This window comes from Oncorhynchus tshawytscha, linkage group LG18 (assembly GCF_018296145.1).
Source record: "Oncorhynchus tshawytscha isolate Ot180627B linkage group LG18, Otsh_v2.0, whole genome shotgun sequence".
Taxonomy (NCBI): Eukaryota; Metazoa; Chordata; class Actinopteri; order Salmoniformes; family Salmonidae; genus Oncorhynchus; species Oncorhynchus tshawytscha.
This window is the reverse complement of record NC_056446.1, coordinates 970,340-1,114,518: the sequence shown is the minus strand read 5'-3', so window position 1 is coordinate 1,114,518 and position 144,179 is coordinate 970,340. Positions and strand designations below refer to the sequence as shown.

General features: G+C 42.8%; 3 protein-coding genes and 1 long non-coding RNA gene across 7 annotated transcripts; 1 reads left to right on the top strand and 3 right to left on the bottom strand.

Moving 5' to 3' along the window:
- Window positions 1-36,585: 36,585 nt before the first annotated feature.
- On the bottom strand, window positions 36,586-58,508 carry LOC112217387 (serine/threonine-protein phosphatase 4 regulatory subunit 3). Of its 3 annotated transcripts, none has more exons than XM_024377617.2 (15): window positions 57,497-58,508; window positions 56,663-56,718; window positions 56,364-56,462; window positions 55,450-56,070; window positions 52,922-52,999; window positions 49,536-49,652; window positions 49,161-49,277; window positions 44,320-44,451; window positions 43,821-43,923; window positions 43,304-43,462; window positions 42,834-43,003; window positions 42,480-42,622; window positions 41,276-41,490; window positions 40,809-41,005; window positions 36,586-37,100 (listed from the first exon to the last, which is right to left on the bottom strand). In XM_024377617.2, the coding sequence occupies exons 1-15, from the start codon at window positions 57,645-57,647 to the stop codon at window positions 36,990-36,992; spliced, it is 2,469 nt and encodes an 822-aa protein (XP_024233385.1). In that variant the 5' UTR covers window positions 57,648-58,508; the 3' UTR covers window positions 36,586-36,989. The 3 variants fall into 3 exon arrangements, with proteins under 3 accessions (XP_024233385.1, XP_024233386.1, XP_024233387.1); XM_024377618.2 differs by having other exon boundaries at window positions 42,480-42,619; XM_024377619.2 differs by having other exon boundaries at window positions 57,506-58,508.
- Window positions 58,509-61,028: 2,520 nt separating this feature from the next.
- Window positions 61,029-67,032, bottom strand: LOC112217386 (enhancer of rudimentary homolog). Its single transcript, XM_024377616.2, has 4 exons — window positions 66,901-67,032; window positions 63,227-63,314; window positions 62,589-62,709; window positions 61,029-62,158 (listed from the first exon to the last, which is right to left on the bottom strand). The coding sequence occupies exons 1-4, from the start codon at window positions 66,901-66,903 to the stop codon at window positions 62,056-62,058; spliced, it is 315 nt and encodes a 104-aa protein (XP_024233384.1). The 5' UTR covers window positions 66,904-67,032; the 3' UTR covers window positions 61,029-62,055.
- An 876-nt stretch (window positions 67,033-67,908) lies between these two features.
- LOC112217305 (papilin-like) lies at window positions 67,909-105,168 on the bottom strand. Of its 2 annotated transcripts, none has more exons than XM_042300579.1 (13): window positions 105,062-105,168; window positions 102,288-102,356; window positions 101,786-101,895; window positions 101,631-101,691; window positions 101,371-101,473; window positions 98,489-98,619; window positions 89,120-89,422; window positions 82,656-82,832; window positions 74,971-75,121; window positions 73,270-73,341; window positions 71,604-71,751; window positions 71,270-71,348; window positions 67,909-68,363 (listed from the first exon to the last, which is right to left on the bottom strand). In XM_042300579.1, exons 2-13 carry the CDS (start codon window positions 102,342-102,344, stop codon window positions 68,085-68,087), a joined length of 1,671 nt encoding a protein of 556 aa, XP_042156513.1. In that variant the 5' UTR covers window positions 102,345-102,356; window positions 105,062-105,168; the 3' UTR covers window positions 67,909-68,084. The 2 variants fall into 2 exon arrangements, with proteins under 2 accessions (XP_042156513.1, XP_042156514.1); XM_042300580.1 differs by having other exon boundaries at window positions 102,288-102,374; window positions 105,062-105,159.
- Window positions 105,169-113,538: 8,370 nt separating this feature from the next.
- LOC112218041 lies at window positions 113,539-115,169 on the top strand. Its single transcript, XR_002948546.1, has 2 exons — window positions 113,539-113,580; window positions 114,145-115,169. It is a non-coding gene; the product is annotated as an uncharacterized LOC112218041 (long non-coding RNA).
- The last annotated feature ends 29,010 nt before the right edge of the window (window positions 115,170-144,179 follow it).

Below are 144,179 nucleotides of genomic sequence, written 5' to 3'. Positions count from 1 at the left end.
TGACTTTTACCACACTTTTCCCACTATTATTGCACACAGAGTGAGTCCATGCAACTAATTATGTGACTTGTTAAGGAAATGTTTACTCCTGAACTTATTTAGGCTTGCTCTATCAAAGGGGTTGAATACTTATTGATATTTCAGCATTCATTTTTAATACATTTGTAAAAATGTATAAAATCATAATTCCACTTTGACATTAGTATTAGTAGTAAACATTTCCTTAACAAGTCACATAATAATTGCATGGAATCACTCTGTGTGCAATAATAGTGTTTAACATGATTTTTGAATGACTGCCTTATCTCTGTACCCCACACATACAGATAATTGTAAGGGCCCTCAGTCGAGCAGTGAATTTCAAACACATATTCAACCACAAAGACCAGGTAGGTTATCCAGTGTCTCGTAAAGAAGGGCACCTATTGGTAGATGGGTAAAAAACAGCTGACATTGAATAACCCTTTGAGCCTGGTGAAGTTATTAATTACACGTTGGATGGTGTATCAATACACCCAGTCAGTACAAAGAGTATCCTGCCTTGGCAAATCGCGCTGTTAAGACACTGATGCCCTTTGCAAAAGCACAGCCCCCACACCACTAGAGGGATATCTTCAACCACCAACTTACCATCCTGAGACAAGGCCGAGTATAGCCCACAAAGATCTCCGCCACGGCACAACCCAAGGGGGGGCGCCAACCCAGACAGGAAGATCACGTCAGTGACTCAACCCACTCAAGTGACGCACCCCTCCTAGGGGCGGCATGGAAGAGCACCAGTAAGCCAGCCCCTGACTCAGCCCCTGTAAAAGGGTTAGAGGCAGAGAATCTCAGTGGAGAGAGGGGAACCGCCCAGGCAGAGACAGCAAGGGCGGTTCGTTGCTCCAGAGCCAATCCGTTCACCTTCACACTCCTGGGCCAGACTACACTCAATCATGGGACCTACTGAAGAGATGAGTCCTCAGTAAAGACTTAAAGGTTGAGACCGAGTCTGCATATCTCACATGGGTAGGCAAATCATTCCATAAAAATGGAGCTCTATTGCCTTCAGCTGTTTGCTTAGACATTCTAGGGACAGTTAGGAGGCCTGCGTCTTGTGACCGTAGCGTACGTGTAGGTACGGTATGTACGGCAGGACCAAATCGGAGAGATAGGTAGGAGCAAGCCCGTGTAATGCTTTGTAGGTTAGCAGTAAAACCTTGAAATCAGCGCTTGCCTTAACTGGAAGCCAGTGTAGGGAGGCTAGCACTGGAGTAATATGATAAAAAAAAATTGTTCTAGTCAGGATTCTAGTAGCCGTATTTAGCACTTACTGAAGTTCATTTAGTGCTTTACCCGGGAAGCCGGAAAGTAGAGCATTGCAGTAGTCTAACCTAGAAGTAACAAAAGCATGAATTAATTTTTGGACAGAAAGTTTCTGATTTTTGCAATGTTACGTAGATGGAAAAAAGCTATCGTTGAAACAGTCTTGATATGTTCGTCAAAAGATGGATCAGGGTCCAGAGTAACGCCGAGGTCCTTCACAGTTTTATTTGAGATGACTGTACAACCATCAAGATTAAATGTCAGATTCAACAGAAGAACTCTTTGTTTTGTAGGACCTAGAACAAGCATCTCTGTTTTGTCCGAGTTTAGAAGTAGAACGTTTGCAGCCATCCACTTCCTTGTCTGAAACACAAGCTTCTAGCGAGGGCAATTTTGGGGCTTCACCATGTTTCATTGAAATGTACAGCTGTGTGTCATCCGCAAAGCAGTGAAAGTTAACCTGTTTCGAATGACATCCCCAAGAGGTAAAATATATAGTGAAAACAATAGTGGTCCTAAAACGGAACCTTGAGGAACACCTACATTTACAGTTGATTTGTCAGAGGACAAACCATCCACAGAGACAAACTGATATCTTTCCGACAGATAAGATCTAATCCAGGCCTGAACTTGTCCGTGTAGACCAATTTGGGTTTCCAATCTCTCCAAAAGAATGTGGTGAACGATGGTATCAAAAGCAGCACTAAGGTCTAGGAGCACGAGGACAGATGCAGAGCCTCGGTCTGACGCCATTAAAAGGTAATTTACCACCTTCACAAGTGCTGACTCAGTGCTATGATGGGGTCTTAAACCAGACTGAAGCATTTCAAATACATTGTTTGTCTTCAGGAAGGCAGTGAGTTGCTGCGCAACAGATTTTTCTAAATGTTTTGAGAGGAATGGAAGATTTGATATAGGCCGATAGTTTTTTATATTTTCTGGGTCAAGGTTTGGCTTTTTCAACAGTGGCTTTATTACTGCCACTTTTAGTTAGTTTGGTACACATCCAGTGGATAGAGAGCCATTTATTATGTTCAACATAGGAGGGCCAAGCACAGGAAGCAGGTCTTTCAGTAGTTTAGTTGGAATAGGGTCCAGTATGCAGCTTGAAGGTGTAGAGGCCATGATTATTTTCATCATTGTGTCAAGAGATATAGTACTAAAACACTTGAGTGTCTCCATTGATCCTAGGTCCTGGCAGTTCTGTGCAGACTCAGGACAACTGAGCTTTGGAGAAATAAGCAGATACAAAGAGTCCGTAATTTGCTTTCTAATGATTGTGATCTTTTCCTCAAAGAAGTTCATGAATTTATTACTGCTGAAATGAAAGCCATTCTCACTTGGGGAATGCTGCTTTTTAGTTAGCTTTGCGACAGTATCAAAAATTATTTTGGGGTTGTTCTTATTTTCCTCAATTAAGTTGGAAAAATAGGATGATCGAGCAGCAGTGAGGGCTCTTCGATACTGCACGGTACTGTCTTTCCAAGATAGTCGGAAGACTTCCAGTTTGGTGTGGCACCATTTCAGTTCCAATTTTCTGGAAGCTTGCTTCAGAACTCGGGTATTTTCTGTATACGAGGGAGCTAGTTTCTTATTGCAAATGTTTTTAGTTTTTAAATTAACCTGAAAAATGACTCAATGTCACTCTTGTGGTGAAGAAATATAATTCACCTAGAACGTGTTTTCCTATCAAAACCAGGCTAATACGCTGCTAGCTGGTGCTCATAAATGTATAAAACATACATTTTACACATTTGTTTACCTGCAATCATGGGACACAGTATGGATGATGTGTAGTACACAGGATATAAAACAGCACTTCTAAGGAAGATGCATTCTCGAGTTAGCTACTAACTTCAAAGAGGGAATTTTAGCTAGCATAAAACCCACATGGCAAAATGAACTTTGGCAAATAACATAAGGAGTGGCTTATTTGACGCCCAACCAACATGGGTATGTTTGTAATAGTTAAGGACTGAGGAGTTTTTCAGGATAAAAAATAAACTGAATGTAGCTAAGCACAGGCAAAATCCTAGAGGAAAACCTGGTTCAGTCTGCTTTCAACCAGACACTGGGAGATTAATGCACCTTTCAGCAGGATAAAACGCAAGGCCAAATCTAGACTGGAGTTGTTTACCAAGAAGACAGTGAACGAGTGGCTGAGTTACAGTTTTGACTTAAATCTACTTTAAAATTTATGGCAAGACTAGAAAATGTTTGTCTAGCAATAATCAACATCCAATTTGACAGAGCATGAAGAAGTTATGAAAATAATAATGGGCAAATGTTGCACAATCGTGTGTGTGTGTGTGTCTGAGAGAGAGAGCCAGTGGAGGCAATCGTTAGCTGCTATTCTTAGCCCTCTTTTCCACACACACACACACACACACACACACGCACACACACACACACACACCTTGGCACTGAGTCTGAACTGTAACCTAACTGGCCCGCCAAAGAAACCAAGGCAATCAGGAAATCAAAGCGCCCCCAGTGTGTGTGTGGGCAGGGAAAGGAGGCTGGTGGAAATCACTCGCCCAGAAAGAGGGGTGTGTGCCTCTGCCCTCTAATGTATAGCGGACGTCCCGAGTGAGTGAGAGAGGAAGAAGACTTATTTTCATTCAGCGTGAGGAGATGTGTCTCGTTCTCTCATCCCTTTGTCTTCCCCCCCTCTCTCTCCCGGAGAGCATTTGAAGTCCATTCTCTTCATCACACACAAGTACAGTATATAAAATCTCTCTCCGACAGACAGACCAAGAAAATGCTGCTCTTTGTTCTTGCAATTGTGCCCAAACAAATGAGACAGGGAGGAGAGAAGAGGGGTTAGGTCAGGAAGGTGGGGAAAGGAAGGTAGAGAGAGAGAAGGTAGGAAGAGAGGAAATGGTGGGGAAATGAAAGGGAGAGAGGAGAGGGTTGGGAGTGGGGTGGAGAAGTGAGAGAGGAGTCCAAACAGGAGAGCTGAAAGGAAGAAATTAAAGATGGGTTTGTTCACAACCACCGGCTGACACACTTCTCTTATCTCTTGCCCAAGTAAATCACATGCCCCTAGGCCCCAGAGAGGGTGGGAGGGAGCGGTGTGTGTGTGGCATGTGTGTGTGCATGTGTATGAGAGCGGGCACATGCCAGATGGACAGGGAAAAGAGAGTAGGAGCGGTCGAATAGGATGAATGGAGAAAGTGAGAGAATGAGAGAGAAAATATAGCAATGGCGAGGAATGGAGAGAGATTGATAGTGCGAGAGAAAAAAAAGAGAGCGAGCAACAGACAGACAGATGGGGAAAGGATGAGTTAAGCTAGCAGGGGCTTGGCTTTGACCTGGTTCCATTCTCTCCCCCATGGCCACCCAGTTCCCCGATGACCACAGACACATCAGGCCAGGCGCAGTGCAACTGGCAGGGTACAGACGCCATCGCCCCATGACAAAGAGCCGCCGCCACAATCCTCCAGACACCTCAGCGGGCCACCATGTTGGCTTGATGGCCCTGATTCGACATCTTTGGAGCTGATAGTCCGCCGTATCAAAACAAATGACCATTCTGTCTGTCTATGAACATAGCGGCTGCCGTTTTTTGATTTGTTGAGTTACATGTTGAGTTAAATGTGAGTCGAACATACACAGACTATCACAGTGTAAATCCTGTTACCAGTGACTCGCTCCCCATGTTCAAACTCCAGTTGAACGTTGAGGTCCTTGACGTCTAATTCCCCTGTTTATTGAGTCGGCTCGAAACACAAAGTGAATGAAGTGAATTCAATAGCTGCATCACGGTTGGTTGTTGGCCATTCACTTCTATGCCCCGAGGGATTTTACATGGCTGTGAATGAGGTTAGCTTGGCCCCTGGTCGCATTCATTAGGTACCAAACGGGAGAAAACGGAACTACATTGAACTTCCCAATGCGAAACGCTCATGTTCATATCCCGTTGCAAAACATTTTTCTACGGCATGCCCTAATGAATACAACCCCTGTCAGGATGTCTGTCTCTCCCTGCCTTTGGCCTGCATTCAGAAGAGCCGTTGTGTTCCTGAGCGTTCCCCAGTGCGGTCTCATTCCTCAATAACACCTCCTGAATAGTCTGCTATACTATGAAAGCCTTGGGGGCTGTTTTAACTCTGCGTTCCATTCAGTGTGTTTTATATGTCTTAATGGGGGTAGGAATTGGAGGTGGAGGTTTTATCTGTAGTCAATGTGTGACTTCAAATAGTAACAGCAGTGAAAAACAGAATCCTTAGAGATTGTTGTATTACTGCGAATGAGACCTGCGGTCACAGTAAAATAGAGAGAGAGATTGTGTGTGTGTAAGCCATAGAGGTTTATTTTGGACTGGTCGTCTGCTCATGATGAGCCCCCCGAGTGTACACTTCCTACTCACACATGATCCCTCCCTCTCTTTCTCTCTCTCACACACACACACACACACACACACACACACACACACACACACACACACACACACACAACACACATTCCCGGTGCAGAGGTGCGCTCTTTATCACTGTGACAGTTTGATTTATAAGCAAATCAGTCAATTGAAAGTAATTCAGTAGGCCATAATCTATGGATTACACATGACTGAGAATGCAGATATGCATCTGTTGGTCAAAGATACCTGTGGAACAGAACACCAGTCAGTATTTGGTGAGACCACCATTTGCCTCATACAGTGCAGCATCTCCTTTGCATAGAGTTAATCAGGCTGTTGATTGTGGCCGGGGGAATGTTGTCCCACTCCTCTTCAATGTTTGTGCGAAGTTGATGGATATTTGCAGGAACTGGAACAGGCTGTCGTACACATCGATCCAGAGCATCCCAAACATGCGCAACGGGTGACATGTCTGGTGAGTATGCAGGCCATGGAAGAACTGGGACATTCTCAGCTTTCAGGACTTGTGTATGACATGTGGCATGTGCATTATCATGCTGAAACATGAGGTGATGGCGGCAGATAAATGGCACGAAAATGAGCCCCAGGATCTAGTCACGGTATCTCTGTGCATTGAAATTGCCATCGATAAAATGCGTTCAATGTCCGTAGCTTATGCCTGCCCATACCATAACCCCACCGCCACCATGGGGCACTCTGTTCCCAACGCTCACCTACATGATGTCATACATGCTGTCTGCCATCTGCCTGGTACAGTTGAAACCAGAATTAATCTGTGAAGAGCACACTTTTCCAGCGAGCCATGTAACGCCAAACTGTAGTCAGATCAAGACCCTGGTGAGGACGACGAGATTCCCTGAGACTGTTTCTGACAGTTTGTGCAGAAATTCTTCAGTTGTGCAAACCCACAGTTTCATCTGCTGTCCGGGTGGCTGGTCTCAGACAATCCCACAGGTGAAGAAGTTGGATGTGGAGGTCCTGGGCTGGCGTGGTTACACGTGGTCTGTAGTTGTGAGGCCGGTTGAACTTATTGCCAAATTATCTAGAACAACATTGGATGCGGCTTATGGCTGAGAAATTAACATTCAATTCTCTTGCAACAGCTCTGGTGGACAATCCTGCAGTCAGCATCTGTGGCATTGTGTTCTGTGACAAAACTGCACATTTTAGAGTGGCCTTTTATTGTCCCCAGGACAAGGTGCACCTGTGTAATGATCAGGGCATTTAATCAACTTCTTGATATGCCACACCTATCAGGTGGATGGATTATTTTTTGGCAAAGGAGAAATGCTCACTAAGACTGATTTTTTATATTTGGGCAAAACCTTTTGTAAGTATGGAACATTTCTGGGATCTTTTATTTAAGCTCATGAAACATAGGACCAACACTTTACATGTTGCGTTTTTATTTTTTGTTCAGTGTACTAGTGTCTGGTCATCTGGGATCATAAAGTTTTAGACTGATCCAATGAACCATTGCATAGCTGTTCAAAATGTTGTATCAAGTCTGCCCAAATGTACCTAATTGGTTTATTAATACATTTTAAGTTCATAATTGTGCACTCTCCTCAAACAATAGCATGGTATTCTTTCACTGTAATAGCTACTGAAAATTGGACAGTGCGGATAGATTAATAAGAATTTAAGCTTTCTGCCCATATCAGATATGTCTATGTTCTGGGAAATGTTTTTGTTACTTACAACTTCATGCTAATCACATGAGCCTACTTTAGCTCAACCGTCTCGGGACACACACACACACACACACCGATCCCGTAGAAGTTAAGTAGTGTTGCACATGAAATCACAGATGCAAAACACATGGACAATTGTTTTACAGTGGATGAGATAAGGGTTAAAAGTGATATGAGCATGCATGCAGGCAGGCAAGTGAGCAACACACGCATGTGCACACGCACACATATGCACAATGTAGGCCTACATAATGGATAATGCTTGGCAAAATTCAAAATACAGAGTAGGCTACTGCAAAGGGTAAAACTACACATTTTATATGCAATAACAAGGGGAATTCATCCAGTAGGTCTATATCTGACCTTTACAGTGTGTGTGAACCAAGTTATCACGAGGGAGTCTGTCTGTAACGTGTCTCTCATCAACACACCTACTGACAACTAAAAATGAATGCGGACTGAGTTGCTGTGTCCTCGCACATGGTTCTAACAGCGTCTCAAAGCGACCGGCGGTCCCTGACTGTTCGGAGCCCCGCGCCGCTCTCACACCCCTGTAGGACACACAGCACACCAGACCTGGCTGTTTTTGATTAATCATACCCGCCTGGACATGCTGTGCCGAATGGCCAAATCACATCTATTAGAGCCGGGGAGCCACCACAGACACAGAGGGAGAGAGGACACTTTGTGCACGAGTACACAGGTCATTGTCCGTCTGTAGCGACGCCTGGGTCTATTTTGCGGACATTAAAGTGCACATTGTGAGGGGCTTGTTTCGACAACCTCTCCTTTGCAAGGCCATGGATTTCCTCCCCGTAGAGGCTACGTTTCCTATTTTGCAGCTAGATATGGGGAGCAAGAAGGGTGGCCCTTAGTAGCCAAAACAGATCATCAAAAAGGCAGTCGTTTCAAAAGTCTTTCAAAAGCACATTTTCAATTGACTGAGTACAACACACAAAATCAGTCACTTTCTCACCAAACTTAGTGTTTCATCTAGAAATGCGTTTCACATTGCAATACATGTTCATGTAAAGTAATTGCCTTTCACAATGCAGTGCTTTTGATATGATTCTCTTCTCTTTTGTTATGAGACATTTTATTATTACTTAATCCGACTGCTCTTAATTCATGATGATAACTTAAACATTTGGTAAACCTATGGATTTGACATGTAAACTGTTGTGTCTAGTACACACTTTGAGAAGTACATAATGAAAATGTATGTCTGTAAAGTCGAAACATATAAAGTATGATATATACTCCATTATAAATGGGTGGTTCGAGCCCTGAATGCTGATTGGCTGACAACCGTGGTATATCAGACCTTATACGGGTAAGGCAAAATACTTATTTTTACTGCTCTAATTAAGTTGGTAATCAGTTCATAATAGCAATAAAGCACCTCGGGGGTTTGTGGTATACGGCCAATATACCATGGCTAAGGGCTATATCCAGGCACTCCGCATGGCGTTGTGCATAAGAACAACCCTTAGCCGTGGTATATTAGCCATATACAACACCTCCTCCGGCCGTATTGCTTAAATATACTACTATGATGATGACTTATGATATTAGTAAGTTTACACAAAATCTGATATTCACAAGATCAGAGATGTACTGTATGTAACAAATCAAATCAAAGTGTATTGTACACAGACTAGCAGATGTTACAGCAGTGGCAATACAGTACTATAATACCAGAACATATGCTATTTACGTAGCAGACACTTATCCAAAGTGACAACAATGCTGCCACCACCACCATGCTTCACTGTGGGGATGTTGTTCTCGGGGTGATAAGAGGTGTTGGGTTTGCGCCAGACATAGAGTTTTCCTTGATGGCCAAAAAGCTACATTTTTAGTCTCATCTGACCAGAGTACCTTCTTCCATGTGTTTGGGGAGTCTCCCACATGCCTTTTGTCGAACACCAAATGTGTTTGCTTATTTTTTTCTTTAAGCAATGGCTTTTTCTGGACACTCTTCCATAAAGTCCAGCTCTGAAAATGTATGTGTGTACATTTGTACGGCTTAAAGTGGTCCTACGGACAGATACTCCAATCTCCTCTGTGGAGCTTTGCAGCTCCTTCAGGGTTATCTCTTTGTTGCTTCTCTGATTAATGCCCTCCTTGCCTGTTTTTTTTGTAGTGCCATATTCTTTACATTTTTTAATAGTGTATTTAATGGTGCTCCGTGGTATGGTCAAAGTTTCAGATATTTTTATAACCAAACCACAACTTTGTCCCTGACCTGTTTGGAGAAATCCTTGTTATTCATGGTGCTGCTTGCTTAATGGTGTTGCAGACTCTGGGGCCTTTCAGAATAGGTGTATATATACTGAGATCATGTGACACTTAAATAATGTCCACCTGTGTGCAATCTAACCAATTACGTGACTTCTGAAGGTAATTGGTTGCACCAGATCTTATTTAGGGGCTTCATAGCAAAGGGGTGAATACATATACACACCACTTTTTTTCACATTTTACTTTTCATATTTTAAGTTACTTTCTTCTTGTCACTTCACCAATTTGGACTCTTTTGTGCATGTTCATTACATGAAATCCAAATAAAAACCAATTTAAATTAGAAGTTGTATTGCAACAAAACAGGAAAAACGCCAAGGGGGATGAAACATTTCAACGTCTTGAAATGACCTAGTCAAAGCCCAGATCTCAATTCAATTGAGAATCTGTGGTATGACTTAAAATTGCTGTACATCAGCAGAACCCATCCAACTTGAAGGAGCTGGAGCAGTTTTGCCTTGAAGAATTGGCAAAAATCCCACTGGCAAGATGTGCCAAGCTTATAGAGACTATAACCTTGGCACATTTTTGCAGCTGTAATTGCTGCAAAAGGTGACTCTACAAAGTATTGACTTTGGGGGGGGGGGTGAATAGTTATGCACGCTGAAGTTTTCCATTTTCTAAAAAATATTTAGCATTTTCAAGGTGGTAGGCATGTTGTGTAAATCAAATGATACAACCCACCCAAAAAATCCATTTTAATTCCAGGTTGTAAGGAAACAAAATAGAATTGAATACTTTCGCAAGCCACTGTACGTGTCCATTTAGATCCTCTCCAAAATGGCATATCAACTTGAAACTTTTTGGGGACATAAAAAACATCACCATGTGGAACCATGTTAAGTTTGGAATTGATGTCTTAAATAAGGAAATGATTAACAATTCACTTTAAGTAATGACTTTAAGAATGGTTAACTGCTGCATTCAAAGACAACCAACTTACAGCACTAGCCTGAACTTCACTTGCATCATCCTTCCGGAATTGAGATATAAACATGGCAAGGGTTTCATTAGCAGTTAATTTTGTCCTATAAAAAAAATAGAAAAGCAGATGAATAAAATTGGCACCGGCCAATTGTCTTCGAGAAGAAAAGCAAATCCCATTCTGAAATAATGCTTTTAGCTAAGCTTTCCCTAAGTAAATTTAATTTAATTGCTGAAAATTATATAGCCTAATTACGCTTCTCCTGTCTATACATAAATAGGTAAAGTAATTCAAAATCGGCTACTAAAGCATGATTTGGCAACAAAGAATCATTTGCCTCCCCTAGCCTTATTAAAAGTAGAATAATTGTTGATTATTTTAAATCGCATTGCCTTCAGTTGGAAGGAAAAGGAGCAAGCAGAATTTGGGCAGCACGCACGTGGACATTTCCCAAATAGATGATTGTTAAGTTCCAACTGTCAGTGAAAAGATGCTCAGCTCGGCATATCGCAATATTAAAACATTTGATCACAGGAAAACATTGTTTGGAAAGCAAATGGCTATTGCTGTAAAGAGAAGACAATGAAAATACTAATATCTTTTGGTTATAAAAACTCTGTTTAATTGAGGCAACAACAGTAGGCCTATAGCCTATTTAATTTGCACCAGCAGAGACCATTGGCCATATCCCCGGTGAGTGCGCACTGCGCATATTCACTTTGTCATTCTTGGGTCAGTGCCACTTAAAAGTTTGTTTTTGGACAATAATGTACTCGTTTAGATGGGCATCATATTATCTTTGTCGCTCTCCTTCTCGTAGGCTTACTATATGGACAACATTGTTTTTATTGATCTATTTGTCAGTGTCGGCAGAGCATGCTACCATGTCATTTGTTGTACAGAAAAAATTTGTCTGCTAATGTCTGCATGTAGTAGAATTGAATATAATATGTTCATTAAAAGGCATCATCTTTCCCTTGCAAAGAAAGAAGTGTATCTGATATAGCCTATAGCCCAGGCCTCGACGCTATAAGCACTCAGCCATGCATTGAGCAGTCAATTTTGCGATCAGTGATTGAGTTATATTATTAGCCTAAATTACGACTATACAATCTTCTCAAAGCATTACAAATAGTAGGCTAAGTCTGCAAATGTGATGATGATGCATGGAATGCTTTATTAGAACGGTGTATTTTATGGTAAAATAGGCTCGTGATTTTGCACTTGTTACTCAAAATCAAATGTATTTATATTGCCCTTCTTACATCAGCTGATATATCAAAGTGCTGTACAGAAACACAGGCTAAAACCCTAAACAGCGAGCAATGCAGGTGTAGAAGCAAAGGCCAAAACCTAGGAAGAAACCTAGAGAAGAACCAGGCTGTGAGGGGTGGCCAGCCCTCTTCTGGCTGTGCCGGGTGGAGATTAACAGAACATGGCCAAGATGTTCAAATGTTCACAAATTACCGGAATGGTCAAATAATAGTAATCACAGTGAACAGGTCAGGGTTCCATAGCAGCAGGCAGAACAGTTGAAACTGGAGCAGCAGCATGGCCAGGTGGACTGGGAACAACAAGGAGTCATCATGCCAGGTAGTCCTGAGGCATGGTCCTGGGGCTCAGGTCCTCCGAGAGAGAGAAAAAAAGAGATAAAATTAGAGAGCGAATTAGAGCGCATACTTAAATTCACACAGGACACAGGATAAGACAGGAGAAATACTCCAGATATAGCACCCCGACACAGCATAAATACTCAAGGCTGAGACAGGAGGGGTCAGGAGACACTGTGGCCCCGTCCGATGATACCCCCAGACAGGGCCAAACAGGCAGGATATAAGCCCACCCACTTTGCCAAAGCACAGCCCCCACACCACTAGAGGGATATCTTCAACCACCAACTAACCATCCTGACACAAGACCGAGTATAGCCCACAAAGATCTCTCCGCCAGGGCACAACCCAAGGGGGGCGCCAACCCAGACAGGAAGACCACGTCAGCGACTCAACCCACTCAAGTGACGCACCCCTTCTAGGGACAGCATGGAAGAGCACCAGTAAGTCAGTGACTCAGCCCCTGTAAAAGGGTTAGAGGCAGAGAATCTCAGTGGAGAGAGGGGAACCGGCCAGGCAGACACAGCAAGGGCGGTTCGTCGCTCCAGTGCCTTTCCGTTCACCTTCACACTCCCGGGCCAGACTACACTCAATTATAGGACCTACTGAAGAGATGAGTCTTCAATAAAGACTTAAATGTTGAGACCGAGTTTGCGTCTCTCACATGGGTAGGCAGACCATTCCATAAAAAAATTGAGCTCTATAGGAGAAAGCCCTGCCTCCAGCTGTTTGCTTAGAAATTCTAGGGACAATTAGGAGGCCTGCGTCTTCTGACCGCAGTGTACTTGTAGGTATGTACGCAGGACCAAATCGGAAAGATAGGTAGGAGCAAGCCCATGTAATGCTTTGTAGGTTAGCAGTAAAACCTTGAAATCAGCCCTTGCCTTAACAGGAAGCCAGTGTTGAGAGGCTAGCACTGGAGTAATATGATCAAATTTTGGGGATCTAGTTAGGATTCTAGCATCCGTATTTAGCACTAACTGAAGTTTATTTAGTGCTTTAGCCTGAAAGTCGAGCATTGCAGTAGTCTAACCTAGAAGTAACAAAAGCATGGATTCATTTTTCTACATCATTTTTGGACAGAAAGTTTATGATTTTTGCAATGTTACGTAGATGGAAAAAAGCTGTCCTTGAAAGAGTCTTGAAATGTTCATCAAGAGAGAGATCAGGCTCCAGAGTAAAACAGAGGTCCTTCACAGTTTTATTTGAGACGACTGTGCAACCATCAAGATAAAATTGTCAGATTCAACAGAAGATCTCTTTGTGTCTTGGGACCTAGAACAAGCATCTCTGTTTTGTCCGAGTTTAAAAGTAGAACGTTTGTAGCCATCCACTTCCTTGTCTGAAACACAGGCTTCCAGTGAGGGCAATTTTGGGGCTTCATTGAAATGTTCAACTGTGTGTCATCCGCATAGCATTGAAAGTTAACATTATGTTTTCGAATGACATCCCCAAGAGGTAAAATATATAGTGAAAACAATAGTGGTACTAAAATGGAACCTTGAGGAACACCTAAATTTACAGTTGATTTGTCAGAGGACAAACCATCCAGAGACAAACTGATATCTTTCCGACAGATAAGATCTAAACCAGGCTAGAACTTGTCCGTGTAGACCAATTTGGGTTTCTAATCTCTCCAAAAGAATGTGGTGATCGATGGTATCAAAAGCAGCACTAAGGTCTAGGAGCACGAGAACAGATGCAGAGGCTCGGTCTGATGCCATTAAAAGGTAATTTACCACCTTCACAAGTGCAGTCTCAGTGCTATGATGGGGTCTAAAACCAGACTGAAGCATTTCTTATACATAGTTTGTCTTCAGGAAGGCAGTGAGTTGCCGCAAAACAGCTTGTTCTAAAATTGAGAGGAATTGGAGATTCGATATATGCAGATAGTTTTTTATATTTTCTGCGTCGAGGTTTGGCTTTTTCTAGAGAGGCTTTATTACTGCCACTTTTAGTGAGTTTGGTACACATCCGGTGGATAGAGAGCCGTTTATTTTGTTCAACATAGGAGGGCCAAGCACAGGAAGCAGCTCTTTCAGTAGTTTAGTTGGAATAGGATCCAGTATGCAGCTTGAAGGTGTAGAGGCCATGATTATTGTGTCAAGAGATATAGTACTAAAACACTTGAGTGTCTCCCTTGATCCTTGGTCCTGGCAGAGTTGTGCAGACTCAGGACAACTGAGCTTTGGAGGAATACGCAGATACATAGAGTCCGTAATTTGCTTTTTAATAATCATGACCTTTTCCTCAAAGTTGTTCATGAATTTATTACTGCTGAAGTGAAAGCCATCCTCTCTTGGGGAATGCTGCTTTTTAGTTAGCTTTGCGACAGTATCAAAAATAACATTTCAGATTGTTCTTATTTTCCTCAATTAATTTGGAAAAATAGGATCACCGAGCAGCAGTGAGGGCTCTTCGATACTGCAAGACTTCCACAGTTTGGTGTGGCGCCATTTCCGTTCCTTTTTTCTGGAACTTTGCTTCAGAGCTCGGGTATTTTCTGTAAACCAGGGAGCTAGTTTCTTATGACAAATGTTTTCAGTTTTTAGGAGTGCAACTGCATCTAGGGTATTGCGCAAGGTTAAATGGAGTTCTTCAGTTAGGTGGTTAACTGATTTTTGTCCTCTGACATCCTTTGGTAGGCTGAGGGATTCTGGAAGGGCATCAAGGAATCTTTGTGTTGTCTACAAGGTCCGATAGGAATTCAGGGAACTCAGTGAGGAACGCTGTATGTGGCCCAGGAGGCCTGTAAACAGTAGCTATAAAAAGTGATTGAGTAGGCTGCATAGATTTCATGACTAGAAGCTCAAAAGATGAATTCTTTTTTTTTGTAAATTGAAATTTTCTATCGTAAATGTTAGCAACACCTCCGCTTTTGCGGGATGCATCTAACATCTCCAAGTGCTCTTTAACTTCTTGACGCTACCCATCCCTTAAGCGGGATAATTTTCATCAGCAACCGCTGAATAGCATAGCGCCACAGTCAAATAATATTACTAATATATATATATATATTCATGAAATCACAAGTGCAATATTGCAAAACACAGTTTAGCCTTTTGTTAATCCACCTGTCGTCTCAGATTTTGAAATTATGCTTTACAGCGAAATAGGCATGCATAGGAAGAGAGAGATTTCAAAATAAGAGGCACTTCCTGATTGGATTTTCCTCAGGTTTTCACTTGCAATATCAGTTCTGTTATACTCACAGACAATATTTTGACAGTTTTGGTAACTTGTGTTTTCTATCCTAAGCTGACAATTATATGCATATTCTAGTTTCTGGGGCTGAGAAATAGGCCGTTTCAAATGGGTACGTTTTTTAGCCAAAAACGAAAATACTGCCCTCTACACGCAAAAGGTTAAGAAAGGACACACACGTCATTAAATCCTCGACTTGCATGTTCTGTTACTCCTTACGATCACATATTTGTGATCATTGTGGAGTGCTCCCTGCAGCATACCATCGCAAGTATGTGATTGGAACAGTAGCAACAGAACGTACGATGCAACAAACGTGTCTTAACAGCATTGTTGTCTGAAAAGCATCTAAACAATGTTTTGTACTGATGGGAAATGAAGGTCTTCACAACTTTATTCCTCAAGTTCACCTTTTATTGTAAAAGACAAATGTGACCTTTATCATCCAAACATGCCACGGAACACAACCAGTCAAACACTTCTCCATAAACCAGTCTAAATAACAGAATGCACTGACAGAAAAACTAAACATAAGTTAGTGACCTAACAGCTAGACTTGTTTACAATGTTTGTTTACGTTTGAAAAGTGAAAACTCCCTAATCCCAGAATGCCTTTTACTATGAAACGTAAATAAACAAAGTCAAAATGAAAGTTGGCTGTGCCCATCGAAAAATAATAACTTATTCTGAAAAGTGGCCAAACTATTACAAATCTTTGATGTACTTGTTACAGTGTATACAACATTTACATCTTAGTCATTTAGCAGATAATCTTATCCAGAGGGATTTACAGTAGTGAGTGCATACATTTTCCTTATTTATTTTCTCCCCCCGTGGGAATCGAACCTACAACCCTGCCGTTGCAAGCGCCATGCTCTACCAACTGAGCAACACAGGACTCGACCAGAGCGTGCACATGACTTGTCAAAAACGACAAAATAAAATGCTTTCACCTCAAAGATCATCACCATAGCGAAAGCTAAACAGGGATGGCACCATTTTAGGAGGGTTTGTGGAGCATTTCATTTCATTTCTGGAAAGGGGGGTCTGAGCTTGCAACCCTGGAGGTATCATAGTTACAATCTGACGCCACATTAAAACAACTGGAACGCGGAAAGAAATGAGCTCTGAATTGAGAAAAATAGTTTTGAACCGCCATCCAACTCGGGAACTCGGGTCACTTTCTAGAGCGCCGACGTTCCCACCAGAAAGATCACTAACGTCATGATTTGACATCATATTTATCAGAAAAAGGCACATGACAGCCTGCTTGGAGTTTGCCAAAAGGCAACTAAAGACTGAAACCATGAGAAACAAGATTCTCTGGTCTGATATAACCAAGATTGGTCCCACAATTGACAGTGCATGTCAGAGCAACAAACCAAGCCATGAGGTAGAAGGAATTGGCCTTAGAGCTCTGAAAGAGCATTATGTTGAGGCACAGATCTAGGGAAGGGTAATACCGTTGGGATGTTTTTCAACAGCAGGGATTGGGAGACTAGTCAAGATCGAGGGAAAGATGAATGGAGCAAAGTACAGAGAGATCCTAATTGAAAACCGGCTCCAGAGAGCTCAGGACCTCAAACTGGGCCAAAGGTTCACCATCCAACAGAACAATGACCCTAAGCACACAGCCAAGACAATCCAGGAGTGGCTTTGGGACAAGTCTCTGAATGTCATTGAGTGGCCCAGCCAGAGCCCGGACTTGAACCCAATCGAACATCCCTAGATGGACCTGAAAATAGTTGTGTAGCAATGCTCCCCATCCAACCCGACAGAGCTTGAGACGATCTGCAGAGAAGAATGAGAGAACTCCCCAAATAAGTGGGTCAAGCTTGTAGCATCGTACCCAATAAGTCTCGAGGCTGTAATCACTACCAAAGGTATTCCAACAAATTACTGAATAAATGGTCTGAATACTTACAGTATGTAAATGTGATAGATTTTTTTTATGCATTTACAAACATTTCTAAAAACCAGTTTTTGCTGTGTCATTATGGGGTATTATGCCTAGATTGATGAGGGGGAAAAAAACATTTTAATCAACTTTAGAATAAGGCTGTAATGTAACAAAGTCTGAAAAAGTCAAGGGGTCTGAATACCTTCTGAATGCACTGCAAGTCAGTCGAGTGAACTATATCTTGTTACAACGTCTGACAGAAACTTACGTGACAACCAGAATGCTTTGTATGATGTCAACAAACATCATACAAATTTACAGCTGGCAAATAGCTTAGAATTAGCTCATCATAATCAGTACAATCTTCAAAAGAGTATTTGACACACATGTACATTACAGTCTATGAAAGAATCAGAATGCATGATTTGTCACCAGAACTTGAAACGTGAATGAAACAGTAAATACATTATGCTCCATTCATACGGTGTGCTAATGTAGAACGCACACATGTTTTACACACACTCTCTAATCAGGTTACAGATTCAATTCATAAGCCTATGGGTCCGGTAAATGTCTCAAATATCGGGTAAATTAAAATACTGCCGGTCAAATGTCCGGTGCCACATTTTCATAACGGAAACCCTGAAACATCATAATGCTTTGACTATTTACACATAAAGGAAGATTGTCATGTAGGAACTGAGTGCTTGCTTTGTTAGCCAACTGCTCGTGTCCTTTCAGTCATCCCGTGAACCCAGTTTATTGCTGCTTGCTAAACATGCTCACATTATACATGTAAACTTGTGATCACAATGCATGCATAGATAGTTATATTAGCTGGAGACGCACAACCAAAAGTTTCTCGCCAAACCAATTACCGGCATTCGACCAAACTTTAATATGTTTCCCTCTCTCTCACAGGTGAACAACAAAACGTACAATCACTTGAGAACAAACTGGACAAGCTCCATTCAAGACTATCCTATCAACGGGACATGAAGGACTGTAATATCTTATGTTTCTTGGAGTTGTGGCTGAACAAGGACAATATTCAACAAGCTGGTTTTTCTATGCATCAGCAGGACAGAATGGCCTATTCGGGTAAGCTCAAGGGGGGAGTGTATTTTTGTCAACTGGTGCACAATCTCTAATATTAAAGAAGTCTCAAGGTTGTGCTCGACTGAGTTAAAATACTTCATGATAAGTTGTAGACCATACTAGTTATCAAGAGATTATATTTTTCATAGCTGTCCATTTACCACCACAAACCAATGCTGGCACTAAGACCACACTCAACCAGCTGAATAAGGCCATAAATGAGAAAATGCTCATCCAGAAGGTGCACTCCTAGTGGCCAGTGATTTTAATGCAGGAAAACTTAAATCTGTCTTACTAGCATGTCACCTGTGTAACTAGAGGCGGGGAAGAAAAAAAGCACAAAAAAAAAACTCGAGATCACATTTACTCCACACACAGAAACGCATACAAAGCTCTCCCTCACACTCCATTTGGCAAATCTGACCATAACTTTATCCTCCTGATTACTGCCTACAAGCAAAAAGTCAAGTTTTGCTAGCATGGACTGGAATATGTTCTGGGATTCATCCGGTGGCATTGAGGACTATAACACATCAGCCACCGGCTTCATCAATAAGTGCTTTGACGACATCGTGACCATACCAGAACCACATCAGACAATGTGTTAAAAATATGCACATTTTATTTATTGTGTTTGTGTGGCTATCAATGTTATCCTGTTGTATCCCAACCAAAAGCCATGGATTATAGGCAACATCCGCACTGATCTAAAGGCTAGAGCTGCCGTTTTCAAGGTGAGGGACACTAATCCTGGTGCTTATAAGTAATTCCACTACGCCCTCCAACAAACAGGCAAAGCTTCAACACAGGACTAAGATCCAATCCTACTACACCGGCTCTGATGCTTGTCGGATGTGGCAGGACTTGCAAACGAAGACAGATTGTAAAGTGAAACCCAGTCGCAAGCTGTCCAGTGAAGCGAACCTACCAGACTAGCTAAATGCCTTCTATAATCGCTTTGAGTGAAACACTGAACCATACATGAGAGCACTAACTGTTCCGGACTACTATGTGATCACTCTCCCCGAAGCCGATATGAGTAAGACCTTTAAAATAGGTCAAGATTCAGAAGGCCGCGAGGCCAGGCGGATTACCAGGCCATGTACTCCAACTCCAACGACCAACTGGCAATTGTCTTCAATACATGTAATACCTACATGTTTCAAGCAGACCACCATAGTCCCTGTGCCCAAGAAAGCAAAGGTAACCAGCCTAAATGACTCGATAGCCATGAAGTGCTTTGAAAGGCTGATCATGGGTCACAACACTATCATCCCGGAAACCCTAGACCCACTCCAATTCACATACCGCTCCAACAGATCCACAGATGACGCAATCTCAACCGCACTCCACACTGTCCTTTCCCACCTGGGCAAAAGGAACATCTACGTGAGAATGCTGTTCATTGACTACAGCATTCAACACCATAGTGCCTACAAAGCTCATCACTAAACTAAGGACCCTGGGATTAAACACTTCCCTCTGCAACTGGATCCTGGACTTCCTGACGGGCTACCTCCAGGTGGTAAGGGTAGCCAATAACACATCTGCTATGCTGATCCTCAAGACGGGGGCCCCTCACGTGTGCATTCTTAGTCCCCTCCTGTACTCAATCTGCCCATGACTGCGTGTCCAAGCACAACTCCAACACCATCAATAACTTTGAAGACAACAAAAGTAGTGTGCCTGATCACTGAGAACGAGGAGACCACCTCTCTATAGGTCGTTCTCAACCTATAGAGAGGTCGTTCTCAGAGTCCTGGCAGTGTGGTGCCAGGATAACAACCTCTTCCTCAAAGTGAGCAAGACAAAGGAGCTGATCGTGGACTACAGGAAAAAGGCGGCCAAACACGCCCCCATTCACATCGACAGGGCTGTAGTAGAGCGGGTCGACAATGTCCACATCACTAACAAACTACAATGGTCCAAACACACCAAGACAGCCATGAAGAGGACAGGACAACACCTTTTCCCCCTCAGCAGACTGAATAGATTTGGCATGGGTCTCCAGATCCTCAAAAAGTTCTACTGCTGCACCATCGAGTACATCCTGACCGGTTGCATCACTGCCTTGTATGGCAACTGCCCATCCATAACATCTGGGGCTCTCATGCATGCATTAGTGTTGCTTACTTCGAAGCAAGCATAAGAAGCATTTAGCCTGTCTGGTAGGCTCGAGTCACTGGACAACTTCTGGCTCTGACAAGCGTCAGAGCCAGTGTAGTAAAATTCAGTCTTAATCCTGTATTGACGCTTTGCCTTTTTGCTGGTTCATCTGAAGGGATAGCGGGATTTCATATAAACTTCGGGATTAGTGTTCTACTTCTTGAAAGCGGCAGCTCTAGCCTTTAGCTCAGTGCGGATGTTTCCTGTAATCCATGGCTTCTGGTTGGGATATGTACGTACAGTCACTGTGGGGATAACATTGTCAATGAACTTATTGATGAAGCCGGGGACTGAGGTGGTATACTCCTCAACGACATTGGATGAATCCCAGAACATATCTGTATTGAGCAAGTCACTGGTACTTCCTGCTGGACTTTTTAACTTGTAGGCAGGAATCAAGAGGATAAAATTATGGTCAGATTTGCCAAAAGGAGGGCGAGGGAGAGCTTTGTAAAGATGGTCCAGAGGTTTTTTTCCCCATGTGACATGCTGGAAGAAATGAGGTAATATGGATTTAAGTTTGCCTGCATCAAAGTCCCCGGCCACTAGGAGTGCCGCTTCTGGATGAGCATTTTCTTTTTTGTTTAAGGCCTTATACAGCTCCTTGAGTGCAGTCACTGCCAGCATCGGTTTGTGGTGGTAAATAGCCGGCTACGAAAAGTATAGATAAACTCTCCTGGTAGTGTGGTCTACAGCTTGTCATGAGGTACTCTACCTCAGGCGAGCAATACCTAGAGACTTCCTTAATATTAGGCATCGCGCACCAACTGTTATTGACGAAGACACACACACCCCACCCCTCGTCTTACCTTGTTATGACCAAGTACTAGGGAGTTTTTTATGATAAAAAATAAACAGAATAGAGCTAAGCACAGGCTAAATCCTAGAGGAAAACCTGGTTCAGTCTGCTTTCCAACAGACACTGGGAGATTAATTCAGGACAATAACCTAAAACACAAGACCAAATATACACTGGAGTTGCTTACCAAGACAATTTTGAATGTTCCTGAGTGGACTAACAGCTTTTACTTAAATCTGCTTGAAAATGGCTGTCTAGCAATGATCAACAACCACATTGACAGACCTTGAAGAAATGTACCCAGAAAGACTCAGTAATCGCTGCCAAAGGTATTATGTATTGACTCGGGTTGAATACTTATCTAGACAAGAAAGCGTTTTATGTTCCATAATTGTTTTACAAATGTTAGAACGTCTCTTCCACTTTTACATTAGCGTGTTTTATGTAGATCGTTGACAAAAAAAGCCAATTAAATTCATTTAAATCCCACTTTGCAACAACAAAATGTGTATAGTCAATACTTTCTAAAGGCACTGTATGTAAACATTTACAAAGACACCAGGCACCCAAGTCATAGACTGTTCTCTTTCCTACCGATGCACCAAGTCTGGAACCAACAGGACCCTGAACAGCTTTCACCCCGAAGCCATGACAGCTAAATATTTAGTTAAATAGTGAACCAAATAGCTACCAGGACTACCTGCATTGACCCTTTATGCAAACTATTTTTTACTCATCACATATGCTGCTGCTACTGTGTATTATGTCACTTCATTCCTAGTTATACAGTATGTGCATACTGTATCCACCTCAATTGCCTCTGCACATTGACTCAGTACTGGTACCCTGTGTATATAGTCAATTACTCTGTGTACATATTATCACTTTCCTATTATCTCGATTTTCTTTCTCTCTGCATTGTTGGGAATAAGTAAGATTTCACTGTTAGTCTACACCGGTTGTTTACAAAGCATGTGACTAATATGTTACATTTATATTTGAATGTCTGTTTATTCAGTCTTTAGATTAAGTGAAGGGGGGCGTAGGGCACACGCCCTCTGCAGGCATACATGATTATAAAGAAGACTAGGCCTATAGGTTTATGCTAAAACAGATTAAGATGAACAACTCAATTACCTGAGCAGCAGAAATGGCATTTGGTGTGGCCTCCGCAGCAATAATTGGTGCGTAATAGTTGTTTTGCACATTGATACTGTAAACCTAACTTCTTGACTTAATTATCCATCACCTTCTCTGAACGGCTCATGGGTTTGATGATAAAAGTTGGGTTACAATGAAGGTAATTTCTTTAGGCCTAGTTTAATCCAAGTGGCAGCAGCAAACTTTAGTGGCACAACATGTTTACAACTCTAAATCACTCTGTCACACACATCTCTCACGAAATTATCCTCATGCACAGGTGAACACGTATTGCCAAAATAAAAGTTCCTAACAAAAAGTCTCAATGGCAATGCCATAATAAAAGTATCACATGAAATATTTCTGACTCGAAAAAATGTCTCCTTCCAAAATCATGGCTACTTTCTTCTTGTGTCTCTGCTTCTGTAACAGTTGTTAAAGTACTATGTGAATTTCACCAGGTTCATATATCAATATGTTGATTTGTTATGCATGCCTGCATCCTGGAAGAAGGGGAGTGTGTACATACGTTTTGCCCGGCGTGTTCAAATCATTTTGATGCACTATGAGAGGTAGGCACGCTTTTTCTGTCGTCTTCAGAAAAGTTTGATTCTTTTAAGCACAAAGTCATACACACAGTGTTTTGTTCGTGAATAATGTTGTATATTTAGAGGTTACTCATAAGTGGATGGTATTGTTAAGATGCACTTGTAATTGTACTTTTTAGGATGATATCAACATTCTGAATTCAACATGTGGGTAATAGCTAGCTAAGGTATTAGCATGTGTATGTGTGAACGATGGCTAGCTCCTCGAATGATCCCAGTCCCTCCTATTGTGCATCTGTTGAAGAAAGAGGCGACGATTCTCAGAACAGATGTGCTCTACAAATGTTTTATTTCCTTTTGGATGCAGGTATGTGGTTTTATCAATGTAAAATATGTTATGTATAATAAGGAGAGAGTGTATTAATTTTTGTATTCCAAAAAATCATTTTGATGCACTGAGAGAGAAAGAGGTGACGATTCTCAGAACAGATGTGCTCTACAAATGTTTTATATTTCCTTTTGGATGCAGATGCAAGATGCAGAGAGTCAGTTCTGCTTGATTAAAACTACCTGATCTCCAAAGTCCACGTTTATAGTCTCTATCAACCACACACAACGCAGTTACAGCGGTGCAGTATAGCATCGGCTACATTGGTGCCTTCTAGACCCGGATTCATCGTTGATCGACGTCAGCTCAATCACCGCGGCGCTGCTGCTCTAGCGACTAATTATATCATTGATGTACTCTTGCCGCCTTGTGGCAAAAATCGGATCTACAGTCTTTTTTTTCTTCTTCTGTTGATTTTTTTCTAACAACGATGTATTGAGAGCGCTGTTTATCGTTAACCAACATAGACGTGTGTTCATCAACAGACATTTTAACGTAACTTTAGTGGCATGGCATCTTATAATGGTGATGAACCTAAATTCACTGCTGGGAGGGGGAGGTGTTTCTCATACTCTGATCAAACCCCTGTAAAGCGTGTAGCTGCAGGAGGTTCCCCCATGTTTTGCTCCACAAAAAAATGTGGATGAAATCCCTTCATCTAGTGTTAATCCAAACGCCCCTGTAGATGGTCTAGCTGAGCCGGTCACTCAGCTAGAATAATTTTGCACGCCCAATTTTTCAGATTTTGATTTGTTAAAAAAGTTTGAAATATCCAATAGATGTCGTTTCACTTCATGATTGTGTCCCACTTGTTGTTGATTCTTCACAAAAAAATACAGTTTTATATGTTTATGTTTGAAGCCTGAAATGTGGCAAAAGGTCGCAAAGTTCAAGGGGGCCGAATACTTTCGCAAGGCACTGTACATTGAGTGAACATGCGGAGGAGAGACTTTTGGAAGCAGGTGCCCTTCCTCAGCATTAACAGACTCCTACAGAGTTAGTGTTAGTGGGGTGTGGGGGGGAAGAAGACCTGTGTTTCTATGATTTGGAGATGCAAATCTATGGGATTGATGTTAAAGTGCCCACTCTAGTTGTTCCTGGACAGCGTGATGATCTCATCCTGGGATCAAATGTCATTAAGCATCTATTGCATGAGATGAAAGGCACTGATGAATACTGGAAGCTCGTCAACAACATGTATGGCTAGACCCACTCACCAGAGGGTGAGCAGTTTCTGCAGATGATGACAAGTGTCACAAGATGGAAGGGACAGCAAGTCGATGGCAAGATTGGGACAGTGAAGCTCACTCAAGCTGTGACTCTTTCGCCCAAGACTGAACACTTAGTTTGGGGTAAACTTCCTAAAAATGTGGCATTGTCTCCAGGCAGCACTGTAATAGTCGAACCTACCAGGTCAAAGGTCATGCCCAGAAACATACTCGGGTAGAGTTATTACACCCATGTGGGGAGATGGCTTGGTCCCTTTAAAGGTAGTAAACTGTTCTGACAAACATCTCACCCTAAGACGTAACATGAAGTTGGCAGATGTGTCTACATGCTTGGCTGTTGAGGATGCAACAATATTTCAGGGCCTTCATGAGGTGAGGAAAGCCCCAATGGAACAGAAGCAGGATGACAATGGCTGCCACAATCTGAAACAAAGACTGTCTGATCTAGGATTAGTAGACATTGACATTGATGGATGCCAGGTAACTGACCAGTGGAAGGAGAAGCTTGTGAATACCATCACAAAATATGAAGACATCTTCTCAAGACATAATCTGGACTGTGGAGAAGCCAGGGGTTATGTTCACCGTATCCACCTGGTTGATGACAGATCCTTCCGGCTACCATACAGAAGAGTTCCACCTGCTCATTACCTGAAGCTGAGGAAGGTATTGACAGATATGGAAGAGGTAGGTCTTATACGCAAGTCAGTTAGTGAGTATGCCTCCCCTTTAGTCATGGTATGGAAGAAAGACGAGAGTCTGAGGTTATGCACTGACTTCAGGTGGATGAATGCACGAACGGTGAAGGACGCTCATCCCCTTCCTCATCAAGCAGATTGCCTCGCAGCCCTTGGTGGTAGTGCATTATTCAGCACCATGGACTTGACCTCGGGATTTTATAACATTCCAGTTCACGAAGAGGACAAGAAGTACACAGCCTTTACCACATCGATGGGACTTTATGAGTACAATCGCATGCCACAAGGTCTGTGTAACAGCCCGGCCTCTTTCATGAGAATGATGTTGAGTATTTTTGGGGACCTAAACTTCTCAAATCTCCTTTGTTACTTAGATGACTTGTTGGTCTTTGCACCCACCGAGGAACAGGCTCTACAGCGACTTGAAGTTGTGTTTAGCCGTCTAAGAGCCAACAATCTCAAGCTAGCACACAAAAAATGCCACTTTCTACGAAGAACAGTGAAATTCCTCGGACATATCATTAAAGAGGACGGTGTGTCAGTGGATCCTGAGAAGGTGGCCATTGCCAAGATGAGCCAAGCTCAGCTGATGGAGGCAGATGGATGCACTCCCTCTGCTCGGAGGCTGAAATCCTTCTTGGGTATGGTATTATATTACCAGCACTTCATTCCTGACTGTTCTGCTATATCCAGACCTTTGTTTGCACTCACTGGGAGTCAAAAGAGAAGAGGAAGAGATGGGAAGAAGGGCAACAGTGGGATTTTCCGGAAGCTGACGCTATCGGATTGGACTGAGGAGTGTGTCGTTGCATTCCAGAAGCTGAAGGATGCTCTTTTGAATTGTGTCATGCTAGCTCACCCTGATTTCGAGAGGCCGTTCATTCTCTTCACTGACGCTTCCTTGGATGGTCTTGGGGCTGTGCTTTGCCAAGTACCTGAAGGTGAAGGCAAGGCCCATAGCATTTGCGAGCAAGACACTGAGTAAGTCGCAGAGAAGGTACCCGGCACACAGACTTGAATTTCTAGCACTGAAATGGAGTGTGTGTGAGAAATTCAGTCACTGGCTTAAGGGGCACGAGTTCACTGTCTGGACAGATAGTAACCCGTTAACGTACATCATGACAAAACCCAAGCTGGACGCTTGCGAGCACAGATGGGTTGCCAAGCTGGCACCGTACAACTTTGATTTGAAGCGTATCCCAGGCAGCAAGAATACAGTAGCAGATGCACTGAGCCGCGATCCCTTTGCAGTGACTGTCGCGCAGAGACTGATGAGGGAGTCCTACCTAGCACTTCTGTCTGAGGCTGTTGGGACACTGAATGATGACGTCCAAGATGCCTTCCGTTGGGCTTCTTATCCCCAGGAGATAACCTCTTTGACCACTGCTGAAGTGAAGGCCATATGTCAGCTCCATATTGACTGGGAATGTTCAATGGAGATGCAAGCAATCCAGCTTGGTTCCAACACCCAACGGCTGCTTTCTCCTGGTATTGACACTTTGCCTGAACTCTCGCATGAGGAACTTCGAGATCTTCAGCTGCAAGACTCTGTGACTTCCAAGGTCATCCCTTTCGTCTTCAATAAGAAACGGCTCACCAGACGAGATCGATACAATGTTTCTTCTAATGTGTTGTTGCTGATGAAACAGTGGGATCGCTTGATCCTAAGAGAGGAAGTTCTGTATCGTGTCATTAAGGAGAGTCACACAAACCGGAGAAGGTTCCAGTATGTCTTGCCAGAGGTGTTGAGACTCAAAGCGATGACTGGCATTCACGACCTTGCAGGACATCAAGGCCAAGCTAGAACTCTAGCTCTGGCCAGGCAGAGATTTTTCTGGCTGGCAATGGAGAGCGACATCAAGGAGTATGTGTGCTGCTGCCAGAGATGCGTTCTAGCAAAGACTCCAGAGCCAGCGGCTAGAGCCCCATTAGAGAGCATCAAAACTTGCTCTCCCATGGAGTTGGTGTGTTTGGATTTTTGGACAGCGGAAGACAGTAAGAAGAACTCAGTTGATGTTCTGGTGGTGACTGACCACTTCACTAAACTTGCCCATGCATGGCCATGCAGAAACCAGACAGCCAAGCAAGTAGCTCGTAAACTGTGGGATCATGTCTTCTGTGTCTACGGATTTGCTTCAAGGATACATACTGATCAGGGTGAAAATTGAGAGCGAGCTAATAGCAGAACTGCTTAAGCTCTCCGGTGTCCAAAAGTCAAGAACCACAGCATATCACCCAATGGCGAATGGAGAAACTGAACACTTCAACAGGACTTTAGGTAGCATGCTCAGGAGTCTGCCCTTGAAAACCAAAGAACATTGGCCTGAACAAATCCAGTCATTAACATTTGCCTACAATGCCACTGTTCACGAGACTACAGGCTATGCTCCATTCTTTCTCATGTTTGGTAGAGTCCCTCAGCTACCAGTGGATGTCATGTTCCGCAATGTTTTGGACAACTCCAGTGTTGTGGATTGCAACAAGTATGTCGAGACTCTGATCACTGGGCTGAAGGAAGCTATGAGTGTTGCCCAAAGGCACACTGACAAGCAACAGAGACGACAAGGTCGGGAGTATGACAAGCGGGTTAAAGGCATCGGTTTGTCCATGGGGGATCGTGTCCTCATCGCCAACAAGGGTGAAAGGGGCCGCCGCAAGTTGGCTGACAAGTGGAACCCCGAGATTTTCACAGTGACTTCAGTCAATCCACAAACTCAAACGTATAGATGCAGAGAGTCAGTTCTGCTTGATTAAAACTACCTGATCTCCAAAGTCCATGTTTATAGTCTATCAACCACACACAACGCAGAGTTACAGCGGTGCAGTATAGCACCGGCTACACTTCCAACACCACGTTAGAGGACTAGGTAGGCCTACCTCAGCGTTTCCCAAACTCAGTCCTTGTAACCCCAAGGGGTGCACATTTTTGGTTTTGCCCTAACACTACAGTTTGATGATTAGTTGACTATTTGAATATGCTGTGTAGTGCTGAAGTGTCCAATTCAGGACCGTATGTAGGCATCCAGGTTGTCATCCAGAAAGGAAAAGTCCTTGGGATATCCAACTATGATGTCAACCCATTGAAGTTGAAAATAGTTAAGGTAGGGGTTATGGTTAAGTTTAGGGTTAGCGTTTAGGGTAGGGTCATCTTAAGGAGCATCTACCCATACAAAAGGGCCAGCTCATCCTCCACCTCCTGAGAAGGAGCCACAGGGTTTGAGTTCATAACCTACCAGAGGTCATCTCAGTGTTCATAATAAATAAATACACACACACACACAGTTGAAGTCAGAAGTTACTCTTAGGTTGGAGTCTAAAGAGTTTAAAATACATTTTCAACCACAAATTTCTTGTTAACAAACTATAGCTTTGGCAAGTCGGTTAGGACATCCAACAATTGTTTACAGACAGATTATTTCACTTCACAATTTACTGTATCACAATTCCAGTTGACCGAGCCTTTAAACAGCTTGGAAAATTCAAGAAAATTATGTCATGGCTTTAGAAGCTTCTGATAGGCTAAATGACATAATTTGAGTCAATTGGGGTGTACCTGTGGATGTATTTCAAGGCCTACCTTCAAACTCTGCTTGACATCATTGGAAAATCAAAATTGTAGACCTCCACAAGTCTGGTTCATTCTTGGGAGAAATTTCCAAACACAAGAAGGTACCACGTTCATTTGTACAAACAATAATACGCAAGTACTAACACCATGGGACCACGCAGCCGTCATACCGCTCAGGAGGAGACGCGTTCTGTCTCCAAGAGATGAACGTACTTTGGTGTGAGAAGTGAAAATCAACCCCAGAACAACAGCAAAGGACCTTGTGAAGATGCTGGAGGAAACAGGTACAAAAGTATCTATATCCACAGTAGAACGAGTCCTATATCGACATGACCTGAAAGGCCACTCAGCAAGGAAGAATCCACTGCTCCAAAACCGCCATAAAGAAATCCAGACTACGGTTTGCAACTGCACATGGGGACAAAGATTGTACTTTTTGGAGAAATGTCCTCTGGTCTGAGGAAACAAAAATAGAACTGTTTGGCCATAATGACCATCGTTATGTTTGGAGGAAAAAGGGGGAGGCTTGCAAGCCAAAGACCACCATCCCAACCGTGAAGCACGGGGTGGCAGCATCATGTTGTGGGGGTGCTTTGCTGCAGGAGGGACTGGTGCGCTTCACAAAATAGATGGCATCACGAGAAAGGAAAATTATATGGATATATTGAAGCAACATCAAGACATCAGTCAGGAAGTTAAAGATTATTCGCAAATGGGTCTTCCAAATGGACAATGACCCCAAGCATACTTACAAAGTTGTGGCAAAATGGCTTAAGGACAACAAAGTCAAGGTAATGGTGTGGCCATCACAAAGCCCCTACCTCAATCCCATAGAAAATTTGTGGGCAGAACTGAAAAAGCATGTGCGAGCAAGGAAGCCTACAAACCTACACCAGCTCTGTCAGGAGGAATGCTCCAAAATTCACCCAACTTATTGTGGAAAGCTTGTGGAAGGCTACCCGAAACATTTGACCCAAGTTAAACAATTTAAAAGGCAATGCTACCAAATACTAATTGAATGTATGAAAACTGCTGACCCACTGGGAATGTGATGAAAGAAATAAAAGCTGAAAGAAATCACTCTACTATTATTCTGACATTTCACATTCTTAAAATAAAGTAGAGATCCTAACTGACCTAATACAGGGAATTTTTACTAGGATTAAATGTCAGGAATTGTGAAAAACTGAGTTTAAATGTATTTGGCTAAGGTGTATGTAAACGTCAACTGTATGCATGTTATTTATTTCACCTTTATTTAACCAGGTAGGCCAGTTGAGAACAAGTTCTCATTTACAACTGCGACCTGGCCAAGATAAAGCAAAGCAGTGCGACAAAAACAGAGTTACAAACAAACTTACTGTCAATAACACAATAGAACAATCTATGTACAGTGTGTGCAAATGTAGAAGAGTAGGGAGGTAAGGCAATAAATAGGCCATAGAGGTGAAATAATTACAATTTAGCATTAACACTGGCGTGTGCAGATGTGCAGATGATGGTGTGCAAGTAGAGATACTGGTGTGCAAAGGAGTAAGATAACTAGATAAATACTGTATGGGGATGAGGTAGGTAGATAGATGGGCTGTTATTGATGGGCTATGTACAGGTGCAGTGATCTGTGAGCTGCTCTGACAGCTGGTGCTTAAAGCTAGTGAGGGAGATTCTTGCAGTTCGTTCCAGTCATTGGCAGCAGAGAACTGGAAGGAAAGGCGACAACCAAAGGAGGAATTGGCTTTGGGGGTGACCAGTGAGATATACCTGCTGGAGCGTGTGCTACGAGTGGGTGCTGCTATGGTGACCAGTGAGCTGAGATAAGGCGGGGCTTTACCTAGCAGAGACTTGTAGATAACCTGTAGCCAGTGGGTTTGGCGACGAATATGTAGCGAGGGCCAGCCAACGAGAGCATACAGGTCGCAGTGGTGGGTAGAATATGGGGTTTTGGTGACGAAACGGATGGCACTGTGATAGACTACATCCAGTCTGCTGAGTAGAGTGTTGGAGGCTATTTTGTAAACAACATCGCCGAAGTCAAGGATCGGTAGGATAGTCAATTTTATTAAGGTATGTTTGGTAGCATGAGTGAAGGAGGCTTTGTTGCGAAATAGGAAGCCAAATTTAGACTTAACTTTGGATTGGAGAAGCTTAATGTGAGTCTGGATGGGAAGTTCACAGTCTAACCAGACACCTAGGTATTTGTAGTTGTCCACATATTCTAGGTCAGAACCGTCCAGAGTAGTGATGATAGTCCGGCGGGAGGGTGTGGGCAGCAAGAGTTGAAGAGCATTTAGTTTTACTAACATTTAAAAGTAGTTGGAGGCCACGGAAGGAGAGTTGTATGGCATTGAAGCTCATTTGGAGGTTTGTTAACAGTCCAAAGGGCCAGATGTATACAAGATGGTGTCAACTGAATGGAGGTGGATCAGAGAATCACCAGCAGCAAGAGTGACATCATTGATATATAGAGAGAAGAGAGTCGGCCTGAGAATTGAACCCTGTGGCACCCCCTTAGAGACTGCCAGAGGTCCGGACAACAGGCCCTCCGATTTGACACACTGAACTCTATCCGAGAAGTGAACCATGCGAGGCAGTAATTTGAGAAACCAAGGCTATTGAGTCTGCCGATAAGAATTCAGTGAATTCAGTCAAAAGCCTTGGCCAGGTCGATGAAGACGGCGCACATTACTGTCTTTTATCGATGGCGGTTATGGTATCGTTTAGGACCTTGAGCGTGGCTGAGGTGCACCCATAACCAGCTCGGAAACCAGATTGCATAGTGGAGAAGGTACGGTGGGATTCAAAATGGTCGGTGATCTGTTAACTTGGCTTTTGATGACTTTAGAAAAGCAGGGCAGGATGGATATAGGTCTATAACGGTTTGGGTCTAGTGTCGCCCCCTTTGAAGAGGGGCGGATGACCGTGGCAGCATTCCAATCTTTGGGGATCTCAGACTATATGAAAGAGGTTGAACAGTCTAGTAATAGGGGTTGCAACAATTTTGGCAGATCATTTTTAGAAAGAGAGGGTCCAGATTGTCAAGCCCAGCTGATTTGTAGGGATCCAGATTTTGCAGCTCTTTCAGAACATCAGCTATCTGGATTTGGGTGAAGGAGAAGCAGGGGGGGCTTGGGCATGTTGCTTCAGGGGGTGCTGAGATGTTGACCGGGGTGGGGGTAGCCAGGTGGAAAGCATGGCCAGTCGTAGAAAAATGCTTATTGAAATTATCGATTATCGTAGATTTATCAGTGGTGACAGTTTTGTAGCCTCAGTGCAGTGGGCAGCTGAGAGGTGCTGCTCTTATTCTCCATGGACTTTACAGTGTCACAAAACATTTTGGAATTAGTGCTCCAGGATGCAAATTTCCATTTGAAAAAGCTAGCCTTAGCTTTCCTAACTGACTGTGTATATTGGTTCCTGAATTCCCTGAAAAGTTGCATATTGCGGGGGCTATTCGATGCTAACGCACAACGACACAGGACGTTTTTGTGCTGGTCAAGGGCAGTCAGGTCTGAAGAGAACCAAGGGCTATATCTGTTCTTAGTTCTACTTTTTTTGAATGGGGCATGCTTATTTAAGATGGTGAGGAAAGCACTTTTAAAGAGCAACCATGCATCCTCTACTGACAGAATGAGGTCAATATCCTTCCAGGATACCCGGGCCAGGTCGATTAGAAAGGCCTGCTCGCTGAAGTGTTTTAGGGAGCGTTTGACTGTGGTGAGGGGTGGTCGTTTAACCGTGGACCCATTACGCACAAATGCAACGATCGCTGAGATCCTGGTTGAAGACAGCAGAGGTGTATTTAGAGGGCAAGGGGGTCAGGATGATATCTAAGAGGGTAGTTACAGATTTAGGGTTGTACCTGGTAGGTTCCTTGATAATTTGTGTGAGATTGAGGGCATCTATCTTAGATTGAAGCAAGGCCAGGGTGTTAAGCATATCCCAGTTTAGGTCACCTAACAGTAAGAATTCTGAAGATAGATGGGGAGGTTAATCAATTCACATATGGTGTCCAGGGCACAGCTGGGGGCTGGGGGGGTCTATAACAAGTGGCAACGGTGAGACTTGTTTCTGGAAAGGTGGATTTAAAAAAAGAAGCTCAAATTATTTGGGCACAGACCCCGATTGCATGACAGAACTCTGCAGGCTCTCGCTGTAGTAGAATGCCAGTCCGCCCCCTTTGGCAGTTCCATCTTGTCAGAAAATGTTGTAGTTCGGTAAGCCAGGATTCAGACATGGCTAGGACATCAGGGTTGGCGGAGTGTGCTAAAGTAGTGAAAAAACTAACTTAGGGAGGAGGCTTCTGATGTTAACATCAGCCAACAAATGATAGTTCCTGGGGAAAGGGAGTGGTGCTGGGGGCTGCAGGGCCTGGGTTAACCCTACATCACCAAAGGAACAGAGGAGGAGTAGGATAAGGGTAGGGCTCAAGGCTGTAAGAAACTGGTCGTCTAGTGCGTTCAGAACAGAGTGTAAAAGGAGCAGATTTCTGGGTGTGGAAGATTCAAGGCATAATGTACAGACAAGGGTATTGTAGGATGTGAGTACAGTGGAGATAAACCTAGGCATTGAGTGATGAGGTTTTGTCTTTAGAGGCACCATTTAAGACAGCTGAGGTCACCGCATGTGTGGAGGGTGGGACAAAAGGGCCATCTAAGGCATATTGGGCAGGGCTGGGGGCTCTACAGTGAAATAAGACAATAATAACTAATCAAATCAGCGATATACAAGGCATATTGACATTAGCAAGAGGCATGTGTAGCCGAGTGATCATAGGGTCCAATGAGTAGCAATAGGTTAGTCAGGGAGCCGTTCAGTAGTCGCTACTACGCTAGGCGAGCTGGAGACACGGCGAATCAGACAGCTAGTGGGCCGGGTCTAGCAGATGTGCCTTCGGCGACGTCACAACGGAAGAGCCTGTTGAAACACCCTTGGACGATTACGTCAACAAACCAGTCATGATGGATCGGCAGTGAAGGGTCCAGGCCAATAGGCAAAAGAGGTATTGTAGCCCAAGAATTAGCTGGTGGACCTCTTCGGCTAGCTGGGAGATAGGCCTAGCTCGAGGCTAGCTGGTTCTTGCTTTGGGACAGAGACGTCAGTCAGGAGTAGCCACTCGGATTGCAGCTAGCTAGCTGCAATGATCCAGTGTAAAGGTTCATAATAACATTTTGTATGTTCATCTAGTTTCACCTCAACCAAATGACAGTAACATTTGCTTACATTTCCCTCAGCAGGAACCCTTGAGACCACGTTTTCAAACCTATTGGCAAGGGAATTATGAGGATACACTACATTACCAAAAGTTTATGGACCCCTGCTCGGGTAGTTTGGATACAGGATGATGATCTGACAATAAGTGTACACCGGTTTTCCCCTGCCTGAAAGACGTTGGCTACAATTGATAATTGTGATGCCAGACGAGGGCCTGGATGTTGCTTTGGGGGCCCACCTGGAAATGAGAGGAAAAGCACTGGTCTAAAGGGCCTAGGAGACAGTGTACAAGTGAACCAGGTATGTTGTGTTGTGGGTTACATGCATTCCTGTTCTTGTTCATCCTTGAGACTTCAAACCTTCGAACAGCTCCTGATCAGTCAGATTATCCCAGTCTGCGAAACTGGAGGCAGCGAGGCAGGAGAAGATGGGTGTCGTGCCAATCAAAAGAGCTGTCAAAGAGGGTATTCAGTGCCACGCCAGGAAGTCCACGGCACGCTAGCAGTTGCGCCAGTGGGGATGCCTTCAGGCTGGCAGACACACAGGCGGGCAACGCAAGGTTTTTGCCAAGACTCTTGCCCCCTTGCGTTGCCCGCCTGTGTGTCTGCCAGCCTGAAGGCATCCCCACTGGGATGGCATGCCTTTCGGACGAGTAGACCTGGCATCTCCTGGCTACTACCAGACTGCCCCTCTCGCTCCAGTCCGGTAGGGAGTTGAGGGAGAACACACAGTCACTCACAAACACTGACACCATCATGCTGGGGAATAGACATAGCATTGGTGGTGGGGGTGGGGTAATTTTGAAAAGTCCATTCACTCCAAAGTCTGTAAAAGGCTTTGTAGTGAATGGACTTTTAAATAGGCAGCGTGAATAAGTGAATAGGGGCCCGCTGAGCCTCTGGGGACCAGATGGGTTTAAATCAGATGGTTTTAATTCATAGCAGAGGTTTGATAGCCGACTGCTAAAGAAGTGATGAGGTGGGATAATACGACCTGCGCTAAGGTGACCCCATGTCGCTGTTTGCTTTTGGGAATTCTTCCAGCACCTGCCGAGGCACAGACAGAAATGGGGAAGGAGACATGACTAATCGATGTTTAGCATAAATATAAATGGTCAGTCACACATCTATCCTTGGTTTTACCATTTAAATAAAAACATTTTTAAAAAGTGTAGATACCATCAATTATTTCCCCTTGGGGATGAATAGAATTTATAGCATTAAACTCACCCATAGACTCCCTGCAAAATTGAAAATATAAAAAATGTTGAGCTTTGGTATAACTTTAGCGATGACAAACTTTGGTAGAATTCTGAACCTTAAGATAAATTATAAAGAAAGAAAACCGGTGCAGAAAGAAAACGGAACGGACAAACGGTGCACCTCAAGACCTTACAGGACTATATAGCCACATTTTCTTCTCTTTTCCATGTATTGTGATACGAGAGCACCACCTGGTGGAGACAGTGCAGACATACAACAACTGAGGTTCACCCTTGTAAAAAGATAACTGACCTCATTATCAAGTCAAACCATTACAAAATTGCTAAAAATGGGTTTATGAATTATAAAAACTTCACATTCACAATAAAATATTCTACGACACCTTTCAACATTCCAAAAAATTAAAAGTGAAAAGTCTTGCCGATTCTGATGGTCATGGTCACGCCACCATAGGAGTTGACAAGACAGCACAAACAGATCTGGGACTAGGCTACTGCAACATAGCAGTGCAGAGAACACAATCTCAGTCTCACAAAAGGTAGTAGGACATCATACAGCAAAGATCATTTTTAATGGTCCCAAATATTTCTGAACAATGGAAAACAAAACTAAAAAAAAGTGAAGATATGATGAAATTGATCACATCTAATTCCACTCAATCTTTAATCAAGACAGGATTACAAATGATTTTGTCCAAAAAATCTGCAGTTTCAAAGGGCAAAAAAAGGGTCAAACTAGCTCAACCTACTGCGGTCTTTAAAAACCTGTTCAAGTGAGACAGAAGTTCCTGAACATGTAAAAGGCAGGTCTCTTTGTTGTCATTTACAAAAACAGAAGAGAGAGTGATTAAAAAGGAGAAAAAAAATTAACAGCTGGCTTTTCTCTATTGAGAGGAAGAACTTCCGCTGATCAACGACGACAGCACTGATGACATCATCAAAATGAAAAACAACGACAGCGATTTCGCCATTGGTCTGCAGTCTCCCGTCTGGTCCTAGAAACTAACATCTTTTTTAAAAAACAACTTAAAAACAAAACAAAAAATGAGAAGGGGGGAAGTAGTGGAGGGAGAAGAGAGAAATTAACAGAAGTGGGTGGAGAAGTCAGCGTAAGGGGTGAGTGGTTCTGCATCTTGATTGGTCGGCCCCATTGGGGGGGGGGTCGCTGTGATGTCCTTCCCTGAGTGGGGGGTTTGGGGGTCATGGTCCGAGCACGCAAGCTCTTTGGGGTTTAAGTCTGTGTGTGGATGAATGTGTGTGTTTATGTGGTCATTTCCCGCTGTATTTTAGCTTTGTTGGATTACGTCAGTCTGCCCCTTTTATCTGACGCCGTTATCGGTAATAGTCTTCCATCTCCGCCTTTCTCTTTTCCGTTCATTCGTTCCTAGCTCTGCGGCCTCCCGATTGGCACTTGTATATTGGGATTAGTTGGAGGAGACGCGTTTCCATCCATAGTCCGCTCCTTAACAGAAGCACCCATTGAAAACCAAGGGGGGGTTTGTGTATTCGTTTTAACAGTTTGAGCAGAGTTTATTCCATCCTGTGTTGGGTCTATCGTGGGATCAGTGGAAAGCAGTCATTAACAATGTATTTTTATTAGGAGCTAAGCTTGGACTTCTTGGACAAGGGCGGAGTCTCTTCTTTACTCTCGCCACCCACCTCCTCTTCGTCTTCTTCGTCGTCATCGGGGTAGTCCACCAGCCCCACCTGAGAAAGAGCAAGAGAAATTGGGGGCGGGGTCATTCATGTATTCAGATCTGATCTTGATTAATATTTCTTACAGAAAATAACTACTTAACTCTTTACCATAACAGAGGTCTAAAACTTAAGGCCTGAAAGCTACTATCTTGGAGCCCCCAAACTGATGTCTGATTCCCATCAGAATCAGCCCCTTAAGAGGACTTCAAGGACTTTTCAGCTATTGAAATCCTTGAGAGTGAAAACCTATACACACACACGTTCAGAAGTTTGGGTTCACTTAGAAATGTCCTTGTACGCTAAAGTAAAGCTATTTTTTTGTCCATTAAAATAATGTCAAATTGATCAGAATAGTAATTTATAACATTAACAATGTCTACACTGTATTTATGATCAATGTTGTTTTTAATGGACTTTTTTTTTTGCTTTTCTTTCAAAGAACAAAGGCATTTCTAAGTGACCCAAAACTTTGTACGGTAGTGTATGTGTAAACACACACACACCCACCTACATACATATAAGTCAGCAAAAAAAGAAACGTCCTCTCACTGTCAACTGCATTTATTTTCAGCAAACTTAACATGTGTAAATATTTGTATGAACATAACATGATTCAACAACAGACAAACTGAATACGTTCCACAGACATGTGACTAACAGAAATGGAATAATGTGTCCCTGAACAAAGGGGGGGTCTAAATCAAAGGTAACAGTCAGTATCTGGTGTGGCCACCAGCTGCATTAAGTACTGCAGTGCATCTCCTCCTCATGGACTGTACCAGATTTGCCAGTTCTTGCTGTGAGATGTTACCCCACTCTTCCACCGAGACACCTGCAAGTTCACGGACATTTCTGGGGGGGAATGGCCTTAGCCCTCGCCCTCCGATCCAACAGGTCCCAGACGTGCTCAATGGGATTGAGATCAGGGCTCTTCGCTGGCCATGGCAGAACACTGACATTCCATTGCAGAAAATGACGCACAGAACGAGCAGTATGGCATTGTCGTGCTGAGGGAGGAGATTTCTTCCCTGTAACGCACAGCGTTGAGATTGCCTGAAATGACAACAAGCTTAGTCCAACGATGCTGTGACACACCGCCCCAGACCATGACGGACCCTCCACCTCCAAATCGATCCCGCTCCAGAGTACAGGCCTCGGTGTAACGCTCATTCCTTCGACGATAAACGCAAATCCAACCATCACCCCTGGTGAGACAAAACCGTGACTCGTCAGTGAAGACCACCTTTTGCCAGTCCTGTCTGGTCCAGCGATGGTGGGTTTGTGCCCATAGGCAACATTGTTGCCGGTGATGTCTGGTGAGGACCTGCCTTACAACAAGTCTACAAGCCCTCAGTCCAGCCTCTCTCAGCCTATTGAGGACAGTCTGAGCACTGATGGAGGGATTGTGTGTTCCAGGTGTAACTCGGGCAGTTGTTGCCATCCTGTACCTGTCCCGCAGGTGTGATGTTCGGATGTACCGATCCTTTGCAGGTGTTGTTACATGTGGTCTGCCACTGCGAGGGCGATCAGCTGTCCATCCTGTAGCACTGTCTTAGGCGTCTCAGTACAGACATTACAATTTATTGCCCTGGCCACATCTGCAGTCCTCATGCCTCCTTGCAGCATGCCTAAGGCACATTCACGCAGATGAGCAGGGACCCTGGGCATCTTCTTTTGGTGTTTTTCAGTCAGTAGAAAGGCCTCTTTAGTGTCCTAAGTTTTAATAAATGTGACCTTAATTGCCTACCGTCTGTAAGCTGTTAGTGTCTTAACAACCATTCCACAGGTGCATGTTTATTAATTGTTTATGGTTCATTGAACAAGCATGGGAAACAGTGTTTAAACCCTTTACAATGAAGATCTTTAAAGTTATTTGAAATTTTTTACAAATTATCTTTGATTGACAGGGTCCTGAAAAAGGGACGTTTCTATTTTTGCTGAGTTAAAATATAAAACACACACACACAGTATATACACACAGGGCAAGAAAGTATTCATACCCATTTACTTATTCCACATTTTTTTGTGTTACTGCCTGAATTGAAAATGTTGAAGTCTTAAATCGGCTTGAAAATCTATGCTAAGTCAAAACTGTAACTAGGCCACTAGGAACATTTGATGTCATCTTGGTAAGCAACTTGTGTATATTTGGCCTTGTGTTTTAGGTTATTGTCCTGCTGAAAGGTGAATTTGTCTTCCAGTGTCTGTTGGAAAGCAGACAACCAGGTCTTCTTGGGTATGACGCTACAATATTGGCACACCTGTATTTGGGGAGTTTCTTCCATTCTTCTCTGCAGATCCTCTCAAGCTCTGTCGGGTTGGATGGGGAGCGTCGCTGCACAGCTATTTTCAGGTCTCTCCAGAGATGTTCGATCAGGTTCAAGCCCGGGCCATTCAAGAGCGTTCAGAGACTTGTCCCGAAGCCGGTCCTGAGTTGTCTTGGCTGTGTGCTTAGGGTTGTTGTCCTGTTGGAAGGTGAACCTTCGCCCCAGTCGGAGGTCCTGAGTGCTCTGGAGCAGGTTTCCATCAAGGATCTCTATTCTTCACTCTATTTTTCTCCGTTCATCTATCCCTCGATCCTAACTACTCTCCCAGTCCCTGCCGCTGAAAAACATCCCCACAGCATGATCCTGCCACCATCATGCTTCACCGTAGAGATGGTGCCAGGTTTCCTCCAGTCGTGACGCTTGGCATTCAGACCAAAGAGTTCAATCTTGGTTTCATCAGACCAGAGAATCTAATTTCTCATTGTCTGAGAGTCTTTAGTTGCCTTTTGGCAAACTCCAAGCGGGCTGTCATGTGCCTTTTACTGACTGGCTTCCGTCTGGCCACTCTACCATAAAGGCCTGATTGGTGGAGTGCTGCAGTGCTTTGACATGGACTGTCAACAGGGGGACCTTATATAGACAGGTGTGTGCCTTTCCAAATCATGTCCAATCAATTGATCATCTCAAGGATGATCAATGGAAACAGGATTCACCTAAGCTCAATTTTAAGTCTGAATTTTAAGGGTCTGAATAATTATGTAAATACATTTTTTTTTAAGCAAAACTGTTTTTGCTTTGTCATTATGGGGTAGTAGGTAAATTGATGATACGTTTGTTTTAATCCATTTTAGAATAAGGCTGTAACGTAACAAAATGTTTAAAAGTCAAGGGGTCTGAATACTTTCCGAATGCACTGTCCACATACATGTGGACATCCCTTCAAATTAGCGGATTTGGCTATTTCAGCCACAACTGTTGCTGGCAGATGTATAAAATCGAGCACACAGCCATGCAATCTCCATAGACAAACATTGGCAGTAGAATTGTTACATAACACAATGTCACAGATGTCTCAAGTTCAGAGGGAGCGTGCGATTGGGGTAAATTGACTTCTAATGGTTTTTCATTTGCAGATGTTAAAAGTGAATGGTTGTTAGCAGTGGTTCGGCAAACAAACCCGAAGTGTGGATTGCAGTCTGTCCTTCTCCGGACTGATTTCAAGGTAAGGAAACAAAATGTGTCAATTTTATACTTTGGGTAAACGATCCCTGTGTTTTTGTAAGAACTAAACTCCGACCCCCAAACAATCATTCCATTCTTAGGCACAGAATGAAGGAAACAGACAAACTTGAACTGTCCAATAACTATTTTACATTTGAAATGTTTTCTGTTGTGCCCTAATGAACACAACCCAGGTCCCCGTGGAGACTAGTCTGGTGATTCTACCCACCTTTGTGGTGACTGTGGCTGCTGTCGGGGGCGAGCCCTTGGCCCCTGACCCAGGTGAGCCGGGGCGCAGCGATGCGGGCGGGCTGGACAGGCTGGTCTTGGTGGTGGAGCCGGAGAAGGAGAGTTTGAAGCTGGGGCTCTGGCGGCCTGACAGACTACTGGACTTGCCCAGGACTTCCTTGTCATCGAAGTCTTTCACTGTTCCACAGAAAGACAAAAATCCAGACAGTTGTGGACTGTCAGTTTAACTTTTTTCTAAAGACGCAAGACAACTTATTTTCTTCTCAGTACAGAGTATATCAGCAACCTTCAAATGCACTTCATTTCATTTCCCTCAGAGCACCGAAAAAAAAGTACAAATTCCAAACCAAAACAAGTGCATCTAAACTCCCCTTAAAAAACAGCACTTCATATATGCATTTGACCCAGTTCTGTCAGTAATTCATGCATTCTTTCCCTGCGACCTACGTTTCTTCCTTTCCATGAACTTGCTGATGGGGTCCATGAGGTCCTCATTCTCGCCGGCGCCACCGCACGCTTTGGTGATCTTGTTGTCCGAGGGGGGCACCACCGCCTCGCAGTCCTCAAGCTCTTCCTCGTCCGCGTTGAACCACATCTCCTCATCATCGTCCAGCGTTCGCGCATCACGCCGGAACCGGTGGTTCCTCAGGATCGACCGCATGCTGTGTAAGGAGAGGTGGCAAACAGTTCAACTTGAGCATGACTGCAGAGTTGAGTTACAGACAAATGAGGGATAGCAAATTGATAGAAACCTGTGGATTCCAAAGGTAACAAAATGGACAATCATTCATAAAGCCAATCAGCTTGAGCCGAGCCAAAAGACCGTATCACTAGCCAATTGGAATCGTTTAAAGCCAAAGACAACAACCCACTCATTCTGTAGCTAATGGCAGCCATTTCAAAACTACAGCTAGAACGCCCACTACCAAGCCCAAACATAACTAGCAGAATATGTATTTCATCTATCCATCCAGCCATCTCCTGACCCCTCCTGTCTCAGCCTCCAGTATTTATGCTGCAGTAGTTTATGTGTCGGGGGGCTAGGGTCAGTCTGTTATATCTGGAGTACTTCTCCTGTCCTATCCGGTGTCCTGTGTGAATTTAAGTATGCTCTCTCTAATTCTCTCTTTCTTTCTTTCTCTCTCTCGGAGGACCTGAGCCCTAGGACCATGCCCCAGGACTACCTGACATGATGACTCCTTGCTGTCCCCAGTCCACCTGGCCGTGCTGCTGCTCCAGTTTCAACTGTTCTGCCTGTGATTATTATTATTCGACCATGCTGGTCATTTATGAACATTTGAACATCTTGGCCATGTTCTGTTATAATCTCCACCCGGCACAGCCAGAACAGGACTGGCCACCCCACATAGCCTGGTTCCTCTCTAGGTTTAGGCCTTCCTAGGGAGTTTTTCCTAGCCACCGTGCTTCTACACCTGCATTGCTTGCTGTTTTAGGCTGGGATTCTGTACAGCACTTTGAGATATCAGCTGATGTATGAAGGGCTACATAAATAAATGTGATTTGATCCCATCACCCTTCCCCCTCAGTCTTAGAGTGGTCTTTCTTATCCCAGAGGTGCAATTCATTTTGCAGCACATAGTAAAAACAATGGACACATGACAATAAATAAACACAAAAACAATATATGAACCTGTCCAGTTTGGGGTTGTCCTGCCTCTCCCTCTGCTGTTCGTAGCGCAGCTTCAGTCCTTTAAAGGTCTGCACGTAGTCCACATCCTCCAGGGACTTCCAGTAGTTCTCCACTATGTGGGCCGTCAGGGACTTCACATCCTCCTGGGGGGAACGGTAGCGTATAGAGGAGGAAAGAGAAGAGAGAGAGAAAGACCATACCATTCTTGCTCAGCTTAGGTTTTGTTCTGTCTAAGCAGAGGTGATATTGTCAAAAGTAAGTTACCATTTATACTTTCTTTCGTGCTATAATTTTTTTTTACAATAAAAGTTAAAACACAAACACAGGAGACATTGGAAGCGAAGAAATGCTCACCACGCGGACATATTCAAACATCTCGATGATGGCTGAATTCATGAGATTGTAGCGGGCGCCGTTGTTGAGGAAGGCCTTGACCACCGGCTCAAACAGGAAGTTCTTCATGATGTAGCGGTTGTAGAACTCGTCCTTCAGCCCGATGATCCGCCTCATGAAGCGCAGCGCGCCTGGAGGAGTTTGACACACAGTCACCTTTTCAATGTGATCAAGTTGATACAGAAACAATGTTCCAACCAACTCGTACAGTGTGCAGACGTTACAGTTCTCTCCTGAGTGTCAGCACAGAGAGAGACTCAGCAAGTGTGTGTGAGATATTGGAATAGAAAGAGAAAAGGACAGGTGTTGTAAAGGTCTAGAGTGTGGTGGTGATGCAGAAAGACACAACACAGGCTTGGTGAGGATATAGCGACGGGTTATTGGCGAGCTGAACGTTATGGTGTGTGTGTGTGTGTGTATAGAGGACTCACAGAGGGCCAGGAAGGCGTGCTGTGAGGCAGTGAGCACCAGGACCCTACGGAGGATGTCCTTGTTGATGATGTAGTTCTTGATGTGGTAGGTGTGGTGCTCCACGCAGAACGTCAGCAGCTCCAGGATCAGCGCCAGCAGCTGAGACGTCTGGAAGTCATCTGGAGGGGATACAGGGAGGTGGTTAACGGTGTGGGTGTTCATAACAAACATGAAGCACTCACACAGACATACAGTGGCTCATATGGTGTGTGTGTGTGTATACTTGTGTAAGAGGTCATTCATTCACTCAGAGCACTGACATATGGTGGCTCATCTCGGGTGTGCATGCATGCGCGTACGTGTGACAGAATGCTAAATTGTACCTGGTCGCATCAGATACTGTATATACAACTTTAAGTGAGTGTGCCAGTCATCCGGACAATAACAGGGCACTCACACGCACATCTCATAGTGTATTTCTGGTTCATTTGGATGCAGGTAAAACATTGTTTCTCTGCACACACACAGGGGACACACCTCTACTGGGCTTGTCATCCGTGGTGTTGGCCAGTAGAGGAGCAGAGAGGACATGCATGCAGTGCTTGTAGAAGAAGCTCAGGAACTCTGTCTTCTCCGTTTTCTGCAGGAGGAGGAGAGTCAAACCATGAGATGCAAACACTCCTAGTGAAAAGGGTTTCACCAAAACACACATGACCTGAAGGAAGAGCCTAGAGAGTAAGTTGGGTTTGGTTTACACCCTACCAAGTGATCTCCTTAGTTTCAAATTATGGAATGCAGCGACATCTGTGCGAAGCCCTTAGGTGTGGTGCCAAGTGAAGTCACAAAACGGTAGCGGAGCCTCTAGGAAGTATGCCTGGTGGGATTTAGATCCTGCCCAAGGACTAGGAGCTAAGGGTCGATTCGAATTCCAGCCACTCTCTCGGGGGGCATTGTAAGACTTACATTGGCCATGACCAGCATGTTATCAGGGTGAAAGGGGTAAGGAAAAAGGTCAGAAGCGAGCAGCTCTACTCACATTGGCGGTAGCCATCATGTTTTCAGGATCCACCAGGGTGCGTAGCAGACCCATCAGCTGTACGGCGCCGCCCAGCTCCGGGTCCGAGTCACAGATCATGTGCTCGATGATCAGGTTGATCAGCAGGATGTCCTGGGAGATTACCAAGGGACCATTGGTGGGGGAAATGTAATCAGAGTCTAGAAGCAAATTCGCCACTAGCATTCAAAACACATAGGCGACTCGTAGGAAGACGCGCCGGATGCCATGAAATATTGTGGACAACACTGTTGCTTGGTAGTTTACCTGGCCGGCTGGTTTGAAGAGCATGCTAGCTTATGTCCAGAATTTCAAACTGAATGAATATGGTACTTCAAAACCTCTTAGCTAGACTCTAGGTGAAGACTGTTCATGAGGCCTAACATCTGTGTGAGACGTCAAAAGGTAAAAATACAAAATTGCCATCAGTCTCATAAAAAACAATGACATCCAACATGAAATCCGATATAATTAAATGGAATAATCCCCATAAAACATACATGCAGAACAAACCCCTAGAATGGCATGGCTCCCAAAGTGAATACTTATTTTCAGTAGTACCAATTACCTACCGAAAACATTCTTTTAAAAATATACTCTGCCATAAGAGTCCATAAAACTCAGAATAAATAGGAATGTTTTACATGTCCCTAAATTTAAAGGTGGTTTAAACCTTGGAATTGTATCTTTTCACCAAGCAAGGCTTTTTTTTCATTACTTGTGTTATATTGTTAAATGCACTAAAGAGGAACAATGGGTACATATTGAAGATACGCATGCTCATCCCCAGAATCTTTTCACGTGTCTGGTTTCAAAGGATGGAGCTAAGATCATGAACAACTTTACAGTTTAGAAAATTAAATGGATTCTACAAGAACCAATATCACTCCCTAAAAACACCCCCTTTGGAAATATATTTGGATAGCTTTTCAGAATTCACAGACAAATTGGCCCACATGGAAAACTAAAGGCATAGAAACCGTAAACGAACCAGTAATAGGCAATACAATTATTTCCATGACAGAATTAAAAAGCCATTTTGGACTGACCAATGTAGACTTTTTCAAATATATGCAACTTAAGTTTTAAACTGTTTCACAAAATGTTGACCTGAAAGCTTTTGGACATCAGAGCACTGTTGAGGGAATCCTATTTGAGCCAGTCCAAAAGTGAAGGGCAGAGTTAGAAAGCTGGCTGTCAGAAGTTTTACAATGAAAGTGTGCTTTTCATCCATCTGTCTGCATACTTCCAAGGCAAGGCATATGGGGGTGTGGTGAGATACCCAATGGGTTGGACAATATTATTTTTGTCACTTGTATTGAATAAGTCATTACATAAATACTGGAAGTCAATTGATCCAACTTTAAGAGAAAGAAATAATCAAATGTTTTATCATTTAAATATTTTGTAAAAAATAATAATTGTCTAGACAAACACAACAATTAGATTAACGTATGTAAACATTAAGTCGTTTGTGTTTGTCTATGTATTCTTTTTGTTAGCAAAAAGCAAAATATTTCAAAAACGAAAACAATGACATCTGGTTTCGTTGTGGCATGATGAGCTGCCTGCATCATACACAATGGTGGCTTTCATCAGTTCCATCATAATGCTTGATGGTTTCATCATAGCCAGTTCCATCATAGTGCTTGATGGTTTCATCATAGCCAGTTCCATCATAGTGCTTGATGGTTTCATCATAGCCAGTTCCATCATAGTGCTTGATGGTTTCATCATAGCCAGTTCCATCATAGTGCTTGATGGTTTCATCATTGCCAGTTCCATCATAGTGCTTGATGGTTTCATCATTGCCAGTTCCATCATAGTGCTTGATGGTTTCATCATTGCCAGTTCCATCATAGTGCTTGATGGTTTCATCATAGCCAGTTCCATCATAGTGCTTGATGGTTTCATCATTGCCAGTTCCATCATAGTGCTTGATGGTTTCATCATAGCCAGTTCCATCATAGTGCTTGATGGTTTCATCATAGCCAGTTCCATCATAGTGCTTGATGGTTTCATCATAGCCAGTTCCATCATAGTGCTTGATGGTTTCATCATAGCCAGTTCCATCATAGTGCTTGATGGTTTCATCATAGCCAGTTCCATCATAGTGCTTGATGGTTTCATCATTGCCAGTTCCATCATAGTGCTTGATGGTTTCATCATTGCCAGTTCCATCATAATGCTTGATGGTTTCATCATAGCCAGTTCCATCATAGTGCTTGATGGTTTCATCATAGCCAGTTCCATCATAGTGCTTGATGGTTTCATCATAGCCAGTTCCATCATAGTGCTTGATGGTTTCATCATAGCCAGTTCCATCATAGTGCTTGATGGTTTCATCATAGCCAGTTCCATCATAGTGCTTGATGGTTTCATCATGCCAGTTCCATCATAGTGCTTGATGGTTTCATCATTGCCAGTTCCATCATAGTGCTTGATGGTTTCATCATTGCCAGTTCCATCATAGTGCTTGATGGTTTCATCATTGCCAGTTCCATCATAGTGCTTGATGGTTTCATCATAGCCAGTTCCATCATAGTGCTTGATGGTTTCATCATGCCAGTTCCATCATAGTGCTTGATGGTTTCATCATAGCCAGTTCCATCATAGTGCTTGATGGTTTCATCATAGCCAGTTCCATCATAGTGCTTGATGGTTTCATCATAGCCAGTTCCATCATAGTGCTTGATGGTTTCATCATAGCCAGTTCCATCATAGTGCTTGATGGTTTCATCATAGCCAGTTCCATCATAGTGCTTGATGGTTTCATCATTGCCAGTTCCATCATAGTGCTTGATGGTTTCATCATTGCCAGTTCCATCATAATGCTTGATGGTTTCATCATAGCCAGTTCCATCATAGTGCTTGATGGTTTCATCATAGCCAGTTCCATCATAGTGCTTGATGGTTTCATCATAGCCAGTTCCATCATAGTGCTTGATGGTTTCATCATAGCCAGTTCCATCATAGTGCTTGATGGTTTCATCATAGCCAGTTCCATCATAGTGCTTGATGGTTTCATCATAGCCAGTTCCATCATAGTGCTTGATGGTTTCATCATAGCCAGTTCCATCATAGTGCTTGATGGTTTTTGCGAGTATGCTTGAAATTTTCAGGATTCATGTCTTTTTTTTTTTTTTACCCCTTTTTCTCCCCAATTTTCGTGGTATCCAATTGTTAGTAGCTACTATCTTGTCTCATCGCTACAACTCCCGTACGGGCTCGGGAGAGACGAAAGTCATGCATCCTCTGATACACAACCCAACCAAGCCGCACTGCTTCTTAACACAGCGCGCATCCAACCCGGAAGCCAGCCGCACCAATGTATCGGAAGAAACACCGTGCACCTGGCAACCTTGGTTAGCGCGCACTGCACCCGGCCCGCCACGGGAGTCGCTGGTGCGCGATGAGACAAGGATATCCCGGACGAAGCCACAAAACAAGACCACTAACTATCCAAGGTTGGGGTTAAGTTAAGGACTGAGCCCAGGTCCTTTCGTGTTTATAAAATATTAAAAAATAAGTTATTTTCTCAGATGGTCATGCGATTGTTCTGTCAATCACTTAGAGCCCCACTGTTCTAGGACCTGGTACCAGTTTTGCGATACTCAAAAAGGTTTCTTGGCAAGGAAACAAAACATGAAGCAGACAATATTTCAGAGGAAAACAATCCTAATGTTGGAAATAAGAAGCCTTAGGTTGTCACCCAGAATCACATTTGTTTATTTTCCAAGCTATAGGTACATTACATTTGACTTCAAGCAGTTATATATCTATATTTTTTTAGTCTGCTTTGTGTTTTCCTATGGAAAAATAAAGTATTGTGGCACCTACATTAAGCCCTGTCACTCTCGGCTCCTCATGACACAGGCTTGGCGACATACAGTCAGACTGCAACGCCTCAAAGGGCAGAAGCAAGATGTTCGTTAGAAACTGCTTAAATTACCATACGGTAGGACCTCGGAGGTATGAACACGTCGGGAATGGAGGTAGATCGCTGATCAGAACACTGAAATATTAACTTAAATTCACTTAACTTTATAATAAATACTGATTGCATGTTTACATTCATTTTAATGTAGGCCTAGATGAATACTGTAAATGTCTGATGTGCTTTAGCACACACAAGCAGCATTTACATTCAGGGCCAAAAATGTACTTTTTGTTTCATTAGCCACTGTGGCAGGTAGATATAAAAATCTACCAGACACTCAGATTTTTTTTACCAGCTAAAATGTTAAAATATCTCACAGTAATTAAACCAACAAAACTGATGAGCATTCTCTGTAATGTATCGAAAACAATAACATGCATTTCAAGTAATAAGTAAATGTGGTATAGTATTTAGTTACATTTTTTGTTCCTTTGAACCAAAATATCAAAGACGAGACAAAAATGTTCACCTCGCCCTTTAAGTGCGCGAGGTTACCATGGTAAAAGACTCGTTTGTGCCTGTGAGATTGCAGTGTGAGATGGGACAGGCTATATAGGATTCGTAGTTCTTTGACGGAGATGAATTTACCAGCTATGAAACAAAAAACTGCACTCACCATCAAAATACTTTGAAAACAGCTCCTGTAGCATTCATTTTACAACATGTGATCATACTTGACTGTGAAATGCTCACACTGTGGAGCCAGGATCACCAACCAACGTTGCTGGTGAAAAAGACATCTCAAATGCCAAAATGTGTCTGTCTGTAGCCTACAGAAGTCAGTTTGTTTTGTTGCATTTAATATATGTCCCATGTCCATAGATTCCTATCTCTGTTGTCCTACTGCATGAGGGAGGTGTGCAGGTAAAAGAGCTGTACTCACATCGTCGTTCTGCTGGGACTCCTGCATGATAAACTCTCGTACCATAGAGGGGTTGTACTCCACCAGATAGGAGAAGATATCGGTGGCTGCGCCGCGCACCTGCACATCATCCATCCCCTGACGGCACACACAATATTCACAACGGAATCCAATATGAACAATCAGAACAGAGGAGAATAACATTGGAAAAGACAGCTAAGGAATACAAAGCAGTGAGTTTGAGTACAATATTCCATCCATGTAGACCTTAAATAAACTGTGTAGGTAATTGGTATAAGCAATAAGGCCCTCAAATAGGCTAGGTGGAATTTACACAGGTTGGGGCTAGGGCTTGTACTTGTGGGCTAGGGCTTGTGTGTGTGTGTGGGCACTCACCAGTATAACCTCTAGTGCAGGGAGAATTCCCATGTTTGACAGTGTCTTGAAGAAGGTGTCTCTGTTTTGAGGTTGTAACGTTTGTGAGAAGGCGCAGAACTCCTTTAGAAAGTTTACCTGCGGGGAAAACAATGCTTTGTGTTAGTCATTGGCTAACTAACTGGGCTCCCAAGTGGTGCAGCGGTCTATGGCACTGCATCTCAGTTCTAGAGGCGTCACTACAGACACCCTGGTTCCAATCCAGGCTGTATCACAACCGGCCATGATTGGGAGTCCCAAAGGGCGGTGCACAATTGGCCCAGTGTCGTCCGGGTTTGGCCATTGTAAATAAGAATTCCTTAACCGACTTGCCTAGTTAAATAAAAAGGTTAAGTAAAATAGGACTATCCTAAGTAAGACTTTTTGGCATCATCCTCAATTATTTCATTTGCATGTCTCATTTGCTATGTGCGTTTCTTTTAATTGTCTAATGCAGTGTCTCCAAGCCCAGTTTTTTGTTTTCGCCCTAGCACGAACACAGCTGATTGAACTTAAGCAGGGGTGTCAAACACATTCCATGGACGTCCGAGTGTCTGCTGGTTTTTGTTATTTCCTTTCAATTCGTGCCCAATTAAGACCTAGACAGCCAGGTGACGGGAAGTTCCTAACAAATCAATCTCCTTAAATGACTGATCAAGTACAAGGGAAAACCTGCAAACATTCCATGGAATGCGTTTGACACCCCTTCACTAAAGGATTAATGATGAGTTGATCATTTGAACGAAGTGTGTGCGTGGAAGGGGAAAAAACAAAAACACCTGCTGCATCCCCTTTGGATTCCCAGGACCAGGAAGCATAAGGATGTGCAACTCTCATGAACGATTCGATACGCATCTAGATGCAGACAGGGGTGTCTCACACACACACGACAAGATTCTTCACTTAGTCGTGAGGATTCTCCATACCACCACACTGTCTCACGAACACAATGACATGTGATTAGATTTGTAGCTACGTTAACGAGTGGTGGCTCAAAGCAGCCTCAAAAGTTTGTAGCCAACATTTTGAATTGAATAACACTGCAATTGTCATACTTGGGTAAAAGTATAGATACCTTCATAGAAAATGACTCAAATAAAAGTCGCATAGAAGTCGCAAAAAAGTCGCATAAAATTCTACTTGATTAAAAGTATTTGGTTTAAAATATACTTAAGTATCAAAAGTAAGTGTAATTGCGAAAATATACTTAAGTATTAAGTATAAATAATTAAAATTCCTTATATTAAGAAAACTAGAAGACACAAGTGTCTTGTTTTTAAAAATAGCCAGGGGCACTCTCCAGTATTCAGACATAACTTACAAACAATGCATGTGTGTTTAGTGAGTCCACCAGATCAGAGGCAGTAGTGATGACCGGGGATGTTCAGTTGATAAGTGTGAATTTGACCATTTTCCTGTCCTGCTAAGCATTCAAAATGTAACAAGTACTTTTGGGTGTCAAGGAAAATGTTTGGAGTAAAAGAATGTAAGTTTTTAAAGAATGTAAGTGAAGTAAAAGTAGTCCAAAATATAAATAGTAATGTACAGATACCCCAAAAATCTACTTTAGTACTTTAAAGTATTTTTTACTTAAGTACTTCACATTACTGACAAGGCATACTTGGTGTCGTGCTTGAGTAAACACATTCTGGGTGAAGCGAAACATCTCCCCACTGGCTTCTTCTCTGGTGAGCTCTAAGTGGCTATTGCTGATCACCACTGCCAAAAATTTGAAGTGCGAGATGCGCAACCCAAGAGTATTGCAGATTGTGCCGATAAAATCAAATCAAATTTATTCATAAAGCCCTTCTTCCATCAGCTGATATCACAAAGTGCTGTACAGAAACCCAGCCTAAAACCCCAAACAGCAAGCAATGCAGGTGTAGAAGCACGGTGGCTAGGAAAAACTCCCTAGAAAGGCCAGAACCTAGGAAGAAACCTAGACAGATGATGAGTGATGGCTGTGTTTATTTATATAGCCCTTCTTACATCAGCTGATATCTCAAAGTGCTGTACAGAAACCCAGCCTAAAACCCCAAACAGCAAGCAATGCAGGTGTAGAAGCAAGGTTTGAAAACAAACAGGTTTGAAAACAAACAGGTTTGAAAACAAACAGGTTTGAAAACAAACAGGTTTGAAAACAAACAGGTTTGAAAACATCGGGACGTCTGGGACTGCTCAAAGAAAGGATTGGTAGCCCTCAGATTGCGTCTCTGACCCGATCACATTAAATAAGTGTCAGTGACGACCGAGAGTCTCAAGTTGGCAACAACATGGGTAATTTGTCTCCGATCTCAAAAACTTGCCTGGGACAGCTAAATCGGGGACAAAAGTCTGTAGTGTACTTTCAGCTTAAGCTGCGTGGCCCTCAGTGTCTGTGTGTGTAGGCACCTGAGCTGAGCCATAGGGCAGGCTGAGCATCTACCACCACTGGGGTGGGGGCAATTTAGGCTTTGGTCCCCCATAGTTTTTTTCTTAAATCATCATCACCCACTTGATTAGCTTGACATTCCTACAGATGAAACATTTTGAGAGCTAGTACTATGTCCATATTTATCTTCAGAAATGTAACTAATTAATAAAATACAACTTTGGATTTTCCCCTGTCTTTTATCCCACTCTGACCAATGAATGTGACCATGCACAGCTAACAAAAATCATTGATGTCCTTTATGAAATTACCCTGTTCGGGTAAAAAGGACCAAATACACTGTTTAAAACAAATCAACATCTTATGGCGAACCTGAACAATCTAAATACAATCTTAATTATTGAAAACCCCAATCAGCAGTTGGATGTGAGTTGTAACGACTCCGGTAGGCTACACAACCCTGGTAAAAAAAACTATTTTCTACAGCTCATTTGGCAAAGATAACAATGACTCGGCAAATTACGTTGGTTGTCACTCAAAATAATAAAACCCATGATTTGACAATGCAAAAGCCATTTTACAAGCAGCAATTCTGAAGGTGCCCCGCAGATGTACAAATAGCCTAGAACAGGGATAGGCCTCTCGTTGGTGTGAGCAGCTGTCTCGCGCACTCTGCGGTGTGCGCATTCTTAATGTTTGAATGGGTTTTCTGACCGATGCATGCTTCACATTTGGATGGGATTGGGCTCCCACAGACCGATGCATTGGATCTTAAACATTGGAACTGAGGACCGAGGGAATCGTTACATCCCTAGAACCATAGGTCTAATAAACACTTCTAGGCCTTACAAAATTGTGCAAAGTTTCCTATTATTTCTTACCATTGTTAGCCCAGAAAAATCAGCCGGGGAGAAAGACTACAGTGTGTAAGGAAGGTGGGGATATTTGTCAAGTGTAAAAAAAACATTTGTGCCTGCGCTGCTGTCAGTTGTCGTACCAGTTCGTGTCTCTTGTCATCGTCGGTAGCCTCATCTGTGAGCTGTGCAAAGAGGTCTGTCAGGAACTTCTCGTCGTCCTGAGCGAGGGAGGGAAAAGGAAAAAAAGAAGAGAACATGAAAAATGGACACTGATATACTGCCAATTCTTTGTTTTGACTCCCAAATGGTTATGGTTGGAAACGGGTAAGCTGATCCTAGAGCTGTGCCTATGAAGGCAACTTCTAGCTGTCGCTTGCATCACTGCACTATAGTGTTTAATTTCAGACATTTTGGCAGTTGGTCTGCTGTTTAGCTGTCCCACCAGGCCCGACTCCCTGGGGTTGTTTCAGTAGGCACAAAACAGGAGAAAACATTTTGAAAAACAGGATGTACTATCTGTCCCTGTCCAATACGAACACATTGTAGTTTTTTGTGCCTTCTGAACACAACCCTGACTTGCAGGTGACAGACTGGCCAGGTTAGAGCCATGAGAGGACATTCAAAAAACAGAAGCCTCTAGATAAAGGACCTTTGAGAAGTCTTTATGACAGTTTGACCATTTTTCGTTTCAGTCAGACCTTCACATAGAGTGTGTAGCTGTATCGTGTTAACCAGAGTCTTGTTGTTTAGGGCACACAGACATTTTTTTTGTTTGTTTAATGTTTTGTGACAGAAAATGAAAAATGTGTTTTTTTTTTTAATTGGACATGCCCAGCTGCGGCCTTCCTGCTTCAGTCCGTTTTCTTCCATTTGGTGCCTGATGAGCATGAGCTACAGACGGATTGGCTGACAACGTCACAAAAATTATGTGAGCACATCCATGGTGTCGGAAGTCGTGCTTTGTTATGATTTTTTATGATAGCCAAAAAGACAAGCTGCTGCCATGTGGGGAATCGTAGGTGTCTCATTTCAGCTAGTTTTCTTGTTCTTGCTTTGAGGTGTTGACTGATTTTCTGTCAACATTAATATGCCAACAAAAGAAATGCTACCTAGCTGACAAACAACTGAGACAAGTACACATTGTGGAAAATAATACTGAACAAAAATATAAACAATATGAACAATTTCAACATTTTTACTTAGTTACAGTTCATATGGAAAATCCGTCAATTTAGATGAATTCATTTGGCTCTAATCTATGGATTTCACATGACTGGGAATACAGATATGCATCTGTTGGTGACAGATACCCAGCAGTAGATAAAGTACCCACTTGACCTATGTCAGTATTTTTACACCACTGCAGATACCTTCAAAAAACAAAACAAGTCAGAATTTGGTGTGACCACCATTTGCCTCATGCAGCACGATCTCCTTCACATGGAGTTGATCAGGCTGTTGGTTGTGGCCTGTGAAATGTGGCCTGTGAAATGTTGTCCCACTCCTCTTCAATTACTGTGCAAAGTTGCTGACATTGGCAGGAACTGGAATACATGTTGATCCAGAGCATCCCAAACCTGCTCAATACCTGTCTGACTATGCATTCCATGGAAGAACTGGGACATTTTCAGCTTCCAGGAATTGTGTACAGATCCTTGCGACATGGGGCCGTGCATTATCATGCTGAAACATGAGGTTACGGTGGCGGATGAATGGCACAACAATGGGCCTCAGGATCTCGTCACGGTATCTCTGTGCATTCAAATTGCCATTGATAAAATGCAATGGTCCGTAACTTATGCCTGCCCATACAATAACCCCACCGCCACCATGGGGCACTCTGTTCACAACGTTGACATCAGCAAACCGCTCACTCACACAACGCCATACATATGGTCTGTGGCTGTGAGGCCGGTTGGACATACTGCCAAATTCTCTGAAACGACGTTGGAGTGGCTTATGGTAGAGAAATTAACATTCAATTCTCTTGCAACAGCTCTGGCTGTTTTTTTTAAAATAAGTAACCCAAGACAGACCACGTCTGTTGTTTCCAATGGGAGCAAATTAATCAGTGGGAAGAACAAGCAAGGTGGTGGGCAGAGCCAAGATCCTATTGGTGCATTCTTGCATGCATTTGTATATTTCCGTTAGTGAACGCGTACTCTGAAGTGTGCAAGTGCAATAACTCAATTGGCCCCTGTACTCCTAAACAATGCAAAAAAAATGTAACTTTAAAAGTCTACAAAAAAAAACTTAGTCCACTCTGTTAATAACTAACAAATTCTAGTTTTGGGAACACAAAACTGTATTGAGAAAATGAGCAGAATGTCAAACAAAATAAATCTTCTCCCACTTCCGGCCACTTGGCTTCCTCTCATCACCATATTTGGTGGCGAGTGGAAATGCCAACCCGATGCTTCAGATTTATACATCCGGTGAAACATCTGGCTCATTGTGCCATCTGTGTCTTAACTCACTTACCAAACACTCTTGCGTTTCCATAGAGATGGCTATGCACAAACACTTTTGGAAAGAAATAGCGCCCCTTGTGTACACTGACGGTAATCCCGTATATCCCAGTATGGTAACGGAACTGTATGAAAATCTGGATACCTCCCAACCTTACTTGCATGTGTATTCTACTATGCTCCCTACGCCCCGACCTCACCTGCAGCATACCCACAATCTCCACCTTGTTGAAGAAGATGAAAGAGTGCAATGTAGAGAGCATGTTCTCCTCGAACACCGACGGCGTGGGCAGCACCATGTCCTGGATGTACTGCACGCGGTACGTCTGGTGGATCTTGGCCCGCAGCTCGGGGTCACCGATAGGGATGACCTCCTTGAAGCGCGCCGTCTTGGTGAGGAAGTCACGGTGGCGCCGCGGCAACCCATCCAGCGCAGGGTCATGCTCCAGGCAGCCAATCACATCCATGATGCACTCCTCAGAGAACATGACCTCGAAGAGGGCCGTGCGGTTTAGCAGGAAGATGCCCTTGACGATCTCGTATATGTGGTGGAGGCCGTCTGCGTTTTCCAAGTCCTCGCACTGGCGGAAGAGCTCCAGGAGTTTGCGGATGTAGCCCTCGTTCTCCACAGCCAGGGCTAGTTTCTCGCGGCGTAAGGGGGAGGGGAGGGATGAGGCCACTAGCTCGGCGAGCTCCTCAAGGTGGCCCAGCTCGCAGGGAGGGAGTTCGAGGCCTGGGGAGGACATGTCATCAAAGCGCTCCTCCTCCGATTCGTCCACCAGCTCTTGTGTGATGTCCACTGACGGGTCCTTGCCCTGGACCTGTTGGAGATCGGAGTTATAACAACACAACATGAGGGACAGAACAGAGAGACAAGTCAAAACACAATGAATGAAGAAATTTGTTAAACAAGAACAAGCATGATCCTACTTTTAAACCATACTTTGATTTTTGAAATCAAAGTATCTGCTGTCACTTTGTCAAGTGAGTGCTAACCCATTTTCCTTCATTATTAGGGGATTTTGGGATTCTGGGCACAAAACAGAGTTGAGCATGATTCACCTTCAACTTATACATACACTGAACATACACACAGGAATATAAGGTTACCAACCTGACAGATTTTTTCCCAGATCTCATCGCAGCCGGCCTTCTCCTGGAAGCTGAGGGCCAGGTCATAGTTCTCTGCCTCCGACCACACTATCAATGTGTCCTGAAAGGACAAGAGAAGGAAAAAAGAGCTAGCAACGTGTTCATTAGGGCATGCAGTGTCTGAAAACACAGATGTTTCTTATGTGACCAGCTCCAGGAATTTCCTCCCAGTTTCTTCCATTTGGTGCCTAATGAACATGGACCAGGTCATAGACCACATATTGCTCATATTCAAGTGTCTTCATCAAGCAGGTGACTGACCTGTTGTTTCTGGTAGGCTGTGTTTGGGTTGATTTTCGACTCGAGCAGTAGGGAACCTGAGGGATGAGAAAAAACACAGTATGTTATTACACTAACAACGAACGTGCAGTTTGCACAAAGACTTCGAAAGGGGAGGCAGGTTACTGCTATAAACAGGACAGTAGAGGTGCTAAATTGGGAGTTGTGTATCTCAAAACCCTCTTTGGGAGGCTGTGAGGACAGTGTGGTTATGTAATGCCACATTCAAAACAACTGGGACCTCGGAAATCTCAGAGTTCTGCGCGTTCAAAACAATTGGGAACTCTGAAAAAATGTAGTTCCCTCTGTGAAAACTTGATTTGAATGGTCATCCAACTTGGAATCCCAACTCGGGAACTCTGGCCTTTTTCTAGAGCTCAACTTTCCGCCCCGAAGATCACTATTTTTTAGACTTCAGTTGTTTCGAACAAGGCAAGGCGATGACAGACTTCTTGGACTGAGAAAGTTTACAACAGCGTGATGGCTCAATACAACTGGAGGAAAGAGATGGGGGACATTCCATGATCCAGTCGAGCTATGTTTTTTCGTCTTTCAGTGCACAATATGGGGATTTAGGGTTAGTGCCTTGTTTATGATGTCAAGGGCTTAATGGACCACCCACTCACTAGATGTCAAGGCTCATTTTTTGACAGTCTAAATAAGAGTACACAAAAACTACCATAATAGTTCACACAAACGATATAGTTTGTTTACTGCTAACAAGTTAGGTGTTATCAACAAAATGATTCATGAAATGATCAGAACAAAGAGTTAAACCAATGGTTGAGGGTATTAGAGTAGTAACCATACTTATACCTGACTCACCATCGCTCTCCGCTCGCACCAGCAGAGACATGCCTTTCAGCCTCTCCACATAACCGGAGGAGACGTGTCCCGTACCGCGGTCATCCCATTGTCTGTCCTCGTTGAGAGTATAAACTTTGACTCGGCGGCGGGTATCCGTCATCTTGGCAGGTGGTCGTGGTTCCCCCGTGCTTCCCCCGCTGATGTATTTACCTTGGATAACTAGATCCACTTTCGCTTTCAAAAACAGTAGCTAGATTACTTGGGTTTGGCTGTTTGCTAATTGTAACTTCCTACAGATAACTAACCTTAGCTGGCTTCCGCAAAACATGTCTTTCGCAGACTAGAAATGCACGACGCATGATCAAGTCGCGCTGTTTAACATAACCGACTTGCTTGTTAGGTTGGCATTCTCCTCCAGAAAACAGCACAGACTAACTAATAAGTATGACGAGTATGTTTCAAAGGTAAACGTTCAGGTAAGATCACCTGGCTATATCCTCAGACTTCAGCTACAGTGAGATGATTGTTGTATGCCAGCTACTGTAACTACCGTAGTGGGCTAGATCGCTGGCTAGCAAGTTAGCTAGTCAACCAACTGCCTAGCTACATTAAACATCGTATGAAAACAGTAAATTGTTAAATAGCGATAAATACTATGCACCGGTTATATTATTGCCCGTTTACAACCAGTGTTGTCCAATGTAGCCCCCGACGTTTCGGATCAGCTAGCTAGGTGTCTCTTGATAATACCGTTAGCTGCTAGCTATTTCTTTCCCAAGTGTTCCGCCATGTTCTGGCTCTGGGCCGCAGAGACCAGTCTCTCTCCTTACGAGGTATTCTTGCACTCAAAAATTAGGCAGATCAACCAGCTGTAATCGTATAACTCCATCAATGTTACGTTTCACATACTAACGTTATTTAACATTAATGTCCATCATATTGCACAGATAATTGCCAACTACCCCCCCTGTGTGCATTCAGCCATCTTGGGTCCCTTCAGAAAGTACGGGGTTTCCAGCACAGCAACAACAGGGCAGCCTGACACATTTTAAAGCAACAGTACAGTTTTCAAAAGATGAGACGAGCCTGAGCATTGTTTTATTTAACTAGACAAGTCAGTTAAAGAGCAAATTATTATTTTAACTTGCGGCCCTGCACTTGGTGCAAAAGACAGAATATGAAGAAATATCCAGCTAATGGTAAGGACTCATAACTACTACATATACCTTGCAATAGGAAAATATTAAACATTATTATTATTAAACATTATTTGTAAGAAACTATTTTCAGATTCAAGCTTCCCTGGAGAATGCCATTTTTCATCCTCTGGTAGTTTACCAATTCAAATATGTTCCTCCATCTCTTAATTCATTTGTGAGTCTTAAATGCACTTCAAATCAAATCTAATTGTGTTTGTCACATGCACCGAACACATCAGGTGTAGACACTTCAGTGAAATCCTTACTTACAAGCCCTTAACCAACCATACAGTTATGAAAATATGTGAGTTGATTGCCCCCATCCATCTTCAGAGTTCGTACTGTTAGGTGACCTAAACTGGGACATGCTTAACACCCAGCACTTATGCCCTCAATCTCACACAAATTATCAAGGAACCTACTAGGTACAACCCTAAATCCACAACCATGAGAGCCCTTTTAGATATCATCCTGACCAACTTGCCCTCTAAATATTCCTCTGCTGTCTACACCCAGGATCATTGCATGCGTGCGTAATGGTTCCGCGGTCAAACGACCACCCCTCATCACTGTCAAACACTCCCTAAAACACTTCAGCGAGCAGGCCTTCCTAATTGACCTGGTCCGGGTATCCTGGAAGGATATTGACCGCAACCCATCAGTAGAGGATGCCTGGTTGCTCTTTAAAAAGTGCTTTCCTCAGTCTTAAATAAGCATGCCCCATTAAAACAAATGTAGAACTAAGAACAGATATAGCTCTTGGTTCAACACAGACTTGACTGCCCTTGACAGCACAAAAACATCCTGTGGCATTGTGCATTAGCATCGAATAAACCCTGTGAAATGCAACTTTTCAGGGAAGTCAGGAACCAATATACTCAGTCAGTTAGGAAATCTAAGGCTAGCTTTTTTAAACAGAAATTTGCATCCTGTAGCCCAAAGTCCAAAACGTTTGGGATACTAAAGCCCATGGAGAATAAGAGCACCCCAGCTGACCACTGCACTGAGGATAGGAAACACTGTCACCACCGATAAATCTACTATAATCGATAATTTCATTTAGCATTTTTCTACAGCTGGCCATGCTTTCCACCTGGCTAACCCCACCCCGGTCAACATCTTAGCACCTCCTGCAGCAACTTGGCCAAGCCCCCTCGCTTCTCCACCAAAATTCAGACATCAGATGTTCTGAAAGAGCTGCAAAATCTGGATCCCTACAAATCAGCTGGGCTAGGCAATCTGGACCCTCTTTCTAAAATTATCTTCCGAAATTGTTGCAACCCCTATTACTAGCCTATTCCACCTCTCGTATCATCTGAGATCCCCAAAGATTGGAAGGTTGTCGCGGTCATCCCCCTCTTCAAAGGGGGAGTCACTCTAAACCAAAACGGTTATAGACCTATATACATCCTGCCCTGCCTTTCTAAAATTGTCAATAGCCAAGTTAACAAACAGATCACCGACCATTTCGAATCCCACCATACCTTCTCCACTATGCAATCTGGTTTCCGAGCTGATCATGGGTGCACCTCAGCCACACTCAAGGTCCTAAACGATATAACCGCCATCGATAAGACATTACTGTGCAGCCGTCTTCATTGACCTGGCCAAGGCTTGACTCTGTGAATCACTGCATTCTTATCGGCTTCTCAAATGACTGCCTCGCCTGGTTCACCAACTACTTCTCAGAGTTCAGTGTGTCAAATTGGAGAGCTTGTTGTCCGGACGTCTGGCAGTCTCTATGGGGGTGCCACAGGGTTCAAATCTCAGGCCGACTCTTTTCTATGTATATGTCAATGATGTCACTCTGGCTGCTGGTGATTCTCTGATCCACCTCCATGCAGTTGACACCATTCTGTATACATCTGGAACTTCTTTCGACACTAACTAACCTCCAAACGAGCTTCAATGCCATACAACACTCCTTCCGAGGCCTCCAACTTCTTTTAAATGGAAGTAAAACTAAGTGCATGCTCTTCAATCGATTGCTGCCCGCACCCTCCCGCCCGACTAGCATCACCACTCTGGACGGTTCGGACTTAGAATATGTGGACAACTATAAATACCTAGGTGTCTGGTTAGACACGTGATCACACAGTCGTCAGAACAGCTGATGCTCTCACGCATGGTTCAGTGTTACTTGCCTTGAAGCGAGAATAAAAGTTATTTAGCTCGTGTCACTGGACAGCTCTCGGCTGTGCTTCCCTTTGTAGTCTAATAGTTTGCAAGCCCTGCCACAGCCGACGAGCGTCAGAGCCGGTGTAGTAGAACTTGTTCACATTTTCTCAGTAAATAAACAGATGCAGTAGTGTGTTGATATGCTTCCAGTAAAACACACCAAATAAAATCTGAAAAATGTATTTCCTGTATTCAGAGAAAAAACAATTACCAGAGATGTCAGAAATTCCAAATATCAAGTTTACAAAAACAGGATTTCACAGGTCTAAAATAAAAAATGGTAGTAAGAGGTGCAAATATGGAAAATAAAGCTGACATAATTCACCCTAAATTAATAATCAGCATTTAAGGTAAATCACATTCGTCAATGTTACCAAATTACACCTTTAACGGACACCATCAGTGGCATGTTTCAATTCAACTCTCCCATAATTTTCATAAAAAACAAAGCAAAGTCACTCCTCATAACCCTCTTCCTTGAACAGAAATGGACATTTAATGAAAGAAACAAAAATAGTTGTCCTGTTTTTAGTTCATGTAACCTTGTCTAGTTTCTTTTGTTCAAAAGACCCATCTTTACCAATACATTTGTCCTTCAAATCAACTAGCCACTTCCACAAAGAATAGACCCAAACAAATTATAGGCTTGTCTCCCGCCCATAGATCACCGTCGCGGTTCGAATACTTTCCTCCCTTCCTTGGCGTAATCAATGATCAGATTCAGTTGAATTGGTGAAAACAATAGGTTGATAACCTTGTTCTCATCTATCCAATCACTTCTCGATCTGTGATTATCTCAAGGGAGGGTGAATGCACATTGTGTATTCGAAAAGGGCCACTGTCCCCCTCCCTCTTTACAACCTCTACCAAAAAGCCAAGGATGAAGTTGCCCCTATGTTTATTTTTTTTATTTTACTAGGCAAGTCAGTTAAGAACAAATTCTTATTTTCAATGACAGCCTAGGAACAGTGGGTTAACTGCCTGTTCAGGGGCAGAACGACAGATTTTGTACCTTGTCAGCTCGGGGATTTGAACTTGCAACCTTTCGGTTACTAGTCCAATGCTCTAACCACTAGGCTACCCTGCCGGACCCCGTACTGGTCCCGAATCAGTTTGGGCTTTTCATTTCAGGGTGGAGCAAACTGATCCTAGCTGTGCAAAGGGGGCAACCTCTCAGCTTCTTCCCTGTCTTTACTTCCCAGCTTGTTGGGCTTGACGCCGCAGCAGCACGTAGATCTTCTCCTTGATCCAGTCTTTGTTGTATGGCTGGTATGTCTGAGTGTCCGCCCGGTATCTGGATGGAGAGGTGGTGGTTCGTATTCATTAGACAACAAATGCAAGAAAAAAAAAACATTTGAGAGGAAATACCTGGGGTGTATTCACTATTTTAGTTTTTATTTTACTAGGCAAGTCAGTTAAGAACAAATTCTTATTTTCAATGACGGTCTAGGAACAGTGGGTTAACTGCCTGTTCAGGGGCAGAACGACAGATTTGTACCTTGTCAGCTCGGGGATTTGAACTTACAACCTTCCGGTTACTAGTCCAACGCTCTAACCACTAGGCTACCCTGCCACCACTAGGAACCAAACATAACACGTAAATTTGTCCAATAAACTAATGCTAATTAGCAATGGCCCCAGAAACGACCTTCCTTCAAACTGCAGGCAGACATAAATTGTACTGCACTATCCCTTTAACAGTGAGGTTGTACAGTAGTACTTACACTAAACAGCTGAGGTCCGCCAGATCGTCAATGAAGTCAAACAGCTGGCTGATGTCATAGGTGATTGAGGGACTGTTGGGGTTCATCCTCTTCAGGTGCTCCTCGTACATTTTACACACACCTGGATCAAGAGGGACACAGGGTGAGACATAGAACTACACGGGAAAATACTTAAGTTACAGACAAAACACCTCGCCAACAAACCATTAAAAGCTTTATTTTTTTTTACACTAGGGTCGTGTTCAAAAGGTCACACTGTAGCATAATGGCAACGTTAGCTAGCTAAGCTCATGTGCAGAAACATCATCTGATCTAACGGTTGTGTCGCGCACGTGCAGGTCGTCAAATCAAAGGCATTCCTTTGCTATAATGTCGTTTTTGACGAAAGTGTCAGTTTGTCATTTTCACGAGGTTGTAGTAATGACATGCTCAGCTACATTAGAAATTGGCTCAAATCTAGGTTGTGCCTTTTAGATTGAAAAAAAATTAACAAATAAGGACAAATGTAACTTCTACCATCCACTTCCCAAACCACGGTCTGGTCTGTGGGGTCTGCTTCTCAAGGCATTCCCGGAAGTATTAGCCAGTTGGAACTCTTGATTTAAAAACTGTTGCACTGTCTGTAGATTGACTCTCACCCTCCATGCATTCGTTGACTGACTCGTAGTCGGCATATGTCCTCCCCTCTGGTCTCTTTGTTGGCTGGACAAGCAGAATTGTGTGTGACTGCAAAGCAGAGAAACAAGAAGAGTTATCACAGACTACAGCTGACCCCAACTGGTCGATAGTTTGGTCGACTGAGATTGTTGACTCGAGCAGTAACACATTTGTGCCCATCTCAGTGAACTAATCCATTGGAGGCCTTGACTAAAAGCCCATTTTAGCTGGATTCAAAAATGTGGTTGGAGGCTTCATATGGAGGATGTGACGCAAATACAGAGCCTACAGAGACATGCAGAGGCCAGATCAAGCTCTGTACAACAATACATTTGTTACAGAATTCACAACACGCTTCGTGTATGCCCTTACGACCACACATCTACAATGCAAAATCCATGTGTACGTGTGTGTATAGTGCGTATGTTATCGTGTGTGTGTATGCATGTGTCTGTGCCTATGTTTGTTGCTTCACAGTCCCGCTGTTCCATAAGGTGTATTTTTACCTGCTTTTAAAATCTGATTCTACTGCTTGCATCAGTTACTTAATATAGTAGAGAGTTCCATGTAGTCATAGCTCTATGTAGTACTGTGTGCCTCCCGTAGTCTGTTCAGGATTTGGACTGTGAAGAGACCTCTGGTGGCATGTCTTGTGGGGTATGAATGGGTGTCCAAGCTGTGTGCAAGTATTTTAAACAGACAGCTCGGTACTTTCAGCTTGTGAACACCTCTTACAAAAACAAGTAATGAAGAAGTCAATCTCTCTTCTACTTTGAGCCATGCATATCATTAATGTTAGCTCTCCGTGTACTTTTAAGGCCCAGCCGTGCGCACACTGTTCTGAGCCAACTGCAATTTTCCCAAGTCCCTCTTCGTGGCACCTGACCACACGACTGAACAGTAGTCCAGGTGCGACAAAACCAGGGCCTGTTGGACCTGCCTTGTTGAGTGTTAAGGCAGCGCAGCTCTAAGTGTTTGTAGTTTCAGTCACTGTAGTAGCTGACGTGTATAGTGTTGAGTCATCCGCATACATAGACCAACTGCCTTTACTCAGTCAGTGGCATGTCGTTAGTAAACATTGACAGTAGCTCTGTCTGACCGCAGCGACCGTGCAAATAACAGGCCCGGAATGAAGCATGACTAGTAGTGATTTAATGACGCTTTGGACATATTGTGGCCTCTGGGTCAGAGACAAGCCGTTTTCGAGGGGCCTAAACAGCTATCCTGGAAAATTCCTTCTACCTGGATTATGTTTGAGAGGATTCCATTAAAGAACACCCTTTGTGTTCTGTTAGACAGGTAACTCTTTATCCACATAATAGCAGGGGGTGTAAAGCCATAACACATACGATTTTCCAGCAGCAGACTGATCGATTATGTCAAAAGCTGTACTGAAGACATGATTGGTTGACGGTAGGTGGGGGCGGTACATCCTGTATAAACAAACTCACTTCCTTGACAACAGTGCTGCACTGCTCTGCGAAATGCAATAATTGTGAATGCCCTGACTTTAGATGAGGCCACATCACCGTAAATGCTGCATGGCCAATGCAGATGTCGGATTGACCATGTGCCCAGATGCACTTTCTCTCCAGAATGCACTCTCCTGCAAAATTGTGCACATTCATTGTTTCATAAATTCCTTGTGTGAATTTGTTTGCGTTTGATTGTTAGTGTATATAAATTCCCCATTGCATATCACCAGTAGGACAGTTACTGTTAATTCCTATCATTTATAATCTACAATGTTTTACTTTGGTTACGGTCATTTATTTTAATGCATTTATTATTATTATTATTCCAGGCTTGCTGTTGTCATTGTCTGAGTGGATATATTGTTTGCAGAGTGTACAACCTATATGGGCGGCAGGGTAGCCTAGTGGTTAGAGCATTGGGCCAGTAACTGACAGGTTGCTAGATCGAATCCCCGAGCTGACAAGTTAAAGATCTGTCGTTCTGCCCCTGAACAAGGCACCCACTGTTCCTAGACAGTCATTGTAACTGACTTGCTTGATAGTGTCGTGGCTTTACTTTAATTTCAGCCATACAAAAATATCTAGACAAGCGAACTCTTCACACCATCCCATTACTCTTCAAATCACAGTATTCTCCTACCATCATCACGGCTGGCTACCTTTCAGAGTGAACAACAGTAGAACCCTTCGGACAATCAGAGCCTTACAAGCGTGCCGCTGAAAGGCCAACCCACATCCTTCCTAAGGCGGCCTGGTTCAGACTGAGACGGCAAACAAAGGTACTCGCACGTAAATTCATTCATGACTTCTTATTCCAAACGGGTGGCTGTTTGTGTGCAAGGTATATGATTACTGTGGGAAAAGTTCTGAAATGTCTCCACGATAAGTGTCCCTCTTTCTCTCCCCCCACTATTCATTTTCTGCGTAACGAGCCGTCATATGAAAAGAATCCGCTAGGGACCCGTTTCTCATGTATTCAGGGTGTATGTTTATTCTGTGTTATTTAATTAGATAGAAAATAAATAAGCCAATTTGTCTAGAACCGAATCATGAGCAAGGCTGGGGTGTTTGCAGATCCAAGAAGGTTATGCCTGTTCAGAATGATACAAGGTAATGATTAATAAGATGACTGTTCATCAATGTAGTAGATATACCTTCTAGAGTTTAATTTGGGAGATGGTAACTCTTTAAATAACCTCTCGTGGTGCCCCAAATCCTAATGAGTTAATTGTTACATGATTAAATGAAACATCGGGTAACAATTAAACATTTGTTATTTAGAGATAGCAGTCAGATTAATTAAAGTATAGTCACAACAATAGTTATCTAAGTAAGTTATTGAATTAATAAGGTGATGGGGCATCATATTTGGTAAGCTTTCTGACATGTTTGAGAAGTCAAAGCCCTTGGGATGAGTTATCTTTTGATCTCCTTGTGTTTATTCTCCATTCTCGGCCACCTGCTCCACCCCCATCTTCTCCTCTATTAGCCTGATTAATCAGGCTGTAATACACAATTAATTGGTATATACAGCCGGAAACTAATGACTACAAAACCATGTCAATGTTCCTTCGTTTGTTTGTAGTGTTGGTCCTTAAGATGGTTGAAATTGAGATAATATCAACAGGAATGTATTTATGACTTTTTAGAGTGCTGGTCCTGAAGTAGACATTTCTATCACTAGGCACACGCGCAATACAATATATATACCTGCTGACTTCAGTTAGTATGCATGCACACATGTTTGGTCATGACTGAAGGCACGTACACAAGACTTAAGTACATGCACGCATGGATTTTTTTTGTATCAAATTTTGACCATCGGAAGGACCAACACCACAGCAGGTAAAGTACGTTCAAATGTCATTTTTATTAAACATTCTTCCTCGAAAGGAACATTTAAGATTTTGCAGTCATCATCATCATTTCCTGTTGTATATGCCAAGTCAGACTAGGACTGTATCAACCGTGAAAAACAAAAGATCGTTTGAGTGGCTTTTCCCTTTTAACATGACCTACCTAATAATGCACAGGCTAACATTAGTAGCTACATTTAGCTCATAACATTTAGACAAATTATCAACTATAGTAGTTGCTAGTAAAGTCGCGAGCTCGGGCTAGTGCTAGCCACAGTAAGCTATCTTAGCAAAAGCCAAATGATTGAAAACAATCACTCTTACCATGTTTGTTCTGGTGTCCAAGCTAGACTTGCAGATTCAGTGTTTAATTTGCTGTTATACTGCTTTGCTAACCCCGTGCAATGCAGCTGTTAAGGAAAGAAAGGAAGTAGAGGTAGATTCTCTTCCGGTAGAAAAAGGTCAATGTCTACTTCAAAGTAAAAGCACCAATTTGTAAAATGTGTTTTGTACGTTTTTATTTAACATAAATAGACTGGGGTCAGTCTCAATGTAAAAAGGCAGTGGTGTAAAAATACTTTAAAGTACTACTTAAGTCGTTTTGGGGGGTATCTGTACTTGACTATATCTTTTTGACAACTTTTACTTCACTAGATTCCTAAAGACAATAATGTACATTTTACTCTATACATTTTCCCTGACAACCAAAAGTACTCCTTACATTTTGAATGCTTAGCAGGACAGGACAATGGTCCAATTCACACACTACCTGGTCATCCCTACTGCCCCTGATCTGGCAGACTCACTAAACACATCCTTTTTTGTACATTTTTTTGTCTTTTACTAGGCAAGTCAGTTAAGAACAAATTCTTATTTTCAATGACAGCAGGCTAACGGTTAACAGTAGGTTAACTGCCTGTTCAGGGGCAGAATGACAGATTTGGACCTTGTCAGCTCGGGGATTCGAACTTGCAACCTTTCGGTTACTAGTCCAACGCTCTAACCACTAGGCTACCCTGCCACCCGGTGATAAGTGGCTATCTGTAAATTATTAAAAAACAAGAATAGCGTCATCTGGTTTTCTTAAAGAAAATTTAAATTATACTTTTCATTTTGATACTTAATTATGTTTTAGTAGTTACATTTACTTTTGATACTTAAGTATATTTAAAACCAAATACGTTGTCTTTTACTCAAGTAGTATTTACTGGGTGACTTACTTTAGTCATTTTCTATTAAGGTATCTTTACTCTTACTCAAGTATGAAATTGGGTACTTTTTCCACCCCTGTAAAAAGGAAATAAAAAGTATGATACAAGAAGGACACCATGATTCAACAGATTTGTTCAGTTTATTGATATCAACAATGACAGAAAGAATAGAAATGGTGCAGGTCAAATTTTGGAAAGACATTCATAGATTAAAACAGGTAAATCATATTGCTTCATATTTTTCCTTTTCCCTGTAAGGATAATGTGTGTCACTGAAACACATTCTTCTTGTGTCTCTTAAGACCGGACACGGTATGCCCTCGCCCTTGTGCTCACCCTCACGGACCGTGCGTGTGGGGATGCCACTCTTGGTGTCACGACAGCACCGCCACACTTCCTTTGGCAATGGTCCCTGGAGACAAAGTTGTTGGCATTGCCCTGGCATCCGCCGAACCAGAACTGGGTGCAACTGCCAGTGGCTGAGTTGTAGTAGAAGCGGGAAGTCCAAATGGCACAGGGTCCAGCGTCATGTGACAGGGAACACATAGGGCCAGACTGAGCAGGAGCGGAGTGGTCCTAGAAAGTGAAAGAGAGTGAGAGAGCTGTGAAAGATCTGAGAGACAAGGCAAGAAGGTCATTCTATGCCATCAAAATGAACATAAAATTTGACATACCAATTAGGATATGGCTAAAATACTAGAATCAGTTGTAGAACCCATTGCACAACCAACCAAGAATTCACAAAATGGGACAAACACCAAATTGAGGCTGCATACAGAATTCTGCAAAAATATATTTTGTGTACAACGTAAAACCAAATCATGCATGCAGAGCAGAATAAGGCCGATACCCGCTAATTATCAAAATCTAGAAAAGAGACGTTAAATTCTACAACCACCTAAAAGGATGCAATTCATGCATCACCTACAGAGAAGTACACCTGGAGAGGAACCCCCTAAGCAAGCTGGTCCTGAAGCTCTGTTTATGAACACAAACAGACCTCAGAGCCACAGGACAGCAACACAATTAGACATAACCAAATCATGAGATAACGAAAAGATAATTACTTGACACATTGGAAAGAATTTACCAAAAACAGAGCAAACTGGAATGCTCTTTGGCCCTAAACAGAGAGTACACACTGGAAGAATAACTGAAATCTTTGACTATGTACAGGCTCAGTGACCATTGCCTTGCTATTGAGAAAGGCCGCCGAAGGCAGACCTGGCTCTCAAGAGAAGACAGGCTATGTGCACACTGCCCACAAAATGAGGTGGAAATTGAGCTACACTTCCTAACTTCCTGCCAATTGTATGACCATATTAGAGACATACACTGCTCAAAAAAATAAAGGGAACACTAAAATAACACATCCTAGATCTGAATGAATGAAATATTCTTATTAAATACTTTTTTCTTTACATAGTTGAATGTGCTGACAACAAAATCACACAAATTATCAATGGAAATCAAATGTATCAACCCATGGAGGTCTAGATTTGGAGTCTCACTCAAAATTAAAGTGGAAAACCACACTACAGGCTGATCCAACTTTGATGTAATGTTCTTAAAAGAAGTCAAAATGATGCTCAGTAGTGTTTGTGGCCTCCACGTGCCTGTATGACCTCCCTACAACGTCTGGGCATGCTCCTGATGAGGTGGCGGATGGTCTCCTGAGGGATCTCCTCCCAGACCTGGAATAAAGCATCCTGGACAGTCTGTGGTGCAACGTGGCGTCTGTGGATGGAGCGAGACATGATGTCCCAGATGTGCTCAATTGGATTCAGGTCTGGGGAACGGGCGGGCCAGTCCATAGCATCAATGCCTTCCTCTTGCAGGAACTGCTGACACATTCCAGCCACATGAGGTCTAGCATTGTCTTGCATTAGGAAGAACCCAGGGCCAACCGCACCAGCATATGGTCTCACAAGGGGTCTGAGGATATCATCTCGGTACCTAATGGCAGTCAGGCTACCTCTGGCGAGCACATGGAGGGCTGTGCGGCCCCCCAAAGAAATGCCACCCCACACCATGACTGACCCACCGCCAAACCGGTCATGCTGGAGGATGTTGCAGGCAGCAGAACATTCTCCGCGGCGTCTCCAGACTCTGTCACGTCTGTCACATGTGCTCAGTGTGAACCTGCTTTCATCTGTGAAGAGCACAGGGCGCCAGTGGCAAATTTGCCAATCTTGGTGTTCTCTGGCAAATGCCAAACGTCCTGCACGGTGTTGGGCTGTAAGCACAATCCCCACCTTTGGACGTCGGGCCCTCATACCACCCTCATGGAGTGTTTCTGACCGTTTGAACAGACATGCACGTTTGTGGCCTGCTGGAGGTAATTTTGAGCTCCTCCTGCTCCTCCTTGCACAAAGGCGGAGGTTGCGGTCCTGCTGCTGGGTTGTTGCCCTCCTACGGCCTCCTCCACGTCTCCTAATGTACTGGCCTGTCTCCTGGTAGCGCCTCCATGCTCTGGCCCCTCTGCTGACAGACACAGCAAACCTTCTTGCCACAGCCCGCATTGATGTGCCATCCTGGATGAGCTGCACTACCTGAGCCACTTGTGTGGGTTGTAGACTCCGTCTCATGCTACCACTAGAGTGGAAGCACCGCCAGCATTCAAAAGTGACCAAAACATCAGCCAGGAAGCATAGGAACTGAGAAGTGGTCTGTGGTCACCACCTGCAGAACCACTGCTTTATTGGGGGTGTCTTGCTAATTATCTATAATTTCCACCTGTTGTCTATTCCATTTGCACAACAGCATGTGAAATTTATTGTCAATCAGTGTTACTTCCTAAGTGGACAGTTTGATTTCACAGAAGTGTGATTGACTTGGAGTTACATTGTGTTGTTTAAGTGTTCCCTTTATTTTTTTGAGCAGTGTATTTCCCCTCAGGTTACACAGACCCACAAAGAATTTGAAAACATATCCAATTTTGATAAACTCCCATATCTATTGGGTGAAATACCACAGTGTACAGTCACAGCAGCAAGATATGTGGCCTGTTGCCACAAGAAAAAGGCAACCAGTGAAGAACAAACATTGTTAATACTACCTATATTTATGTTTATTTATTTTCCCTTTCGTACTTTAACTATTTGCATCATTACAACACTGTATATATAAATAATAGTTTGACATTTGAAATATCTTTATTCTTTTGTAAGTGTAATGTTTACTGTAAAAAAAAATGTTTTTCTTTATCATCCATTTCACTTGCTTTGGCAATGTAAACATACGTTTCCCATGGCAACATACGTTTCCCATGGCAACATACGTTTCCCATGGCAACATACGTTTCCCATGGCAACATACGTTTCCCATGCCAACATACGTTTCCCATGCCAACATACGTTTCCCATGCCAACATACGTTTCCCATGCCAACATACGTTTCCCATGCCAACATATGTTTCCCATGCTTTCGATTGTGAAAGAAAAAGAGTGGTCTTGACACAATGGGTAGTGGGCAGCTCTTACCGCAAGTGGGTGGGAATCAGGACATCCTGCCCTTCTATGACCCTGTGCAGGAGTCACCCCATCCAGACAGCAGCCGTACCTGACAACCGGAGACAAACACAGGTAAGGTATAGGGTAGACAAAAAAACGATAGCTGTTATGGAAAGGCACAAAGGTAGGTGAGACAGAAACATGGACTCAGACAGCATCCATGAATGTGAATGTCACTAGTTGGACTGTCAAAGTAACAAAGTTAATCTGCCTCTGCATGCCATGTCTGTTTTACACAATGTTATCTCTATCTTAAAGTTATGTAAAGTTGCACCCAACTGAACAGATGCCACCTAGGTCTTACCGGGTGCGTACGCAGTCATCTGCAGGACATTCCTCTCCTCTATGCCCACCGGAGGAAGTGTGGCCATCGGGGCAGCAGCCGTAGTATGACTGGGAGCAGTGAGGACCAACCACAGTGGTGGAATAGGGGTCGTACACTGTGTTAGTGGCTAGAGAGAACAAACACAGACATATGGCTAAATCTTTAGATAATCTATATACAGTGCCTTGCGAAAGTATTCGGCCCCCTTGAACTTTGCGACCTTTTGTCACATTTCAGGCTTCAAACATAAAGATATAAAACTGTATTTTTTTGTGAAGAATCAACAACAAGTGGGACACGATCATGAAGTGGAACGACATTTATTGGATATTTCAAACTTTTTTAACAAATCAAAAACTGAAAAATTGGGCGTGCAAAATTATTCAGCCCCTTTACTTTCAGTGCAGCAAACTCTCTCCAGAAGTTCAGTGAGGATCTCTGAATGATCCAATGTTGACCTAAATGACTAATGATGATAAATACAATCCACCTGTGTGTAATCAAGTCTCCGTATAAATGCACCTGCACTGTGATAGTCTCAGAGGTCCATTAAAAGCGCAGAGAGCATCATGAAGAACAAGGAACACACCAGGCAGGTCCGAGATACTGTTGTGAAGAAGTTTAAAGCCGGATTTGGATACAAAAAGATTTCCCAAGCTTTAAACATCCCAAGGAGCACTGTGCAAGCGATAATATTGAAATGGAAGGAGTATCAGACCACTGCAAATCTACCATGACCTGGCCGTCCCTCTAAACTTTCAGCTCATACAAGGAGAAGACTGATCAGAGATGCAGCCAAGAGGCCCATGATCACTCTGGATGAACTGCAGAGATCTACAGCTGAGGTGGGAGACTCTGTCCATAGGACAACAATCAGTCGTATATTGCACAAATCTGGCCTTTATGGAAGAGTGGCAAGAAGAAAGCCATTTCTTAAAGATATCCATAAAAAATGTTGTTTAAAGTTTGCCACAAGCCACCTGGGAGACACACCAAACATGTGGAAGAAGGTGCTCTGGTCAGATGAAACCAAAATTGAACTTTTTGGCAACAATGCAAAACGTTATGTTTGGTGTAAAAGCAACACAGCTCATCACCCTGAACACACCATCCCCACTGTCAAACATGGTGGTGGCAGCATCATGGTTTGGGCCTGCTTTTCTTCAGCAGGGACAGGGAAGATGGTTAAAATTGATGGGAAGATGGATGGAGCCAAATACAGGACCATTCTGGAAGAAAACCTGATGGAGTCTGCAAAAGATCTGAGACTGGGACGGAGATTTGTCTTCCAACAAGACAATGATCCAAAACATAAAGCAAAATCTACAATGGAATGGTTCAAAAATAAACATATCCAGGTGTTAGAATGGCCAAGTCAAAGTCCAGACCTGAATCCAATCGAGAATCTGTGGAAAGAACTGAAAACTGCTGTTCACAAATCCTCTCCATCCAACCTCACTGAGCTCGAGCTGTTTTGCAAGGAGGAATGGGAAAAAATTTCAGTCTCTCGATGTGCAAAACTGATAGAGACATACCCCAAGCGACTTACAGCTGTAATCGCAGCAAAAGGTGGCGCTACAAAGTATTAACTCATGCATGCCCATGCATGCATAGACACAAAAACATCCCTAACGCACACTCGTACCTGAAGAGTCATACGGCACATATCCTCTCAGAGTGCTGTCATGTCCAGTTGGGTCATGGATACTTGGTACACCTAAACAGAGAGAGACAATGATACATGAATAGAATCCCCCCCACCCCCACATACATACACATATACTGAACAAAAAATATCTAAGCAACGTGCAACAATTTCAAAGGTTTTACTGAGTTACAGTTCAAAGTAGGAAATCAGTCAATTGAAATGTATTAATTTGGCCTTATTCTATGGATTTCACATGACAGGACAGGGGCGCAGCCATGGGTGGGCCTGGGAGGGCACAGGCCCACCCACTGGGGAGCCAGACGCAGCCAATCAGAATTAATTTTTCCTCACAAAAGGGCTTTATTACATACAGAAATACTCCTCATGGATGATCTTGGCAAAGGAGAAATTCTCACTAACAGGGATGTAAACAAATTTGTGCACAAAATTTGAGAGAAATAAGATTTTGGTGTATATAAAACATTTCAGTGATCTTTTATTTCAGCTCATTAAAAACACTTTACAAGTTGTTTATTTGTTTCCAGTATGTATGTATGTATGTATGTATATACAGTACCAGGCAAAAGTTTGGACACCCACTCATTCAAAGATTTGACTATTTTCTACATTGTAGAATAATAGTGAAGACATCAAAGCTATGAAATAGCACATATGAAATCATGTAGTCACCAAAAAAGTGTTAAACATATCAAAATATATTTTAGATTATTCAAAGTAGCCATCTTTTGCCTTGATGACATCTTTGCACACTCTCATTCGACTCTGGGATGCTGGCCTTGTAGGCAGAGTTGCAAAGAAAAGCCATATCTCTGTCCAGTGTCTGTTCTTTTGCCCATCTTAATCTTTTCTTTTTATTGGCCATTCTGAGATATGGCCTTTTCTTTGCAACTCTTTCTAGAAGGCCAGCATTCCGGAGTCGCCTTTTCAATGTTGATATTGAGACTGGTGTTTTGCGGGTAATATTTAATGAAGCTGCCAGTTGAGGACTTGTGAGGCATCTGTTTCTCAAACTAGACACTCTAATGTACTTGTCCTCTTGCTCAGTTGTGCACCGGGGCCTCTCACTCTTCTTTCTATTCTGGTTAGAGACAGTTTGCGCTGTTCTGTGAAGGGAGTAGTACACCGCGTTGTATGAGATCTTCAGTTTCTTGGCAATTTCTCGCATGGCATAGCCTTCATTTTTCAGAACATGAATAGACTGACGAGTTTCAGAAGAAAGGTCTTTGTTTCTGGCCATTTTGAGCCTGTAATTGAACCCACAAATGCTGATGCTGCAGATACTCAACTAGTCTAAAGAAGGCCAGTTTTATTGCTTCTTTAAACAGAACAGCAGTTTTCAGCTGTACTAACATAATTGCAAAAGGGTTTTCTAATGATCAATTAGCTTTTTAAAATGATCAACTTTGATTAGCTAACACAACGTGCCACTGGAACATAGGAGTGGCCTGTGTTCCAGGTCCCTACACCCATGTAGATATTCTATTAAAAAAATCAAGTGTTTCCAGCTACAATAGTAATTTATAACATTAATAATGTCTACACAGTATTTCTGGTCAATTTGATGTTATTTTAATTGACTTTTTTTGCTTTACTTTAAAAAACAAAGACATTTGTAAGTGACACAACTTTTGAATGGTAGTGTATATAGACACACACACACACTGGAATTTGACTCACTTTGGGCTTCATGGCAGGCCTGGGTGTTACAGTGCTCCACAGTAGCAGGTTTAGGGTGGGGGGTGCACCTGTCTTCCTCATATGGGTTCTGGTCTGTGTCCATACACATTACCCTCCTCTCCCGCACCCCTCCACCACAATTCCTAGAGCACTATAGGGAGGAAGAGAGAGAGCAGAGAAAGAGAGGACAGAGAGAGCATGATATATATATTTACACAGAAGTAGAAAGGATAAGAGAAAATTGTAGGACATCGCCGGTCTACTAACCACCTGTCCTGGCAAACCATCATTACGAACATCTGGCAACAATCATTACGCACACCTGTGCCCCATCATGAAGCACACCTGGAATTCATCACTACCCTGATTACTTCCCCTTCATCTAGCACTCCGTTGTGTCACCCATTTGGTAGTATTGTTTCTTGTTTTCATGTTTAGATGCTATTCCTGTTTTTGTATTCACTCCATGGTCTTTCCTATTAAAACCTCTTTGGCATAGGGGGCAGCATTTTCAACCTTTGGATAAATAGCGTGCCCAATTTCAACTTCCTGTTACTCATGCCAATAATATAAGATATTTGGTTTGGATAGAAAACACTCTGAAGTTTCTAAAACTGTTTGAATCATGTCTGTGAGTATAACAGAACTTGTGTAGCAGGCAAAACCCCGAGGACTAACGTTCAGATTTTTTTTTTTTTTTTAGGTCTCTATCTGTTCAGTGGGTTCTCATGGGGAAACAATATTTCTTAGGGACTTGTTTGCAGTTCCTACCGCTTTCAATGGATATCACCAGTCTTTGGAATTTGGTTGAGGTTATTCCTTTGTGCAATGAAGAAGTACGGCCATCTTGGAACTGGGTAACGCTGTTGAGAGTTGACCAAGACTTGAAAAGTAGCGACAGTTTCCTCTCGTCCTCTATTGAAAACAGATAGACCCGTCTTCAATTTGATATATTATTAACGTTTAAAAATACCTAAAGTTGTATTACAAAAGTAGTTTGAAATGTTTTGGCAAAGTTTACAGGTAACTTTTGGGATATTTTGTAGTAACTTTGCGCAAATTGGAAGCATTTTTTTGGGATCAAACACGCCAAATAAATGGACATTTTGGATATATATGGACGGAATTAATCGAACAAAAGGACCAATTGTGATGTTTATGGGACATATTGGAGTGCCAACAAAAGAAGCTCGTCAAAGGTAAGGGATGTTTTATATTTTATTTCTGCGTTTTGTGTAGCCTGCAGGGTTGAAATATGCTACTCTTTGTTTACTGCTGCGCTATCATCAGATAATAGCTTTTTATGCTTTCGCCGAAAAGTATTTTTGAAATCGGACATGTTGGCTGGATTCACAATGAGTGTAGCTTTAATTTGCTATCCTGCATGTGCGATTTAATGAAAGTTTGAATATTATAGTATTTTATTTGAATCTGGCGCTCTGCATTTTCCCTGGCAATTGGCCAAGTGGGACATTTGCATCCCCCTATCCCAGAGAGGTTTTACGCTGAAAAGGCAGTGCGCTAAAATCCAAAACATTTTTTTAGAAATATGTAACTTTCATACATTTAGAAGTGATATACACCAAATTAAAGCTTAACATCTAGTTAATCTACCCATCGTGTACAATTTCAAAAAGACTTTACAGCGAAAGCACACCATATGATTATGTTAGGTCAGAGCCTAGTCACAAAAACACACAGCCATTTTCCAGCCAAAGAGAGGAGCCACAAAAAAATGTATAAAAAATCCTACAATGTGATTTTCTGGATTTTTTTTTTCTAATTTTGTCTGTCATAGTTGAAGTGTACCTATGATGAAAATTACAGGCCTCATCTTTTTAAGTGGGAGAACTTGCACAATTGGTGGCTGACTAAATACTTTTTTGCCTCACTGTATGAGATGAATAATGTAGGGTATGTAAACATTATATTAAGTAGCATCGTTTAAAGTGGATAGTGATATATTTTTACATCAATTTCCATTATTAAAGTGGCTGTGTGCACGCATGATCAGCTCATGGCTGATTCAGCTCTCATTCTCCCCCACGTCACAGTAGAAGCCTCAAACAAGGTTCTAAAGTCTGTTGTCATCTCGTGGAAGCCTTAGGAAGTGCAATATGACCCCATAGACACTGTATATTCAATAGGCAATGAGTTGAAAAACTACAAACCTCAGATTTCCCACTTCCTGGTTGGATTTTTCTCAGGTTTTCACCTGCTATATGAGTTCTGTTATACTCACAGACATCATTCAAACAATTTTAGAAATGTCAAATGTTTTCTATCCAATACTACTAATAATATGCATATATTAGCTTCTGGGAGAGAGTAGCACGAAGTTTACTCTGGGCACGCTTTTTATCCGAATGTGAAAATGCTGCCCCCTATGCCAAACAGGATAACTGACCACTGGGATCTTGGACACATATCACAGGACCACTCACCATCACCCTTTGGACCCCATGTACCAAGAAAACCTTCCCTTCCTCATCATCCAGGCACCCATACACAAAGTCATCCTCAGAATCTTGTGGCTCCAACGCCACGACCCCACCATCTCCTGGTTGAGAATGGCGATCACGGCCTGGGCCGTGACCCTGGTGGTTGCTCTTCAGGCCGACATCCCGGAGGTTTACCAGGATCTCTGGGAGGTCTTTCCCAAGCCCCATGCCACCTGTCTCCCTCCTCATTGCCCCTGGGACTGTGCCATCGACCTGCTAACAGACTATGCGCCTTTGCGCAGCCGCATCTACCCCCCATCAGTGGTTGAAATCAAGGCTATGGAGGAAAACAACATCCAGGAGGCTCTCCAACAGTGTTTCATCTGCCCATCCATTTCCCCTGCGTCAGCAGGTGTCTTCTTCGTGGCCAATAAGGAGGGGGGTCTTCGTCCATGTATTGACTACAGAGGTCTCAATGCCATCACCACCAAGAACCGCTACCCCCTCCCGTTGGTGTCGGCCGCCATTAAACAGCTCTGTGGGGCCTGTTTTTTATTATTTTTTCACCAAGCTGGACCTGCAGAATGCCTACAATTTGATCCGCATCCGGGAGGGGGATGAATGGAAGACGGCCTTCAGCATGATATCTGGGCACTATGAGTACTTAGAGATGCCTTATGGATAAGCAAATGCTCCGTCAGTGTTCCAGGCATTAGAGAATGACGTGTTTTGAGAAATGCTTGGGCGTTAGGTGGTTGTGTATATCAGTGATATCCTGATCTACTTGGCCACCTTGGAGGAGCATACAGTGCCTTGCGAAAGTATTCGGCCCCCTTGAACTTTGCGACCTTTTGCCACATTTCAGGCTTCAAACATAAAGATATAAAACTGTATTTTTTTGTGAAGAATCAACAACAAGTGGGACACAATCATGAAGTGGAATGACATTTATTGGATTTTCAAACTTTTTTAACAAATCAAAAACTGAAAAATTGGGCGTGCTAAATTATTCAGCCCCTTTACTTTCAGTGCAGCAAACTCTCTCCAGAAGTTCAGTGAGGATCTCTGAATGATCCAATGTTGACCTAAATGACTAATGATGATAAATACAATCCACCTGTGTGTAATCAAGTCTCCGTATAAATGCACCTGCACCGTGATAGTCTCAGAGGTCCGTTAAAAGCGCAGAGAGCATCATGAAGAACAAGGAACACACCAGGTCCGAGATACTGTTGTGAAGAAGTTTAAAGCCGGATTTGGATACAAAAAGATTTCCCAAGCTTTAAACATCCCAAGGAGCACTGTGCAAGCGATAATATTGAAATGGAAGGAGCATCAGACCACTGCAAATCTACCAAGACCTAGCCGTCCCTCTAAACTTTCAGCTCATACAAGGAGAAGACTGATCAGAGATGCAGCCAAGAGGCCCATGATCACTCTGGATGAACTGCAGAGATCTACAGCTGAGGTGGGAGACTCTGTCCATAGGACAACAATCAGTCGTATATTGCACAAATCTGGCCTTTATGGAAGAGTGGCAAGAAGAAAGCCATTTCTTAAAACCTGTTAAGCCTCCCCCCTACTTTTTCGGAAATTCTGTTAAAAATCGCGCAACATTTTGGCGTCCTGCTACTCAGGCCAGGAATATAGTATATGCATATGATTAGTATGTGTGGATAGAAAACACTCAGACGTTTCCAAAACTGTTTAAATCACGGCTGTGACTATAACAGAACGTCTGTTTCATCGAAAAGCGCAGGAAAATCTGATCACTGGAGATGGAAAAAAGTATCCATGCGCCACTTCCATGGATTGTTAAAGGTGAACCGTATTAAATGAGGCCGAGCTTGCAGTACCTACAGCTTCCACAGGATGTATAGAGTCTTCTCATTTGATTCTGATTTGATTCTTGGTAGATCCGACCAAAGGGAACCGATTCCCTCCGACCACCAACCTGAGGCATTGTCTCTGTGTTTTTCCGGACATTTTTTCCACACGACCAGCTATCGAATTTACATCGCCTCCTGATGATTTTTATAGCTTATTAACGTGTAGTAATACCTAAAGTTGCATTAGAAAGGTATTTCGAAGTGTTTTGTGAAAGTTTATCATCGACTTTTTAACTTTTAAAAAATGACGTTACGTTATGAAACGCTACTTTTTTTCCGTTTATCACACAGTCTTCATAGATCGATATCTAGGCTATATATGGACCGATTTAATCCAAAAAAAGACCCAGTATTGATTATGGGACATCAAGGTGTGCCAAGAAAGAAGATGGTCAAAGGTAATGAATGTTTTATATTTTATTGTGCGGTTTGTGTAGCGCCGACTATGCTAATTCTTTTGTTTACATCCCCTACGGGTCTTTTGGGGTGTTGCATGCTATCAGATAATAGCTTCTCATGCTTTCGCCGAAAAGCATTTTAAAAATCTGACTCGGTGGCTAGATTCACAACGACTGTAGCTTTATTTCAATACCAAGCATGTGTATTTTAATGAACGTTTGCGTTTTAACTAATACTATTAGCGTGTAGCGTAGCGCATTTGCATTTCCAGAGCTCTAGGTGGGACGTCTGCGTCTCAAGTAGGATCAAGAGGTTAAAGATATCCATAAAACGTGTCGTTTAAAGTTTGCCACAAGCCACCTGGGAGACACACCAAACATGTGGAAGAAGGTGCTCTGGTCAGATGAAACCAAAATTGAACTTTTTGGCAACAATGCAAAATGTTATGTTTGGCGTAAAAGCAACACAGCTCATCACCCTGAACACACCATCCCCACTGTCAAACATGGTGGTGGCAGCATCATGGTTTGGGCCTGCTTTTCTTCAGCAGGGACAGGGAAGATGGTTAAAATTGATGGGAAGATGGATGGAGCCAAATACAGGACCATTCTGGAAGAAAACCTGATGGAGTATGCAAAAGACCTGAGACTGGGATGGAGATTTGTCTTCCAACAAGACAATGATCCAAAACATAAAGCAAAATCTACAATGGAATGGTTCAAAAATAAAAATATCCAGGTGTTAGAATGGCCAAGTCAAAGTCCAGACCTGAATCCAATTGAGAATCTGTGGAAAGAACTGAAAACTGCTGTTCACAAATCCTCTCCATCCAACCTCAGAGCTCGAGCTGTTTTGCAAGGAGGAATGGGAAAAGATTTCAGTCTCTCGATGTGCAAAACTGATAGAGACATACCCCAAGCGACTTACAGCTGTAATCGCAGCAAAAGATGGCGCTACAAAGTATTAACTTAAGGGGGCTGAATAATTTTGCGCGCCCAATTTTTCAGTTTTTGATTTGTTAAAAAAGTTTGAAATATCCAATAAATGACGTTCCACTTCATGATTGTGTCCCACTTGTTGTTGATTCTTCACAAAAAAATACAGTTTTATATCTTTATGTTTGAAGCCTGAAATGTGGCAAAAGGTCGCAAAGTTCAAGGGGGCCGAATACTTTCGCAAGGCACTGTATCGTCCGGGTAGTCCTGAAACGCCTCCTGGAGAACCAACTGTATGTCAAAGCGGAGAAATGTTAGCTTCCTCAAGCTGCCGTCTCCATCTTGGGATATAGGATCAGCCTGCAGAGAGTGGTTTTGGAGGAGAGGAAGGTAGCTGCAGTCAGGTCATGGCCAGTCCCAACCACCATAAAGGGACTACAACGGTTTTTGGAGTCCCCTCAAAGGTTGTACCCGTAAATTGGTGTGGGATTCTGCAGCCGATGAGGCCTTCCGTCTAGTGAAGGGGCGTTTCACCTCTGCACTGTTTCACCACCCAGATCCTACGCTTCCATTCATGGTGGAGGTAGACGCCCCAGAAGTGTGTGTGGGGGCCATCTTGTCACAACTTCAATGTAATCCACAAAAATTGTATCCATGTGCATACTACTCTAAAAAAGTGTTTCTTGCAGAAAGGAACCATGGTCTGTGATCGGGACCTCCTTGCGGTGAAGTTGGCATTAGAGGAGAGGAAATACTGGTTGAAGGGCGCCACGGACACATTTCTCATCCTCCCCGACCATCGGAACCTGGAGTTCATATGGAAAGCGAGGCGGCTGAACCCGTGCCAAGCAAGAAGGACCCCTTTCTTTACCAGATTCAACTTCACCCCGCTGCTCACATGAGGCTCCAATGCGCCGTCCTCCGCTGGAAGGAGCAGGTGGATCGTCACCGCAGTGAGGCGCCTGTGTTCCATCCTGGTGATCACATCTTGCTCCACCAGGAACCTCCTGCTCTTCCTGCCCTGCCGGAAGCTGAGCCCTCGGTTTGTGGGGCCATTCAAAGTTCTCCGGAGGGTCAATGAGGTAACATACAGATTACAGCTTCCCACTAACTATTGGATCTCACCCACTTTTCACGTTTCCCTCAGGCCGGTGGTTCCTGGCTCCCTGGCTGATTCCATCCCCCACGACTCACCTTCCCTGGAAGCCCCGCTTATGCTGTCAGATCCCTCCTGGACTCCTGACATGGTGAGGGTAGGCTCCAGTACCTGGTAGACTGGGAGGGGTACAATCCAGAGGAGTGGTGTTGGGTTCCGGGGGACGACATTCTAGATCCCAACATCCTCTCAGATTTCCACCTTCACTGACCAGACCAGCCCACTCCTTGCCCTCGGGGCAGTCCCCATGGCCGCCATCATCCTGCGACTGGAGCCGTATGTGGGGGGTACTACTGTCACGTCTACTCCCGCTTTGGTATTTGACGTCGCCTGTCTACTTACCACCTGTCCTGGCAACCCCATCATTAAGCACGCCTGTCAACCACAATTACGCACACCTGCACCCAATCATGAGGCACACCTGGACCTTATCACTCCCTGATTACTTCCACTTTATCTAGCACTCTGTTTTATCACCCATTAGGTGGTATGGTTTCATGTTTAGACTACTCCTGTTTTGTATTCCTGTGTCTCTGTTACAGAGATGCTACATAAGGGTTTAGTACAGAGGAGGCTGGTGGGAGGAGCTATAGGAGGACAGGCTCATTGTAATGGCCGGAATGGAGTAAGTGGAATGGTATCAAACATATGGAAACCACATTTGACGCTGTTCCATTGATTCCAGCCATTACAATGAGTCCATCCTCCTATAGCTCCTCTCACCAGCCTCCTCTGGTATAGTATGAGGTCGAACATCCCTCTCCAATTCAAAATGCTTTGTTGACATGACAAAATTAATTGTATATATTGCCAAAGCAACAATGTGGAACAATTTAACAAACAACTAAATGTATCTCTCTGTTACCAGTCCGAAGTCATGGACGTGCCAGCTGATGTGGATGTGGCAGGCTGGCTTGCGGCAGGCCTGGACTGCAGGTGGGCGTACCAGACCACTGCAGGCTTGGTCCCCAAAGCGCTCCCCTCCTGCCCCCACGCAAACCACCTCCCTGGTCTGCTGGCCGTCCCCACAGGTCACCGAACACTGGGAATGGGAAATATATAATAGGGAAACTTGGCATCAAAACAAGATCAATGGCTCAATCTTACATTTGACATTTTAATAATTTAGCAGACGCGCTTATCTAGAGCAACTTACATTGGAGAAATTAGAGTTAAGAGCCTTGCTTAAGGGCACATTGACAGATTTTGCACCTTGTCGGCTCAGGGATTCAAACGAGCAGTGGCGTGTATTCATGGTTTCCATGGAAAGCCAGGCTTCCCCAAATATTTCACCAATGAAAATGTATCTTTTATCTCTGTGTTTTCAAAGTCTCTCAATCTCACCGGAGAAATCATCTGAACAAGGGAAACAGCGCCCCTCTGTTTCAGTATGTGTAGCCCTTGTATCTGATGCTGTCTGGATCAAAAGAGTATGACGTTGTCGCCGTACCTTTTGATTGATACCAGCAAGCATTTAGCCAATCAGCGTTGAGCTGAGCTCAACTGTGGGTTGTCCTGATGCAGCAAAACACCCCAAGAGAGGCCCGTTTGGATTTGGTTTCACACCAATCAAATCACATCCAAAGCAAAACGTCATTGTCAGAAACGTGTTTCTGATCAGCTTGTGTTGTCCTGCAGAAGCTAGCTTACTAAATCAGCCTTTTCTTAAATCATGGATGGAGATGGGGATTTGGACTTGTGGTTTTGACTTAACACTCTGTACAGGCCAATGATTTTGACGGCGAATCTAATCATGAATTCATATATTGTGCCACTGAGACGATTGAAATGTAATATGTAGGCTCATGTTATCTAGCTAACTTAGCTGATTCATTGTTGCCCATGCGAGGAACTTAGGCTAGCAAGCCTAAGTATGACAACAAGTATGACAAAAAAGCGTACTGTATGACAGACCCATGAACAGACCCATGAACATCGGCTTTCATCTAGTCTATGCACTCTCTCTCACACACAGAGAGAGAGACAGAAATCAGTACCGCTGACAGCCACATTGATTGGACCAATTTTTGTAAGGGGTATATCAGCTTTAATATCAATGTATTTGTCTGCATCATTTCCAATCCCCCATAGAGACAATACCAGTAAAAAGTTTGGACATCTACTCATTAAAAGGTTTTTCTTTCTTTCTTTTACTATTTTCTGCATTGTAGAATAATAGTGAAGACACCAAAACTATGAAATAACACACATGAGATCACGTAGTAACCAAAAAAGTGTATTTTAGATTCCTTAAGTTAGGCACCTTTTGCCTTTGACAGCTTTGCACACTCTTGACACTCTCTCAACCAGCTTCATGTATTCAATTAACAGGTATGCCTTGTGGAATTTCTTTCCTTCTTAACCATTTGTCTTTGTGAGACGCGTGTGGTTCCCACCGTGAAGCATGGAGGAGGAGGTGTGATGGTGTGAGGTTGCTTTGCTGGTAACACTGTCAGTGATTTATTTAGAATTCAAGGCACACTTAACCAGCATGGCTACCCAATCATTCTGCAGCGATATGCCATCCCATCTGGTTTGCGCTTAGTGTGACTATCATTTGTTTTTCAACAGGGCAATGACCCAACACACCTCCAGGCTGTGTAAGGGCTAATTAAACAAAAAGGAGAGTGATGGAGTGCTGCATCAGATGACCTGGCCTAAACAATCACCCGACTTCAATCCAATTGAGATGGTTTGGGATGAGTTGGACTTCAGAATGAAGGAAAAGTACACTTCAACTATGACAGACAAAATGAGAAGAAAAAAATCCAGAAAATCACATTGTAGGATTTTTAATGAATTTATTTGCAAATTATGGTGGAAAATAAGTATTTGGTCACCTACAAACAAGCAAGATTTCTGGCTCTCACAGAGCTGCAACTTCGTCTTTAAGAGGCTCCTCTGTCCCCCACTCATTACCTGTATTAATGGCACCTGTTTGAACTTGTTATCAGTATAAAAGACACCTGTCCACAAACTCAAACAGTCACACTCCAAACTCCACTATGGCCAAGACCAAAGAGCTGTCAAAGGACACCAGAAACAAAATTGTAGACCTGCACCAGGCTGGGAAGACTGAATCTGCAATAGGTAAGCAGCTTGGTTTGAAGAAATCAACTGTGGGAGCAATTATTAGGAAATGGAAGACATACAAGACCACTGATAATCTCCCTCGATCTGGGGCTCCACGCAAGATCTCACCCCGTGGGGTCAAAATGATCACAAGAACGGTGAGCAAAAATCCCAGAACCACACGGGGGACCTAGTGAATGACCTGCAGAGAGCTGGGACCAAATTAACAAAGCCTACCATCAGTAACACACTACGCCGCCAGGGACTCAAATCCTGCAGTGCCAGACGTGTCCCCTTGCTTAAGCCAGTACATGACCAGGCCCGTCTGAAGTTTGCTAGAGAGCCTTTGGATGATCCAGAAGAAGATTGGGAGAATGTCATATGGTCAGATGAAACCAAAATATAACTTTTTGGTAAGATGCATAATTTGCAAATAAATTCATTAAAAATCCTACAATGTGATTTTCTGGATATTTTTTCTCATTTTGTCTGTCATAGTTGAAGTGTACCTATGATGAAAATTGCAGGCCTCTCTTATCTTTTTAAGTGGGAGAACTTGCAGAATTGGTGGCTGACTAAATACTTTTTTGCCCCACTGTAGCTACTTTGAAGGACCCGAAATATATTTGTATTTGTTTAAAAAGAAATTGGTTACTACAAGCCAGAGGTGTGGACTCGAGTCACATGACAAATATGATGACTTGCAACTCGACTTTCACTTTAACACCAGTGACTCGTGACTCGAACTGACTTGATACCCTCCACAAGCCCAAATATAAAAAAATATGCTATTAAAAAAGTGGGCAGCGCATCAACTCTTCATTTAACAGATTACAGTTTGAATCGGACAACAGCCAATCAAATTGTGCCAGCTGGGAAAAAGTTGCATGTGGCAGTGCAGAGGAACGTCGGTGGGTGAATTCAGATGGAGCCCTTGGAAAGATGTTACCCAAAATTATTATTTTTGGAAATAAAGACTACGCTGTATCAACAAAAAAAATGGTTGCAACTTGCAAAAGATGCGGGAAGAAGATTACAGACGGAGGTGCAACAACTTCCAACTTTGTTTGACATTTGAAGCTGCACAAAGAATGGTAATTCATGGCTAATATAGCCGACAGCTAACGTTATATAATTTATAACTTTGCTAGTGTAACATGTAGGTTAACGTAACGTTAAATCAATGAGAATCCACACAGTCAGCCAGGCCGGGAACGTGATCATTGCACCCAAGCTTGAGCTACAACTGGCTAGGCAGTTGGTAGCCTAAATCCTGCCTGATGTTACTGCTGTTCCAAAAACCATTAACATACGTTTGCCTACTGTAACCACACACAAAGAGGGGGTACAAGCCTACATCACCCGATTGCGCCCCAAAGCGATAGTCGCTTTGAGGGGGGTCTTTCTCATGGCTACCCATGTATTTCCATGGAAATACATTTTATTTGGAAAGTAATAAATATCTATATTCTTAAAAGCATTCATAATTGCAAAAGGGTTTTCTAATGATCAATTAGCCTTTTAAAATGCTAAACTTGGATTAGCTAACACAATGTGCCATTGGATCACAGGAGTGATGGTTGCTGATAATGGGCCTCTGTACACTATGCAGATATTCCATAAAAAATCAGTCGTTTCCAGCTACAACAGTCATTTACAACATTAACAATGTCTACACTGTATTTCTGATCAATTTTATGTTATTTTAATGGAAAAAACCTTTTCTGTCAAAACAAGGACATTTCTAAGTAACTTTTGTACAGTAGTGTATATTTGAACTATAGTATTTGTAGTATTATTTGTTCTGTCTTTTCTGGTGGATTAAACTGAAATTGCAACCAACTTTTTATTGCTGTAATCTGAATATGGGGTGAGATTGAAGCCTTTAGTGAGAGGACTAATGCTTTAATGTTGAATCATTTCTGCCCTCTGAATTAATATTCATTATATAAATACATTCAATTTTGTCTGGCTTGACATTCCAAATTAAAATGTCATATTTTTCGCTAGGTGTAGGCAAGGCCATAAATAAATAGGTAAACTGGGATATGGCTAGAGTTAATCAGGGTGATTTTTGTTTCCTATAAAAATGTATTGTGGTGTGATCATATTCAGGATATGAATACCGAGTGTGTCCGCATCACCTTCAGACCATTTTATTGGTAAACTACATGGTAAGGTAAAAGTTACTTTTTTGTGATCCAAAACATAATATAGTACACGTGTCATGATTTAGTTGTATTCCAGAGAGGTTCGGAAAAAAGGCTGTGAAAGGATCCATATTGTGGATATAAAAAAAGAAAACAACATGAATCCTCAGTATACAATGACACCTTTTAAACCCTGGATTTCTAGCCGCTTGATATTATTGTTGATATTATAGCTAACATTTCGATGGCCATTATAAATAAATATACTGATAGGGGACAGCCTTGTTTTACTCCTCTTGACAGTTTAATAGTTTCTGAGAAGTATCCATTATTTACTATTTTACACCTAAGATTACTATACATAACTTTAACACATTGTATAAGAGATTCTCTAAAATGTAAATATTCCAGGCATTTATATACAAATTCCAGTCATACTTTTTTATCAAAAGTCTTTTCAAAATCAGCTTTGAATACCAGGCCAGGTTTCCCTGATTTTTCATAGTGTTTTATTGTTTCCAGTATAGTTTGTTGATTGGACTAAATAGTTTTTGGGATATTTAAGTTTGTTTTCACTGTATTAAACTAAGCATACATTGCATACAACCTTGTTGATTTGATGATGTTTCAATGTTTAAGAGGAAATGGTGCTGGAATAGCAGAGGCAATGCTCCTGTTTCCTTTGTGCTGACTTGCTTAACTCCATGGTTCTAAAAAAGGAAGTTGTTTAGTAAAATGGCAGAAACATTAACTTGCTTGACCATGCTGTAGGCCATGTAACTGTTTGTTACATGCAATATTTATTTGCTTTGTTGACTTCACAGGACAGATTTTGCCCTTCCGGTTTTGTTATGAAACAAATGTATGTCTAGTTGAATTCATTCCGCCACTGTGTGACTGATGTCTTTTTCTTGTCTTTGCCTTATTGTATATCAAGGTGGCGTATGAACGAATGGGTTATAGTGCAAACAAGACAATTATCACAACAGGGTGTAATATGCCTTTTTTTACTGGCTTGGTGGAACAATACCATTATTGCGATACTTGGTAGTATCGTGGTAAGGAAACAAAACACGAAGCGGATTGATATTCTTTAGGAAAACAGCCCTAATGTTGGAAGCAAACATCATTATGTTGTCATCCAGAGTCACATTTGATTTATTTTCCAATCTGTAGCATACAATATTTTCCGTGGTTCTGGTACCGGTTCCGACTGACATTCTGGCGTATAAATTGATGTGTGGACACTGTAGATGGAAATGGCCTGCATTGAGCAATAGCCCTGATTGCAACAACCACAGTAATATATTTTGTTCGTCTGTGTGATGTAGGATGTGAAATCTGAAACTACTTGAGGCTGGGAAACTACTTGAGACTGTCCATCAACTCCTGATTGAACCCCATGTCACAGCCACAGACAAATCCTTACATCTTAACACAGCAGGAGAGAGTGGCTTGATCATTATAGCATATTCAGAGATCGATTTATAGCCATAAATAAAATAAATGTTATTAGATTTTAAACAACAAAAAAATCTTTCTGTTTGTCATTGATGGATAAGTATAATATGAAATGAAAGATGTGTTCCTAGCGAGTTCAGGAAGCCAAACTAGACCTCAGTGTAGCGTTCACAGCGGTGGGATCAGATGTTTTGATCAAGAGGGACCTTAAGAAAATATGTACATTTTCTCTAACACTAAACATGCAAATATGTATTTTTCAGTTATAAGGAAGGTGAAATCTTATAGTTAGTGGATTTATAATTTGATTATACTATATTTAGAAAGCATATACGTCATTTCAGGCCCCTCTATTGACCAGACTGGGACCAGACCTGTGTCAAATACATGAAAGTATTTGAGACTAGATATCCTTGAATTAGTTTGGAGTATGTACTTTTGGGACTATTCCATTGGTACCGGCTAAACTAAATCCATTGCAACTGAAAGTATTTGAAAGTATTTGACATACATTATGTATTCGACCCAGGTCTGACTGGTAACCCACCACACTTCCACAGCCACCCTTTCGTCTTATAATCATACTAGTAATAATACTGGTAACAGTCTCACTATACCGACCATACTGGTCCCCCCAGGTACCCACCACACTGAAGCTGGACACGCTGTACTCGGCACATCCCTGCTGGTTGCAGGCCTGCTGGCTTTCCGGCCTGGGCAGTTGCTGGGAGACGCAGTAAGAGTCATCCACTACATGGGGTGCCATCGAGTCCTGCACCATGCACTGCACGCTGCGGTGCTGGGTGCCACTGTTGCAGGGGGCCGAGCACTCGGACCAGGCGCTGTATGTGTAGGCATATGTGAGGGGCTCGCGGTAGCGGAGGTTGGCAGCGGGAGTGGCAGGCGCCACATTGCGGTCCATGCCAATGATTTCTCCATTTCTCACAGCCTAGAGAAGGAAAATATAGGAGGATTACATGGTCAAACAACATCCCTGAACAGATGACACAGTTATATGCCCCCCCACAACCTCGCTCCCATGCTAGTTTTGGTTATCCTCCCTACTCCCATCCCCAGGACAGGCCCGGGACACTCCTGCCCCCGATGGCAGCCCCAACCCTGCACCAGGAGCCACACCAAGTCCTCCTGTACACACCCAGAATGGAGCTTTGGCAGCTACTCCACACACTAACTTTAGCTATTATTATTTTTGCTTAATCACACTAGACCTGAATCAAACGATGAAACCAGCTGCCAAACGTTTTCTCAACGCAATGTTTGTTTTTAGTCAGTATAGTAATGTTATTGATCTGACAGTTTCCCTAGCTAATTCCCTACTTTCACACTGACATAGTATAAACAGCTCTACACTGTCATGGTGAAAAGTCAGTAAACAACACTATGCTCATAATGTCTTAGTAGGATCAGGTTAATGTGTAGGCTACAATCTAGGATCTGGGAATAATGGTAATTTCAATTGTTGAACCATTGATTCTATTCTTGGATAATATTACGTATAAATGTACACAAGTATTTCTTTGTCATGCCTCATCTGAACAGGATCAGATGGTGACAGGGATCACAGCAGGGTCGGAGAACCAGGGAAGACCAGTCTCTGATGGCGCAGAAGTGAACTTTTGCAAATACAACACTTTATTCTCTCTGTGCAGTAAACACTGGACAAGCAAGAAGCTTCAAAGACTGAAACTAATTTAAGGCAGTGTGACAAACTTCTAAAGTTGATTTCCAAACTGTATCAAGGGTTGATAGAGGCTTCTCTCAGTGACACAAAACACGTAAAACAAAAATGTGAGGAGGACCTGAGAGACGCTAATGATGATGAATGGATACAGATATGTTAGAATGCCCAGTCATGTTCATATCATCTCAGACATAAATTACTGCAGGTTAAGACCATCCATAGAACGTACTATATGCCAGTGAAACTGAATATCATGCACTCAGAAATGTACTTCCTCTGCTGGAGGTGTTAAACACAGAAGGGAACATGTTTCAAAATGCTATTTTATTTATCTGTTATTTTACCAGGTAAGTTGACTGGGAACACGTTCTCATTTGCAGCAACGACCTGGGGAATAGTTACAGGGGAGAGGAGTGGGATGAATGAGCCAATTGTAAACTGGGGATTATTAGGCTATGGTCTTGGGAAGGCTGGCTGAATTCTGGCAAAGAGTCTGTTCTTTTATCTCAATATGTCTACAGATTCTCCCTTTAACCCATTTTTGTTTGGTTGGAAATGTTGATACTGGCGACTTATCAGAAGAAATTGTGTAACCTAGCATTTATTACAAGATTTAGAGTGTATTTAGGCAAGCCCTAGCTGCTGGGCTGCTCAGTCCTGGCCCTGGAGGTCTGCTGTACTGTTGTCACTCTGGCCTTGGCCTAACACACCCGAAACCAATAAAGAATGTTTCACTAAGATCCTAAAGCTGAGTGGGGTGTGTTGGGGCGCTGCAGGGCCGTGGACCCTTAGGGACAAGACAGGGTAACCCAGCTATATTGTGTGCAAGTCAAAAGAGCTCTACTGTACTATTAGGCCATTGACATGAATTGCAGTGCATTCAGAAAGTATTCAGACCACTTGTCTTTTTCCACATTTTGTTACATTACAGCCTTATTCTAAAATGTATTACATTGTTTTCCCCCCTCATCAATCTACACACAATACCTCATAATGACAAAGCAAAAACAGGTTTTTAGATTTTTCTTTGCAAATTCATGAAAAATAAAAAACTTAAATGTCACATTTACATCAGTATTCAGACCCTTTACTCAGTACTTTGTTGAAGCACCTTTGGCAGCAATTACAGCCTCAAGTCTTCTTGGGTTTGACACTATGAGCTTGGCACACCTGTATTTAGGGAGTTTCTCCCATTATTCTCTGCAGATCCTCTCAAGCTCTGTCAGGTTGGATGGGGAGCGTCGATGCACAGCTATTTTCAGGTCTCTCTAGAGATGTTTGATTGGGTTCAAGTCCGGGCTCTGGCAGGGCCACTCAAGGACATTCGGAGACTTGTCCCATAGCCACTCCAGCGTTGTCTTGGCTGTGTGTTTAGGGTCCTTGTTCTGTTGGAAGGTGAAACTTCGCCCCAGTCTGAGGTCCTGGGTGCTCTGGAGCAGGTTGTCATCAGGAATCTCTCTGTACTTTGCTTTAGATGGCCTTTGAGAGGGTCTGCAGAGAAAAATGGGAGAAGCTCCCCAAATACAGGTGTGCCAAGCTTGTCGCGTCATACCCAAGAAGACTTGAGGCTGTAATTGCTGCCAAAGGTGCTTCAACAAAGTACTGAGTAAAGGGTCGGCATACTTATGTAAATGTGATATTTCCATTATGGGGTATTGTGTGTAGATTGATGAGGGGGAAAAAAACAATGTAATACATTTTAGAATAAGATTTTTACGTAACAAAATGTGGAAAAAGTCAAGGGGTCTGAATACTTTCTGTATGCACTGTATACATGTACTTCCATTCATTTTTTCAACTGGTACCGGGTGAACTTCAGACGAGTGAGGCCTGTGGGCTCCTAGAGCAAAACAACCAACATGTTTGTGAGAGTCTCACCTTTCTACAGAGAGGTCATATTAGTGTGTAGCCCAAACTGTTCGGACACTTACAGACAGCAGTTGGCAGATCGGCTGAACCGACTTCAGACAAGTCCCAAAATGCATAGTCCCAAGATGCATAGTGCAAAACAGAGAACACCATCATGTTCGTGAGAGTCTCATCTTTCCATAGAGGGATGTAATAGTTTGCCAACCGTTTGGATATGATTTTGTGAGAAGCCCTATTTTCGGGATGCCTCATGGTTTGACACCTTTCACCAAAGATACATCAGTCCGATGGATTGAGATGCATCCAATGCAAAAATGATATCTCTAGCTTAAAATGACAGGTTTTTAATGGGGATTTTTTATTATTATGCTAATTCGATTTCTACAGGGAACGGACATCAACTCTAGGGTGTACAATTGTATGTTTTGGTGCATCTAGGGTAATTAGGAAAGCTGATTGTATAAGGGCACAAGGCAAGACCCAAATGCAGACACAGGAGGCAGGTGGTTGTGCTCCGATATTTATTAAAAACAAAAGGGGTAGGCAAATGGCAGGTTGGGGACAGGTGAGCGTTCATAAACCAGGTCAGAGTCCAAACAGTACCAGGCGATAGGCAGGCTTGAGGTCAGGACACGCAGGGGTTCAGTGGTCAGGTCTGAGTCCAAACAGTACAAGGGGATAGGCAGGCTCGAAATCTGAACAGGCATAGTGATCAGACAGGCGGGTTCATAGTCAGGACAGGCAAGGGTCAAACCCAGGAGGGCTAGGAAAAAACAGAGACTGGGAAAAATAGGAGCTAGGAAAACGCTGGCTGAGCGAACTGGCACAGAGACAGGAAACGGGGATAAATACACTGGAGATAATAAGCGACACCTGGACGGGGTGGAGACAAGCACAAGGACAGGTGAAATAGATCAGGGCGTGACAGTACCCCCCTCTGGCGGGCGCCACCTGGCGTCCTACCTGGGCGCATACCTGGTTGACCAGGGTGTCAGCAGTGGAAGTCAGTGATGAGTGCTGGATCCAGGATGTCTCTCGCAGGAACCCAGCACCTCTCCTCTGGGCTGTAACCCTCCCAGTCAACCAGGTACTGGAAACCCCTGCCCTGTGGCTGAACACCCAGGAGGCGTTTCACCATGTAGGCCGGATGGCCATCGATGACATGGGAGGAGGGGTGGGCCTGGAGACAGAAGACAAAGGGCTGTGAGTCACGGGCTTAAGACACATGGAAAGTAGGGTGAATACGGAGGGTACGGGGTAACAAAAGATGGACAGTAGTGGAACTGAGGACTCAAGAGATGGGAAAAGGGCCAATGAAACGGGGGGGACAATTTGCGGGACTCCACCCGAAGGGGCAGGTCCCGTGTGGAGAGCCATACCCTTTGCGGTAGCGGGGAGCTGGAGTCCGGCGACGGTCCACCTGTTGATGATACCTGGAGTTGGTCTTGAGACGTGCCGCCCGAGGCCTTCTCCAGGTACGTCGACAGCGGCGGACAAACATCTGGGCCGAGGGTACATTGACCTCCTGCTCTTGTTCTGGGAAGAGTGCAGGCTGATACCCCATAGAGCACTCAAAAGGGGAGAGTCCTGTGGTTGAACAGGGAAGGGTGTTCCGGGCATGCTCCACCCAGACCAGTTGTTGACTCCTGTTAGTGTGGTTGGTTGAGACCAGGCATCTTAGGGTGGTTTCCAGGTCCTGGTCAGCTCGCTCCAACTGGCCGTTAGATTGGATAGAATCCGGAGGACAGGCTGGCCGACGACCCAATAAGGGTGCAGAACGCCTTCCAGAACTGAGACGAGAACTGAGGACCCCGGAAGGAGACCATGTCTACAGGGAGTCCATGGATCCGGAAGACGTGCTGCACCATAAACTGGGCTGTCTCCTTGGCAGAGGGTAGTGTGGGGAGAGGGATGAAATGGGTGGCTTTGCAGAACCGATCCACTACCGTCAGAATGACAGTGTCGCCATCAGACGGAGGGAGCCCAGTGACAAAGTCCAGAGAGATATGGGACCAGGGACGATGAGGGACTAGAAGTGGCTGAAGGAGGCCAGAAGGAGATTACTGTGGAGTCTTGTTCTGAGCACACACAGTGCACGAGGTGACGAAGGCAGAGACGTCAGGAACCATTGTGGGCCACCAGAAATGTTGTCGGAGGAAGGCTAGGGTACGACGGCAACCTGGATGACAGGTCAGCCTGGAGGAATGAGCCAATTCAAGGACCCGGGACCAGTGTGAGATAGGGACAAACAACCGGTTAGCTTGGCCCTCTCCAGGTTCAGGCTGGGAACATTGTGCCTTGCGGACCAAGGCTACAATACCTCAACCCACTGAAGCGACAAGGCACGGAGAAGGGTTTAGAAGACAATGGTGTGGCAGAGGAAATGTATAGGCGGGAGAGGGCATCAGGCTTCACATTTTTGAACATTGGAAAATGGTGAAGTTGAATCTAGTAAACAATAAGGCCCACTGGGCCTGCCTGGTGTTAAGGCTCTTGGCTGTAAGTAGATATTCCAAACTCTTAAGGTCGGTCCAAACCAAGAAAGACTGTTCAGCTCCTTCCAGTCAGTGCCTCCACTCTTCCAGTGCCAACTTGACCGCCAGGAGTTCTCAGTTGGCTACTTCGTAGTTCCTCTTTTCAGGATTGAGACGATTGGACAGGAAGCACAGGGATGGAGCTTTTGGTCCTGGGCAGATCGCTTGGACAGGATGGCCACCACTCCAACATCAGAAGCTTCGACCTCTACCACAAATTGACGGTGGTAGAGGTGAACCGCTGCTTCAGGTCCACGAAGGCTCAGTCGATAGCTGGAGACCATGTGAACGGTACATTGGGAGACGTGAGTGCAGAGAGGGGGACTGCTAGGGTGCTGTAGCCCCGAATGAAACGGCGGTAGAAGTTAGCGAATCCCTGGAAACGTAACTGCACCCTGGACTTAGGTTGAGGCCAATCTACCACTGCTTTCACTTTTCAGGATCCATTTGGACATTTCCATCAGCGATGACATATCCCAGAAAGGAGATTGTAGAGCGGTGGAACTCAATTCTCGGCTTTCACAAACAATTTGTTCTCCAGGAGGCTCTGAAGGACTTGTCTGACATGAAGAACATGTTCTTGGGCAGGAAAAAAACAGGATGTCGTCAAGGTAAACAAAAACAAAATGGTTTAGCATGTCCCTCGTTTACCAGGGCCTGGAAGACAGCGATTCTTGGTGAGTTCAAACGGCATGACCTGGTACTCAATGTCCGTTGGCTGTGCTAAATGCTGTCTTCCACTCATCTCCTTCGCGTATCCGAACTAGGTGCTAGCCATTCCGAAGGTCCAGCCTGGAAAAAATGGTGGCCACCTGGAGAGGTTTGAAAGCCGAGGAGAGGAGTGGTAGGGGGTAAAGATTCTTGATTGTTATATCATTCAGACACTGGTAGTCAATGCACGGCTGCAGGGTCTTGTCCTTCTCCACAAAGAGAAGAATGACTGGCACTGGCAGGAGATGCAGATGGACGGATGCCTCCAGTAGCTAGAGAATCCTCAATGTACTCCTCCACGGACTTGGTCTCCAGGCCGGATAGGGAGGAGATCAATGGCACAATCATAAGGACGGTGTGGGGGAAGAGAAGTAGGCATGTGCCTTACTGAAGACCTCCAGGTCATGGTACTCAGTGGGAACGGCAGAGACATCTGAAGCTTTGCTAACATCCCGAGGGTGACGTCTCAAGGACGGCTGTGCCTCTTTAAGGCACTGAGAATAACAAAACGGCTCCAACACAGGATGGAGCTCGTGGTCCAGTCAATAACAGAATCCCAAAACCACAGGAAAAAAAATAAAAATAAAAAATAATAATTTTTAAAAAATTGATGAGGACGAACTGTATGGTCTCATTGTGGTTTCCTGATATCCGTATATGAACGGGCACTGTGCTATGGGTGACTCTTCCAATATAGCGGCCGTCCAGTGCCCTTGCATCCATGGGGACAAAGAGAAGTTGAGTGGGAATATCTCATTCCGAAACCATGCTAGCATCCATAAGTCTGTGTTGCCCAGCAACAGCCCCAAAACAACACTGCTCTAGAGGTGATCTGCATGGAGGAATGGGCCAAAATACCAGCAACAGTGTGTGAAAACTTTGTGAAGACTTACAGAAAACGTTTGACCCCCGTCATTGCCAACAAAGGGTATATAACGAGGGATTGAGATAAACTTTTGTCATTGACCAAATACTTATTTTCCACCATAATTTGCAAATAAATTAATTAAAAATCCTACAATGTGATTTTCTGGATTTTTTCCCCTCATTTTGTCTGTCATAGTTGAAGTGTACCTATAATGAAAATTACAGGCCTCTCATCTTTTTAAGTGGGAGAACATGCACAATTGGTGGCTGACTAAATACTTTTTTGCCCCACTGTACATCAGCCCCAGAGTCAATGAGCACCCGGAGAGACTTAGACTGGTCTCCCCACAGCAGAATCACAAAAAAAGGTGGGCGGGTGATGGAAGTTAGGGGACTCCCAGTCTGGCTCACCAGAGTACTTGTACCCACTAAAGAAAATGGTTTCTTAACAGGGCAAGTGGCTATATAATGTCCCACCCCTCCACAGTATAGACAACAGTTAGAATTCAGCCTATGTGAGCGTTCCCCCACCGATAACCTAGCTCTTCCCAGTTGCATGGGCTCAGGAGTATCCAACTCACTCGTCGCCGATGATTCTCGGGGAACCTCGGGTGTTTTCGAGCTCTACCCTGAAATGCACACGTCGGGGATTTACGGTTTGCTTAGGACGTGTGCCAACATCAGCAGACGAACCCAACGTCCTTTCACACCGGCATTCTCGTAGGTGCCCATCAATCCTAATCACCAGGACGATGAGGGAATCGAGGGCCCGTGGTATTTCCTGAGCTGCGAGCTCATCCTTTATCCCATCCAACAGTCCATGGAGGAAGGTGTGAGCCTCTCGATTCCAGGAACTCTTGGCGGCCAATGTGCAAAAATCTACTGCGTAGTCTGCCACACTACGGGAGTTCTGATGTACCAGCAGTAGTTTGAGTCGCCTCCCACCCGGGCACCGGAGAATCGAAAACCTTCCTCACTTCTGCCATGAATTCCTCCAAGCTATGGCACACAGCGGATTGCTGCTCCCACACAGCCGTTGCCCAGGAAAGCGCCCTTCCAGACATTAGCGTGATTAAAACCGCTATCTTCGATCGGTCCGACAGGAACGAAGAGGGCTGGAGTTAAAAAATGAGGGAGCATTGGGGATGGAATACCCAGCATCTACCAGGATTGCTTACATAGAGCTCCGGAGGAGGTAAGTGGGGTTCTCGGGGAGCCAGGGTAGGTTGAACAAAACCACTAGTAGTAGAAAGATTACTGGGTGGTTGGGAGGTCTCAGATGTAGTATGCTGCCTATGAGCTAATTCACAGATTTGCTCCATAATAGCCTTGAACCCTTGGTCGTGGCATTCTGTCAGGGAACGAAGCCCTTCTAAAAGGTCCCTCAGTAGCTCTTCATGCCTCCAAATGGTGGCTCCCTGCTGGGAGACAACGTGACGGAGCTGGTCCAAGTCTGCTGGGTCAGTCATGGCCAGTTAGTACTATCATGACACAAGGTGAAACCCATATGCAGACACAGGAGGCAGATGGTTGAGCTCCGATATTCATTATAACAAAAGGGGTAGGCAAAAGGCAGGTCGGGGACAGGTGGGAGTTCAAAAACCAGATCAGTCCAAACAGTACCAGGCGATAGGCAGGCTCGAGGTCAGGACAGGCAGGGGTTCAGTGGTCAGATCAGAGTCCAAACAGTACAAGAGGATAGGCAGGCTCGAGGTCAGAACATGCATAGAGGTCAGGCAGGCGGGTTCGGCGTCAGGACAGGGAAGGGTCAAAAGCAGGAGAGCTAGGAAAAAACAGAGACTGGGAAAAACAGGAGCTAGGAAAACGCTGGTTGACTTGGTAAAACAAGACGAACTGGCACAGAGAGACAGGAAACACAGGGATAAATACGCGACACCTGGAGGGGGTGGAGACAAGCAAGTTTTGCTTTCTGCTTGTTTATTTATGTTTATTTATGTTGATGTGTGCATTTTCTGTAATTTATGTAATTCATGGCTCATCTGTAAAAGAGACCTAAACATTTAAAATGATACATTTCAGTGAAAGGGGATAGACAGATACAAAGACATGTATTGCATTTGTGTTTAAGGTGCTGGCACTTTACCCACTAAAACAGCCCCATCTATTTTGGTGTGTTGCCATCATCAGAAAGATAACATTTCTAATGTATTTTCCAATTCAACAAGCAAGTTGAAGTAAGTACCTACCCGGTGTGCGCAGATGTCGATTCAACGTCTATTCCACGCCGGTTCAACGTAATTTAATTGAAATGACGTTCAAACAACGTTGATTCAACCAAAGTGTGCCCAGTGGGAAAGTACTACCTACTAACCCTGCAGATGCCGTTGATACAGATGTCACTGCGCCCCACATAGCAGGGTGTCCCGTCCACCACGGAAGGCCTGTGTCTGTAGAAGAAGTTCTCTCCACGGGGGACGCAGTTCAGCTCACATGGGTTAGACGCTTCACAGGTAAACAACAGAGTACATTAGTATTTCTTTGTGTATGGGTAATGTGGTTATGGGTAATAATCCATAGTGAAATGTTAAACTATTATTTGCATCAATATTACAGTTTTATTCAATAGCTTTTCACAAGTATGTGGTACATTTTGACAACACTTAGTACAAAAGTCAAAACAGATCATCAAAAAGGCAGTCGTTTCAAAATTCTAAGAGCGATTTCAATTGACTAAGTACAACACACAAAATCATAGTCACTTTTACACCTAGAAATACAGGTTTCGCATTGGAATATGTGTTCATATAGAGTAACTGCTTATCACAATGCAATGCTCACATTACTTTTGATATGATTGTCTATATAATTTTACTGTGAAATACCACGACATCATTGATTTAATCACCGAAACCCAACATAATGATTTTTTCACATTCTAGTTGTTTTAACAACCAGTTAATCCAATAGCAGAAAATACAAGACACACGTTTCAAAATTGCCCTTTGAATATAATATACTACAGTACTGTAAATTACAGTACATTACACTGTTTTAACATTAGGCAATACACTAGCAACACGTACATAAATTGACCCTTCAAAAGGTGTGATCAAAGGTGTACTGTTACCTAGCTAACTAATATTAGCTGGCTGGCTCCCTAGTTTACGTTATTATTCATATTCATATCCCAGAGCCGTTTGCTTTTCTATTTAGAGCCTATTGTTAGCTAGCTAACATTGAACCTGGTTGGTTAACTCCGAGCATTTTTATGCAGGGTAGTAATGAATTGAATTGTCACTGTGCTCATTGTTGTTTAACTAGCTAACGTTGGCTGGCTGGCTCATTAGCTAAAGTTACGTGACATGTGTGATCTTACACGTTGTTTACTAGGTTCATTGTTTACCTAGCTATCTAGCTACATGTCTTAAGCTAAAGTGTACAACACCCATTGAATATGGCCGGTGTCGGTAAACATTGGCAATTTACAGTACTGTAGCATAATCCATTCAAAGGGCAATTTACAGTACTGTAGCATAATCCATTCAAAGGGCAATTTACAGTACTGTAGCATAATCCGTTCAAAGGGCAATTTACAGTACTGTAGCATAATCCATTCAAAGGGCAATTTACAGTACTGTAGCATAATCCATTCAAAGGGCAATTTACAGTACTGTAGCATAATCCATTCAAAGGGCAATTTACAGTACTGTAGCATAATCCATTCAAAGGGCAATTTACAGTACTGTAGCATAATCCATTCAAAGGGCAATTTACAGTACTGTAGCATAATCCATTCAAAGGGCAATTTACAGTACTGTAGCATAATCCATTCAAAGGGCAATTTACAGTACTGTAGCATAATCCATTCAAAGGGCAATTTACAGTACTGTAGCATAATCCATTCAAAGGGCAATTTACAGTACTGTAGCATAATCCATTCAAAGGGCAATTTACAGTACTGTAGCATAATCCATTCAAAGGGCAATTTACAGTACTGTAGCATAATCCATTCAAAGGGCAATTTACAGTACTGTAGCATAATCCATTCAAAGGGCAATTTACAGTACTGTAGCATAATCCGTTCAAAGGGCAATTTACAGTACTGTAGCATAATCCATTCAAAGGGCAATTTACAGTACTGTAGCATAATCCATTCAAAGGGCAATTTACAGTACTGTAGCATAATCCGTTCAAAGGGCAATTTACAGTACTGTAGCATAATCCATTCAAAGCGCAATTTACAGTACTGTAGCATTATCCATTCAAAGGGCAATTTACAGTACTGTAGCATAATCCATTCAAAGGGCAATTTACAGTACTGTAGCATAATCCATTCAAAGGGCAATTTTTTAACATGTATCTTGCATTTTTTGCTATTGGATTGACTGGTTGTTAAAACAACAAAATGGAGAATAAAGCATTATGTCATTATGTTGTGTTTTGGTGATTAAATCAATGTGCTCATATTTCACAGTAAACATATTTTGGATCAAAGGTTGCGTGGTAAAAGCAGTGGTGTAAAGTACTTAAGTAAAAATACTTTAAAGTACTACTTAAGTCATTTTTCTGGGTATCTGTACTTTACTATTTATATTTTTTACTACTTTTACTTCACTACATAACTTAAGAAAATATTGTACTTTTTACTCCATACATTTTCCTTGACATCCAAAAGTACTCATTACATTTTGAATGCTTAGCAGGACAGGAAATTAGTCCAATCACGCACTTATCAACCGAACATCCCTGGTCATCCCTGGTCATCCATGCTGCCTCTAATCTGGCAGACTCACTAAACACATGCTTTGTTTGTAAATTATGTCTGAATGTTGGCCTGTGCCCGTGGCTTTCCGTAAATAAAGGAAAACAAGAAAATGGTGCCTTCTGGATTGCTTAATAAAAGGAATTTGAAATTATTTATACTTTAACTTTTAATACTTTTAGACTTTTACTCAAGTAGAATTTTACTGGGTGACTTAAACTTTTACTTGAGTCATTTTCTATTAAGCTATCTTTACTTTTACTCAAGTATGACAGTTGGGTACCTTTTTCCCCACCCTATGTTAAAGTTGTATCCAAACAAAATAAATGCAAAATAAAAGGTTTTGAATATGAGACTTTCTTCGTTACAAGTGTTACCAGTTTGGAGTTTTGTACTAAGAGTGTAGAAAATTCCCCCACATACTTGTGAAAATAGCATCAAAGTGCTAAAAAAATACTATATGGCAATACAGTATATAATCCGTATTGCACCTCCATGGTAAGGCAGCCAGGTGTAACGTTTGCCCTGGAAGTCCATCCTACTAAACTGGGCACACTGCTCCTCACGGAAATCCCTGGATCCCGCTGGACATGCCTGTATGGAGCAATTACAGACAATGTCCGTCTGTTAGTGTTTACATCGGAAACAGAGAGAGAGATGTGTGTGTGTGTGTGTGTGTGTGTGTGTGTGTGTGTGTGTGTGTGTGTGTGTGTGTGTGTGTGTGTGTGTGTGTGCCTGTGCCTGTGTGCACCTGCATATTACAGATGCGGTAAGATTTTGAAGATCCCACGCAGTTGTTTCCTCCATCTGTCCTGCAAGTCAAAGAGAAGTAGAGTCAGAAAGACACACAATCATCATATACACTCTCCCTCTCACTTGCATGCTGTCTCTCTCTCTCTCTTTTACCTTGCAGTGATACATTGCCTGATCCTCATGGCTACTCCAGTGCCACAGGGGCGACTGCACGTCCCATAAGCCCCATACTCCCCCCAGTAGTCATTGCTGGGCGATGTTAGCTGGAACACAACAGCAGCCACCACATCAAGCACTGAGACACCACTGTGCACTAGTACACACAGTAATCTACACCAGAATAGCAACTGGAAAACATCCTATCACCACAAGCCATTCCATATCATTACACAAACCCTTATTATACACCAGTACGGTAAAGATAGAAAATCCCCACATTCCAGCTGTTTTTGTAAACAGAATCATACTATGTGTTTGTGTACATTCACAATGTAAACTTGAACTGTATTGTATGCTATTGAGTTGTGTTTTTGCTATTTTATGAGTATGTTGTATATGTGGTATTATTAGATTATCATATGTACTGTATTTCCTGTTTGTACTTTGTACTTGTTTTTACACTGCAGAATAATACAATCAAATAAGTATCACTTACAGAGAATGATGGTACAGCCAGTAACTGCAGGAGAACCAGGACCAGTAGGATGCCCATGTTTACTAGGGACTAAGTGCAATGATAGTACTGCATTGAAGAAAGCTACAGATTGTAAAGACCTTACAGCAATGTCCTTTTAAAGGGACATTTCTAAAATGTTCAACTTCATGTTCATCATCTCCAGCATCTCTCCAACATCAGCATGTGAACATGATGCAATTTTTATGTTTTGTAGTAAAAAACAATATAAAGGAAAATAATGTGTTTCCAATGATATCATCAACTAATTAGAAAAACCTTTGTAGGCAATTAGTATGCAATTCCTACTCATAATTGGTTAAAATCACATGATGTACACTGGTGTTGTCAATAGAAACACTTAGCTTCTTCTGTCTATTTGACTAGAAACAGTCAATTTTCACATGTTTATGTCGGGGTGGTGCTGGAGATGATGAATATGAAGGAACACATTTGTGAAATGTCTCTTTAACGCGTTTCATTTTAACATCAACTTTCGGATTAATACAATTATATACAGTACCAGTCAAACGTTTTGGACACACCTACTCATTCCAGGTTTCATTTTTTTATTATTATTTCCTACATTGTAGAATAATAGTGAGGACATCAAAACTATGAAATAACACATATGGAATCGTGTAGTAACCAAAAAATTGTTAAACAAATGAAAATATACTTTATGTTTGAGATTCTTCAAAGTAGCCACCCTTTTCCTTGATGATAGCTATGCACTCTCTTGGTATTCTCTAAACCAACTTGTTAAAAGTACATTTGTGGAATTTCTTTCATTCTTAATGTGTTTGAGCCAATCAGTTGTGTTGTGACAAGGTAGGGTTGGTATAGAGAAGAAGCCCTATTTGGTAAAAGACCAAGGTAGGGTTGGTATAGAGAAGAAGCCCTATTTGGTAAAAGACCAAGGTAGGGTTGGTATAGAGAAGAAGCCCTATTTGGTAAAAGACCAAGGTAGGGTTGGTATAGAGAAGAAGCCCTATTTGGTAAAAGACCAAGGTAGGGTTGGTATAGAGAAGAAGCCCTATTTGGTAAAAGACCAAGGTAGGGTTGGTATAGAGAAGACAGCCCTATTTGGTAAAAGACCAAGTCCGAGTGGCGCAGCGTTCGAAGGCACTGCATCTCAGTGCTAGAGGCGTCACTACAGACCCTGGTTCGATTCCAAGCTGTATCACATCCGGCTGTGATTGGGAGTCCCATAGGGGGCCTAGTGTCGTCCGGGTTAGGCCGTCATTGTAAATAAGAATTTGTTCTTAATTGATTTGCCTAGTTAAATAAAGGATAAATACATTTATGGCAAGAACAGAATTATTTTAACACATTAAGGTCAGTCAATCTTTGAAAGTTTCTTCAAGTGCAGTCGCAAAAACCATCAAGCTCTATGATGAAACTGGCTCTCATGAGGACCGCCACAGGAAAGGAAGACCCAGAGTTACCTCTGCTGCAGAGAATAAGTTCTTTAGCATCAGAAATTGCAGCCCAAATAAATGCTTCACAGAGTTCACCTAACAGACACATCTCAACATCAACTGTTCAGAGGAGACTACGTGAATCAGTCCTTCATGGTCAAATTGCTGCAAAGAAACCACTACTAAAGGACACCAATAATAAGAAGAGACTTGCTTGGGCCAAGAAACACGAACAATGGACATTAGACCGGTGGAAATCTGTCTTTTGGTCTGATGAGTCCAAATTTGTGATTTTTGGTTCCATCCGCCTTGTCTTTGTGAGACGCAGAGTAGGTGAATGGATGATCTCCACATGTGTAGATCCCACAGTGAAGCATGGAGGAGGTGTGATGGTGTGGGGTTGCTTTGCTGGTGACACTGTCTGTGATTTATTTTCGAATTCAAGGCACACTTAACCAGCATGACTACCACAGCATTCTGTAGCAATACACCATCTCATCTGGTTTGTGCTTAGTGGGACTATCCTTTGTTTTTCAACAGGACAATCAATCAAATTCAATCAAATGAATTTATAAAGCCCTTCTTACATCAGCTGATGTCACAAAGTGCTGTACAGAAACCCAGCCTAAAACCCCAAACAACAAGCAAGGAAGGTGTAGAAGCACAATGACCCAAAACACACCTCCATGCTGTGTAAGGGTTATTTGACTAAGAAGGAGAGTGAAGGAGTGCTGCATCAGATGACCTGGCCTCCACAATCCCCCCGACCTCAACCCAATTGGACCGCAGAGTGAAGGAAAAGCAGCCAACAAGTTCTCAGCATAAGTGGGAACTCCTTCAAGACTGTTGGAAAATCATTCCAGGTGAAGCTGGTTGAGAGAATGCCAAGAGTGTGCAAAGCTGTCATCAAGGAAAAGGGTGGCTACTTTGAAGAATCTGACATATTATATATATTTTCATTTAAAAAAAAATGTGTTACTACATGACTCCATATCTGTTATTTCATAGCTTTCTGTCTTCACTGTTATTCTACAATGTAATGATAATATATAATGATAATATATAATAACAAGTGTCTAACTGAAAATAACAGTGAAAATTGACCAAGAAATCGCTCTAAGCTGAAATTGTAATTTGCCTTATTTAATTGTTCCAACGACTACATCCTATTGGTGCGTATCTTTTCCATACAGGCCACACAGACAGCTTTAACATACACAGAGAAGACAAAATAACCACTTGTCACCACAAAAGACACATTCCCTAAAATGTTTCCAAAAATGTAACGAGTATGAGAATATGATAATAGAATATATGATCATCATTTAATAGTACCTTATCAATATTTCTGCAGCTTAAATCCAAGCCTCTTGCCCAGCGTCCTAGAAGGAAGTGCACTCACCCAGAAGACAGGACAGCGACTGACACTCAGTTATCTGTCCACTCCACCTCTCAGCTCTCAAAGCTGTTAGCTACAGGTGTCAGGTTACAATTAACTCCTTGCATGAAATTAACACCTTTTATATCCTGTTCACTTGATCCTTTCCACTTGGATTTGCCCCTTCGCTCACTTTGCCTTTCATATTTTATTTTATTTTTATCAGGAGATGACGATGCATGTATACACTACCTGTCAAAAGTTTTAGAACACCTACTCATTCAAGGGTTTTCCTTTTTTTTATTTACATTTTTTACTATTTTCTACATTGTAGAATAGTGAAGACATCAAAATGATGAAATAACACATATGGTATCACGTAGTAACCAAAAAAATATATTTTAGATTTGTGATTCTTACAATGTTGCCACCCTTTGTCCTGAAGACATCTATGCACTCTCTTGGCATTCTCTCAACCAGCTTCACGAGGTAGTCACCTGGAATGCATTTCAATTAACAGGCGTGCCTTCTTAAAAGTGAATTTGTGTAATTTCTTTCCTTCTTAATGCATAGGCGTGTCCAAACATTTGACTGGTACTGTGCACACACATCAATAAAAGAGTGTCACATTTGAAAAATACATGTTTAACACGTGCAGAGAAAACAGCTTACAAGTGATGTCCTTTAATGGTTTGGATGTGGTTCATTCTGACCACTGAAAGTCCCTTTCGCACACAACCACAATCCCACTAAACACACACTGATAAATCACATGAGAAGAGCAGTTGGAGTCGCCGAGTCTGAAGAGGTTACTTATGAGTTATTTCAGTGTGAAAGCACAGAGGAAGACTCCTGCCAGGGTGGTGAAGGAATCCTGTTTCTATATGTTAGAGAACCATTAGTAGCGGTTCCCATGCCACGTTTTCACCAGATGAAAGAGGAGACATTACTGCGTCTCTGCTGTTGAACAAACAGCCAAACGGAATGCTGGACTATATACTTTAATTTAATCAGTAGGCTATCTATTCTGGGGAGAGAATGGGGAGGGAGAGAGAAAGAAGGGGAAAGGGGGCGGGTAGACAGAAAGGACAAGAGAAAGGGACTGAGAAAGGGGCAAGACAGAGAGTAAAAGGTCATGATAGGGAACAGATGCTACTGTAAATCAGCCCATACTGTATATGGACAGGATGGGACCTCTCAACTGAGACACAATTTCTGATTTACCGTGGGTCCAGTTAACAATGTTTTCCATTGGATGACGTGAAGTGTCCTCCGTTAACCTGAGAGAGCCCAAATCACACTAGGTACTGTATTTATTTTTGTAGAAGTGCCCTGAAGAACATTGGTGACTGTCGTTCAGGTGCTTGTGTGACCGACTGGGTTCAATCCCAGGGTCTCATGCATGTCACAAGACTGTTAGCCCGCAGAACTAAAGCCTAGGAATTAGTTCAGGGAGCTAACACGAGTCTTTAGGTTTCAAACAAGACTCTGTTAAACTTGCATAGGCTCAGATATGACTGATTTCTCATTGATTGATTAATCTCAAAATCACAAACTGCAAAATAGAATACCAATAAGTCAATTATGTGAGTTTGAACCTAGTTGGAGCTTCTTCAGATCAATGGACATTTTTCTCTCTACCTACTCGCTTATCATTAGCAAAAAACAAAAGACTCCATTGTTTATGCATTATCAAAAGTGATCAAAAATGATCATAGACATCAATGGCTCTATTGTCAACATTTTTGTTGGGTAAAAATAATTTAAAAAGTACAGAAAAAAAGACTGGTCCGACGCTAGCCTGTTCGGCATGACGATTCCATGAGGAGAATAAGAGAGCAGAAACAGATGGCCACTAGGCGAATCAAACACTTCTTACACAGGGTTTTTGGGGCCTGTGCTGCCGCAACTGCATGAACAAAGGAATTGAGAAAACTAAAACTATTCATGATATAGCATGCGTCTACTTCAATAATTACCTCAGCTTCTTCAGCATCATCAAAATGGAAAATGTTTATTATTTTGGGAGGATTTTGGGGGTGGGAACAGCTAACTTCCTGCAGATGTACACATATTGCCATTGGGCAGAGAGGAACATTTGCAGTTTTATAGCAAATCTCATGCTATTCTACACATGATTGAGATCATTCAGCATTTTTACAGCTCATTTACTGCCAATTTCCACATATTGTCAGAAAATGTAAAAGTTTTACCGGTAAATTCCTGTAATTCTCTATGTTTTTTGCCATGGCTTATACGTTTTCTATTCAAACCACTCTACACAAGATCAAGTCCGCTAACATGAAGCATATTGTTATTTGAGTTGAATTGTTTGAAGAATAGTTCTCTTCTTCTGGTAACTGTGTATCAGATTCATGTTCATTTCTATCTTCAAGTACGAGAAAATACCCAGCAATGATGTGGTTGGGAGGTGAGTGTAACCCCATTGTTCTTCCCTCCAAAGGCAACAGACAGCACAGCAGGTACAGACTGATGAGAGCTCAAACAATGTTTTATTCTCTTGGAAATGAAAAATAACATACACTGCAGTGAAGGATCCTCTCACTCCTCTCATTCTCTACAACAGCATTAAACAGTCTGAGGAGCAAATGGTCAGTCACAATAGTATAAACAAAGGCGTAATACAGCTAATAACCCACAAGATGTCAGTCTTTACTCATTCATTTATTAAATGTCAATAAGAGTTAACATTTGTGACCCATTTCAGGAAACTACTTCACACAAGAACCATTTGAACGTAATCTTTTTTTTAAATCAAAATGCATTTTTTGGGGGCAGAAATGCCTTCTGGAACATGTGAATTTTCATGTGCCTTAATAACGAACTTGTACACCATCTGTAAATTCGAATAAACATTTTAAATTACGAGCCTAGTCAGCAGCCTTCCAGTTAGCCATGATTGGCTGAGATAAGTTCAGATTGTCTGCCGTAAAGCACACTCCTGTCTATTTGAGCAGGTTAGTATACAGTGGTTTTTAGCTTAAGCTGCGACTGTTTGTGTTGGGTGATGGCACATTGCATTAAATTGCGTCATTCTGTCATTGCACCACACTATCACAAGGGGAGTTTGAATGCTGATCTATCGGTAGTCTAAACTCTGGAACAAAATAAAAAAAAATCGTAAATTAATGGGGGTGTTTTCAGTCCGCGAGTCTTTCTTCTCTGGCACTAGAGTCCTGAATCAGGCAACAACAACAAAAAATGAGCTGACGGTGGTCCTGGAGTTGAGAGAGAACTTGGGTAAATACAATGGGCGAATTATACTTGACATGTGGACTGATGATTTTCTAAAAATAGGCATGGTGGGCTGTTGGTTTCTCCTTCTCTAAAAACAGAAAGAAATAATTATAAATAACAAACTGGCTTTATTTACCACAGTGTGAAAGAGTGACAGCCCCTTTAAATAAAGTGCCTTTCTGAAACACGGAGTCCTTCTTTACTGATGTGAAGAAGTAACGGAATGAAAAAGTCCAGCGAGGATTTGTCAGCATAAAGCTGAGTGACTCACTCATTCATGGCTTTGGATCAAAATAAATAAGTACCAACATTCTTTCTGATAGTTTATAGATATGTTCTGGTTTTCCTGACCTGGACGCCATGTACAGTATTATAACAGCCCATTATTCTTTCTGAAAGTTTATAGATATGTTCTGGTTTTCCTGACCTGGACGCCATGTACAGTATTATAACAGCCCACTATTCATTCTGATAGTCTTTAATAAATAACTGTTCTGGTTGTCCTGACCTGGACACCATGTACAGTATTATAACAGCCCACTATTCATTCTGATAGTCTTGAATAAATAAATGTTCTGGTTTTCCTGACCTGGACGCCATGTACAGTATTATAACAGCCCATTATTCATTCTGATAGTCTTTAATAAATAAATGTTCTGGTTTTCCTGACCTGGACGCCATGTACAGTATTATAACAGCCCATTATTCATTCTGATAGTCATTAATAAAGAAATGTTCTGGTTGTCCTGACCTGGACACCATGTACAGTATTATAACAGCCCACTATTCATTCTGATAGTCTTTAATAAATAAATGTTCTGGTTTTCCTGACCTGGACGCCATGTACAGTATTATAACAGCCCATTATTCATTCTGATAGTCATTAATAAATAAATGTTCTGGTTTTCCTGACCTGGACACCATGTACAGTATTATAACAGCCCATTATTCATTCTGATAGTCTTTAATAAATAAATGTTCTGGTTGTCCTGACCTGGACGCCATGTACAGTATTATAACAGCCCATTATTCATTCCGATAGTCTTGAATAAATAAATGTTCTGGTTTTCCTGACCTGGACACCATGTACAGTATTATAACAGCCCATTATTCTTTCTGATAGTCTTTAATAAATAAATGTTCTGGTTGTCCTGACCTGGACGCCATGTACAGTATTATAACAGCCCATTATTCTTTCTGATAGTCTTTAATAAATAAATGTTCTGGTTGTCCTGACCTGGACACCATGTACAGTATTATAACAGCCCATTATTCATTCTGATAGTCTTTAATAAGTCAATGTTCTGGTTGTCCTGACCTGGACACCATGTACAGTATTATAACAGCCCATTATTCTTTCTGATAGTCTTTAACAAGTCAATGTTCTGGTTGTCCTGACCTGGACACCATATACAGTATTATAACAGCCCATTATTCTTTCTGAAAGTTTATAGATATGTTCTGGTTTTCCTGACCTGGTCACCATGTACAGTATTATAACAGCACATATTCTTTATGATAGTCTTTAATAAATAAATGTTCTGGTTGTCCTGACCTGGACACCATGTACAGTATTATAACAGCCCACTATTCATTCTGATAGTCTTGAATAAATAAATGTTCTGGTTTTCCTGACCTGGACGCCATGTACAGTATTATAACAGCCCATTATTCATTCTGATAGTCATTAATAAATAAATGTTCTGGTTTTCCTGACCTGGACGCCATGTACAGTATTATGACAGCCCATTATTCATTCTGATAGTCTTTAATAAAGAAATGTTCTGGTTGTCTTGACCTGGACACCATGTACAGTATTATAACAGCCCACTATTCATTCTGATAGTCATTAATAAATAAATGTTCTGGTTTTCCTGACCTGGACACCATGTACAGTATTATAACAGCCCATTATTCTTTCTGATAGTCTTTAATAAATAAATGTTCTGGTTGTCCTGACCTGGACGCCATGTACAGTATTATAACAGCCCATTATTCATTCTGATAGTCTTTAATAAGTCAATGTTCTGGTTGTCCTGACCTGGACACCATGTACAGTATTATAACAGCCCATTATTCATTCTGATAGTCTTTAATAAATAAATGTTCTGGTTGTCCTGACCTGGACACCATGTACAGTATTATAACAGCCCATTATTCTTTCTGATAGTCTTTAATAAATAAATGTTCTGGTTGTCCTGACCTGGACGCCATGTACAGTATTATAACAGCCCATTATTCATTCTGATAGTCTTTAATAAGTCAATGTTCTGGTTGTCCTGACCTGGACACCATGTACAGTATTATAACAGCCCATTATTCTTTCTGATAGTCTTTAACAAGTCAATGTTCTGGTTGTCCTGACCTGGACACCATATACAGTATTATAACAGCCCATTATTCTTTCTGAAAGTTTATAGATATGTTCTGGTTTTCCTGACCTGGACGCCATGTACAGTATTATAACAGCCCACTATTCATTCTGATAGTCTTTAATAAATAACTGTTCTGGTTGTCCTGACCTGGACACCATGTACAGTATTATAACAGCCCACTATTCATTCTGATAGTCTTGAATAAATAAATGTTCTGGTTTTCCTGACCTGGACGCCATGTACAGTATTATAACAGCCCATTATTCATTCTGATAGTCATTAATAAATAAATGTTCTGGTTTTCCTGACCTGGACACCATGTACAGTATTATAACAGCCCATTATTCATTCTGATAGTCTTTAATAAAGAAATGTTCTGGTTGTCTTGACCTGGACACCATGTACAGTATTATAACAGCCCACTATTCATTCTGATAGTCATTAATAAATAAATGTTCTGGTTTTCCTGACCTGGACGCCATGTACAGTATTATAACAGCCCATTATTCTTTCTGATAGTCTTTAATAAATAAATGTTCTGGTTGTCCTGACCTGGACGCCATGTACAGTATTATAACAGCCCATTATTCATTCTGATAGTCTTTAATAAGTCAATGTTCTGGTTGTCCTGACCTGGACACCATGTACAGTATTATAACAGCCCATTATTCATTCTGATAGTCTTTAATAAATAAATGTTCTGGTTGTCCTGACCTGGACGCCATGTACAGTATTATAACAGCCCATTATTCATTCTGATAGTCTTTAATAAATAAATGTTCTGGTTGTCCTGACCTGGACACCATGTACAGTATTATAACAGCCCATTATTCATTCTGATAGTCTTTAATAAGTCAATGTTCTGGTTGTCCTGACCTGGACACCATGTACAGTATTATAACAGCCCATTATTCATTCTGATAGTCTTTAATAAGTCAATGTTCTGGTTGTCCTGACCTGGTCACCATGTACAGTATTATAACAGCACATATTCTTTATGATAGTCTTTAATTAAGAAATGTTTTGACTGTTAGGTCCAAGTTAACCTGGATTATTCTAAATGAGTTCCGAGAGCCGATCGGTTACCCAACAACATAATATCATTTTATTTAGCAACGTGTTTTTAAAACTACAGACAGCAGGCTATTATTCCACTTCTCCTCCATGCATTAATTAATGTGTCTGCATGTCTGTTCAACATTTGGCGAAAAAGAAACAACGCCATAAATGAATAACAGACACATATTTTTCTCTGTAAGGTTTTACATTTCTAACTCAATACCACAGCTCAGATTTGCCCGAACGAAAAATAAATCAAGCCCTACAAATATATTCAATTATTATTAACCCTGCATTATATTTGCATAAAAGCACTTAGGTATTAATTTAGAAATCTCCGGTCCTCTATATTTAATTAGATCTACAGGGAAATGTTATTGATCTGCCAGTATTTTCATTTAGAAGCAGCCTCTTAATGAGTTTCAAGAGCCGTGTCATAATAATTATTATTGGATTATTCACCCAGGCAACCACTTGTTAGTGTAAAATTGAAAATGATGTGCTTTTATTTTTTTGATCGAATTCAGTAATATATTTGTACCACTGTAGATGCTGTATTTTAATTTAGAAAACATGTTTTTCCATAAGTGTAGCACAGTGTGAACTCTACAAACAACGTTTCCATGATGGGTTACTAACAGGACAATAGACTCTTCATACCTCCATTTATTTACAAAATGATAGTCTAATAGCTCGGCCAGGTGTGAAAAATCCTCCTCAACTTGCAATGTATTCGATGCTTAAGTACTCTAAAGTTTTACATTTCTAACTCTAAACCTCATGCAACCGCAAAATGTCGGGTGAAGCATATACTGTACAGTATTTATGCTTTTGTTAATAAAATAATGATAAAAATACTCTTTCAAAATGCAGATGTTTATTTCAAATACTGTACATCTCCGCTACATTTTAGTCGCACTTCCACCCAGCTCCACGACCACGGGTAAAACCTTGCTGAGATGATCAATGTATTTGTTGCATTGTTGTATCGTCAGTTTCTCAAGCCAAAACGTCTTGATTGCCTTTACCAGTTCATCTTTGCTTGTAGGCTTGGGAGAGTTACAGATGAATGTTTTCAGTTGATGCCAAACTAGTTCGATCAGGTTTAAATCAGGAGACCTATGCGTATAGATGATTTTTTTTTTTTATATCCTGTAGGCCTACCATAGGCAATGTGAGTCTCACTAGTGTTGAGTATTGTCCTGTTAAAAGTGGTGTAGGTCTACTTACTCTGCTGGCGTCTTGACCCAGTTTATGCCCTCATTTACAATGCAAACCTGGGCGGCAGTGTGTTTTGGGTCATTGTCTGCATTTGGAGAAAAAAAATGACATAAGCCTAACAGCCAACATTAGGTAAAATAATCGAAATATACATGTAAATAGGCCTAAACATAACAAAAATATTGCTATAATCCTACCTTGAAAGAAATTATTTGGTCCCAAAATCACCTCTCTGACATAGGGTCGAGCATATCTCTTGATGATGTCATTGAATGTCTTACCAGCTTTAATCCATGCCTGGGCCTGCAGCACGCAACGTTATTTGTTTGTCAGACGAATCATTGTGTCAAAACTATAGAACAGTATAAAACAAGAGAACACACATGGTTAATGTTCTGAAAAAAAAGAAATGTATATATACTGTACATACATATATATATATATACATACCTGCCCTCCAGGACACCTACACCACCCGATGTTACAGGAAGGCCATAAAGATCATCAAGGACATCAACCACCGAGCCACTGCCTGTTCACCCCGCTATCATCCAGAAGGCGAGGTCAGTACAGGTGCATCAAAGCTGGGACCGAGAGACTGAAAAACAGCTTCTATCTCAAGGCCATCAGACTGTTAAACAGCCACCACTAACAATGAGTGGCTGCTGCCAACACACTGACACTGACAATGACTCAACTTCAGCCACTTTAATAATGGGAATTGATGGGAAATGATGTAAATATATCACTAGCCACTTTAAACAATGTTACCTTATATAATGTTACTTACCCTACATTATTCATCTCATATGCATACGTATATACTGTACTCTATACATACTCATCTCATATGTATATACTGTACTCGATACCATCTACTGTATCTTGCCTATGCTGCTCTGTACCATCACTCATTCATATATCCTTATGTACATATTCTTTATCCCCTTACACTGTGTATAAGACAGTAGTTTTGGAATTGTTAGTTAGATTACTTGTTGGTTATTACTGCATTGTCGGAACTAGAAGCACAAGCATTTCGCTACACTCGCATTAACATCTGCTAACCATGTGTATGTGACAAATAAAATGTGATTTGATTTGATTTTTAATAACATGTGTTACAGAGCCTTTCCATATGTCCACTCAAGTTTCTTCAACTGTCTCCTGACTGTGAATAGAGCAATGGTGATGTTGTGGGGTGATGCCAGCAGATTCCAGATTGCTTTTGCCGATCGCTCATCATCTTCAACCGTCAGTGAGTCGATGGCTTGAACAGTCTCGCTGGAAATGGAATACAAAGTAAAAATGTGCAGCATACAGTAAAGACCAGCAGTCGATTTATTTAAGCATTATTTATAGCATTATTATGCCTACTTTACAGGATTGTAGCCTACTGTACCTGTTCCTTTTCCTGGGCTTTCGGGTAACACAGGCACCTGATGATAGTGTTTTCGAATAGCACTGACCGTGACCATAATCTCCAGATCTAACAGTATTTTGCTGACATGTTTAATTATTCAAGGCTCCTTTCTCTTCTCTGTTTGGGAGTTCTGTTAAGAATACAAAAGAAGAGACCCTTGATGGGCTATCATCCGGACAATAGACTCTTACCGAGAGTAGGGACTTTAAATGTATTAATGGATGTTTGTAAGGCATGTCACTTCTCCCATCTCTTTTGCATAGCCTACCAAATGCATTGTTTTCTAACCACATCTGGTGGATTCATAACAAATTACTATGGGAATAAATATCACTGAATGACAGAAATATTGGATTAAATTAGGCGAATGAAGGCAACAAATTGTTGCTTACTGGAACACCCAAAGTAATCCAATTGTTATAACAGGATTTGGAGCAACTGTTTCAGCACCGTTTCGCACTGCTCTGAGACAAGCATGGGGACTGGACTTGATAAACAATGAGATTTTTATTTTCACTGAATATCTGTCTGGGTATTGGTTAGCTAACAATTAGGGTGTGGAAATTTTAGGATTATTTTGCTCTTCACTCGCTGTCACTTAGTAGCCTCGGCCTACTCCCGACCGGTCACTTGTACAGTGCCAAAAAACACAGCGGAAATATCACATTTACATAAGTAGTCAGAACCTTCACTCAGAACTTTGTTTATTAAAGCACCTTTGGCAGCGATTACAGCCTTGAGTCTTCTTGGGTATGACGCTACCATTCTTCTCTGCAGATCCTCTCAAGTACTGTCAGGTTGGATGAAACCAGGTTGGTTTCATCAGACCAGGGAATCTTGTTTATCATGGTCTAAGAGTCTTTAGGTTAATAGCTTAGGCCTACTCCCGACCGGACGTGTTGTACAGCACCATATTTTCTTAATAGAAAGACTGAGGCCTACTGTACATAGGCTACTGTAAAATGCAGTTTTGTTTTTCTTGGAATAAAAACACCATAATATTAATCAAATGAATTAAGCTACATTTCTAAAAATCAATCCCATACACAATGTTCTTACAAAAAAGGTTTAAAGTCTCTAGTACTGCCAATATTAAAAACAGTCAAATGCTTCTCCAAGATGCCCTCTGGTGGTCAAACTAGCACTAATTAGCATTAATGGCAACAATGACTGACAATTAAATACCGTGCCATAGAATTTTGCGGCAGCCTGCAAGCTGTGCTGCAGTACGACACAAATTTTAAAGAAAGAACCACTGTATGTCGGTAATCCTGTCTAACACTGCTTTAAAAATATATATATTGCTTAGTAGAACTGCATAAGTGTTGCTCTCCACTTTTTAGATGACCAAGGTTTGAAATCAGTGGAATTCAAGTATAATAGCTAAGGATTCAAACTAAGGGCAACCATGGCCGTTACAGGGAGAAACAGCTAGCTACATTTTCAGATATTACACGTTTTTACATTTTGACAAACTAGTTTTCATTTAAAGTGTACTGTTAGCTAGCTAGCTTAAAGTTAGGTGTATGATCTTGTTATTCGTACCTCAGAGCCATTTGCTTAGGTAGTTATAGCCTAATGTTAGAAAGCTAACATTGAACCTAGTTGGTTACCTGCAGATTCATGCAGGGAAGTAACGTCATGAGTTGTGATTATGGTTCACTGTTTAGCTAGCTAGCTACAGGTCTTAACAAAAGACTCCACTATGCTAGTATGTCACTGTGACACCTTTTGATAGAGGTAGCTGTTAAATTCGCCCTGGCTATCTACTCCGATTTCTAACCACGGGTAAGATAGTCTAGCTAGCTACATTTTCAGATATTACACGTTACTAATTTTGACATAAACTGTTTTCATTTCAAGTTAAAGTGTACTGCTAGCTAGCTAGCTACTGTTAGCTGGCTCGCTAGCTAACATTACATGTATGATCTTATTATTTGTATCTCAGAGCCATTAGCTCTGTTTGTTATAGCCTAATGTTAGCTAGCTAACATTGAACCTGGTTGGTTAGCTACCTGCAGATTCATGCAGGGTAGTAACATCATGAGTTGTGATTATGGTTAATTGTTTAGCTAGCTAGGTAGCTACATGTCTTAACAAAAGACTCCACTATGCAAGTGCCCATTTCAATAGAATGTCACTGCGACAAATGTTAGTCAGTTAGCTTGGGTGCTTGACTGCTGTTGTTGGGACAGAATGCTCGGATCAACCCTTAAAGTGATTGGTTGATCTAAAGCTTAAGAGGGTGTGAACGATGCAGAACGGGTGTAGACAAAACACATTCAAATGTTCTCATAAGTAAGGTTACAAGTTTATCAACTTTCAAAGCAGAATTACTTTAGTAATCCATCTCTCTTTTGTTTAGAGAGAAAACAATGTCTTGTTCGACTTGGATGTCATATTATGAAAATCTGCTTCCATTCCATCCCTCCAGTTACTGTATGAACAGAAGAAAAATAATCACAATTAAAGGCTGTTTTTATTTCGAGAATCCAGTGGATATACAACAACTTAAGAATTATAATAGCACATTATCCAGCACAAAACCATATACACATGAAGTTCTTTGCACATTATTCTTGTTCATCTGCAAGCACAGTGGTGCAGTTAGTCTTCAAGTAATTCTACCTAATAACAAGTGTATTTCTGTCAAATGCAGTCAAAGTAACACACTCTTGTCCACACGACGCCATACATGTGGTCTGCGGTTGAGCCTGGTTGGACGTACTGCCAACTTCTCTAAAACTACGTTGGTGGCAGCTTATTGTAGAGAAATGAACATTCAATTCTCTGGCAACAGCTCTGGTGGACATTCCTGCAGTCAGCATGCCAATTGCACCCTCCCTCAAAACATCTGTGGCATTTTGTTGTGGGATAAAACTACACATTTTAGATTGGACTTTTATTGTACCCAGCACAAGGTGCACCTGTTTCATGATCATGCTGTTTAATGAGCTTCTTGATATGCCACACCTGTCAGGTGAAAGGACTATCTTGGCAAAGGAGTAATGCTCACGAACAGGGAAGTAAACATTTATACACAACACTGTTGAGAAATAAGATTTTTGTGTGTACGGAACTTTTCCGGGATCTTTTATTTCAGGTCTTGAAACATAAGACCAACACTTTACATGTTGCATTTATATTTTTGTTCTGTGTATGTATGGGGTTGTGACGTACCAAACTAAAACTTAGCCATGGTCACCTACAGTGGGTCTTCATTTAAAAGTTGCAAGGCCAAAATCCCTGTCATTCGCACAAAGAAGAGATGGACATCGGGGACATAGGTTGGGGTGCCCTGTAAGGATCCGATGGCTATTGGGTAATCTGCCTTTAGCCAACGTGCAATCATTGGATAACAAAATGGATGCGCTCCGATCAAGACTATACCTCCAACAGGACATTAAAAACTGTAATATCTTATGTTTCACTGAGTCGTGGCTGAATGACAACATAGATAACATACAGCTGGCTGGGTTTTCCGTGCATCGGCAAGACAGAACAGCTGCCTCCAGGATGACAAGGGGTGGAGGTCTGTGTCTATTTGTAAATAACAGTTGGTGCACAAAATCTAATATTAAGGAAGTCTCAAGGTTTTGCTCGCCTGAGGTAGAGTATCTCATGATAAGCTGTAGACCACACTATTTACCAGAGAGTTTTCATCTCTATTTTTCATAGCTGTCTATTTACCACCACAAACTGATGCTGGCACTAAGACGGCACTCAATGAGCTGTATAAGGCCATAAGCAAACAAGAAAATGCTCATCGAGTCGGTGCTCCTAGTGGCCGGGGAGTTTAATGCAGGGAAACTTAAATCTGTTTTACCTCATTTCTATCAGCACATTAAATGTGCAACCAGAGGGAAAAAAAACTCTAGACCACCTTTACTCCACTCACAGAAACACGTACAATGCTCTCCCTCGCCCTCCATTTGGCAAATCTGACCATAACTCTATCCTCCTGATTCTTGCTTACAAGCAAAAACTGAAGCAGGAAGTACCAGTGATTCACCCAATAAGGAAGCGGTGAGATGACGCAGATGCTAAGCTACAGGACTGTTTTGCTAGCACGGACTGGAATACGTTACGGGATTCCTCAGATGGCATTGAGGAGTACTCCACATCAGTCACTGGCTTCATCAATAAGTGCATCGATGACATCATCCCCACAGTGACCGTACATACATACCCCATGAATTACAGGCAGCATCTGCACTGACTAAAGTGTAGAGCTACCGCTGTCAAGGAGCGGGACTTTAACTCGGACGCTTATAAGAAATCCTGCTATGCCCTCCGACAAACCATCAAACAGGCAAAGTATCAATACAGGACTAAGATTGAATCGTACTACACCAGCTCCGATGCTCGTCAGAGGTGGCAGGGCTTGCAAACTATTACGGACTACAAAAGGGAAGTACAGCTGCGAGTTTCCCAGTGACACAAGCCAAGCAGACAACCTAAATAACGTCTATGCTCAGTTCGAGGCAAGCAACACTGAAACATGCATGAGAGCATCAGCTGTTCCGGACGACTGTGTGATCAAGCTTTCCGTAGCCCATGTGAGTAAGACCTTTAAACAGGTCAACATTCACAAGGCCGCAGGGCCAGACGGATTACCAGCACGTGAACTCCGAGCATGCGCTGACCATCTGGCAAGTGTCTTCACTGACATTTTCAACCTGTCACTGACCGTGTCTGTAATAACAACATGTTTCAAGCAGACCACCATAGTCCCTGTGCCCAAGAACACTAGGGTAACCTGCCTAAATTATTACCAACACATTGCACTCATGTCTGTAGCCATGAATTGCTTTGAAAGGCTGGTCTTGGCTCACATCAACACCATTATCCCAGAAACCCTAGACCCACTCCAATTTGCATACTGCCCAAACAGATCCACAGATGATTCAATCTCTGTTGCACCATAATGCCCTTTCCCACCTGAACAAAAGGAACAACTATGTGAGAATGCTATTAATTTACTACAGCTCAGCGTTCAACACCATCGTGCCCTCAAAGCTCATCACTAAGCTAAGGACCCTGGGACTAAACACCTTCTGCAACTGGAGCCTGGACTTCCTGATGGGCCGGACCCAGGTGTTAAGGGTAGTTTACAACCCATCTGCCATGCTGATCCTCAACACAGGGGCCCCTCAGGGGTGCGTGCTCAGTACTCCCTGTACTCCCTGTTCACCCCTGCATGGCCAAGCACAACTTCAACACCATTTATAAGTTTGCCGACAACACATCACCGACAGCGATGAGACAGCCTATAGTGAGGAGGTCAGAGACCTGGGACTGTTGTGCCAGATAACATCTCCCTCCCGTGATCAAGAGATAGGAGATGATTGTGGACTACAGGAAAAGGAGGACAGAGTATGCCCCCCATTCTCAACGGGCTGTAGTGGAGCAGGTTGAGAGCTTCTTGGTGTCCACATCACCAACATACTATCATGGTCCAAACACACCAAGACAGTCATGAAGAGGGCATGACAATGCCTATTCCCCCTCAGGAGACTGAAAAGTTACGGCAAGGGTCCTCAGATCCTCAAAAGGTTCTACAGCTGCACCATCGAGAGCATCCTGAGAGAGCATCTCCGCCTGGTATGGCAACTGCTCGGCCTCCGACCGCAAGCCACTACAGAGGGGAGTGCGTATGGCCCAGTACATCAATGGGGCCAAGCTTCCTGCCATCCAGGACCTCTATACTGTACCAGGCGTTGTCAGAGGAAAGCCCTAAAAATTGTCAAAGACTCCAGCCCCCCTAGTCATAGACTGTTTTCTTTGCTACCGCATGGCAAGCGGTACCGGAGCGCTAAGTTAAGGTCCAAAAAGGCTTCTTAACAGCTTCTACACCCAAGCCTTAAGACTCCTGAACATCAAATCAAATGGCCACCCGGACTGTTTGCATTGTCCCCCCCAGCCATGACATGATTGACACCAATGGTTTGTGGTCGGTTTCTACTTCGAAGTCTCGTCCGTAGAAGTATTGGTGAAACCTTTCGCAAGCGTATGTGCTTGCCAGTAGTTCTTTCTCTATTTGTGCATACCTTGTCTCTGCGCCTGTCAAGGCTCTGGACGCATAGCCGACGGGTTTCCATGTGTCGTCATGCTGTTGCAGAAGAACTGCTCCCAGGCCAAACTGTGACGCGTCTGCAGAAATCCTTGTGCTTTTCTCTGGATTATAGAACCTGAGCACTGGCTCTTCTGGTGATTGTCTTCTTTAGGTTTTTGAAGCAGTTTTCCTGTTCATGGGACCATTACCATTCCTTTTTCTGTTCCAGAAGACATCTGAGTGGAGCGGACTGTGCTGACAGTTGAGGTATGAACTTTGCAAGGTAAGTGATCATGCCCATGAAGCGTCTCACATCGTCCTTGTTCTTCGGGCGCTCCATGTCGTTGATGGCTGATGTTTTCCTCGGGTCTGGTTTGACTCCGTCCTCTGGAAGTACATCTCCCACGAAGGTAAGTGTTTTCACACCAAACTCGCATTTGTCCTTGTTTAGTTTTAGGTTGACTTTCCGTGTCAAGTCCAGCACTTGTCTCACTCTCGCACCGTGTACTTCTTTTGTGGACCCCCAGATGATGATGTCATCCATCATATTCTCTCCACTCCTGGAATGTGCTCGAAGATCATGTGGATTGTCTTGTGGTAGACCTCTGGCGCTGAGAGAATCCCATATGGTAGACGAAGAAATCTGTACCTGCCCTCAGGTATGTTGAATGTGCATAGCCTTGAGCTTGCATCGTCTAGCTTCATATGCCAGAATCCTGATGAGGCATCAAGCTTACTGAACCACTTTGCTCCAGCAAACTGCGACATTATCTCTTGTCTGGTTGGCAACTTGAAATGCTCTCTCTTGATTGCTTTGTGGAGATCTCTCGGGTCTAGACATATCCTGAGATCAACGTTCTTCTTCACCACAATAACCAGTGAGCTTACCCATTCTGTAGGTTCATCCATTTTTGTGATGACATCCATCTTTTCCATGCGTCCGAGTTCCTCTTTGAGCTTTTTCCTCAGTGCAAATGGAACTTTTCTGCATGCATGCACAACTGGAGTAATTTTGTCATCAGTACATATTTTGTGTTCTCCTGGTAAACATCCAAGACCCTCAAACACATCCTCATACTCAGCCAGTATTGATTCTTGGTGATTTTCAGTCTGTGATGTCACTACATACACTCTTTTCAACAAATTGAGCTTTTCACATGCAATGATTCCTAGAATAGGCTGTACACTCTTTTCCACAATCAGCAGCTGTGCTCTGAACCGTTTTCCTTTGTGCTGTAAAGTTACTATGCAGCTCCCTTTGACTGGTACGTTCTCCCCAGTATAACCAGTAACCTTCATTTCCACCGGGTGTATTTTACTCTTCACCTTCAGTGTTTTGTAGTCATCCAGGGATAACAGGTTTACCTGTGCTCCAGTATCAAGCTTGAATGGTATTATAGTTTCATTCACCTTCAGTGTTTTGTAGTCATCCAGGGATAACAGGTTTACCTGTGCTCCAGTATCAAGCTTGAATGGTATTATAGTTTCATTCCCCTTCAGTGTTTTGTAGTCATCCAGGGACAACAGGTTTACCTGTGCTCCAGTATCAAGCTTGAATGGTATTATAGTTTCATTCCCCTTCAGTGTTTTGTAGTCATCCAGGGACAACAGGTTTACCTGTGCTCCAGTATCAAGCTTGAATGGTATTATAGTTTCATTCCCCTTCAGTGTTTTGTAGTCATCCAGGGACAACAGGTTTACCTGTGCTCCAGTATCAAGCTGGAATGGTATTATAGTTTCATTCACAGTCAATGGCACAATCCATTCAGCATTTACTGCATTGCATATTTCCACAGAATCAACAAAGAATTCTTCCATCTCCTCGACTGTGTGAACCTTTTTCTTTGTAGCCTCAGCTTTGCAGCATTTTGAGAAAATATTATCTTTCCCACAGTTGTTACATGATTTGCCATATGCAGGGCATTTTTTTAGCTTGTGGATAAATCCACATTTTTCACATGTAGTGTTTTGATTTCTCTCTTTTGCTTGTTTTTGTTTTGTAAGGTGTTGTGTGTATTGCTCCTCTCTTTTTATTGCATACACTGACGTCTCATCCCTGCACAGCTCTTTAGCTTGTGCTCTGGTGGTTTCAGCTGCTCGACACATATTCACTGCTTTATCCAAAGTTAAATCTTGCTCACACAGCAATCTCTCCTTGAGTCCATTATCAAGTATGCCACAGACTATCCTGTCTTTCCCCAGTGAGTCTTTCAGATGTTCAAATTCACACGTTTTGCTCAGTGTGTTCAGCTCAGTCAAATACTGGTCAAAACTGACTCCCTGTTTCTGATCATGAGAGAAAAACTTGTATCTCTCAAACGTGACGTTCTGGCTTGGTACAAAGTACTCCTCAAATTTAGCCATTAGCACAGTCAATGTGAAGTTTGCCTCGTCTTGCTGAAAGCTATTGTAAATGTCCAATGCGTCCTCTCCAATAACATGCAGAACAATGGAAGCTTTCAATTTGTCATCGTCTCCCCCTGCACCACTGGCAGCTAGGTAGATATTGAATCTCTGCTTGAAACGTTTCCAATTGTCAGCTAAATTGCCTGTTAACTGCATAGGAGTAGGAGGACTAAGCCTATCCACGACGGAGAACAGGAACAGTGTCAATTTCTCTTACTTCAGTATGTTACTCATCAACTTCCTCGTCAACAGATTCCAATGCAGCCTCGCTCTCACTGCTGTCACTCTCACTGCTGTCACTCTCTCTGCTGTCACTCTCTCTGCTGTCCCTCTCTATGCTGTCACTCTCTCTGCTGTCACTCTCTCTGCTGTCACTCTCTCTGCTGTCACTCTCTCTGCTGTCACTCTCTCTGCTGTCACTCTCGCTGCTGTCACTCTCTCTGCTGTCCCTCTCTATGCTGTCACTCTCTGCTGTCACTCTCTCTGCTGTCCCTCTCTATGCTGTCACTCTCTCTGCTGTCACTCTCTCTGCTGTCACTCTCTCTGCTGTCACTCTCTCTGCTGTCACTCTCTCTGCTGTCACTCTCTCTGCTGTCCCTCTCGCTGCTGTCCTCTCTCTGCTGTCACTCTCTCTGCTGTCACTCTCTCTGCTGCCACTCTCTCTGCTGTCACTCTCTCTGCTGTCACTTTCGCTGCTGTCACTCTCGCTGCTGTCAATCTCTCTGCTGTCCCTCTCTGCTGTCCCTCTCTCTGCTGTCACTCTCGCTGCTGTCACTCTCTCTGCTGTCACTCTCTCTGCTGCCTCTCTCGCTGCTGTCACTCTCTCTGCTGTCACTCTCTCTGCTGTCCTCTCTCTGCTGCCACTCTCTCTGCTGTCACTCTCTCTGCTGTCACTCTCTCTGCTGTCACTCTCTCTGCTGTCCTCTCTCTGCTGTCACTCTCTCTGCTGTCACTCTCTCTGCTGTCACTCTCTCTGCTGTCACTCTCTCTGCTGTCCCTCTCTCTGCTGCCTCTCTCGCTGCTGTCACTCTCTCTGCTGTCACTCTCTCTGCTGTCACTCTCTCTGCTGTCACTCTCTCTGCTGTCACTCTCTCTGCTGTCCCTCTCTCTGCTGCCTCTCTCGCTGCTGTCACTCTCTCTGCTGTCACTCTCTCTGCTGTCCCTCTCTCTGCTGCCTCTCTCGCTGCTGTCACTCTCTCTGCTGTCACTCTCTCTCTGCTGTCACTCTCTGCTGTCACTCTCTCTGCTGTCACTCTCTCTGCTGTCACTCTCTCTGCTGTCACTCTCTCTGCTGTCCCTCTCTCTGCTGCCTCTCTCGCTGCTGTCACTCTCTCTGCTGTCACTTTCGCTGCTGTCACTCTCGCTGCTGTCACTCTCGCTGCTGTCACTCTCTCTGCTGTCCCTCTCTCTGCTGTCCCTCTCTCTGCTGTCACTCTCTCTGCTGTCACTCTCTCTGCTGTCACTCTCGCTGCTGTCACTCTCTCTGCTGTCACTCTCTCTGCTGTCACTCTCTCTGCTGTCAATCTCTCTGCTGTCACTCTCGCTGCTGTCACTCTCTCTGCTGTCACTCTCGCTGCTGTCACTCTCTGCTGTCCCTCTCGCTGCTGTCACTCCCTCTGCTGTCACTCTCTCTGCTGCCACTCTCGCTGCTGTCACTCTCTCTGCTGTCACTCTCGCTGCTGTCACTCTCTCTGCTGTCACTCTCTCTGCTGTCACTCTCTCTGCTGTCCCTCTCGCTGCTGTCACTCTCTCTGCTGTCACTCTCTCTGCTGTCACTCTCGCTGCTGTCACTCTCTCTGCTGTCACTCTCTCTGCTGTCACTCTCTCTGCTGTCACTCTCTCTGCTGTCACTCTCTCTGCTGCCACTCTCTCTGCTGTCACTCTCTCTGCTGTCACTCTCGCTGCTGTCACTCTCGCTGCTGTCACTCTCTCTGCTGTCACTCTCGCTGCTGTCCCTCTCGCTGCTGTCCCTCTCGCTGCTGTCACTCTCTCTGCTGTCACTCTCGTCCCTCTCGCTGCTGTCACTCTCTCTGCTGTCACTCTCTCTGCTGTCACTCTCGCTGCTGTCACTCTCGCTGCTGTCACTCTCGCTGCTGTCACTCTCGCTGCTGTCACTCTCGCTGCTGTCACTCTCTCTGCTGTCACTCTCGCTGCTGTCACTCTCTCTGCTGTCACTCTCTCTGCTGTCACTCTCGCTGCTGTCACTCGCTGCTGTCACTCTCTCTGCTGTCACTCTCTCTGCTGTCACTCTCTCTGCTGTCACTCTCTCTGCTGTCACTCTCGCTGCTGTCACTCTCTCTGCTGTCACTCTCTCTGCTGTCACTCTCTCTGCTGTCACTCTCTCTGCTGTCACTCTCTCTGCTGTCACTCTCTCTGCTGTCACTCTCTCTGCTGTCACTCTCTCTGCTGTCACTCTCTCTGCTGTCACTCTCGCTGCTGCGGCTCGTTGTCCTCGCCTTTGCAAGCTAGCATCTTCGACTACTCACGTTACTTGACTTGTGGTAGAATGTTCAATTTTCGTCACCGAAATTTGCAGAATTACTCGGTCTCGTCATAGCGACTACCAATCTGACACCATGTTATGTTTGTTCCTTATATAATGACAAACCGGGGCGTAGGTTTAACTACTTTTAATGAACAAATACTTCAGCTAGAAAACTCCATGTTTAGCCATGCAAGGCATTCTTTAACCAACTCCCGCACCCGCATCGCCTGCTGGGTAACGTAGTCTAAATGTTATTAACACATAACAACACACCACTGACATCGATGCCAACAAAAATGGCACTTCAGAGCTTTCTGTTCTCCATGTTAGGCTGCCAGTAACTCTTGAGTGAGCCTCGGGCCTCAGAACAGCCCTTGTCAGGAGTTGTCACACAATAATTCCCGGGTTCTCAGGATTTACTGCATAATTGATGTTCTAGACACATTTCATGGGAACATTGCAAGAACATTCCTGTGTATCTGTCGTCAGGCTGATGTTCCCAAAGAAACGTTCTCCAAAAAAACAAAACAATTGTTTCATCATTACACCACGCCCCTTGTTACTGTGGCCGAGCCCATCAAGGCTCTGATTGGTGAACCACTGATCCATTCACAGTTATTTGTTGGCAAGATTAGGGACACACACAACAATGCATTGGACATAGTGTTTAGAACTTAACGTACATATTTGACCCACTTTGACAAAACATGCACAATGTAACCAGGTCATTTATACTTTCTATGTAGTTTTAGACTTTCAAGAGTGGCCTGGAGTGCTTTTTAACCCAAAACAATAATTCTGCCAAAATGTGTAACATTACAAAACATTCTATCTCTAGAATTGTTATATTGCCCAGCTGCTGCTGCTGTTGGTGCCAGCAATGCCAGTTTATTACCTAACCCCGCTGCTCAAGGACCAACAGGGCTCACACACACACTTACTGTGTCACAAGATGGCAAAGATGTAAAAACTAAAGACAGGAAATCATGTCACATGGGGTATTGACATAGCTCTGAAGAGGACGTCATGATATGTCGTCATAGCGGCCATTTTTAAGAGCAGATTTGGAGGCCACCTGCCTAGCACCAAAATGGCTACTTGTGATATAAGAGAGAGAAATGCAGTGACTGGTTAAATCTGTCGCTCACACACAGATCACTAGTTACACATGAATGAGCATAATCATAGATAAACGAGCAAACCTGCAAAAATTACACATAGGCCTAATATTTCACACACATGCATAAATAAGCATGTAGTGTGTGTGTGGAACATACATACACTCAGATAAAAACTGACACACACACACACACCATTTGGTAGAGGGTGAAATGCTGAAGAACACAGACGTGAGCCTGAGGCTGACGCCGTTGGAGTGACAGTCACCAGGAGAAACTGACTGACTGCCTGGCTGTCAGTCAGCAACATTAACCCTGTGGCCCCTGCCTCCACCTCCCTGGAGATGACCTATCCATATTTAATACAATCCCAGGAGGAATATGGAAAAGGTTACTGAGCACAAAATATGTCCCTTTTCAAATATACAGCTACTCTCAAAGTCACAAACCTAAGCTGTGAGGTGGTTGGCACAAACAATAGTGCAGACATAGGCTACTCTAATGAATGTACTGCTATTTCATGAAGACATCTAATCATATACACATAGATGTGCAACATACACAAGTGGAAGGTGTTGGGTTTGCATGTGGTTGTGTGAAACTTTATTACATTTTTAAAAAATGTAACCTTTATTTGAACTGGGAGTCACATTGAGATTAGAAATCTATTTTACAAGAGAGCCCTGTACACATGACAATAAAAAGAGAATATTAAAACAACATACACGTGTATAAAACAATATAATTCAGCACAATAAAACAAAATAAACATATTTAATAAAAGCAATCACGTTCAACTACATAGAGGTCCTGAATGAATCATTTAAACTGCCTGAGTGGTACTGTACATCTAGCTGCAGTGAACTCTGCAGATTGTTCCACAAATTCGGGGAAAAAAAACTAAATGCAGATTTTTCCAAATCTCTGGAGACTGTAGGAATCTCTAGTGTTTTCCATTCCTATGAACGGGTTTGGTAACTTATGATTATTATCTTAATGAAGGATGTTACATGTAGAGGGAGTTTCTGTCAGATTACTTTGTAAATAAATAAGAGAGAATGCAGCTCTCTTGTTACAGACAGAGAGGTCCATCCTACATTTTGTACAGACGACAATGATGAGTCTTAAAATTGTCCCCTGTGATAAAACTAATTGCTGAATGGTAGACTGTGTCCAAGGTTTTAAAACAGAGGTTGCCCCATGCATATAAACAATATCACCAAAATCCACTAAAGGGAGAATGTCACGGGTCCCTCTGGGAACTTTCATCACATACACCTGGCCTCCTCCAAGTCAATCACACTTCTGTGAAATCAAACTGTCCACTTAGGAAGCAACACTGATGGACAATAAATGTCACATGTTGTTGTGCAAATGGAATAGACAACAGGTGGAAATTATAGGCAATTAGCAAGACACCCCCGATAAAGGAGTGGTTCTGCAGGTGGTGACCGCAGACCACTTCTCAGTTCCTATGCTTCCTGGCTGATGTTTTGGTCACTTTTGAATGCTGTGGGTCAGTCATGGTGTGGGGTGGCATTTCTTTGGGGGGCCGCACAGCCCTCCATGTGCTCGCCAGAGGTAGCCTGACTGCCATTAGGTACCGAGATGAGATCCTCAGACCCCTTGTGAGACCATATGCTGGTGTGGTTGGCCCTGGGTTCCTCCTAATGCAAGACAATACTAGACAATGTGGCTGGAGTGTGTCAGCAGTTCCTGCAAGAGGAAGGCATTGATGCTATGGACTGGCCTGCCCGTTCCCCAGACCTGAATCAAATTGAGCACATCTGGGACATCATGTCTCGCTCCATCCACCAACGCCACGTTGCACCACAGACTGTCCAGGAGTTGGCGGATGCTTTAGTCCAGGTCTGGGAGGAGATCCCTCAGGAGACCATCCGCCACCTCATCAGGAGCGTGCCCAGGTGTTGTAGGGAGGTCATACAGGCACTTGGAGGCCACACACACAACTGAGCCTCATTTTGACTTGTTTTAAGGACATTACATCAAAGTTGGATCAGCCTGTAGTGTGGTTTGCCACTTTAATTTTGAGTGTGACTCCAAATCCAGACCTCCATGGGTTGATAAATTTGATTTCCATTGATAATTTTTGTGTGATTTTGTTGTCAGCACATTCAACTATGTAAAGAAAAAAGTATTTAATAAGAATATTTCATTCATTCAGATCTAGGATGTGTTATTTTAGTGTTCCCTTTATTTTTTTTGAGCAGTGTATGTTGTTCACCATGGTCTTGTTGATTATTGTTATAATGTCCGTTGGTGCGTGTGAGTACCTGTGCTGTGTGTTTTGGCTTTCGTGCCATTGGATTGAGCAGATGATTACGTCCCGTGTGTTAATCATTGTGTTATTTATTCGAGGTACTCCTCACTCTTTTTGTTTGGGTTTCAGCCCTGTGTTTCAGCCCAGCCACGATAATGGCTTCATTTTAGGCCGACACGGAAATCTTAGCGTCTGATGTGAGCATGTATTTGAAGGTTAAAAGCATAGATAGGTGTCATTTTGGTTCAGCTAAAATTCGCAATAACTTCTAAATAGAAGGGTAAGAATAGAAGTCTTCCTCAATTAAAGTGGTAGACCTGGAACTAAAAAGTAGGCTGCACGGCTATAGGCACCAGTGGAAGCTGCTGAGGGGAGGACAGCTCATAATAATTCCTGGAACAGCACAAATGGAATGGAAATCATGTGTCTGATGTATTTGACACCATTCCACCTTCAGCCATTACCACAAGACCGTCCTCCCCAAGTAAGGTGTCACCAACCTCCATTTATGGCACAATGCTTTAAGGGCATCATCAAGCAATTCCTCCATCGTTCAAATGTAATTAAATTAGCCTTCGAAAGCCAGGGAGATTCAAGATCCTTGGAGTTTAAAATATTTCAATAAGATGGCTATCCTGTATACTATCACAATTGCCAACACACTGACTTCTGCACCGTCATACCTGTGTATGCCACAATGGTTTACTACGTGGTTAACCTCAGTGATGTCGCATCAAGTCTAGGACTGTAATTCAAATATTCAACGATGACTGAACAATAACAAAAAAGTAATCAAAATAGGTCCTGGGGGAATTAATTCATTGTAGATATGCAACCAGTCGTGTAGTGAATTCATGACGTGTTTTTTTCCGTGGGATAGGGGTCTATAGGCGGTATGTGTTGCATTTGGTCATAAACCAGTATTGTAGGTTTTTAGATGTGTTTTTTCACATGGAAGCAAAAAATGAAAGACCCCTATGTGCAATCATCTAGCCTTATAAATATTGCAATAATTATAGGCTACTGCAACGAGAGAGAGAAACAGTGGAGTTCTTATTCATGGGGTATATAAAGAATACTTTAAATCGTGGCATTTGAGGACAGTGAAATGAATCAACGCAGGGTATTGGCTTGCATCGCTCCTGGATCCGCCTCCCGGGCATGTTTTGAGACCAGAACGTCCACTTCATGTGCTGGACAAGAGAGAAGGCGCCCTTGTATGCTACATTACCTCATTTAATAAATAACCACCTGGCTGCCCGGACCTCAGAGCCTATTCATAAACGCCTATTCGAGCTTTCACCGGCTGGGTAAACAATTGCGGACAACCCGTGGAACACGGAGACTATAGCGCACCATCTCGGTAGCTTCCTAGTAAATGCCTCATAAATACCAGAATGGTGCAATTGTTTTACGGGATAAGCCCGTGTTCTAGCCAAGATGAGCGTAAGAGAAATCTGCTCCGTCAGTGAAGGACACATTGTGTGTGTTAAGCATCCAACAGGCTACGCATCTTCTATTGCACGGTGTAGAGCATCTAATCATTCAAGACGGACGGTGTGGCGGAGCACAGAGGGAGGAGGGCAAATATGAGGGACAGGGACTTCATGCCCAACGTGGAACGGGGAAAACCCGCCACATACACTGGGGACAAGAAGGCTAAAATGGCTGCGAAGACCAACAAAAAGTGGGTGAGACTGGCCACTGTTTTCGCATACGTGTTGTCCGTGTCTCTGGGGGCTATCATATTGGCCATATATTACAACCTAATATGGAAACCGACGTCTGCCTCCTCCTCATCATCATTTTCGAGACCCAATGCTGTGACCCCCGTAACGGCAAATACTACGAACAATACCACCAGTGTACCAAATTATACCATACACACAGGTACGCAGAAGACGGACACTTTTACACGCGATGAGTCCAGGTCCATGGCATCACTTGTTACAATAAAAACAGATACCGCCGGGACCAATGCATTTCAGTGGTTGGATAGTAGTAGTAAAAGTCCCACGGTCCCCTCAGACGGCAATACGCCCACAACAGCGGTTGAAGGACCAACAATGGTACACTTCGTCACCGCACAAAGCTATTCAGCCACACAGAACAAATTGGCCACGCCGACAGAAGTCAGAGACGCGTCTCCAAGTGTCACTCAAGAGGATCCAGCGAACTTGCCGACGCACACAACCAGGGACCAAGAAGAGACGTGGTGGGTGTTTGGAGTACAACAGGAATCGCTGGAAGGATATGGGCTGGATTCTATCCAAGAGAGTCAAGCTATGGATTCTTCTCGAACAAGAGTGATGCTCACGGAAGCCTCAGCGGCTCCAAACGCAGACCAACAGGCTTTGCGCACAGACTCTACCTCTGACCAGGCCCAGGGTACGTGGGGACTCGTTACCTTTACTGATGCACAACGTGATTCTGATTTAATAACGGAAGGGTCATCTTACTTCCTGGAGGAGCTGGTTACCATGGACAACGGGGATGCCTCAGTCAAAACTACACATGTCCAGAGCGCACATGATTTTTAGACACCATACAAAGTGTTGTGTAGGGCCTATATATTATTATAATGCATTAAGGCTTTGGGGAAATTATAATTAAAATATTCCAAATGATACCTTAATTTGGCACTGTTATTTGGATTGTTGGCATCACAACATTTATATAGGTTATATCTTCGGTTCAAATGTGACCCCATTGTCTACTGTTGAGGAAATTAACTAAGTCATTTGACTCGTCTGGATTGAGCTATAGGCATGTATGTGTTGTTTACATTGGGCCATATTCTCAAGGATAATGGACTAATACACAAATACTAAGCTATTTATATGAAAATAGGTTCCACAAATGCAGGCTATTTTTAGGCCTTTAGGTTATGTCCCAATGATAAGATGATATCATGAATGGATTGGCAGAGGAAAACACATGTAGTCCCTCTCAGGTATGTCCATATAAACTTGATTCAAAGCAAGATTCACTGTGTTATGATCTTTTTAGTAGGAGTCTAATAATGCGCACCGGCCTATGTTGATGTTGTAGCCAAATGTAGCCTCCTTTTTACAATACCCATGTGCTATATGTAGCCTATATCAAGAGACAAATAAAACCCTTTGAGAATAATATTGCTTTTTATTGTTGGTCATTTCTTTACACTATAGGCTAGTAGGTTATTTAGAAAAACAATGATCTAAGATGATGCTTTGTGAGCTTATTTCAAGAACATTTTGTTTGCACACTATTACCCACTGCTACCATGACTGGTTCAAGTATCAAATAGAGTTGCCCCTTATTATTTCAAATCTTTAATGCTCTGAAAGATTGCTTTGTCTTTAATAGGCTACTTTTCAATTTTATATTGCTTGATGGTGCGTGGAATTATTTTTCATGGCAGGTGGCGAACCAACATACCACACTTATGGAAAGTATCCACCTATTATCAAAATAAGGTCAAATGTTCATACAGAGGTGTTTGTACACCAGAAAAACACAGTCACAACTTTACTGTAAACAGCACCATTAATCTAATCTTATAATAATACGTAGTAATGAGCTAACCCACATACTTGATTTATTTGCTACATCTAATTTGAGAATAAGAACTATGAATAGTATTATATTATAGCTTTTTACATTTAGGATAATAATCATAAATGGCAAAGACAACCACAAACATTTTCACAATCCATAAGTGTTCAGAAACACTCATGTGGAACTCCAAGCCAGCAAGTGTCAAGCTGATCATTACACCACATTGCCTTTCTGTAGGCCTAGAAATGGTTGCATGTTGAACTAAAGTACCCACCTGCAAACCTAATAGCTTATCATCATTGGTGCCAAACTGTTTACAAACCTGACCCTAAGGGCTCACGCTGGGCTTTGACAGATGTCATATTGGACACAACCCTGTGTCGGGCTGATCCTAGCCTACAGTCCTGAAACGTCAAACCTCAAGTAGAATTTCAGTGCATAGTTGTTCTGACAAGACATATTGCCCAAAACCGTCTTTCATTAAATTTATTTTCCTGGTTCTCTAATGGTACTGCCAGACAAAGAGATGAGAAGTGATTGTTCGATGCCTTTTTCATCATTCACCTATTTACAGAAAGTAATACAAAATGCCTCTTCTCAGACCACAACTCATCCATTCCCTGTCACAAATAATAGTGTTACTTCAGTTTAGTCTGGTTGTGTGCTGAAAATAAAACAGAGTAAGACAAGGGTTGAAATATTCTGGGACATTTTTATCCTGGCCTGATTTCTCCATTGATTATTATTCTCCAAAAATATTCAGTCATGTTGTCCTATAAAGATGAATGGTGGGGGCAGGGAACATTTGTCATCAGGATGACATTGCTTCACCAATTGGGATGAACTCCACCGTAGCTGCAGCAGAAACTGCCTTGTTGGACCACATGGCACAAACACAAGCAGGGCATTGTGGGAAGACCATTAACATAAGGGTTTGTGGACCTTTCAGAGCCCTCAAGGGATTGAATGGAGCACTAACCAAACCAATCAAACCAGTAAACCACAATGCCTTAGAGAAGGTTAAGAAGGTTCCCCCAGAGACGTAGATTGCAACCCTTTCATGTAGGGCCAGGGTATATGTAGGGGCTGTTTCAGAGGGGTGTTACGGGTGGCAACTACCCCCCCCCCCTGAAATAGGATTGATCTTAACATTGATCTTAATGAGAACATGTATTAGATGTTACCAAGTATGACAGCTGTTACCTTATTGTATTTTCCATGGGCCATGAAATGGGTTTCTTGCAAACTGCAGACACGACATTGGACAATAACATTGAAAACAGTTTACAGGCTGACACATTTCCTAATAATGTTCCCTGAGGCAAGGGTTCACATGAAGAATATGGTCTTAGAATTTTGGGGCATTTCACATTAAATTGCACATTGAATACAAGATCATATCAACCCCCTTTGATTTGTTCACATTTTGTTGTGTTACAAAGTGGGACAGGATTTGTTGTAATAGATTTAGACAATATACTCCATACTGTCAAATTGAAAAGAACATTCTGCACATTTTTACAAATGTATATATTTTTTATAACTAAAATATAGTTGTTGCATAAGTATTCACCCCCTTTGTTTAGGCAAGTCTTAACAAATCACATAATACGTTACATGGACTCACTCTGTGTGAAATAGTAGGGGTTGGCATGATTTTTGAATGACTACTCCATCCTTTGTCCCCCATACATACAACATCTGTAAGGTCCCTCCGTCAAGTATTGAATTTCAAGCACAGATTCAACTACAAAGACCATGGAGATTTTAATAAGCCTCAAAGAAGGGCAGAGATTGGTAGATGGGTAACAATAACAAATCAGACATTGAATATTTATTCAAGCACGGTCAAGTTAATAGTTACGCTGTGGATGATGTATTAACCCACACAGACACAAAGAGACAGTCGTCTTTCTGAACTGAGCTGCAGGATTTTACCATGAGGCCATTGGTGACTTTAAAACAGCTACATAGTTCAATGGCTGTTATAGGAGAAAGCTGAGGATGGATCAACAATATTTGAGTAACTCCATAGTAATTACCTACTTTACAGAGTGAAAATAATACAAATATACAGCATCAAATGATTCCAAAACTTGCATCCTGTATGCAACAAGACACTAAATTAATAAAGAAGAAAAAAAACAAGGCAAAAGAATACACTTTTTGGCAAAAATGCCAAGCCTTATGTTTGGGGCATATCCAAAAAAACACATCACTGAGTAACTATTTTAAAGCATGGTGGTGTCTGCATCATGGTATGAGTATGCTTCACATCGGCAAAGACTGACGAGTTTGTCACGATAAATAGAAACGGGTTGAAGCTAAGCACAGGCGAAAGACTAGAAGAAAACGTGCTTCAATCTGTTTTGCACCTGACATTGGAAGAGGAATTCACCTTTCAGCAGGACAATAACCTACCAACACGAGGCCAGATCTACACTGGAGTTGCTTACCAAGAAGACAGTGAATGTTCCTGAGTGGCCTAGTTACTGTTTTGAGTTAAGTCTGCTTGAAAATCTATGACAAGACTTGAAAATTGCTGTCTAGCTATGATCTACAGTCATTCTTCCTTTAAAAGTTGCGTCATACTGCATCACAATTTGCAGGTTGCCGCAGATTTCTATGCCAGAATTGATATTGTTACTTAAGTGTTAGCCATTAATGCTAGTTAATGCTAGTTTGACCACCAGAGGGCATCTTTGAGAAGCTAAGTTATTGAAATGACATGGAGCTGTAGGCCTAACATGCTGACCAGACCGGACACGTCGTGTGTGCGAGCTTCGCAAAATAAATGTAGAAATCCATGTTATTCAATTATTGCACCCACACTGCTCGCGCGCACCCACGAGCGTCTGTGACGCCAAGGGCTAAAATAGAAGTCGTTCCTATTTCTGACTCAGATCGCGCTGAAAGTCATCTCCTCATTGGTTTATAGAAGCAAGTACCCACGTGCCATCTCCTCATTGGTTATACCCACGTGGGTGATTGAAAGACGATCTTTGTTTCCGGTTGTCGTGGTAATACAATGAAAGTTTAGATGCGATCACCATGTAAGTTCAAAGATGAAAAAGCCTGGAAGGAGGAGAGTTGACTAGAAACGATTCGGTTGGCCGTTTTATGTGTGGATTAATTGTCGGAGTAGAGGTCCTTGTGCATTTCAGGTAAAACAACAACTCAATGTTTATATCCCAGGACAAATTAGCTAGCAACAGCAAGCTAGCTAAATAGGACAAATTAACATTAGCTAGCAATTGCAAGCTAGCTAAATAGGACAAATTAACATTAGCTAGCAACAGCAACCTAGCTAAATAGGACAAATTAACATTAGCTAACAATTGCAAGCTAACTAGCTAAATTTCCATACATGTTAAATGCTTTTCGATCTGCCCCCAAATTAATGTAATTGGTTCAGAGTTTGTTTTGATATTTTAACCTGCGTGTCGTGATCGCGTTTGGTGTGTGGGGGGCAAAATACATTTATGCACGATAGCCCACGATGGTGCTCGCGCACAGCCGGTTTTGGTTCCGTGTTAGAGTCCTGTTTACTGGAGCTGTTTTAGCATAACTTACTATTAGCATAAAGACCTACTTCAATATACAGTATATCAATCAATCACTCATTCATTTGTGCATGTCATCACACAACATGCAGGTCATCCATGTCTTTAAAAACATTCAAGCAATTTAGTTATAAAATAAACTAACAAAGGGAGCCTTGAATATTTAAACAATGAATAAACCTCAACATGTCAGCAAATGCGATTGAATTCAGGAATGCATTTGACTGTTTTTAATATTAGGAAAATATGGCGATATACAACGTGACCGGTTGGGAGTAGACCTAGGCTAGTAATTCAGAAGGTTAAACCCATAGGTTTTAGGCCTGCAGTAGGTTGGAATAAATGGAAAATTGAGTGTCAACTTGATGATTGAGTTGGAGGCGTGCATGGCCACGCAGTCATGGATGAACAGGGAGTACAGGAGGAGGCTGAGCACACATGGGGCTCCAGTGTTGAGGATAAGCGAGTGGATATGTTGTTTCCTACCTTCACCACCTGGGGGGTGGCCCGTCATGAAGTTCAAGACCCAATTGCACAGGGCTGGGTTGAGACCCAGGACCTCAAGCTTAATGATGAGCTTGAGGATACTATGGTGTTGAATGCTGTGTCAATGAAGAGCATTCTTACATATGTATTCCTCTTGTCCAGATGGGATAGGGAAGTGTGCAGTGTGATGGCGATTGCATCATCTGTGGACCTATTGGGGCGGTATGCAAATTGAAGTGGGTCTAGGGTGACAGGTAAGGTGGAGGTGATATGATCCTCGACTAGTCTCTCAAAGCACTTCATGATGAAAGAAGTGAGTGCTACGGGGTGATAGTCATTTGGTTCAGTTACCTTTGCATTCTTGGGTACAGGAACAATGGTGGCCATCTTGAAGCATGTGGGAACAGCAGACTGGGATAGCGAGAATATGTCTGTAAACACCAGCCAGCTGGTCTGCACATGTGTTGAGGATGCAGTTAGGGATGTTGTCTGGTCAGGCAGCCTTGCGAGGGTTAACACGTTTAAATGTCTTACTCACGTCAGCCACAGAGAAGGAGAGCCCACAGTCCTTGGTAGTGGGCTGCGTCGGTGGCACTGTATTATCCTCAAAGAAGGTGTTTAGTTTGTCTGGAAGCAAGACGTCGGTGTCCATGACATGGCTGCTTGTCCTTTTGTACAGTCGTGGCCAAAAGTTTTGAGAACGACACAAATATTAAATTTTCACAGTCTGTTGTCTCAGTTTGTATGAAGGAAATTTGCATATACTCCAGAACGATATGAAGAGTGATCAGATGATTTGCAATTAATTGCAGAATCATTAATTGCAGAAGCACTGACATCATGCCAGTGATTCTCTCGTTAACACAGGTGTGAGTGTTGACGAGGACAAGGCTGGAGATCACTCTGTCATGCTGATTGAGTTCAAATAACAGACTGGAAACTTCAAAAGGAGGGTGGTGCTTGGAATCATTGTTCTTCCTCTGTCAGCCATGGTTACCTGCAAGGAGACACGTGCTATCATTGCTTTGCACAAAAAGGGCTTCACAGGCAAGGATTTTGCAGCCAGTAAGAATGCCATATTCCCAGTCACCTTTCCATGGTTAAATGCGGTGGTTCAAGCTTTCAGTTTTGTGCGAATGCCGCAATCTATCCACGGTTTCTGGTTAGGGTAGGTTTTAATAGTCAGTGTCGGTACAACATTTGCTATTTCCTTAAAAACTCATACACCGAATCAGCGTATACGTTGATATTATTCTCGGAGTCTACCCGGAACATATCCCAGTCCGTGTGATCAAAACAATCTATCCACGGTTTCTGGTTAGGGTAGGTTTTAATAGTCACTGTCGGTACAACATTTGCTACTTCCTTAAAAACCCATACACCGAATCAGCGTATACTTGGATATTATTCTCAGAGTCTACGCGGAACATAGCCCAGTCCGTGTGATCAAAACAATCTTGAAGCGTGAATTTCGATTGGTCAGACCAGCATTGAATAGTCCTTAGCACGGGTACTTCCTGTTTGAGTTTCTGCTTATATTAAGGGAAGATCAAAATGGAGTCATGGTCAGATTTGCCGAAAGGAGGGTGGGGGGGGCCTTGTATGCATCACTATTTTTTTATTTCACCTTTAACCAGGTAAGCTAGTTGAGAACAAGTTCTCATTTACAAATGCCACACCGAGTTACACATGGAATAAACAAGCGTACAGTCAATAACACAATGGAAAAATAATAAAGTCTATATACAGTGTGTGCAAATGGCGTGAGGAGGTAAGGCAATAAATAGGCCATAGTAGCGAAGTAATTACAGTTTAGCAAATTAACACTGGAGTGATAGATGAGCAGATGATGATGTGCAAGTAGAAATACTGGTGTGCAAAAGAGCAGAAAAGTAAATAAAAACAATCTGGGGATGAGGTAGGTAGATTGGGTGGGCTATTTACAGATGGGCTATGTACAGCTGCAGCGATCGGTTAGCTGCTCAGATAGCTGATGTTTAAAGTTAGAGGGGGAAATATAAGTCTCTAGCTTCAGCGATTTTTGCAATTCGTTCCAGTCATTGGCAGCAGAGAACTGGAAAGAAAGGAGGCCAAAGGAGGTGTTGGCTTTGGGGATGACCAGTGAGATATACCTGCTGGAGCGTGTGCTACGGGTGGGTGGTGTTATCGTGACCAGTGAGCTGAGATAATGCGGAGCTTTACCTAGCATAGATTTATAGATGACCTGGAGCCAGTGGGTCTGGCGCCGAATATATAGCGAGGGCCAGCCGACTAGAGCGTACAGGTCGCAGTGGTGGGTGGTATAAGGGGCTTTGGTGACAAAACGGATGCCACTGTGATAGCAAACTGGATGCAGTCTGAGTGCAGTGTTGGAAGCTATTTTGTAAATGACATCGTCGAGGATCGGTAGGATAGTCAGTTTTACGAGGGTACGTTTGGTGGCGTGAGTGAAGGAGGCTCTGTTGTAAAATAGGAAGCCGATTCTAGATTTAATTTTGGATTGGAGATGCTTAATATGAGTCTGGAAGGAGAGTTTACAGTCTAGCCAGACACCTAGGTATTTGTAGTTGCCCACAAGTCAGAATCGTCCAGAGTAGGGATGCTAGTTGTGCAGGCGGGTGTGGGCAGCGAACGGTTGTGTATGCTAGTTGGGCAGGTGGGTGCAGGCAGCGAGTAGTGATGCTAGTTGGAGGCCACGGAAGGAGTGTTGTATGACATTGAAGCTCATTTGGAGGTTAGTTAACCTCTCTTACCTTTGATGATCTTCATATGGTTGCACTCACAAGACTCCCAGTTACACAATAAATGTTTGTTTTGTTCGATAAAGTCCCTGTTTATATCCAAAAACCTTTTGTTGGCACGTTTTCTTCAGTAATACAATGGAAAAATCCAAAAAATATCAGTAAAGTTTGTAGAAACATGTCAAACAATGTTTATAATCAATACTCAGGTTGTTTTTAATCATAATAATCAATAATATTTCAACCGGACAATAGCTTCGTCAATATAAAAGAAAAACAAGAAAGGCTCAGTCGCGCGCAGAAAGCAGGTCTTTCCATTATCCACTCACTCAGAGTGGTCTTACTCCCTCATTTTTCAGAATACAAGCCTGAAACTATTTCTAAAGACTGTTGACATCTAGTGGAAGCCATAGGAAGTGCAATCGGAGTCCTAAGTCAATGGATACTGCATAGCCAGTCAATGGAAAACTACAAAAAATCCCACTTCCTGGGTGGACTTTTTCTCAGGTTTTAGCCTGCCATATCAGTTCTGTTATACTCACAGACATTATATTAACAGTTTTGGAAACTTCAGAGTGTTGTCTATGCATATCCTAGCTTCTGGGCCTGAGTAACAGGCAGTTTACTTTGAGCACGCTTTTCATCCGGAGGTGAAAATAGTGCCCCCTACTCTAGTGAGACACAGTTTCCAAAGAAGGGCCAGATGTATACAGAATGGTGTCGTCTGCGTAGAGGTGGATCAGGGAATCACCAGCAGCAAGAGCGACATCGTTGATGTATGCAGAGAAAAGAGTCGGCCCAAGAATTGAACCCTGAAGACTGCTGCACAGTACTGTCTTTTATCGATGGCAGTTATGATATTGTTTAGTACCTTGAGCGTGGCTGACATGCACCCGTGACCAGCTCGGAAACCGGATTGCACAGCAGAGAAGGTATGGTGAGATTCGAAATGGCAGTGATCTGTTTATAAATTTGGATTTTGAATACTTTAAGAAAGGCAGGTTGGGATGGATATAGGTCTATAACAGTTTGGGTCTAGAGTGTCACCCTCTTTGAAGAGGGGGATGACCGCGGCTGCTTTCCAGTCTTTTTAGGGAACTTGGACGATACGAAAGAGGTTGAACAGACTGGTAATAGGAGTTGTAACAATGGTGGCGGATAATTTTAGAAAGAGAGGGTTCAGATTGTCTAGCCCAGCTGATTTGTACGTGTCCAGGTTTTGCAAATGTTTCAGAACATCTGCTATCTGGATTTGGGTGAAGGAGAAGCTGGGGAGGCTTGGGCAATTAGCTGCGGGGGGTGCAGAGCTGTTGGCCGGGGTTGGGGTAGCCAGGAGGAAAGCATGGCCAGCCGTAGAGAAATGACAGTGTTACATAGCCTCAGTGCAGTGGGCAGCCTGGAGGAGGTGCTCTTATTCTCCATGGACTTTACAGTGTCCCAAAACGTTTTGGAGTTAGAGCAACATGAAGCAAATTTCTGTTTGAAAAAGCTAGCCTTTGCTTTCCTGACTGACTGCGTATATTGGTTCCTGATTTACCTGAAAAGTTGCATATCGCGGGGACAATTCGATGCTAGTGCAGCGGTGGTCGTTTGACCGTGGACCCATGGCAGATGCAGACAATGAGGCAGTGATCGCTGAGAACCTGATTGAAAACAGCAGAGGTATATTTGGAGGGAAAATTGGTCAGGATAATATCTATGGGGGTGCCCATGTTTACGGATCTAGGGTTGTACCTGGTGGGTTCCTTGATCATTTGTGTGAGATTGAGGGCATCTATCTTAGATTGTAGGACTGCCAGGGTGTTAAGCATATCCCAGCTTTGCTCACTTAGTAGAACGAACTCTGAAGATAGATGGGGTGCAATCATTTCACATATGGTGTCCAAGGCACAGCTGGGAGCTGAGGTGGGTCTATAGCAGGCGGCAACAGTGAGAAACGTATTTCTGGAAAGATACATTTTTTTAATTTGAAGCTCGAACTGTTTGGGCATAGACCTGGAAAGTATAACAGAACATTGCGCATTTACGTAGATGAGGCTGGGTTCAACCTGACGAGAACACGAAGGAGGGGAAGAAACATCATTGGCCACAGGGCTATAGTCAATGTCCCAGGGCAACGTGGGGGTAATATAACACTCTGTGCAGCCATTACACAGAATGGGGTCCTCCACCGCCATGCCCATATGGGCCCTTACAACACAGCACTCATACTTACATTCTTGGACCAATTGCACAACATAACAGCAGCAAATCAAATGGATCATATGCAATACATTGTTGTCTGGGACAATGTGTCTTTCCACCGCTCTGCTCTGGTTCAGAACTGGCTTCAGCAACATCCACATTTCACCGTCCTATATCTTCCACCATACTCTCCATTCCTCATCCCTATAGAAGAGTTTTTCTCTGCATGGCGGTGGAAGGTATATGATCTCCGTCTCCAGGCTGAGGTACCCCTCATCCAAGCCATGGAGGAGGCCTGTGACCAGGTGGAGGTAGCAGCAATGCAAGGATGGATTCGTCATTCAAGACGTTTCTTTCCAAGGTGTCTTGCTAATGACAACATTACCTGCGATGTTGATGAAATTCTCTGGCCAGATCCAGCTAGGCGAAGAGACAATGTCTAGTTATTTTTAATTTTTTTATTTTGATCTTACAATACGTAAAGTGACGTTTGGTTACAGTATTATGAATCTCCATGTCAACATTTTGGGCGTGTTGAGAAATAAATGAGTTTCTTCAGTCTGCAAACGCGGACCCATTGCGGAGGCAGGCAATGAGGCAGTAATCGCTGAGACCCTGATTGAAAACAGCAGAGGTGTATTTGTAGGGCAAGTTGGTCAGAATGATATCTATGAGGGTGCCAAAGTTTAAGGATTTAGGATTGTACCTGGTGGGTTCCTTGATAATTTGTGTGAGATTAAGGGAATCTATCTTAGATTGTAGGACTGCCGGGGTGTTAAGCATATCCCAGTTTAGTTCACCTAACAGAACAAACTCTGAAGATAGATGAGGGGCAATCAATTCACATATGGTGTCCAGGGCACAGCTGGGAGCTGAGGGGGTTCTATAACAGGCTGCAACAGTGAGAGACTTATTTCTGGAGAGATTAATTTTTAAAATTAGAAGCTCGAACAGTTTGGGCATAGACCTGGAAAGTATGACAGAACATTGCAAGCTATCTCTGCAGTAGATTGCAACTCCTCCCCCTTTGGCAGTTCTATCTTGACGGATAATGTTGCAGTTGGGGATGGAAAATCTCAGAATTTTTGGTGGCCTTCCTTAGCCAGGATTCGGACACAGCAAGGACATCAGGGTTGGCGGAGTGTGCTAAAGCAGTGAGTAAAACAAACTTAGGGAGGAGGTTTCTGATGTTAACACGCATGAAACCAAGGCTTTTTCGGTTACAGAAGTCAACAAATGAGAGCACCTTGGGACACGCAGGGCCTGGGCTAACCTCCACATCACCCGAGGAACAGAGGAGGAGTTGTATGAGGGTACAGCTAAAGGCTATTAAAACTGGTCATCTAGTGCGTTGGGGACAGAGAATAAAAGGAGCAGATTTCTAAGGGTGGTAGAATAGATTCAGGGTATAATGTACAGACAGGGGTACGGTGGGGTGAGGGTACAGTAGTGGTAAACCCAGGCCCCGAGTGATGATAAGAGAGGTTGCATCTCTGGACGGGCTAGTTGTGCTGGGTGAGGTCATCACATGTGTGGGAGGTGGGACAAAGGAGGTATCTGAGGCATGTTGAGTGGGACTAGGGGCACTGCAGTAAACTAAGACAATAATAACTATCCTAAACAACAGTGTACAAGGCATATTGACATTTGAGAGAGACATAAAGCGAGGCACAAAGCAATCACAGGTGTTGATTGGGAGAGCTAGTTAAGATAAGAATGGGTAAGACAACAACAGATAATCAGCTAAGACAACAACAGGTAAAATGGCGATGAATGGGCAGAGAGGGTCAATTAACCACACACAGGGCCAGAGTTTGAGGCTGGGGCCGACAGATTAACAAAAAATAAACAAAACAGAGTACCGTGATTAATGAACAGTCCAGCAGGCATCAGCATCATTGTCTATATTGTAATTGTTTTTAATAACCTGCCCAGGGACTGCGGTTGAAAATTAGCCGTCTGGCTAAAACCGGCACTTTTACTGAAACGTTGATTAATGTGCACTGTCCCTGCAAAAATAAAAAATAAACTCAACTCAAAATAATGGATTTGTGTCAAATTGTTTGAGGCGGGTTACCGAAAGGTATATTTAATTTAAAAATAGAAAAGTGATTGAAAATAAATTGAAATACAGACAAAAAAAGATGAAAAATTCAAAAGTACTTGAGAGGACGACAAACCACGTCTGCACTGCTACGCCATCTTGGCAGTGATCCAGTGTTTTTCCAGCGCTTGTGCTACGGTCGATATGCTGATAGAATTTAGGTAGCCTTGTTCTCAAATTTGCTTTGGTATAATCCCCATATACAAAAAATTCAGCCTCAGGATATATGGTTTCCAGTTTCCATAAAGTCCAGTGATGTTCCTTGAGGGCCATCGTGGTATCGGCTTGATGGGGTAAAAACACAGCTGTGACAATAACCAAAGTAAATTATGTTGGGAGATAACACAGTTGGCATTTGATTGTGAGGAATTCTAGCTCAGGTGAACAAAAGGACTTGAGTTCCTATATGTTGTTACAATTACACCATGAGTCGTTAATCATGAAACATACAGCCCCGCCCTTCTTCTTCTCAGAGAGATGTTTATTCCTGTCGGCGTGACACAGGAATCCAGGTGGCTGTATTGACTCCGACAGCATATCCTGAGAGAGCCATGTTTCTGTGTTACAATCCCTGATGTCTCTCTGGAAAGCATTCCTAACTATAACATTTTCTGACAAGATAGAAAAAGTGATCCAAGATGGCGTAGCAGTCAGACGTATTTGTCCTTCTTTTCGTGTCACATGCATATATATATTTTTATATATTTTCTTTGCATATCTTTATATATTTTTCTAAATCCTTACTTCAAAATACTCTCCTACTCTCCTCACCCAAT

What these genes read in the sequence shown, in the direction of transcription:
- LOC112217386 (XM_024377616.2), bottom strand. An exon ending in AGTCAACGAATGCATGGAGG is followed by an intron (nt 62,710 to 63,226) that starts GTGAGAGTCAAT and finishes CTCTTGATCCAG; the next exon opens with GTGTGTGTAAAATGTACGAG. An exon ending in GCGGACCTCAGCTGTTTAGT is followed by an intron (nt 62,159 to 62,588) that starts GTAAGTACTACT and finishes CTCTCCATCCAG; the next exon opens with ATACCGGGCGGACACTCAGA.
- LOC112217305 (XM_042300579.1), bottom strand. Translation starts at nt 102,344, where the DNA reads ATGGGCATCCTACTGGTCCTGGTTCTCCTGCAGTTACTGGCTGTACCA. An exon ending in CTGGCTGCCTTACCATGGAG is followed by an intron (nt 98,620 to 101,370) that starts GTGCAATACGGA and finishes TTACCTGTGAAG; the next exon opens with CGTCTAACCCATGTGAGCTG. An exon ending in ACGTCCATGACTTCGGACTG is followed by an intron (nt 75,122 to 82,655) that starts GTAACAGAGAGA and finishes TCCTCCCTATAG; the next exon opens with TGCTCTAGGAATTGTGGTGG.
- LOC112217387 (XM_024377617.2), bottom strand. Translation starts at nt 57,647, where the DNA reads ATGACGGATACCCGCCGCCGAGTCAAAGTTTATACTCTCAACGAGGAC. An exon ending in ACATGATGGCTACCGCCAAT is followed by an intron (nt 43,924 to 44,319) that starts GTGAGTAGAGCT and finishes CTCCTCCTGCAG; the next exon opens with AAAACGGAGAAGACAGAGTT. An exon ending in GGATGACAAGCCCAGTAGAG is followed by an intron (nt 43,463 to 43,820) that starts GTGTGTCCCCTG and finishes TATCCCCTCCAG; the next exon opens with ATGACTTCCAGACGTCTCAG.